Here is a 144,179-nt window from a genome sequence, read left to right on the forward strand (position 1 = left end):
AGGTTAGGAGAACAACTATCTGGCCTGAATACTTTGCTTTGGATATACCCATGAGACTAAGTTAATGACAATATCCTAATAAGAGAAAAGGGAAAGAATAATGGAAGTGAAAAACAAAAGAAAAAGAGTAAGCAATAAGGCTAGGCACCAATGGTTTGGACCTTGAAACAAGTGTCTATGGTGCTTCTGTGTGAGGGATCTACTTGGATGAATAAGCTCTTAGGGGTGCTTTATCACTTGATAACTTGGGTTAACTAACCCGGGATTATCAGCTGAAAATCCACTATCAAGAGTAACCCTCACTACAGAGCATTTAGTAACCCAAAGAGGTGCTGGACACCAAGGTCTCAAGATAAGAAAATAAACAAACTATATGCCTGTGATGTGTATGTATGGGGGAGAGACTTGAGGGAGTAAGTCCTTAGGGGTGCCTCAACACCTAGCACCTTGAACCAACTGGTTCGGGAGTGTTGGCTGAAAACTTATCTTAAAGAGTTGCCCCCTTACAGAGCACTTAGCCTAAATAACACAAATAACCCTTGAAATAACAATAAAAGGATCAATGAATAAAGGTCTCATGGGATATAAACAAAGTAAGTGTTTAGGGACATGATAAAGGTCTGAAAGCCAGTAATGGAATGAACCTAAGTTGCTGTGCATGAAACCACCATAAAATCAGTAACATGACTTCCACAAGAATGACTCATTCCTCTGGATATTCCATTCGTCATTCTCTTGTTCCAGTACTTGCTTAGGAACAAGCAAGCTTTAAGTTTGGTGTTGTGATGCCAGGGCATCTTGGCCAGTTTCACTGACCTTTTCTTTACTATTTTTAGGTTAGTTTCATGCATTTCCTTAGGAAATAAGCTAGTTTTAGGTAGATATTCACCTACACCTTGATTCAAGCATACATTGTGCATTTTACATTATTTCATGAGGATTTTGCATGAATTTAGTGACAAATTGTATTACCCATGACTTGGACTAGAACTTTGATGCACTCTGTTGCTTGATTTCAGGACCAAAGGAAGCAAGGAAAGGGAGGTAACTTGCAAGGATAATGAGAAAAGTGATTGCCAATGACACTCTCAAAGCCATCATTGCCCACGTTAAGAGTCACGTTAACTAAGTTAACGTGAACTCTAACGTGGAAAAGGGAAGTTGAGCCAACGTTAGTGACACTTAACATTGTCACTAACGTTGGCAAACACTTATGAGTGGCCACGTTAGAGCCCAAGTTAACCTAGTTAACGTGGCCTCTAACGTTAAAGGGGGAAGAGAAGCCAACGTTAGTGACATTCAACATTGTCACTAACGTTGGCCTAAGGATGCAACACACCACGTTAACTCCCACGTCAACTTGGTTAACGGGGGAGCTAACGTAAGAAGTGAGAGTTGTCGACAACGTTAGTGACACTCAACATTGTCACTAACGTTGGAAGCAACCACACAACCCCCCAAGGAGCCACGTTAACTTCCACGTTAACTTAGTTAACGTGGTAGCTAACGATGAGGAATGAATGATGAGCCAACGTTAGTGACACTCAACATTGTCACTAACGTTGGGATGGATAAGAATGGCCACGTTAGAAGCCACGTTAACCTAGTTAACGTGGACTCTAACGTGAGATCTAGGGGCACATTGAAACGTTAGTGACAATGTTGAGTGTCACTAACGTTCTCAAAGGTTGGCAAGGCCACGTTAGAAGCCACGTTAACCTAGTTAACGTGGGCTCTAACGTGAGGCAAAGGGGTACATTGGAACGTTAGTAAAAATGTTAAGTGTCACTAACGTTCCCGAACTTATACTTTCACTAAATGATTAACACCCCTTACGCCCTGAGCTAAAGTCTCTGCCCACTTAACACTTTCTCTCTGCAAGTAAAGCCAAGCCCAAATGAAGAAAAGAACTACTTCAAATTCAAGATCCAAAGGCCCAAGACTTGAAGAGCAAACTAGAAGCTGAGAAGAGTAGTATATATAGGAGTAGCTTTGAATTGTAAAAGGAGTTCTGAAGGCTGGGAAAAGGAGAACTACTTTCTGTATTTTACTTTCTCTGCATTTTCTAGTTTTATGATGTATTCTCCATCTTTGTTTTCATTTTCTAGAGCTATGAACAACTAAACCTCTTTCATTGGGTTAGGGAGCTCTGTTGTAATTTGATGGATCAATACTAATTTTCATTATTCTTCTTCTATCTTTTCTCTTGATTTTACTTGAAAGCTTTCGATCTTCATCCAATTGAGTAGTTATCTTGGAAGAGAAGCTATTCAAACTTGGATCTCTTTTGAACCTTGAAAGAGGAATGAAGAGATCAAGCTAGAAATGCTTTCTCATGCTGGACCAAATTGGGTTTGGATGGGTATGTGACTATGACCCTCTCAATACTTGATTTGGGAAATGCATGTGGTATAATCAGTGACCATACTTCATCTCTTCTCATGAGAAATTGACCAAGGAATTGGCTATTGATCAAGATTTGAGAGATTGAATTACAAGAAATTGTAATTCAATCACTTAAGATTGCCAAGGAGATCAATGAGTGCATTGATTGAGGAAGAGATGAAAATGAACTTGATCTGGAGAATTGCAACATCTCCTAAGCCCAATGAACTCCCCATCTCTGATCTTACCCATTCTCTTTAATTTCTGCCATTTACTTTTATGAGCAAATCCCCCATTCCCATTTACAATTCTGCAATTTATTTTCAGTCATTTACTTCCAGTCCTTTAATTCTAGCATTTATTTTTCTGTTATTTACATTCCCGCCATTTTATTTTCTGCAACTCTCAACCCAAATTCTGGATTCGCTCAACTAGAATATTCTTCTAATTAAAGTTGCTTGATCAATCAATCCCTGTGGGATTCAACCTCACTCTATTGTGAGTTTTTACTTGACGACAAATTCGGTACACTTGCCGAAGGGAGATTTGTTGAAAGACAAGTTTTCCACGCATCATGCCTTGCTTCCTTGCTTCCTCAAGGTGTGGAGTTCGAACCTTGGGGGAGGCATTTGGCCATTTTTTGCTTATTTTTCCTTGTGAGTAGCGCTCCCCCCATCCCCCTTTGGTCATGGTTTCAACTCTTGGAGAATGCACTTGCAACTCATTTTCTTTGAATTATTTCTTGTGGGCTCTCGATAAAGCTCACTTTGTGAGCTGAGCTTGGTCTTTTCTTTCCTTGTTTCTTGGTCTTGTGTTGTGCTCAGCTCACAAAGTGAGCAGAGCTTTGTCTTTTCTTTCCTTGTTTCTTGGTCTTGTGTTGTGCGCAGCTCACAAAGTGAGCAGAGCTTTGTGCCTTGGTCCCTTGAGAGAGAATGTAGCACTTCCTTGGTGAGCTTGGTGCTCTTGGAGAGAGCTTCATGGTTTGTTGCGCCACACTTCCTCCTTTCTTGGCCACACTTTTTCTTCCTTGGGCCACACTTCTTAGGCTACGCTTTCTTCTTTTCTTCTTTTCTTCACCTATAATTAATCAAAACAACCAATCAAAGTATCACCAAATTCACAAGGTTTATAAATCACTAAAAATCAATTAAATTTAGCCTAAACCTCATGATTTAGCATCAATTATATGGTGGTTGTTTGATTCAAAGAAATCATGCATTTTCATTCCAAATTACTTACTTAGAATGCAAGAAAGTACATAAAACCAAATAAAAATAAAGAAAAAGGCTAGTAAAACTAGGCTAAGATGACTTGTCATCACAATACCAAACTTAAAACTTGCTTGTCCCCAAGCAAGCATCAAACATAAGAGAAGATAGAATGAGATAGATAAGTATATATGTTCTTATTAAGCAGATAGTTAAATTTGGTCTATGGGGTTTTATGCAGATCTAAAGTAGCTCATTTATTACTTGCTGTCAAAACAAGCAATGTTTCTTTAAGGGTTCACCAAGGTTGCTGCTATAACTCCTCACTTTTTGCTCATTTCCCTTGTTAGCTTTTCTTCTTTCTTTTGCATTACAGAGCTTATTACTTATTAAAGTCTTAGTGACAAATATTGCAGTGACCTTTGGCTTATTTTCACTCAACATTTCTTCACCACAGACACATGGCTCACCTTTTTCTTCCTAGGATCATTGATGCCCAGCATCTCTTTGGATCACTAAATGTTTTGTAGCTAGGTTGCTCTTTATTGTGGACTTTCAGTTGGCAATCCCATATCAGTTGATCTAAGTTGCCAAGTTTTAAAATACTCCTTAGAACCTACTTGTCCAAGCATATCCTAGTACACAAACACCACAGGCATATGTCCTATGGTCCAAGCTATTGGTGTCTAGCCTTATTGTTTATTTCTAGGGTCCAAGCATATCCTAGTACACAAACACCACAGGCATATGTCCTAGGGTCCAAGCTATTGGTGTCTAGCCTTATTGTTTGTTTCTTTGCCAACTTTTGGCTTTTCTTCTTTCTTTTTCTTTTTGTTTTGGTTTATTTTCAAGGGGCTTTCATTAATTGAAGGATCATAGCAGCAAACTGGCTTAAGCTTCAAGTAACAAGTCATTATGCAGCAATTATTGTATGAGCTAACAATTGAATCAAACACACACCACCACTAACTTTCCTTCTAACTATTGCAACATTGAACAATTACTTTTCTAAATTAAAACATCTTTCTTTTATTCAAACAGCAAGGGGAGACAAAACAAAGTACTCAAGCTAATGAAGGATGACAATTATTATGCAGATAATCTTTCAAGCAAAAATTATGCAGATAGCTTTCTTCAGCATGTACTTCCACTTGCAACTAAATGATCATTCCAGCCAGACATAAAGGAATCTCTGAATTAAATCATTACATAACAACAAGGATCAAGTATAAATACAACCTGTTGGGTTGCAGCTTTTCATTCTTCCTTCTGTTTGCTCCTTCTGAGTCATAATGCAAGTGTTCTTTAATTTGTTGGCTATTTTCCTGCATAATCCTCAAAAGTGGCTTGCTTCTCAAGCCCTTAAGGTATCCGGTTAATATGCAAAGCTTATTTGTGGGCTTTTAAACTTACTTTGGTGTGTGAACACCAAACTTAGTTCCTTGCCAATGTCTCTCATGCAGCAAATTAATTATCTGTGAAATCCTTTTTCCATGCTAAAGGTAATAAAACTAAAAACTATGAAACAGTAAATAGTTAACTAGTTTATCTAAATGCTTGAAGCTAGCATTATGCAGGAAGTGAGAATGCATTTTATGATGAGACTTTGGTGGAACACCAAACTTAGAATTCTTCACTCTCCCTTAGATTGTTTTGGTGTGCAACACCAAACTTAGCTTCTTGCAATGTAGACAAAACTAATTGACCTTTCTATTGAAATAGCCATGAAAATAAAACTACCTCAGGTTGGGTTGCCTCCCAACAAGCGCTTCTTTATTGTCACTAGCTTGACATCTTATCCTTTGATCATGGGGGTTGAAAATCATAGTGCCTCAGCTTTTATCCTCTTACTGTGAACTTCCTTCCGGTCTCCTCTTTGATGATCTCTAGGTGTTCAAGTGAAAGGATCCGGTTCACAGTATAGTACTCAGATGATTGTGGAGACACCTTCATTGGTTGGGTGTTTAACATCACTTTATCCCCTGGTGAGAAGCCTTCAGTGGGGATTTTCTTATTTCTCCACCCTTTTGGCTTCTTCTTCTTTTCTTCTTTCTCAGGAGATAATTCATGCCTTGGTGGTTCTTTATCTGGAGTGTTGAGGTTCTCATATGGGGGTTTTGGATCTAGTTCCTCCTTGATTTCTTTGGTCTGTTGCACTATCTCTACTTCTTTGAAGCATGGATTTGGAAGTCTTGGAGTTAACTCATTGAATGCCTCTTTCAAGCTTTGATCCCTGGCTTTATCCTCCGTACAATCTTCTTCTTGAGTGGGCTCATGTAGGATTTTAAAAACATGGAATGCTAGGTGCTCATCATGCAATCTCAGTAACAATTCCCCTTTTTCAACATCTATCAATGCTCTGCCCGTAGCCAGGAAAGGCCTCCCCAGGATGATGGGAGTGTTAGGGTCCTCCTCCATATCCAGGATGACAAAATCAGTTGGGAGAAGGAATTTCCCCACTTTTACCAGCACATTCTCTACAACTCTGAGTGCTTGCTGAATGGACTTGTCAGCCATTTGAAGAGCTATTCGAGTGGGTTTCAGTTCAAAAATTTGAAGCTTCCTCATAAGAGATAGAGGCATCAAGTTTATGCTTGCACCAAGGTCACAAAATGATTTCTCAATAGTTATGTCTCCTATGGTACAAGGCATATAAAACCTTCTAGGATCATCATTCTTCTCTGGTAGACCTCTTTGGAGAATAGCACTACACTCCATTGTCATTTCAATAATTTGTCCTTCCTTCAAGGGTCTTTTCTTTGTTAGCACTTCTTTCATAAATTTGGCATATAATTGCATCTGTTCAAGTGCTTCTAAGAAAGGAATATTGATGCTCAGTGTCTTGAATATGTCCAGGAACTTTGAATATTGCTTATCCTCGTTTTCTTTTTTGAACCTCTGAGGGTATAGAAGTTTGGGGACATCTGGCTTCACCCCTTCCTTCTTCTCTTGTAGCTGTGTTTCAAGGATGTCCTCATCTTTCTTTGAGCTTTTTGCATTCTTGGTCTTTCTCTCCTCTTCACTTCTCTCTTCTGTCTCTTCTTGTGGAACTTTTCTGTTGTGGTCTTCCTGATTGATGGCTTCCTTCTCACTTCCCACCATGATTGCTTTGCACTCCTCTCACTTTGTAGCTTTTCCTTTGTCCCTTGGGTGGTCTTGAGTAGCAATAGGAGATGCATTTGATTGCTTCTCACCCATCTCTGCAATTTGTTTAGCCATTTGTTCCATATACCTCTCAAGATTTCTGATTGAAGCTTCTTGGTTTTTGATTGAAGCTTCTTGGTTTTTACTTGTTATGGCTTGATCCTTCTGTACTGCTTCCTGATCTTGTCTTTCCATCTCTTGATTTCTCATGAGTTTTTCCATCATTATCTCTTGGTGCTTCATCATCTTTTCCATTAATATCTCTAAGTTGGAGATCCTTTGAGTGTCTTGTGATGTTTGTGGCTGGTTGTGGGGTGTTGAAGGTTGATGGTAGGTGTTTTGGTTAGTGGTTTGGTTATTGGGTGGACAGTAGCTAGAATTTGGGTGGTTGTTTTGGGGTTTTCTATATGGATTGGGGTTAGTGTTTTACTGGTTGTGGTTTTGGTTGTTTCTTGAGTTATTTTGGTTTGAATTTTGTTGCCATGGTTGCTGGTTTTGAGTGTGGTTATCTCTCCATCTTATGTTTGGATGGTTCTTCCAGGATGGATTGTAGGTGTCACCATATACTTCATTTTGGCCGGAGCTTTGGTTGTGCACATATTGAGGTTGTTCCTGCTGCTGATCTTCTTGATTTTCTTCATTTTTCCCCCATTTGGTTGATGATTGGCTTGTGTTGACTGCTGCAACTTGGAGACTATCAATCCTCTTGGCCATTTGCTCAAATTGTTGTTGAATTTGCTGCTGTATCATTTTGTTTTGAGCCAGAATTGAGTCCACTCCTTCCAACTCCATCACTCCTTTCCTTTGTGATGGTTGGCGTTGCCTTTGGTGAGCAAAGAAATACTAGTTGTTGGCCACCATATCAATGAGATTTTGGGCTTCCTCTGCAGTTTTCATGAGTTGCAAAGAGCCTCCTGCTGAATAATCCAAAGCCTCTTGAGATTTCAATGTCAAGCCTTCATAGAAATTCTGCAATCTGTCCCACTCACTGAACATTCCAGGTGGGCACTTCCTGATTAGAGCTTTGTATCGTTCTCATGCCTCATACAAGGGTTCAACATCCATTTGTGTGAATGTTTGTACTTCAGTCTTCAATCTAATAACTCTTTGAGGTGGGTAAAACTTGGCAAGGAACTTAGTTACTAGATCATCCCAATTGTTGATGCTGTCTCTTGGGAAGGATTCCAACCATTGAGTGGCTTTGTCTCTGAGAGAAAATGGAAATAGAAGTAGCTTGTAACTGTCAGGGTGCACACCATTGGTTTTGATAGTGTCACAAATCCTCAAGAAAGTAGACAAGTGTTGATTTGGATCTTCAAGTGGTCCTCCTCCATAAGAACAGTTGTTCTGCACCAAGGTGATGAGTTGGGGCTTCAATTCAAAGTTATTTGCATCGACATTTGGGGTAAGGATGCTACTCCCACAGTGCCTTGGATTAGCAAATGTATATGAAGCCAATACTCTCCTTTAAGGCTGACCATTGTCGTTGGCCACTCCCACTTGTGGATTTGTTGGATTTTCCTCCATTTCTTGGTTCTCTTCTTAACCCCCAAAGTGTTTCAGGATCAAAAGGTGTGGATTCATCGCTTTTTCCTCCTGACATAAACACAAAACCAAGAACCAGAATTAAACACTCTATTGCTAGAGTGAAGTTAGTGTTAGCTTAAGCAAAAATTCAAACAGTTAGTATGCTTAGTAAAAAGAAAAAGAAAAAGTGCTTAATCTAGACCACCACCTTACTTAATCATTGTCAATCTAATCAATCCCCGGCAACGGCGCCAAAAACTTGATGTTGTGGAAAACGATCCAACACGAAACTCACCGGCAAGTGTACCGGGTCGCATCAAGTAATAATAACTCACATGAGTGAGGTCGATCCCACAGGGATTGAAGGATTGAGCAATTTTAGTTTAGTGGTTGATTTAGTCAAGCGAATCAAGTATTGGTTGAGTGATTTAGAATTTGCAGAAACTAAATTGCGTGAAATGTAAAGGGAGAGGGAAGATTTGCAGTAAATTAAAGAGCAGGAAAGTAAAAGTGCTGAATCTTAAAGAACAAGTAAGGTAAGATGCAGAAACTTAGATTGCAAGAAATGTAAATAACTGAAGCTTAAAGTGCAAGGAATGTAAATTGCTTGAATTGTAAAAGGGATTGGGAGTTGGGATTGCATAATTTAAACAAGAACAAGTAAATTGCATTAAACATAAAGGAGAAAATTTAATTGCAGTGAAGTAGATCTTAAACAGAAAAGTAAAATGCCTTGGAGAATTTAAAAACAGAAAAGCAATGCTTAATTTGCAGCAATTTAAAAGTGCTTCAAGATCTCAGGAGTGGAAGAGACTAGATAACAAGTCTAGATCTCAAATCCTTCCTTGATCCAACAAGAACAATTGCAAAAGAAATAAAGAAAAGTAAATTGCAGAAAGAGTAGAAGAAGAAGCAATGAACAGAAAATGAAATTCAATTATGCAGAAAATTAAAGAAGAGATCTCGAGGTGACATTGAAACAGAAGTTCTTCAATTCTTCACCCAAGATCCAAAGCAAGAAAATTAAAGAGTGCTCAAGCAGAAACAAGGAAGAAGAGAGATCAATTCTCCTTCCCAATTCTCTGAAATCTAAATTCAAAAACAAAGAAGCTCAAAATGAAAATGAGAGTTCAAAGAAAAATCAAAAGTAAAGTCTGAAAAAAAGAAGAGGGTAAAAGTCCTAATTACATCAAACTAACTCCTATTTATACACTTTCTATTCTTGGATATTGGAATTTGGATGGGCTTTTAATTTGGTGAAGATTTGAATTTAATTGGATTTTTGGTTGATTTTTCAGCCCATGAGTAATTTGCTTCCAGGGGGATGCTCAGCACACAAAGTGAGCTGAGCTTTGAGACTTAGTGTGGGGAGGCCTTGCGTAGCGTGCTGTTGCTTGGGGGAGGCATCAGGGGAAAGCTCAGCTCACAAAGTGAGCTGAGCATTGGTGCCTTGGTGCAAAAATTTGTTGCGCGCCTTGTGCTCCATGAACCGTGTCAAGTGTGCGCGTCCCACTCCCCCTGGCCGTGTCAAAGTTCTTGCGTGATGCCCATGGATAGCGCTTAGCTCTCCAAGTGAGCTGAGCCTTGGTGCTCACAAGGAGAGGTCCTTGGTTCGAGACTTGCTGAGTGCATGCGCTGCCCATTTCTTTAGTTTTCTTGTGGTGCCTTGCTTCCTTGCTTCCTCAAGGTGTGGAGTTCGAACCTTAGGGGATGCATTTGGCCATTTTTTTTGCTTATTTTTCCTTGTGAGTAGCACTCCCCCCATCCCCATTTGGTCATGGGTTCAACTCTTGGAGAATGCACTTGCAACTCATTTTCTTTGAATTATTTCTTGTGGGCTCTCGATAATGCTCACTTTGTGAGCTGAGCTTGGTCTTTCCTTTCCTTGTTTCTTGGTCTTGTGTTGTGCTCAGCTCACAAAGTGAGCAGAGCTTTGTCTTTCCTTTCCTTGTTTCTTGGTCTTGTGTTGTGCTCAGCTCACAAAGTGAGCAGAGCTTTGTGCCTTGGTCCCTTGAGAGAGAATGTAGAGCTCCCTTGGTGAACTTGGTGCTCTTGGAGAGAGCTTCATGGTTTGTTGCGTCACACTTCCTCCTTTCTTGGCCACACTTTTTCTTCCTTGGGCCACACTTCTTAGGCTACGCTTTCTTCTTTTCTTCTTTTCTTCACCTATAATTAATCAAAACAACCAATCAAAGTATCACCAAATTCACAAGGTTTATAAATCATTAAAAACCAATTAAATTTAGCCTAAACCTCATGATTTAGCATCAATTATATGGTGGTTGTTTGATTCAAAAAAATCATGCATTTCCATTCCAAATTACTTACTTAGAATGCAAGAAAGTACATAAAACCAAATAAAAATAAAGAAAAAGGCTAGTAAAACTAGGCTAAGATGACTTGTCATCACTCAACGTAGTCATTGGGCGATAGCTTGAGTGCGTATCTCTTGGGTCTCTGATCCACAGACCGAGTCCGTGAGATCAGAACCTTCGTGGTAGAGGCTAGAACCAATTGGCAGCATTCCTGGGATCCAGAAAGTCTAAACCTTATCTGTGGTATTCCGAGTAGGATCTGGGAAAGGATGACTGTGACAAGCTTCAAACTCACGAATGTTGGGCGCAGTGACAGTGTGCAAAAGGATAGAGAGATCCTATTCCGACGCTAGTGAGAACCGACAGATGATTAGCTGTGCGGTAGCTGTACTTGGCATTTGTCATCCGAGACGAGAAATCTGACAGTTGATTAGCCGTGCAGAAATCGTACCTGGTATTTTTCATCCGAGAGGATCATACAGCTTGCCATTGAAGGAAGCCATGCGTGTTTGGAGAAGAAGACAGTAGGAAAGCAGAGATTCAGATGATAGAGCATCTCTGGAACCTCAACCTGTTCCTCATTACTGAATCACAAGTACCATTTATTTTATGTTATTTACTTTTCATAAACAAAATTATTTTTATCATTAATCTCCTGACTAAGAATTACAAGATAACCATAGCTTGCTTCAAGCCGACAATCTTCGTGGGATCGACCCTTACTCACGTAAGGTATTACTTGGACAACCCAGTACACTTGCTAGTTAGTTGTGCGGAGTTGTGAAAAGTGTAATCACAATTTCATACACCACTGTCCAACACCAAACATAGAATTGGTATCTGGGGACTTAGTAAAGCTCTACACTGAGAGAAATGGTTGGAATACTAAGTGTTTCACAGTTATCTCTCTTTTCTCAGAGGGAGAGTTAAGGTGAGGCATCTTGAAGAAGATGTGCTTCTCCCCAAGTTGTAAGATCAGTTCTCCCTTTACTACATCAATGATAGCATTGCCAGTGGTTCGGAAAGGTCTTCCAAGGATAATGGATTCATCCTCATCCTCCTCAGTATCTAAGATTATAAAGTTTGCAGGGATGTAAAAGTCTTCAACCTTCACCAAGACATCCTCTACAAGGCAATGTGCTCTTTTAATTGACTTGTCTGCCATCTCTAGTGAGATATTTGTAGCTTGTACCTCAAAGATGCCCAACTTCTCCATCACAGAGAGTGGCATGAGGTTTATACTTGACCCTAGGTCACATAGAGCCGTCTCAAAGGTCATGGTGCCTGGTGCGTACGAAGCCCACACCTTTCGTACAGTAGTACCAGCAAGTGCACTGGGTAATCCAAGTAATACCTGAGCGAGTCCGGGTCGATCCCACGAGGATTATGGTTTGAAGCAAGTTATGGTTATCTTGCAGGTCTTAGTTAGGCAGATCAGAAATTTTTTATGTTTTCATTCATAAAGAGAAACTATTTATAAGAGGAATAAAGAAAAAGAGGTAGAAAATACTAATAGGAATAGGGTTAAGGATTGGAGTTGCGTTCTCTTTCTAAATTAACTCTGGTACTACTGTCTTCTCTGCTTGTGAATGATCTTCTTCTATGGCAGGCTGTATATGATCAATGCCATGGGCCATGGTCATCCAATCTAACGAAGGGTGAAGCGCATAGCAGTCCATTCTCTTGGAAATCCTACTCAAAACGCTACAGACAAGGTCGAATCTTCTGGATCAGAGGATGATGCTTCTTAGGATTCTAGCCTATACCACGGAGACCCTAATCTCTCCAGAAATCGGCTGAACTGGTGTCTCGAGAAGTCCTTAATGAGGTCGTGGATTAGCCGTCTGAGAGATGTATAAACATAGCTGTTGGTCGTGCTTTCCAGTCATGTATTCACACGAACACAAGTAGACGTGGGTGTTTGTCAGGCACGTTCGTCTTAATGTGATGAACAGAGCTAATTGGTTAGATCATCCTATTCACCACGATGAAGATTGAATTATACATCTTAGAGATAAATCAAACACAGATCGAAGAAGAAATAGTAATACTTTTATTAATTCATTAGACTCAGCAGGGCTCCTTCCTCAACCTAGGAGTTTTAGAAACTCATATTGAAGATAAAACAAAGTGTAAGATGCGTATGATGGTGAAAGGAATCAAAAATCTCTAAATTACATAAATAAAATCCCTTAAATACTAAACAAATGACTAGTAAGGGTAAAATAGTCTTTTTAGTGCTAAAATCCACTTCTGGGGCCCACTTCGTGAGTGTTTGGGCTGAGCTTTGATGAGATCCACGTGCTATGAGGTCTCTTGGGCATGGAACGTCACCTAGCAGATCCTCTTTGGGCGCTGGACGCCTGGAAGGGGGCAGGTAGCTGGCGTTGGAAGCCAGTTTTGGGCCTTCTAATCCGAAGCAAAGCATAAACTATTATATATTGCTGGAAAACTCTGGAAGTCATATTTCCATATTCATTGAGAGAGCTCCATTTGGATGTTTGCAGCTCTAGAAAAGCTCTTTCAAATGCAGGCAGGTCAGATCCGGACAACATCTGCAGTGCTTTCTCTGTCTCTGAATCAGACTTCTGCTCCAGCTCCTCAATTTAAGCTAGAAAATGCCTGAAACAAAAATACAAAAACTCATAGTATTATTCAAAAATGTAAATTTAACACTAAAACCTATAAAAACTTAAGAAAAACTAAACAAAAACTACTAAAAACTATATGAAAGTGATGCCAAAAAGCGTATAAAATATCCGGTCACCACAACATCAAACTTAAGCCGTTGCTTGTCCCCAAGCAACTAAAAACATAGTAGGATAAAAAGAAAATTAAGATACAATAAATTTCTAAGTTTCAAATGAAGCTTAGTTACAATCAAATGAGCGGAACTTAGTAGCTTTTGGCCTCTGAATAGTTTTGACATCTCACTACCCATTGAAACTCAGAGATGTTGGCATCCTTAGGAACTTAGAATCTAGATGATATTATTAACTCTCTTAGTTAAGCTTATTTTGATTCTTGAACACAGCTTTCAGAGTCTTGGCCGTGACCCTAAGCACCTTGTTCCAGTATTACTACCGGATACAATAATGCCACAGACACTTTAACTGGGTGAACCTTATTAGATTGCGACTCAGCTTTGCTGGAGTCCCCAGATAGAGGTATCCAGAGTTCTTAAGCACACGCTTTTTGCTTTGGACCACGACTTTAACCACTCAGTCTCAAGCTTTTCACTTGACACCTTCACGCCACAAGCACATGGTTAGGGACAGCTTGGTTTAGCTGCTTAGGCCAGGATTTTAATCCTTTGGGCCCTCTTATCCATTAATGCTCAAAGCCTTGGGCCCTTTTACCCTTGCCTTTTGGTTTAAAGAGTTATTGGCTTTTTCAATCTGCCCTTCTTTTCCTGCATTTTTGGCAGTAATGGATTTTTTTTTTTGCTTTTTATTTTTTTATTTTTGCCATTTTTTCTTTCTTTTTCGCATGTATAATAATTTTTTTCTTTTACAACATGCTTTTTCTTTTGCTTTTTGCTACTTTTTCTTGCTTCAAAAATCAATTTTCAGATTTTTCAGTTTATCAATAATATTTTTCCTTTTTTCTTATTCTTTCAAGAGCTAACATTCTGAAATTTTAACTTCGAACATGCACTGTTTATTTCATACATTCAGAAAACAAAAGCAAATGACGCCACGTCAACATAATTAAACTAATCTTATTTTAAACTTGAAATTCATGCATCTCTCAATTCTTTTCAATAATTTTTTTTATTTAAGCAAGGTGAGAGATATATAGAACATTTTACAACTTTAAGACATCAATGCAAATGATCATGCAACTAGAACTAGAGAACAGATAAATAAACAGACAGAAAATAGAAAAATAACAAGAAAGGGGTGTAAAGAGAACGAATCCACCTGAATGATAGTGGCTAGTGCTCCTCCTTGAGGATCCAATATAGTGCTTGATCTCTTCAATGTCACTCCTTTGTCTTTGTTGAGGCGGCTACACAGGCTCTTATGCATGCTTCCTAGTTTGCTCCATCCTCTTCTTCCATACTTAGGAGTGGTAGAAGTCAAAAAGCAAAGCCTTTGCAACACCAAACTTAAGAGTTTTGCTCATCCTCGAGCAAAGTAGAGTAGAAGAAGGTGGGGTAGGAGGAGCTTCTGTGGGACCTACAGGTCCTGAGAGGCTAGGAAATCCAATTTTCCTGCTTCTCTGCATTGGCGTTTGAACGCCCAGAGGCTGCTCCCTGGCTGGCGTTTAACACCAGCAATGCTACCTATGATGGGCGTTGAATGCCCAGAAGGGATACCCTGGTTGGCATTCAATTTCAACACTCCAATGTCCAAGACAATGAAGTTTGCAGGGATGTAGTGGATTTCAACTTTAACCAAGACATCCTCCACTAAGCCATATGGCTTCTTCATGGTCTTGTTTTCCATCTCTAAAGAGATGTTTGCAGATTTTACCTCATTGATGCCTAGTTTCTCCATTACAGAGAGTGCCATGAGGTTGATGCTTGATCCTAGGTCACAGAGAGCTTTTTCAAAGGTCATAGTGCCTATGATGCAAGGAATCAGAAAGCGTCTAGGATCTAGAAGCTTCTAAGGTAGCTCTTGATGAACCAAAGCATGGAGTTCTTTGGTAAGCAGTGGGGGTTCTTCCTCCAGAGGCTTTGTACCAAATAACTTGGTATTCAGCTTCATAAGAGCTCCTAGGTACTGAGCAACTTGCTCTTCCCAAGTGTCTTCATCCTCATCCGAGGATGAGTAGTTATCAGAACTCATGCACCGCAGAAGTAAATTCAAAGGAACCTCAATGGTTTTTATGGTTTCCTTTGGTTCTGAGCGAGAGGTTTCTTGAGTGGGGTTTAAGCACTCAAAGGGTGTGCTTTGACTGGCGTTCAACGCCAGCTCTGTTAGCTTAGTGGGCGTTGAACGCCTCTTGCTGTCTACCATGGCTAGCGTTAAACACCAGTCCCTCTAGCATTCTGGGCATTGAACACCCAGCACAGATGTCCTTGCTGGCATTCAACGCCATCTTCCCTTGGATTGTGGGCGTTGAACGCCCAGTGAAGGGTTCCTCACTGGCGTTCAATGCCAGGAAGCTTGGGTGTTTGGGCGCTGAACGCCTAGCCAGTGCTCCCTGGATGGCGTTCAACGCCAGCTCTGCTGCCAGGATGGGCATTGAACTCTCAGTGAGGGGTTCCTCACTGATGTTCAGCACCAGGCTTGCTGCCATTATGGGTGTTGAACGCCCAGTAAAGGCTTCTTCACTAGCGTTCCACCCCATTCTCCTCTGATTCACTCATGTCTTCCATGGTTATAGCCTTGCACTCTTCTCTAGGATTAACCTCAGTATTACTGGGAAGAGTTTTAGGAGGAATCTTAGGGATTCTCTTGCTCAGTTGACCAACTTGCACCTCCAAGTTTCTAATGGAGGACCTTATTTCATTAATGAAACTATGAGTGGTCTTAGAGAGGCTGGAAACCAGAGTAACTAAGTCAGAAAGGCTCTGCTTAAAGGCTTCCATATTTCCTTGAGAAGATGGGAATGGTGGTCTGTTATTGAACCTATTTTGGTTCCTACCACCTTGATTGTTGTTGAAACCTTGCTGAGGTTTCTGTTGATCCTTCCATGAGAGGTTAGGATGGTTCCTCCATGAAGGATTGTAGGTGTTTCCATAGGGTTCTCTAATGTAATTCACCTCCTCCATGGTAGGTTGATAATCTCTAAAATCACTTAACACACATATCAAGGCATCTAATGGTGATAAGAGAGGATTAATATTAGCAATATAAAGGCCAAAGAAGCATGTTTTCAATCAAAGCACATAATTAGGAAGGTAAATGTAAAACCATGCAAATAGTATGAATAAGTGGGTAAAGAGTTGATAAAAATCACTCAATTGAGCACAAGATAAACCATAAAATAGTGGTTTATCAGTTGATCAAGATCATAAGCTTCTTCTCCAGGAGAAGCTTCCTGATTACTGCAAGCTGCAGTTTGTATTCTAGTCAGATGCTGGGAGATCATATTGACTTGCTTAGTCAAGATCTTATTCTGAGCCAATATGGCATTCAGAGTTTCAACTTCATGAACTCCTTTCTTCTGAGGGATTCTATGGTTTACAGGATTTCTTTCAAAAGTATACATGAACTGGTTGTTAGCAACCATTTCAATGAGTTCTCTTGCTTCTGCAGGTATTTTCTTCAAGTGGAGTGATCCACCTGCAGAGCTATCCAATGAAATCTTGGACAATTCAGATAGACCATCATAGAACACGCCTATGATGGACCATTCTGAGAGCATGTCAGGAGGACATCTCCTGATCAGTTGCTTGTATCTTTCCCAAGCTTCATAGAGGGATTCACCTTCTCTTTCTTTGAAGGTTTAAACTTCCACTCTAATCTTGCTCATCCTTTGAGGAGGAAAGAACTTAGCCAGAAAAGCATTAACCTGCTTTTCCCAAGATTTAAGACTCTCTCTAGGTTGGGCATCCAACCATAGCTTAGCTCTGTCTCTTACAGCAAAGAGAAAGAGCATCAGCTTGTAGACTTCAAGATTAACTTCATTAGTCTTTTCAGTATCACAGATCTGTAAGAATTCAGCTAAGAACTGATGTGGATCTTCCAATGAAAGTCCATGAAACTTGCAGTTCTGCTGCAGAAGAGAGACTAACTGAGGCTTAAGCTCAAAATTATTAGCTCTAATGGCAGGTACAGAGATGTTTCTGCCATAAAAGTTAGAGGTAAGCATGGTGAAGTCACCAAGAACCTTTCTAGGCTCCTCTTGTGGTTCGGCCATATCCTCTATTTCTTGTTCAAAACTTTCTAATAGGTCTCTTCCGGAGTGTTGTGCTTTAGCTTGTTGTAAATGCGTCCTTAGAGTCTTCTCAGGTTCAGGATCAAGAGTCAAGAGGGGTTCTTTATCCCTGTTCCTGGTCATAAACAAGAAGAAAAGAAAAGAAAGAAAAAGAAGAAAACTTTCTATGCCAATAGGCAAAAAGCTCCTCCTTAAAGTCAGATGTGAAGAGAGAAGAAGAAGACAAAAAAGAAATAAAAGAAGTAAAAGAAGAATACTTTGAAAATAATGGATAGAAGTAAATATGAGATAGAAGATGAGAAGGAAGAATAGAGAGGGTGTAGAGTTCGAATGATAGAGATGTGAGAAGAAGAGCAGTATAAATAGAAAAAGTAAATAAAAGTTAAAATATTTTTGTTTTTATTTTATTTATTTATTATTTTCGAAAATAAGTTAATTAATTTAAAAGGATTTAAAATTTAAATATTAAATTTTCGAAAATAGAAGAGAGAGAAAATGAAGAAGTTTTTGAAAATTAAGAAGAGATGAGAGTTAGTTAGGTAGTTTTGAAAAAGAAGAGAGAGAAGAAGAGAGAGTGTTTTCGAAAATTAAGAAGAGATTGGTTAGTTAGGATGTTTTGAAATAAAAGAGAGAGAAGATAAGATATTAATTAAGAAAAAGATTTAAAATTAAAATAAGATAGAAGATAAGAAAAGATTTAAATTTAAAATAAGATAAGAAGCAAGATAAGAAAAGATTTTGGATTTGAAATTTGAAATTAGAAAAAGATAAGATATGAAATTAAAAAGATTTCAAATTGATTTTAAAAAGATAAGATTTTAAAATTTGAATTTGAAAAAGATATGACTTTGAAAATTGAAATTTGAATTTTTAATTTTGAAAAAGATAAGATTTTGAAAAGATAAGATTTTTAATTTTGAAAAGATTTGATTTTTGAAAACTTGACAACTAAGATATGATAAGATAAAAATTTAAAATTGAAATCTGAATTTTTAATTAAGATTTTCAAAAATTATGTTAAAATAAAAATAGAAAAGATATTTTTTATTTTTTTTTTGAATTTTATGATGAAAGAGAAAAACACACAAAAGACACAAAACTTAAAATTTTTAGATCTAGCACCCTTGATTTTCGAAAATTTGGAGGGAAACACAAAGGGACACCAAACTTAAAAATTTTAAGATCAAAACACAAAAAAAAAAACTCAAGAACACTTTAAAGACTCACAAGAACACAAAGAACAAAATTCAAAGACTCAAAGAATACAAGAACATAAAAAGAACACCAAACTTAAAATTTTTAGGAAACTTAAAAGAAATTTTCGAAAATTAAAAGAAAATAAACAAGAAGATACCAAACTTAAAGAATTGACACAAGAATTGAACAAAGAAACTATTTTTTTTTTTAATTTTGAAAGAAAGACTTAGAATTTTCGAAAATTTTTAACCAAGAACATAAACTCAAAGACTCAAATTAAAAACAAAGATCAAACAAAGAATATAGAAATATTTTTGAAAAATTTTTGTAATTTTCGAAAAAATAGAGAAGAAGAAAATAAAAATAAAAGACTCAAAGACTCAAATAAAGAGAAGACAAATATTTCTTGAAAAAGGTTTAGGAAAAAGTTTTAAAATTTTTGGAATTGACAAACAGAAAACAAGAACATTGCAAGACTCAATACTAAGAACAAAAGTTAAACAAAGAAAAGAAAAATATTTTTGAAAAAGATTTTTAATTTTTTTCGAAAAATTGAGAAGAAGAAAACAAAAATTAAAAGACCCAAACAAAATAAAATAAAATAAATTACCTGATTTAGGGAGTAAGACAATCCTTCAGTTTGTCCAAACTCAACAATCTCTGGCAACAGCGCTAAAAACTTGGTGCGTACGAACCCCACACCTTTCGTACAGCAGTACCAACAAGTGCACTGGGTCGTCCAAGTAATACCTGAGCGAGTCAGGGTCGATCCCACGAGGATTGTGGTTTGAAGCAAGCTATGGTTATCTTGCAGGTCTTAGTCAGACAGATCAGAAGGTTTTTATGTTTTCATTCATAAAGAGAAACTATTTATGAGAGGAATAAAGAAAAAGAGTTAGAAAATACTGATAGGAATAGGGTTAAGGATTGGAGTTGCATTGTCTTTCTGAATTAACTCTGGTACTACTGTCTTCTCTGCTTGTGAATGATCTTCTTCTACGGTAGGCTGTATGTGATCAACGCCATAGGCCGTGGTCATTGATCTCCTCTGCTACAGATTGAATGCCATTGGTCGTGGTCATCCAATCTGACGAAGGGTGAAGTGCATAGCAGTCCATTCTCTTGGAGATCCTACTCAAAATGCCACAGACAAGGTCGAATCTTCCGGATCAGAGGATGATGCTTCTTAGGATTCTAGCCTATACCACAGAGACCCTAATCTCCCTGGAAATTGGCTGAACTAGTGTCTCAAGAAGTCCCCAACGAATTCGTGGATTAGCCATCTGAGAGATGTATAAACATAGTTGTTGGCTCGTGCTTTGATGAGATATTTTGGAGGAAAAATAAATCTCTCCCAAAACACCCAAAACTATCCGGCAAGTGCACCGGGTCGCATCAAGTAATAAAAACTCACGGGAGTGAGGTCGATCCCACAGGGATTGAAGGATTGAGCAATTTTAGTTTAGTGGTTGATTTAGTCAAGCGAATCAAGTGTTGATTGGGTGATTTTGTGACTTGCAGAATTAAATTGCATTGAAGTAAAGAGAATAAGAAATAAATTGCTGAAACTTAAAGAACAAGAAATTAAATGGCAGAAACTTAAAGTGCAAGAAATGTAAATTGCGGAATCTTAAAGTGCAAGGAATGTAAATTGCTTGAAATGTAAAGGGGATTGGGATGTGGATTTGCAGAAATTAAACAAGGAAAAACTAAATTGCATCAAACAGAAGAGGAAAAGGGAATTGGGATTGAACCGGATGTGAAGCAGAAAGGTAAATGAACATAAGAAGCAGTAAACAGAGAATTGAAATGGAAAATTAAGATCTCAGGACCCAGAGACTAGAAAACCAAGTCTAGATCTCAATGCCTTCCTAGATCCAACAAGAACAATTGAAAGGGAATTGTAAATTGCAAAGAAAAGAGATGAAGAACAATGAACCGGAAATGAAATTCAATTAACAGTAAAGAAACAGAGAGATCCAAGATTGAGATTGAAACAGAATTTCTTCAATTCTCCAATCCAAGATCCAAGACAAATGTAAAATGAAATTGAAGGCAATAAAAACAAGAAATTAAAGTTCACTCAAGTTCAAAAGCTCTCCGAAAACTATTATGAAAATTCTAAAAAGAAAGCTCCCCGAATAACTTGAATTCTATCCTATTTATACACTTCCAAAAATGATCTTCAAGCCTTGAGTTGGGCCTTTGTTCTTGGTGGAATTGGGTTGAAAGAGGCCTTGGTTGATTGCTCTTGAAGTTTGAAGAAGAACCAAAGTGAATCAATTGAACCGGTTTTGAGGTTAGCCAAAGTTGGACCAAAAGTTTGAGCCAAAGTTAGGGGTCTAACTTTGGCTCCAACTTTTCATATCAGTTGGCACATTTTTCTGGTTTGGACGTTGGTGCCAACGTTAGGGGTCTAACTTTGACCCTAACGTTGGCCTTGCTTATATGCTAGTGGCGCCAACGTTAGCCTCCAAGTTAGGGGGCTAACGTTGGCGCAAACGTTGGCCCTTCTCCCTTTGTAATTCATGTGCCAACGTTAGCCTCCAAGTTAGGGGGCTAACGTTGGCGCAAACGTTGGTGCCCAGGGGAGATCTTCTCAAGTTCCAACGTTAGCCTCCAAGTTAGGGGGCTAACGTTGGGGCTAACTTTTGCTCCTCTTCCTTGAATATACATGTGCCAACGTTAGCCCCCAAGTTAGGGGTCTAACGTTGGCGCAAACGTTGGTGCCCAGGGAAGAAGTTTCTCTTGCCAACGTTAGCCTCCAAGTTAGGGGGCTAACGTTGGCTCAAACGTGGGGAGCCCAGGGAGTAATCTTCATGCCTAACGTTAGCCTCCAAGTTAGGGGTCTAACTTTGAGGCTAACTTTAGGTCCAACTTTTTGCTTCATGGTTCAATTTCACTTATTCCATTGTTCTCTCTTCACTCCTAGCCATTCCTTCTTGCTTCAACCTTTTTCCAAGCTTTCTTCACCTATCATTAATCAACCAAACTCATCAAAGCTATGCTCAAAATCATGAGATATTCATTCTTTCATAATATGCAACAAATATAGCATAAAACCTCATGAAATGGCATGAATTCATATATGGTTGGTTCAATCAAGCGAAACATGAAAATCTACTCAATTAGCTTGCTTGTAGCTCAAGAAAGTGCATAATTCTAATGAAAACAAAAGAAAAAGACTAGCTAAAATAGGCTAAGATGACTTGTCATCACAACACCAAACTTAAAGCTTGCTTGTCCCCAAGCAAGAAATGAATTATGCTCAGAGATTCTTTCAATTAAGATGGATTGAGGAACAATTGTAAAGTGCAGTGAGTGAAGTGATCAAGTATTAGTGGGGTGAACTCTAAATCATGTGCTTCATGCAAGGGCTTCAGTGCTCACTAGTCCTTACATATTGGGAGTCGTAGGTCTTAGGATTTTCATCCAAATGGTACCATGGAGATCTCTTTATATGTAATCACCTTGAAGCAGCTTATAGTTTCTGTGCTTTGGCCTCGACTCTAAGTATCATGTCTCAAGGCGGCTCTTTAGATAAGCTTTCAATCAATACTCCTAAACCAGTTGGTTTTAAGGTATTAGGTGTTGAAGCACCCTTGAGGATTTACTTGCTCAAGCCTCTTTCCTTGACACACTTCAACCACAAGCATTTTACTAGGCTAACAACTCTTTGAGTCATTGTTTCTTCTTTCTTTTCTGCCTAGTAATTGATGCTCAGAGCCTTGGACCATGTTCTTTTTGTTTTTGTATTTTCTTTTCTTTCTTTTGTTTTGTTTGCTGCTTCTTGGATCAATAGATTTTTGAGAATCTCCACAATACTTCTTTGAACTTCATGTCCCGCCTATGAGCTCCCATGCAAGTTTTCACAAGCATGCAACCTCAATACATTATCACACAACCAGAACCACCACTTCTCTTAATCTTTTGCTTGCCTCAAAATTGTTTAATTCCTCAATCCTTCTTTTCAAAGAACTTTCATGTGATGCATTCTTGAAAATTGAGTGCAAACAAGTTTTGAAGATAAGAATGTTGTGAATGATCAAGCATCTTGCTTATTGAGTCATAAAGAAAGACTTATGCTATGCAGGCAGGGGTATATAAAACTATCCTATGCAGACAGGCAGGGCAATTAAGGATACAATCCAACTTTCAATTACAGCAATATTTGATGCAAAACAATGACTTAACAATACAACCTGTTGAAGTTTACTTGCTTTCCTTCTTCTCATCATCATCATTGCTGGCCTTTAGGTTTATCTTTTGTTTCTTTGGTTGATGATGCTTAAGCCTTCCAACAGCTTGTATGGACCTCTGCAATGATATTGAAAGTTGCTTGTTCCCCAAGCACTTGCAAAAGGGTTAGCTTGCATGATTTATTTGTGGGCCTTTGTACTTACTTTGGTGTGGGAACACCAAACTTAGTACCTTGCCAATGCATTAGATTAACCATGTGTAATAACTCTTTTTCTTTTCTTCTTCTTTTATCAAAAGCAATAAAAATGAAACTAGGAAACAGCAGAATAGTTAACTAGTTTATCCAACATGCTTGAAGCCAGCATTATGCAGAAGGTGAAAGTGTGTTTTATGATGAGATTTTGGTGGAACACCCAACTTAGAATCCTTCATTCTCCCTTAGATTGTTTTGGTGTGCAACACCAAACTTAGCTTCTTGCATTATAGATAAAACTAATTAACCGTTTTATTAAAATTGCTATGAAAAGAAAACTACCTCAGGTTGGGTTGCCTCCCAACAAGCGCTCTTTTATTGTCACTAGCTTGACATCTTTCATCCTGTGATCATGGAAGTTGAGGTTTCTGTTGCCTTTGGTTTCCTCCTCTCACCGTAGGCTTCTCCTTGTTTTCCATAACTGCTTTCCCTTTCAACTCAGCAGCTTTTTCATTGTTCTTCGAGTCATCTTCAGTGGCTCTTAGGGATATATTTCCCTCTCTCTCACCCAGTTTAGCAGGGTTTTGAACCATTTGTTCCATGTACCCTTCAATTCTTTTGAGATATGCCTCTTGGTTTTTCCTTATGTCCTCCTGCTCTATTAATGTCATTTCTTGAATTTTCATAAACCTTTCCATCATCGTTTCTAGAACATAGAGTTTTTGGAAGTTTAGGATTGGTTGTGACTGTGTTAATTGTGGTGATTGATGTAAGTCATTTTGGGCAGGTGGTGGGGTAGGATAGGGTTGGAGGTGTGTATATTGGGGTGGTGTGTAGTGATTTTTGTTGGTATGGTGCTGTTTTTGCAGGTTTGGGAAGTTGGGGTTATTATAGTTGAGGTCCCTTTGTTCCTGATGCTGAAATTCCCTCATTCTTAAATAAGAATGTGGTTTCCATGGTGGAAATTGTGCATTCAATGTGGCAGAATGTAGAGAATCAATTTGTCTAGCTATTGATTCCAATTGCTGTTGAGTTTGCTGGTGTAGCTGCTTGTTTTGATTCATGATTGCTCTCACCCCTTCAAGATTCATTACTTCCTTTTCTGAAATTGCATTATGTGGCATCTCAAATGAGTGTTGGTTATTGGCTCTTTTGTCACTGAACTCTGCAGCTCCTTGGGTGGTTGTTGTTGCCTTGAGTAGGCCATCTGAGAAGTAATCTACTGCTTTTCTTGTTTCGGAGGTTAATCCTTCATAGAACGCTCGAAAATCCACCTTGTCATTTGCTTTCTTGTATCTCTCCCATGCCTTGAACAGTGGTTCTTCCTTTCTTTGTATGAATGGATGTACTCCTTCTTTCATCTTGATGTGTTGTTGGGGTGAGGAGAATTTGGCTAGAAACTTGGCAACCAATTCATCCCAACTAGTTATACTTCCTTGGGGAAAGGTTTCAAGCCATTGTGCAGCTTCATCCTTCAGTGAGAAGGGAAATAACAAGAGCTTAATGGTATCATGGTCTACACCATTGATATTGACAGCCCCACAAGTTTTCAGAAAAATGGACAGGTGCTGTTTAGAGTCTTCCAAGGGATTTCCACCATAGGAACAATTTTTCTCTATTAGTGTAATGAGCTGTGGATTCATGTTGTGATGTTCTTCTTTCTCAGAAACTTCTTCTCCCCTGTGACATATAAATCAATCAATAGAAAACATAGTGATTCTCTTGAAAATTGGATGTAGCCGGTTGAGACAAAACTTCAAACAGTTAGTGGGTTAGTCAAAATTAAAGAAAAATAAAGAAAAAGTGCTTGATCTAGATTACCACCTCACTTAATCATTGTCAATCTAATCAATCCCCGGCAACGGCGCCAAAAACTTGATGAGATATTTTGGAGGAAAAATAAATCTCTCCCAAAACACCCAAAACTAACCGGCAAGTGCACCGGGTCGCATCAAGTAATAAAAACTCACGGGAGTGAGGTCGATCCCACAGGGATTGAAGGATTGAGCAATTTTAGTTTAGTGGTTGATTTAGTCAAGCGAATCAAGTGTTGATTGGGTGATTTTGTGACTTGCAGAATTAAATTGCATTGAAGTAAAGAGAATAAGAAATAAATTGCTGAAACTTAAAGAACAAGAAATTAAATGGCAGAAACTTAAAGTGCAAGAAATATAAATTGCGGAATCTTAAAGTGCAAGGAATGTAAATTGCTTGAAATGTAAAGGGGATTGGGATGTGGATTTGCAGAAATTAAACAAGGAAAAACTAAATTGCATCAAACAGAAGAGGAAAAGGGAATTGGGATTGAACCGGATGTGAAGCAGAAAGGTAAATGAACATAAGAAGCAGTAAACAGAGAATTGAAATGGAAAATTAAGATCTCAGGACCCAGAGACTAGAAAACCAAGTCTAGATCTCAATGCCTTCCTAGATCCAACAAGAACAATTGAAAGGGAATTGTAAATTGCAAAGAAAAGAGATGAAGAACAATGAACCGGAAATGAAATTCAATTAACAGTAAAGAAACAGAGAGATCCAAGATTGAGATTGAAACAGAATTTCTTCAATTCTCCAATCCAAGATCCAAGACAAATGTAAAATGAAATTGAAGGCAATAAAAACAAGAAATTAAAGTTCACTCAAGTTCAAAAGCTCTCCGAAAACTATTATGAAAATTCTAAAAAGAAAGCTCCCCGAATAACTTGAATTCTATCCTATTTATACACTTCCAAAAATGATCTTCAAGCCTTGAGTTGGGCCTTTGTTCTTGGTGGAATTGGGTTGAAAGAGGCCTTGGTTGATTGCTCTTGAAGTTTGAAGAAGAACCAAAGTGAATCAATTGAACCGGTTTTGAGGTTAGCCAAAGTTGGACCAAAAGTTTGAGCCAAAGTTAGGGGTCTAACTTTGGCTCCAACTTTTCATATCAGTTGGCACATTTTTCTGGTTTGGACGTTGGTGCCAACGTTAGGGGTCTAACTTTGACCCTAACGTTGGCCTTGCTTATATGCTAGTGGCGCCAACGTTAGCCTCCAAGTTAGGGGGCTAACGTTGGCGCAAACGTTGGCCCTTCTCCCTTTGTAATTCATGTGCCAACGTTAGCCTCCAAGTTAGGGGGCTAACGTTGGCGCAAACGTTGGTGCCCAGGGGAGATCTTCTCAAGTTCCAACGTTAGCCTCCAAGTTAGGGGGCTAACGTTGGGGCTAACTTTTGCTCCTCTTCCTTGAATATACATGTGCCAACGTTAGCCCCCAAGTTAGGGGTCTAACGTTGGCGCAAACGTTGGTGCCCAGGGAAGAAGTTTCTCTTGCCAACGTTAGCCTCCAAGTTAGGGGGCTAACGTTGGCTCAAACGTGGGGAGCCCAGGGAGTAATCTTCATGCCTAACGTTAGCCTCCAAGTTAGGGGTCTAACTTTGAGGCTAACTTTAGGTCCAACTTTTTGCTTCATGGTTCAATTTTACTTATTCCATTGTTCTCTCTTCACTCCTAGCCATTCCTTCTTGCTTCAACCTTTTTCCAAGCTTTCTTCACCTATCATTAATCAACCAAACTCATCAAAGCTATGCTCAAAATCATGAGATATTCATTCTTTCATAATATGCAACAAATATAGCATAAAACCTCATGAAATGGCATGAATTCATATATGGTTGGTTCAATCAAGCGAAACATGAAAATCTACTCAATTAGCTTGCTTGTAGCTCAAGAAAGTACATAATTCTAATGAAAACAAAAGAAAAAGACTAGCTAAAATAGGCTAAGATGACTTGTCATCATGCTTTCCAGTCACGTATTCACACGAACCCAAGTAGACACGGGTGTTTGCCAGCGATGTTTATCTTAATGTGATTAACAGAGTTAATTGGTTTGATCATCCTATTCATCACGATAAATATCGGATTATACATCTTAGAGATAAATCAAACACGGATCGAAGAAGAAACAGTAATACGTTTATTGATTAATAGGACTCAACAGGGTTCCTCCCCTCAACCTAGGAGGTTTAAAAACTCATACTGATGGTAAAACAAAGTGTAAAATGTGTATGATGGTGAAAGGAATTGAAAATCTCTGAATTACAAAAATAAAATCCCTTAAATACTAAACAAATGACTAGTAAGGGTAAAATAGTCTTTTTAGTGCTAAAATCCACTTCTGAGGCCCACTTGGTGAGTGTTTGGGCTGAGCTTTGATGAGATCCACGTGCTATGAGGTCTCTTGGGTGTGGAACGCTAGCTAGGGGGTCCTCTTTGGGCGTTTTTACATTGGTCTTTGCTCTTTGGGCGCTGGACGCCTGGAAGGGGGCAGATAGCTGGCGTTGGAGCCAGTTTTGGGCCTTCTAATCCGAAGTAAAGTATAAACTATTATATATTCCTGGAAAGATCTAGAAGTCAGCTTTCCATAGCCGTTGAGATCGCTCTATTTGGACTTCTGTAACTCTAGAAAAGCTCTTTCGAATGTAGGCAGGTCAGATCCGGACAGCATCTGCGGTGCTTTCTCTGTCTCTGAATTAGACTTCTGCTCCAGCTTCTCAATTTTAGCCAGAAAATACCTGAAATTGTACAAAACACAAAAACTCATAGTAGAATCCAAAAATGTGAATTTAACACTAAAACCTGTAAAAACTTAATAAAAACTAAACAAAAACTACTAAAAACTATATGAAAGTGATGCCAAAAAGTGTATAAAATATCCGCTCATTAGTGCCTATAGTGCAAGGAATTAGGAAGCGTTCGGGATCCGAAAGCTTTTTAGTTAGCTTCTGCTGAACCAAAGCATTGAGTTCTTTGGTAAGCACTGGAGGTTCCTCCTCCAATGTCTTTACTCCAAATAACTTAGCGTTTAGCTTCATGAGAGCTCCTAGGTACCAAGCAACTTGCTCTTCCCTAGTTTCCTCATCCTCATCAGAGGATGAGTATTTATCAGAACTCATGAATTGCAAGAGTGCTTGCAAGGGGATCCTTACGGTCTCTACATGAGCCTTGGCTTCCTTTAATTCTTGGATAGAGACTTCCTCAGTGGGTGTTGAACGCTCAGTAGGAACACCCTTACTGGCGTTCAACTCCATCTCTGGTGGCTTTTTGGGCATTGAACGCTCAGTAGGGACATCTTCACTGGCGTTCAACGCCAGCCTCACTGCCAATTTGGACGTTGAACGCCCAATAAGGTTCTCCTTACTGGCGTTCAACGCCAGCTCTTGTGCCAGTTTGGGCATTAAACGCCCAGTAAAGTACTCCTTAACGCCATTAAAGGTGTAGCATTGGGCGTTAAACGCCCAGTAAGGGCTTCCTTACTGGCGTTCAACACCAATGATGGCATATCATTGGGCGTTGAAGACCCATTAGGGATCACATTATTAGCGTTTAACGCCAAATTACTCCCTTCAGATTCGGCCTCAGTTTTAGTAGTGATGGCCTTGCACTCTTCTCTTGGGTTTACTTCAGTGTTACTAGAAAGAGTGTTAGGAGGAATCTCAAGGATTCTCTTATTCAATGGACCAACTTGTACCTCCAAAGTTCTAATAGAGGACCTTTTTCCAGTTAAAAACTATGAGTGGTCTTATAGAGGTTGGAGACTATAGTGACTAAGTCAGAAAGGCTCTACCAAGAAGTCTCCATATGTTCCTAAGAAGACGGGAATGGTGGCCTGTTGTTGAACCTATTCTGGGTTCTTCCACCTTGATTATTATTGAAGCCTTGCTGAGGCTTCTGTTGATCCTTCCATGAAAGGTTTGGATAATTCCTCCATGAGGGGTTGTAGGTGTTTCCATTGGGTTTCCCTATGTTGTTCACCTCCTCCATCATGGATTGTTCAGGATCATAAGCTTCTCCTTTAGAGGAAGCTTTTTGAGTGCTGCCAGTTGTAGCTTGCATTCCAGTCAAATGCTGAGAGATCATATTGACCTGTTGGGTCAAGATCTTGTTCTGAGACAATATGGCATTCAGAGTGTCTACTTCAAGAACTCCTTTCTTCTAAGGTGCCCCATTATTTACAGGGTTTCTCTCAGAAGTGTACATGAATTGGTTGTTTGCAACCATCTCAATGAGTTATCTTGCTTCTACAAGCATTTTCTTCAAGTGGAGTGATCCACCTGCAGAGCTGTCCAATGATATTTTGGACATCTCAGAGAGACCATCATAGAATATGCCTAAGATAGACTATTCTGAGAGCATGTCAGAAGGACATCTCCTGATCAGTTGCTTGTATCTTTCCCAAGCTTCATAGAGGGATTCACTTTTTTTTTGTTTGAAGGTAAGAACTTCTAGTCTGATTTTGCTCATCTTCTGAGGTGAAAAGAACTTGGCCAAGAAGGCATTGACCAATTTTTCCCAAGAGTCTAGGCTTTCCTTAGGTTGTGCGTCCAACCATATCCTAGCTCTGTCTCTGACCGCAAAGGGAAAGAGCATAAGTCTGTAGACCTCAGGATCCACTCCATTGGTCTTAACAGTGTCACAGATTTGCAAGAATTCATATAGAAACTGATGTGGATCTTCCAGTAGAAGTCCATGGAACTTGCAATTCTATTGCATTAGAGAGACTAATTGAGGCTTAAGCTCAAGTTGTTTGCTCTAATGGCAGGTATAGAGATACTTCTTCCATAGAAATAAGAAGTTGGTATGGTGTAGTCACCAAGAACCTTTCTTGCATCAACTCCATTATTAGGCTCGGCTGCCATGCTTTTAGCTTCTTGTTCAAAAATCTTTGTAAGATTTCCTTCGAAGTGTTGTGCATTAGCTTGTTGTAACCGCTTCTTTATGGTCTTCTTAGATTCAGGATCAAGATTAAAGAGAGGTTCTTTTATGGTCCTTTTATTTATTAATTAAATTCAAAAATTAAAGCTAATTAACTGAAAATATTTGAAAATTAAATAATGAACTTCGAAAAAAAAGAGAGAGAAATAGAGAAGATATTTTTGAAAATTAGAAGAGAGAAGAATAAGTTAGGAAGTTTTGAAAAACAAGAAAGAGAAAACAAGTAACTAATTAAGAAATATTTGAAAACAAGATAAGATAGAAGATTAGAAAAGATTTTAATTTAAAATTTAAAATTTGAAAAGATAAGATAGAGGTTGAAAAGATTTGAAAAAGATTTAATTTTAAAATTTTCTAATTAGGAAAGATAAGATAAGAATTTGAAAAGATTTGAAAAAGATTTAAAAGAGAGATAAGATTTGAAATTTGATTTTTGAAAAAGATTTGTTTTTGAAATTTTAAATTTTAAATTTTAAATTTTAAATTTTAAATTTTAAATTTTGAAATTGAATTTTCAAATTTGAATTTGAAATAAGATAAGATTTTTGAATTTTAAAGAAAGATAAAAAGATAAGATAGTAATTTGAAAAAGTATGATTTTTGAAAAGATTTGAAATCAAGATAAGGTAAGTTAGTAATTTTGAAATTAAAATTTGAAATCTTTTTGATATTTTCAAAAATTAAGATAAAAATGATAGAAAAAATATTTTTTTGATTTTTTTTAAATTAATGAAGAAAGAGAAAAACAACTAAATGATACCAAACTTAAAATTTTTAGATCTAAAGACACTAAGTTTCGAAAATTTGAAAGAAAAACACCCAAAGACACCAAACTTAAAAATTTTAAAGATCAAAACAAGAAGAAAAATAAGAACAATTAAAGACTAAGAACACCAATAACAAACTCAAAAAATTCAAAGCAATTAAAGAACACACAATAGATACCAAACTTAAGATTTGACACTAGACTCAAACAAAAGACACTATTTTTCAAAATTTTTTGAAAAAAAGACACAAGAAAGTTTGAACTCTAACAAGAACAAGAACAAAAGACTCAAACAAAAGATAAAGATTAATAAAGAAAAGAAAATATTTTTGAAAAATTTTTTTATTTTTTTAATTTTTTCGAAAAAGAAGAAAATAAAAGACTCAAATAAAATTAAAAACAATACCTAATCTAAGCAACAAAATGATCCATTAGTCTGTTCAAACTCGAACAATCCCCGGCAACGGCGCCAAAAACTTGGTGCACGGATTCCCAAACTCCGTACAATTGAACCAGCAAGTGCACTGGGTCGTCCAAGTAATACCTGCGGTGTGTCAGGGTCGATCCCACGAGGATTGTCGGCTTGGATCAAACAGTGGTTATCTTGTAAATCTTAGTTAGGCGTATAGAAAAATTGTGTAGTTGGTTAAACGCATAAAAGTAAAATAAAGATAACGTTACTTAGTAATTGTGAATTCAATGATAAAAATATGGTTAAGACTTCATAGATGCTTTGTTCTTCTGGATCAATCCTTTCTTACTGTCTACTCCAACTGTGAATGATTTCTTCTATAGCAGGCTGTATATGATCAACGCCGGTTTGAGCAGCCGCCAATCTTTTTCTAGGCTAAACACCAGGTTTAGTGCGCATCCAGTTTGAATGACGGTGAAGCTCCTGCAGTTAATCCCCTTGGTGATCCTACACAAAATGCCACAAACAAGGTCGAATCTTCCGGATCAGAGAATATTGTGCCTTGATTCTAGCCTTTACCACAAAGACTCTAATCTCCCCATAGCTCGGCTGAACTGATATCTCGAGAAGTCCCTAATGAAGTCGTGGATTAGCCGTCTAAGAGACGTATCCTCAAGCTAGTGGTTCACTGATATCCGATGAAAGACACTCGCTAAACCCATATAGAATAGAGATAACTTTTGACAGTTCAACTCATTCATAAGGTTGAAGAACGAAGATACATCTTAGGAGAGAATCAAACATGAATTGAAATAGAATAGTAATGCTTTAATTAATCCGTAAAACTTAGCAAAGATCCTAACCTTAACCTAGGAGGTTTACTGGCTCATACTATACGTAATGGTGTTTGAAAATATGATATACTGGAGAGTGATCCTAAAACATGGTGGATCTTCTCCTATATATACTAATCTAATAACTAAGGATTACAGAAATATGATAGGCTTAGGCTTGTAGTGCAAAAATCCACTTCTGGGGCCTACTTGGTGAGTGTTTGGGCTAAGCGTGAGTGTTTTCCACGTGTTAGTGTGGATCTTGGGCGTTGAACGCCTACTTGGAACACCTTTTTGGGTGTTGGACGCCAGCTGCTCCCTTTTGGGCGTCCAACGCCAGGAATGGGGTAGGTCGCTGGCGTTGAATGCCAGTTTTGGGCCTTCATCTCCAAAGACAGGTATGGACTATTATATATTGCTGGAAAGCCCTAGATGTTATATTTTTATAGCTGTTGAGAACGCTCCATTTGGATATCTGTAACTCCTGAAATGCTTGCTTGAATGCACGGAGGTCAAATCTTGACAGCATCTGCTACGCTTTCCTTGCCTCTAAATCAGACTTTGTCAAAACTCTCAGATTTCAGCCAAAACACACCTGAAATCACTATAAAATACAACAACTCATAGTAGAATCTAAAAATATGAATTTTACAGCAAAATTTATGAAAACATAATAAAACTTAAACAAAACATGCTAAAAACTATATGAAAATGATGTCAAAAAGTATATAAAATATCCTCTCATCAACTTTCCAACTCACTTTTCACTGATTTGAAACCTTTTGACAGGTATAAGAAGTGGGCGTTGATGCTTTATGGCTTCTTCTTCTCTTGCCAATATATCTTGTAAAAGAAATAGTATTGCAAAAGAACCAGAAGAAATCGCAGCTGCTGCACAATCTTATTTTGAAGAATTATTTGCTACAAGTAATCCTAGAGATCCAATGGAGGAAATTAAAGGAATCTCAATCAAAGTGACCGAAGATACAAACCGGGCCTTGATGCGACCGGTGACTGAAAAGGAAATTAAATTCGCTGTCTTCTCTATCAACTCGTACTTAGCACCGGAAGATGATAAATTTACTACTAAATTTTTTCAATTCTTTTGGGAGACAATCAAAAGAGATGTTATCAGTGCAATTAAAAGCTTCTTTGCTGGAGGTAAAATCCTTAAAGCCTTTAACCATAGACATATTTGCTTGATTCCGAAAGTTAAAAATGCATGTTCGATGAAACAAGTTAGGTTGATAAGTTTGAGTAGTGTGGTTTACAAAATTATTTCTAAGGTCTTGGTTCATAGATTATAAGGAGTGATGAATAAAGTAATTATTGACGCTCAAAGTGTAACACCCTACCATACCGAGTCTTATGCTTAAGTCATAATCCAGAGATGGCAAGGTATTACGACCTCTAGAATAAAAATTTAGTACATATAGTAGTGTGAATAAGAATTATAACTAGGAGCCTTTGTAGAAAAAGGGGTAAACAAAAAAAAAACGTAACTCGAACGCGCAACACTCCGATCGATAACGTAACGAGCAAAGGATAAGCTAACACAAGATCATATATATAAAGAGTGTCAAAAACGGGAATATCAAGACTCAAAATCCGGCTGCGAAGATAACCGGTCCGAGCATAGCAATATATACATATAATAAAATAAGAAAAACCCCAAGGAAAACCCAAAGGGACACAAATACAGAAACCTATTCTCCAAAACCTCCTATAAGAGGAGTCATCACAGTTTATATTATTTAATGGAGATAAAGGTATCTAAACAAGATATATAGCCCAAACCAGAGTCCCGAGAACAAGGGATCTTCGCTAATCCAGAAGTCTCCAGCATGCCTCAACGAGAAGCCTCGCGTTCTGCATCTGAAAACCACAAAATCCGCATGGGTGAGAACCAGAGGTCCCCAGCATGGTAACAACTTCCACATATATAATACATAACAATAGAGGAAAGCCGAAGGCAATCCTAGAACTTCCTCCAGATAATATCAAAGCTTATAAACAAGCTAAACCGTAAGTGGCAACTGACTAAAGATTCTTCAGTCTAACTAATACTTCCCTTTCCAATTCCTTCAGACCTCCCAACCACCAGCAGGAGTATAACGCAGCAAACACAGTTATATCAGACAAGAGATATACAAATAGGAACAGATAAGGCAATTAGACAGATAGCAAATAATATGCAGTCAAATAGGTAATCTCAAACAATTCACATAGTATGCATATGATGAATGCCTATCCCTAGTGCCTGATGATATCATCTGTCAGTTACAGAGCCAACCCGACAAGTCCTGGTAGCTAACCATTGGACTGTCCCTCTGTCGCGCATCCCCAACTCGAGTTATACTCGTCATAAACTTGATCATAATCATGATCCACATCCATCACCCTCACTGGTGAATATTTACGGGGGCGAGCTCATCCGGGACTTTCACAGTGCCCGGCCACACTTACGACATAGGGTCAACAGAGCTTCGAGTCTCAACCTGGAGCACGTGGTGGCTAGCCACTACTTTCTCCCAGGGAAACCCTCATCTCCGATAGTGGAAGTGCAAACATTCACAATTCATTCAACAGCATATATGCATTTATACTTAGCCATAATCATTGCTCCGCCGTAACACAGCAATAATCCAGCCATTCGGCTCGCGGTTAAATCCATAACCAGCCAATTCATTAACAATCACGGCCTTTTGGCCCATGGCATAACCAGCACTTCCACCGCCATCCTCCGCATCTCACACAATCATCTTTGATCCTCATTGATCTTTCATTTTCCCTTGCTTCACTCGTAAGTTACCACATTCACTAGCCCCTTATCTCATAGCTAGGCATATCATAATGATTTGAGACATAAGTGGTGAGATCGGAGGCTTAGAAGTATGAAATTTGGCTTTTAAAACTCAAAAATCAACTTTGGGATGAAAACAAGGCCACGCGTACGCGCACTCCACGCGCCCGCGTGGATGGCCTTAAAACTCATTGAAGCGCAAGCGTCACACGCGCGAACGCGCGGATTGAAAATTTGCCAAACAACGCGCACGCGTCAGCCACGCATACGCGTGGATGCTCTTGCGCCCCAGGCACAAAACTGGCACAACTCTGACACAACTCTCTGGAAAATGGCTGGGCATTTGGTGCAGCGCATCGACGCGCTCGCGCACACCACGCGCACGCGTGGATGGTATTTTCTCGAAGAACGACGCGTACGCGCCAAGTGCGCCTACGCGCGGGGGTTCATTCTGCTAAAAATTTTCTAAGTTAAAAGCTGCAGAATTCACAGATTCAACCCCAATCTTCCGACGGATATAACTTTCTCATTTTAAATCGTTTTTCACCCGTTCTTCGAACGGCATGGACATCCTGGATCCAATTTCATTTCTAAATAGATTTGGCACAAATCAGAGATCTGTAGTCCAAGTTATGTCCCGTCAAAGTATGCCCAAAAACCATGTTTTCAGACAAAACCATAAAGTGCCATTTTCAAAACAAGCCACTTTCAACTCTTTTCAAAATCAATCAAAACATGCCAATTCCATCCCTTTTCTTTGAAATCAATCAAAATGTACCAAAATCAACATCAAGCCATCCTCAACTCACACATTGACATTTTATCAAAATTCCCAAAATCACATCCAACCATTTTAACACTTCTCAATCCAATGGCTAAAGGACAAACACAATATCATGTCATACATCCTTCCTCATCCCAATTTCCAATAATACCATTTCCAATCAACCATCATTATACATGATCAACATCATACTCACCATCAACATGGTACCACCCATCAATTCAACCTCAATCATCCATCAAGCATATATCACAACATGCATTTCTCATATATCACACAATCAAGGCATCAATATTCATAATCACATATATGAACACATCATATATCTCAACCATTCAACAACACCAACAATTCAATGCCTATCTTAGGGCCTCTAGCCTAAGTATTTCCTACCACATTACATATTAGATACGGGAAACCGAAACCATACCTTAGCCGATTACCCAAGCTCAACCGGAGCACTTCCAAATCACTTTTTCTCAAGCTCTCAAGGTCTCAACACCTCCAAGAATAGATTTTATCACACAAAACCCTCTTCCAAGCTTTTCAAAATCACCAATCAAGCTCCAATATTCACATATACACAACCTAAGCCACAATCATCATACCCATACACAACATCTCAATACCCAAACATCATAGAACAACAATTTACACTAGGGTTGGGAATCTTACCACACCCAAGGTCCAAGGAGACAAGATTAACCTTCTCCTTCAAGAGAGTTGGGTCCTATAACATCAAAGAGCCCAAAATCTCAACATTTTTGCTCATGAAACTCGAAATCAAAGCTGGAAATTCGAAGAGCAAAACGTGGCTTACCTTAAGATTGATTGTATGGGTTTTGTAGAGCTCTTCGTAGTGAACGCGTGGCCACAAACGGTGCGGCAATCGGAGCTCTAGATCAAAAGTTATGGTGGTTTGAAGATCAACCAAGGGAGAGAACTTGAGAGAGTGTTCTTCCCTCCATGGCCTCCATTTCAGCATGTTTAGTGTGTTGTGAGGAGAGAGAGTGCTGAAAACTAGGATTTTGGTTTAGTTTAGTTGGGCCAAAGGCCCACTTTGGGTCCGGTTGGCCCGATTTGGCTCGTTCGGTCCAATCTTGGTCCGTTTTCTATAAAATTGGTACCGAAATTCTCGTCTCAATCTCCTCTATCATATTAAGCCATAAAAATAACACTTTTGGCTTTCTAGAATAAATTCTCAGTTATGGGTTAATTAGTCGTTAATTAACCGGATCTTACACAAAGTGCCTTTATTTGTGGGAGGTTGATTAGTGATAACATTCTCATTGCACATAATTCATGTATTTTCTGAAAAATAATAAGACGCATGGTGAGTGTGACATAGCCTTTAAATTAGACATGAGTAAGGCGTATGATAGAGTGAAGTAGAGTTATGAGTAGGATATCATGAAGAAAATGGGTTTTTGTGATAAGTGATTGGATTGGATAAAGGAATGTGTGATGACAATCTCTTAATTTGTTATTGTGGATGGACAAACTTATGATTTTTTTTAAACTATGTCAAGGATTGCAGCAAAGTGATCTTCTATCTCTCTATCTTTTTGTATTTTGTACAAAAGGTTTATCTCATCTAGTCCACAAAGGAGAACAGAGATCTGAAATTTTGAGATTGAGGCTTAATCATAGATGCCCTAAAACTAGCCACTTATTTTTCGCAAATAATTTTATCCTATTCGGCTGCGCTTCAAAAGAAGAATGCTAGAACCTTATCAGAATTCTGCGAATCTATGAAAAAGTTAATGGTCAAGTAGTTAATGTAGATAAGTTGTTTGTTTTCTTCAATAGAAACACACCAACATCTCAGAGAGATCATTTAGCTAATATTCTACAGGTGCAGCACATTGGAAACCAAGACAAATATCTTGATTTACCGACAGTGATTCAAAGGTCTAAGAAAGCAACATTTAATTTTTTCAACGACAAAATTTTGCAGAAGTTCAACATTGAAAAAGAGGTCTCCTATTCTCTAGTAAAAGAGAAGTCTTAATCATGGCAATAGTAATTGCAGTTTTAATTTACACTCTTAGTTGTTTTAAACTACCTAATCATTAATTGAATATATACAAAAAGTTATGATGCCATTTTGGTAGGGGCAAAAAGGGTTAGAAAAGAAAATACAGTGGGTGCAATAAATGAGCTATCACGTGCAGGCCAAGAGAGCAAGGGAACCGAACTTTAAAAATATGAGCGCATTCAACTTTGCTATGTTAGCTAAACAAGGTTGGAGACTGCTAACCAGACCTCATTCCTTGTTGTACCGTGTCTATAGAAGCAAATATTTCAAGTTCTTGAATTATCTCAAAGCAGAAGTAGGCACTAACCTTTCTTGGAGGTGGAGAAGTGTCTTAGAAGGTCTTGAAAAGTGCATCATTTGAAAGATTAGAAGAGGAATTTCAATACGAGTAAAAAAAGACTCATGGATTCTAAGCATTAACTCTATTGCGATGTCACAAATACAGAATCAGGCAATCATTTCAAAAAACTGTCTCAAAACTAATACTACCAACTAAGCAATGGAATCAAGTATTAATGATTTCAGACATATTCAATCAGAAGATAGCAACAACAATACTATTCAAGGTGAAGGTGAGGTTACCTGGTCGAGAGAAAAAAGTGGAGTATAAATAGTGGCTTCGGGTTATGACATTGGGTTTCATTTCTTCCACCCACCTCCAGAATTTTTACCGGATTGCTGCAAGAAAAAAGAGATTTATTCAGGACTTTTGAAGATTAAATATCAATCGAAAATTAAAAATTTTATATGGAAGATGCTGCATAATGGCCTCCCTGTGATGCAACGGCTAAAATCTCAGTTGTTGATGGTGAATGCCATGGACCTTAACTGTGAAGCAACTGAGGAGACTATACTATTTTTCACTGTCTCTACTACTGTCCAAATTCAAGAGAAGCTTGGAGAATAACAAATCTTCAATGTTTGCTCACGATGACCAAACCATGGAAATGGTGGTTGTGGATATAAGAAGAGCTTAGGAGTGACGGGGATGCAAAAAAGAAGATGTCGTAGGCACTGTGTCGCACCTAGCACTTATGGAAGGAAGGCAAGGAACAAAGTTATTTTTGAAGACTCAAGAAAAGTCCTATCAGTGGTTGTTGAAGCAACCCTCAAAGAAGCCCAAGTGAAAAGAGAATTTAATTTCACCTTCCTTTCTTAGAATTCTTGTCTTTTTGCTATTGGTTGTTTCAAGATTTTATTTTGGGAGATTTCCAATTTATCTTTGTTGCTAAAAGTCTTGTAAAGACACTTTATTTTATTTTATTAGAAATAAAATCTACCTTGTGAATATATATATATATATACACTAAATTCTACCGTTTATGTATATTTTTTAATATAAAAGATGAATAAAACTAAATTATAATTTTACACTTTTAAAGAACAAGCATCAATTCTCTATGTATGGAAATTTTAATTTTATTTTTTATAATTATATATATATTAATTTAATTATTATGTGATTCACTAATAATCCAATGATCCATCAATACTCTAATAAGATCAATTATTGATTTAGTTCTAATAACTATGTTATAAACATGAATTAGATCCAAAACTAATATTAAACTAAAGGTAATATATAACTCATTTATAATAGAATTGACCTAGTAATACATAATATTTGATATGTCTAAAACGAGCACAACAATTATATGTTTATTGGATGCGCCATATTTATATAGATCATTAGATTTGATTAGATAAAAATCAAAGGCTAATATGAAAGAAGAGCATTGATGGACTCTAATAAATACAGAATATCCTAGTATATAAATAAATGCTTTAAATGACAATACTTTAATACACAATACTTTAAATAGTAACAGAATCTTTTATTCTTAAATAATTAAATATAAAACATATAAATACAAAAATATGAGTATTCTTTATTCAATAAGAGTAATTATTATGCAAGAAATTTTTATAATATTAAAAAATTATATTAAAATAAAATTTTAAACTGTAACATAAAAATATAAAATAATTAAAATTTTATTTTATATTACTTGACAAATAATTAGATTATTATATTTAAAATTTATTAACTAACTAATTTTATTAAAGATATTATTATATAATATAATTTTTCATCATAATATTTCAAAAATATAATTTATTTAAAATATTATATATAATACATGAAAATATTAACTTTTTATTTTTTCAATTTTTTTTTAAAATATAATTCTAAAAACATGCCTATCATATTACATATTTACTTATATTAATAAGACCTAAACTAATCAAACTTACATAATTAAAAATATAAAACATATAATACAAAAAAATAAAAGTATTTTGAAAATATTATGACATTTGTATACTAACTTTTCATATTATATATATATATGGTAAAATTCTACTTTATTCTTTATATTTTAACATGTAAATTATCCTGTATGAGATGTCACCTTTTATTTGATTGTTATGTTAACTATGATTAAGCTATTTTGTAATTAAAAAATTATTTAAAAGAATAAACGTATAATTTGATAAAATACTAAAAATTGAATCTTTGCTCTCTGCAACCTCGTTGTTTCTCTCTCTGATTGTTCTTCTGTGTTGATTTCAATTTGTAGTGAATCTGCGATTAGTTGAAGAGAGTGTATTTGATCGTGCTGCTACTTTGTAGTTGTCTTTTGCTCTTTGTTCACATAATTTTGTGTCACATATAAATTCTTGATTATCAAGATGCATTAATCTATGATTTAGGGTTGTGATAATTATTGCATATATTAAAGTAATGCTTGAATTAGATATACATTTGATCCATCCGTCTATTAGAATTTAAATTGGATTATATCAATCAGATCAAAGCCATTCTTTGAAATGGCTAGGATCATTGGATCGTAGACAAGATCCGTTGCATTAGATATTCAAAAGATACTTGTATCTTTACTCTCCGTCCTGCTTCGAGTTACAGTGTGCCTTCAACACGCTTTGAGTGATGAAAGAACAGTGGAAAAGAGGAAATATACTTCAGTCAACAGAGAAGGTGTTTTTCAATAGAAGGATGGAACGAATTTAAGTAATAATGATTTGGTAAAAGAATATAAATTTACTTTTTAATATTTAAAAAAATTATATAATTATCCATCTTAAAAAAATATTTAATTATAAAATGGTCCTACTTTAGTTAAGATGTTAACTCTTATTGAGTTAAATTAACTCAAATTAAAATTAAACATTTAATTAAAATGTGTCACGTCATAGAGGCTAATTTACATATTGTTTTAGAGGGGGTTGGGTAGAATTCACCATATATATAAATTTGGTCGAGTTAGAGAATAAAAAATTCAACTAAAACAATAAAAAATACTTCGAAATAATAAAAATAAAAATGATCTTATTATAAATATATAATTTTAAATATTATATATATGAAATTTTAAATGTTAATTTTAATAAATAAAAAATATTTATTTTTTATATTTATATATTTTATATTTTTAATTATGTAAGTTTGATTAGTTTAGGTCTTACTAATATAAGTAAATATATAATGTGATATGGATGTATTTAGAATTATATTATTTTTATTCCGTTTTTCTAAAAAAAATTGGAAAACATAAAAAAGGTTAATATTTTCATGTATTATATATAATATTTTAAATAAATTATATTTTCGAAATATTTTTATAAAAAATTATTTTATATAATAATATCTTTCAATAAATTAGTTAATTAATAAATTTTGAATATAATAATCTAATTATTTGTCAAGTAATATAAAATAAAATTTTAATTATTTTATATTTTTATGTTACAGTTTAAAATTTTATTTTAATATGATTTTTTAATATCATAAAAATTTCTTACATAATAATTAATCTTATTGAATAAAGAATATTCATATTTTTTTATTTATATATTTTATATTTAATTATTTAAGAATAAAAGATTCTGTTACTATTTAAAGTATTGTGTATTAAAATATTGTCACTTAAAACATTTATTTATATACTAGGATATTCTGTATTTATTAGAGTCCATCAATACTCTTCTTTCATATTAGCCTTTGATTTTCATCTAATCAAATCTAATAGTCTATATAAATGTGGCACATCCAATAAACACATAATTATTATGCTCGTTTTAGACATACCACATAACATTAATTGATTAAATCAATATTGCTATAAACTTTTAATTTTTCAACATTAAGTCATCAAGTTTTAAGTAATAGAAAAAAATAAACAAAAATTATTTACGCCCCAAGTCCATCCCTATACATTAACATTATTTAGCGTTACATATATCCATCAGGATTTGAATACTACTTATCGCCATGGTAAGTACAATACTCTTTAATATCTTACATTCAATTTTTGGCTGAAATTATTATCACTAACATTCGTTTAAATAAGCGTCAATAGTTTAAATTTCACTTTGAATATGCAGTAACATATTGAAAATAATAATGTCTAAATTATTGTTTTAAATATATCTATGCAAGAAAAAAAAACACATTGCCAGAGAACACAAAAATTTGTAAACTTATAAAATCAACAAAATCTTAAGGTATATCAAATTAGTCAATAATGTAAAATGAATATTAAAATATAAAATATACATTAAAAATAAATAAAACTATATATATAGATGAATTTTATCTAATTCCTTTTTAAATAATATGTAAATTATTCTTTATGGATGTGGTACATTTTAATTGAATGTTTATTTTTAATTTGAGTTAACTTAACCTAATAAGAGTTAACATCTTAACTAAAATAGGATCATTTTGTAATTAAATAATTTTTTAAAATGGGGATGTGACTCTGACTCGACAGAATTGAATTCCGCAGCATTGTTTGCAAGATATTCTCATTATCCATTCCCTTAATAAACGACCTTGCAAAAGAGACACTTACATGCCTCAACGCCATGCTACCTTCTTCTTTGAAAAGAGACATGGACAGCATCCCTCTACTTTAGAGCATCTTGAATAAGGACATCTCGCTCCAATTCTTGCACCAGCATTACGCCGACGTAGTGTAGGGAATGGCGAAAATGGTCTAGAAAACTAATGAATTTATCGTTTAGAGTTAAGATGGAGAATTTTAATTCCAAAATTGAACTAACTAACATACCTGTGGAAAGCAATGGTTTTAACCTTTTGGGCTTCTTTTTGGGTGGAGGATTGGAGGTGAGCGATGACGAATAAAGAATGGAGAAGAAGCGATAGCCATTGGAAAGAGTTAGGGTACATTTTCTAGTAGATTGATTTGAAAAAAATTAGAATTTAATTTTTCATATTTTATCAAATTATACATTCATCCCTTTTAAATAATTTTTTAATTACAAAATGACCTAACTATAATTAAAATAGTATTCAATCATAAATTAACACATCACAAAAATAATTTACATATTATTTTAAAAAAAAATATGATAAAATTTACTATATATATTTATATAAAAATATATAATGAGTGATTTTTGTGCACAATTAAATAATATTTTTGTTTCATCAAATAAGAGCGTTACTATTCGAACTAGAATTTTGAAATTTTAGTTAACAGTTTAATTTGTATATGTATAAAAGAGTTTAAATAATAATTTAATTATGTATTATCACATTAATTTAAAAAATTAATTTTTAAATTTAATAAATCGTATAAAATTTTTTATATTCCTAATACATTGAAATTAAACTAAAAAAAATTCAAAGATAATATTCAAGCCAATATAAAATATTAAAATAAAATATGATAGTAGGGCAAAACTCAGCACTGATGTGAAGGACACAATCACACAACTAAGAAGGGACGAGCAGTGTTCAGTGTTTTTGTGGGTGTATGAGAGAGGAAGTGACACTGTTTAGTGTATAATTAATGAGGCAGTAAAGAATTCTATAGTGCACAAGCCTAACGGCTTTATTTCTTTTATTTTATTGAATCCAAATTACAGACATGGTATGCAACAAAGCACAAGGCTTAGCGTATCACTAACACAGAGTTACATAAACTTTAAATCTCAAAATAAAGCATGCATAATCGATGATGATAGATATATAATCTACCTTATTCAATGCTAAATGAAACCGAAAACAACTGAATTTCAAACTAAATGAAGTAACGGTTGAAGACGCGATCAAGGAGTAATAAACTCGTCGGTCGCAGCACGCGGTTTGATGGCTGATAGGGGTATTTATATTGGTCCTTTACCATTTTCAAATGGAAGATCATCATCATCAACAAAATGCATCCCATGGCAACATTTGTAGGACAGAGAAGTGATCTCCATCATCCGGCCGCATGTCAGATCAGGGCAGTTAAAGGGGATCAGCACACGAGAGTGGATATTATCCAGCTGGAACTTCATACAATGGCGTTTCTCGGGCTTGTGGAGTTCGACATAGTATTTGTAGATGGCAGAGTAAAAGCCTAACACCGAAATATTGGGTCGCCACTCTTTGAAGCCTTGGAGTACATTCAACATCACTTCATTGTACCCAAATAAGAATACGTTCTTGCCTTTGCTCACGATCGCCCATCCCGCCTCAGTTTTCATGGCGAGAAGCATTTGAATTTGCTTGAGGGTGGTCGTTTCAACATTTTGAATGTTGCTTAGGAGTGAGTGGGTGATGCTTAACCAAAATTTGGTCTGATTTGTTTCATTCGTTGCAAGGTTGAAGTGTTCAATGTCTGTTTCTGTTCCTTCTAGGTCCTTTTTCATACGTTCAAGAAGGCCATGAAACTTTTCAGTCCATCCTCTTGTTCCTCCATAGACAAAGACGTATTTCTCTTCGCTCTGATTCATGTGAATATAAACAGTAGTATTATCATTATTATTAGATGACTTGAACATATGTATTTGTAGTGTTCTCATGAGTCAATGACGCAAATAATAGTAGCAAGGATTGAAAAGTAATAGTTCTTACCATGACGCACGTTTTGATAAGAGGATAAATATTATATGCTGCGGGCCAAAACCAATTCCAGTTTTGGGAAACCGTTGTGAGGGTAGCAGGATCGAATGGGAAGGCTTCCATGCCCCACAGAATGATTGGGTGCAGTGCATTTTCGTTTAGAAGCTTTCCACCAGCATCAGCCACCACCACAATAGGTTTACCTTGGTAGTTCCATATTTCTTGCAATGGTTTGTAACCTTTTATGAGTGAGAAACACTCCACCACATACCATGATGGCATCACAGACTTCAAATACTCAAACTTTTTCTTGATTTCATAGGTCCAATGTTCCACAACAGGCACCCACACAATCTTATTACCCTCTTTCTTGTATTTGTCATTGTTGGTGATTGATTCGTGAATCAATTTTAGAGACTTTATTATCTCAAGGTCAATGTTGTCAACACCAGAAATGAACAAAAACAAGTTCTTTGTTGTTATTAGTTCATCCAGAGTAAGCTGCCCATTGACAAACCGAATTGTAAATATGTTAGAGAAAAAAATTAATAAATTTGAGGATCTATAACTTCCTCCTCTCCAAAAAAAAGGAGGATATGGTATATATTTATGCTTAGTGAAAACACCACTTTCAATTTGATACACACACACATGGCATGTCATGATCTTGAAATTTTAAGTATTACTTTCGCACTAATTACCAGTTCTTTAGTAGCATTGTTGGCAATAATCTTATCAGGTTGATCAACGTTTTTGGAATAGATTAGAGCTTTCAAAAGTGGCCAAATTCCCGAAGGAATTCGGAAGGCATCAAAACGCCAACTTAAATCTTGCCATGCCTCTGCAATATAGAAAGATAAAACTGAGTTAGTAACTATATATCCCAAGAACCTAATAAAGAACTAGTACGTAGAAGTTAAAGCTATAGAAGCAACATTTATGCATATAGTATATATGTATGTAGATAACCTATTTCGCTCTTGATTTGGTTCAAATAAGCATTTAATTGGGTGAGAACGATATTGAGTCTCGCAATAACGTTATTCTTGATGTCCAATTCCCTGAATCAACCAACATACATATGAAAGTATAAGTAAGTAGGGTTAGAAAAAGAGGTTTAATTTTAATTTAATTAATATAAAAAATTATAATAATGAGAGAGCATATCATTCAGACATACGACCTTTGATTAGCACACGCAAAAAGGGAGAAAACAGCCCAATAAGTATACACATCACGAGGAGCTTTGACGAGAGTCGGAACGTCACTTGGGGCATATGATTTATAGTGCTTCTCCAATGTGATGATCCCCTTAATGAGTTCCAATGTAATTTTAACCAAATTGCTTGTAAGATTTGAATCCGACTCAGCGGGCTTGTTCTCTTCTGCATGCCTGAACACATGCAGCTCAAGCGCATTCCCCTTCCTTGTCGCCTGCTTCTTCAGCGTCAGGTGCCGTGTCTCTCCATAGTCCAAAGCAAAAGCGGAGAGTGCTATCACTGCTTTTGCATCCCATGTGTAACTTTTCAGCTTCTGAAGAACTCCCACCACTGACTTGTGTGCATTTGATATGGTAAACGAGTGGCATGTCATCTGTAATAATTATTATCATCATCATCAACCATCTTAACTGTGTTAGAATTTTGATAATGAGCTATGTTATGGCACCTAATCCCGCCAAATTAAGTAAATAAATAAGTAGTGAGTTGACCTGGCAAGCAATCTCTTTGAGAAGGGTATAAGTTGGATTGAGAGCAGATTCAGGAACCTTGTCTTCCACAAGATTGACGGACACTTGCTGCAATATGCATAAATAAACAATATAAATATATAGTCATTCGTTACCATGTTATATATATAGTTAGTTATGAGGACCTTGAGGCCAAGATAGTCATCGAAGTTGGTTGAGCTGCTATTAACAATGTCATACACAAGATCGAAAAGAGAATCAACATCTTGTCTGATGGCTTGAGCGTCATGGATGCTGATGATGTTGAGAGAGATGAGCTCATCAGGCACCTTGAATGGGTTCATCAGCGGTGAAACAGGATTGGTGAATGTAGTACCAGGAAGTAGAACTCCTGGCATTATTGGACGACCATAAATGGCAGGGACGAGTGGAATTGCAGGACGGGGAGTGTAAGTGGATTGCAGTGGAACTCCCGGCTTTGACTCTCCTGCAACTATTGGAGGAGGAGGGGTGTAAGTGGCTTCTAATGGAACTCCTGGTTTCGACATTATCACAAAACCCAAAAGTGAACAAGTATTAATTAGGACTTTGCGGCTAGTTTTGGTCTGCCTCTGTTAGCTTCCTACCTTATCCCTATTTATAAGCCTCTAAGGGTCAATTATTGTTTCATTTACACTCTTCTTTTCCTTTAATTTGTAGGGTCTTGAAATAATTAATGACAAGTGTCAACTGTGTTCACACTCGCATCCCCTATTAAAAAACCTAGCATTAATTGATAACTCTTAACTAATTGATAGGCACAACCTGGGGCAGGCAGGCTAGGAATTCTTTTTGCTCAATTATGTTCATATCAAAATGATATTTGAAAATTGTTGGATGATTTATTAAATTTAACTAAATTATTATTTAATAATTTTTATTTATTAATTTTAAATGGAAATAACTTGATGTGAGTTTTTTATGAGATTTACTGTATATACAAGTTTTTCTGGCATACAAATTATATAAGTTAATTCTAACCAAATAAAACTCATTTTCATAACGCGCGCGTGAAATCACAACGTTCTTTCTTCAACGTTTGTATCCCGCGTTTCTCATTTTTTTTCTCTTTTTTCTCTTTTTTTTTGCGTTCTTTTTTTTCGTGTTCCTTCTTCTTCTTTGGGTATTTCATCCTCTTCGTCATTTTTTTTATTGCTTCACTTTTTTTCTCCTCCTCTTTTTATTGATTTTGCAATACTATATATACTTTTTAGAACGTAAAACAAGAAGAAAAAGATAAATAAGAAGCAACAGAAGATGAGGAGGAAGAAGAGGAACGATTTTAAATTATGCAGAACTTATCAGTACACGTACACCGAAAATTCTTAAACAATACACTTAAATATCTTCGTGTTATACCCAAATTTGCTGCAAATACAGAAAAATATTTTCTCTAATGCTGCTTTTTTTTTTTCTTCTTTTTTCCTTATTTCTTTCTTTCTTTTAGTTGAATGAATGTGAGTTCATTCTCTTCCAAGTAATTTTATAGCATTATGTGTTTTTTCTTCTTCTTTGTTTAATTTTTTATTTTTATTCTTGTTAAGAGAGTAAAACAAGAAGAAATTTGAGAAGGTAAGACAAAAAGAAAAAGATGAATAAGAAAAAAAGAAGAAGAAGAAGAAGTAGCAGAAGATGAGAAGAAGGAAGAGGAAGAGTTTTGAATTAAGTAGAACTTATCAGTACACATACACCGAAAATTTTTAAATAATACACTTAAATATCTTCGTGTTATATTCAAATTTGCTGCAAATACAAAAAAATATTTCTTCTAATACTACATTTTTTTCTTCTTCTTTTTTTTCTCTTATTTCTTTCTTTCTTTTAGTTGAATAAATGTAAGTTCATCATCTTCCAAGTAATTTTACAGCATTATGTATTTTTTCTTCTTCTTTGTTTGATTTTTTTATTTTTTACTCTTGTTAAGAGAGTAAAACAAGAAGAAATTTAAGTAGGTAAAACAAAAAAAAAGATGAATAAGAAAAAAAGAAGATGGTGATGATGATAAAAAAAAAGAAGAAGAAGCAACAAAAGATGAGGAGAAGGGAGATGAAGAGTTTTGAATTATGCAGAACTTATCAGTATACATACACCAAAAATTCTTAAACAATACACTTAAATATCTTCGTGTTACACCAAAATTTGCTGCAAATACGGAAAAATGTTTCCTCTAATGCTATATTTTTTTTTCTTCTTTCTTTTTTCTTTATTTTTCTTTCTTCTAGTTGAATGAATGTAAGTTCATCCTCTTCCAAGTAATTTTGTAGCATTATGAGTTTTTTCTTTTTTTTTTTGTTTAATTTTTTTCATTTTTATTCTTGTTAAGAGAGTAAAACAAGAAAAAACTTGAGAAAGTAAAATAAAAAGGAAAAGATGAATAAGAAAAAAAAGAAGATGATGATGATGATGATGAAAAATAAGAAGAAGAAGTAGCAAAAGATGAGAATCAGAGAGAGAAAAAATTTTGAATTATGCAGAACATATCAATACACATACACTGAAAATTCTTAAACAATACACTTAAATATTTTTGTATTACCCCCAAATTTGCTGCGAATACAGAAAAATATTTTCTTTAATGCAGAACTCTTTACATTACATTCAATTCAAACCATCAACGATGAACAATAATTTTTACAAATAAAAACAACATTATTCATCTACAGAATCATAAACTACTAACGAAAATATTAACTAGAATCGAATCACAAATTCTATGGCAAACATTTTGGATCGGGTATCATCATCAATATGGCAAAATTTCTAGGATAACGATAACAATAATGACAATAATGATAACGACGATACGTATAAGAAGAAGACGACGATGCTATAACAATGATGATCATGATGTTGAAGATGATAGAGGAGAAGGAGGAAAAGGAAGGAGAAAAAAGTCAAACAAGAAAAAAAGGAGGAGGAGATGGTGGTGTTGGTGACGACGAAAATAAAAGAAAAAAATAACGAAAAAGAAAGAGAAGAAGAAGTTGTGTCAGGAGGACGAGGAGGAGGAGGACTGGTGAACGTAAATAACTTGTATGGACTTGTATGTATAAATGACTTGTATGTGAAGAATAATTCATTTTTTATATTTATAAACTCGCTTAAGTTCTTACTTTTATATGACTTAGTTTTTTTTGGGTTCTTAGATGATTTTTTTGAATTTTTGTTTTTATTTTATTTTTTTAATTTGATGATTCATGTAATTATTTCATTTTTTTTAAGTGTTTTTCTTAGGAGTCACAAACTTGATGAGAATTGACTTGTTTCTAATTGATGAATATGAGTTTACATATTGAAATAAGCCAAAAAAAAAAAAAAGAATAATAATTGTCATAATATAAGTTAAAGTATAATTTGAAAATATCTGTTTATATAATCTTATGAATTTCGTTCTTTATGACTAGTTAAATTTAAATTGACGTTAAGTTATTAAGCTGATTAATCTAGTTAGTAGTGCCGTTGCATTAGAGTCAGCAAGCTCCAACTATGTTAAGAGCAATTCTATAATTACATTATATTATAAAAAGTAGGAATTGAATGAACAGTTATAATATAGCTTAAGATATTATGTGATGTTAAATTAAATACTACTAACACTTACTATTGATCCATTGTTTATTTTTCTTATTATTTTTTATCTTTGATATTTCATTACTTTTCAATTAATCATCTTATTGAGTACTTTAAACAGTGATAAACTCAATTAAACTAGTATTTTTGAATTAATTCTCAAGAAATGACAACTCTTTTATTCATTTTGTTATTGCTTGGGGTTTGGTACACTTGACAGAGTTAAATTGCATAAATTTAATATCAAATTTAAGGATTGTGATGATTTTTTTCCGATCGTTCTTAAATGTTTTACCTTCAAAATGAATGAAATAAAAATTATATAAGCTCTAATACAAGACTTACAAACAAGAGACTACAATAAATAATGTCCATTTTTTCCTATATAATTTTACTAATTTTTTAATTAGATATTAATCGTTAAAGTATAAAATTATGTTTTACTACTAAATAAAATTAATTTTAATCAAGTCCTTACTAGTAATTATCTTTAAAAGAAAAGCGTAAGAATCCTAGAATTTTAACTTCTAAAATATTTCTGAATTTATCTTACATTGAATACAAAAGTGAATATTTTAATAATATTTCATATTTTTAAACAATAAAATTAACAAGAACCGAATTAAACCAATAAATAACTAATAACAAGTGTAATTACCCGTGCCATGCACGTGATAAAATTAAAATTATAATTTTAAATTATTTTTTTAAAATTAATTTGAATTATAATAATTTGGTTAATAAAAAGTAATATGTTATGTATTGTTTGATTTTTTTTTAATCTAGTGTTAATTGGATTAACTCTAAAATAGTTATTAATCGGTTTTAATAATCTACTTTCTTCAATAAATAAGACATATATACTGAATGTGATCATAAATAATATAGTAATAGTCAAATTCACCAACAAATATATTAGCTATTATCACACTATAAAACAAATTAATATAAAGGCTATTAGCACTTATAAATCTATAAAATTGCAGTGTCTTTGATTCGTGCAAGGGTTTACTTATCAAATAAACTTAAAATATGAACAAAAATATTTATAAAATGGCCCTAGCATCACTTAAAAAATCATGGAAAATAATCAACTTACTTTATCATCCATGAGAATCATTTCTATGTAAGTCGTCGTGTTCTTGTCAAATTTGGATGAGACTTTCCATAACCTTATAATTCTTACCTTTATTTTTCAAACTTTTTCATTACATAATCTATCATAGATAATACTGTTGATAGAATCGTAGTTAGTAACCCTTAGGTATGAAAAATAATAAATAGAAGAAGATATATGTCTGAGATACGAATTTTCTAGATGATAAATAATTGTAATAATTCACTATTAATCCTTATATATATATATATATATATATATATATATATATATACACACTTATTATACATGGTAATAATTAGCAAAGATTTTCAATGAAAATACTTGCTACAATTATGTGAAATTTATGCCATTATATTTTATTAACCTTTATGATTAATTCAATAGAGATACTTACTCAATATATATATTATCGACGTTAATTATATGCCAATATTTTTAGTGAAGAGCTAAAAGAGGAGATATATAAATATATATAATATTATTGTTATATAGAAAGCATACATAAATTGCTATATTTTTTTTATTATATTATACAACTTAAAATTATAGTATCATGTTATTATTAATTCTAGATACTTGTTATGATTATTTCAAATTTAATTATGACTCTAAATAAATGAAATAGATAACATTCAATATTATTTTGTTCTTTTTTACATTCAATATTTATTGTAAATATAAAAAGTAAAATAATTAATGAAAAAAATATGAATAGAAAATAAAACATATTAATTAAAATTTAATTTGCTATGTAATTAATCTTGTGTCCATACGATATAACTTTACGAAAATATTATGAATCACAACCTCAATAAAAAATACTATATATAGCCTTTAATAGTACAAAAATAATTATAAGAATTAATTATTGATATTGATATTAATCACAATTGATTATTGATACCCTATTTTTTTAAAATATATTTTACCTTTTAAAAATAATGCATGTACCGTGTAGACCTTTTATTATTATTATTATTATTATTATTATTATTATTATTATTATTATTATTATTATTATTATTATTATTATTATTATTATTATTAAATTAAATGGGTCACGATTAATGTTTGCATTAACTATCTCCTAATAAAATTATTGTACTTGAATGAGAATTAGAACTATATTAATTGATGTAATTAAAATGATTAAAAATATCGATGATTGATAAGTAATTTAATAACGCATTAAATATTGATTTAATATAATTATAATAAAGATATTTTCTTAAATTAATATAATCATGCATTATTCATGAGCTAATTGTAATATAATAATTAGAATAAATTTATTTGAGAGAAAAAAGAGTTCATGTGTAATTTCTAAAAATTATACTAATTTTTTTATTTAACAATCATGCAATAATTTTTTATCTTTTATATCCATATATATTCCCTAATTCCGGCTCTATTGTTTTTTTTCTAATAGTCATGTTTTAATTTTTTGTTTTTCTTTTTTCACGTATCTTTCTTTTTTTAAATAGTGATGTTTTAATATTTTTTTAAATACATTTTTCTTAATAGTTACATTACTAATCTAAAATATAAAATGAAAAAAAAAGGTGATACATATATTCAAGAAAGAAAATAAACTTAAAAATTAGAAAAAAATTATATTAAAAAATATAAAAATAATATATTCAAAAAGAATAGTCGTAATATATAAATTGAGTCAACAATTTAAATTTATCTAAAACTAATTTAATCAAATACCAATATTAGAAACAAATTACTTAAATAATATTTAATCTATTTTACTCCTTAGATACGTATAGATTAGAGTCATTCCCATAATGACAACCAACTGAAACAACATCGTAAGTTCGAACATTTAGAATTCGTGCAAATTCAGACCATTCCCTTGTTCTTTGGAAACCTTATGTATCCCTGATAGAGTTGAATCGCAATTCCTTTTATGGAAAAAGAGTTACGGATGTGGCTTTGATGTGTTGAAGATTAAAATTCGGAAGTCACTATTTATATCTGAGTGTGACACCCATTAAACCCAAAAGTATATAAAGCAGTATCTCTAGTTTTATTCTCATTTAGTTCTAAATCAAAAGTAATAATGACTTATTTAATTAAGCATTTATGATAATAAATGAGATGACCATTATATAAGTCATTTAATGTAAAATAGCTTAATTTGTGATTATAATTAATATATGTATTGCGCATAAATAGATTAGGAAATAATAATTTCGTAAAAAAATAATCATTCAATTTGAATTACAATTGATTGATTGATAGAAATTATAATAAATTGTATGATATTTAAATAATTAACCAAATCAATTAGTTGATATAATTAATTTGTTATAATACATTGAATTTAATGAGTTAAAAGAAATAAATCGAAAACACCATCAGAAATATGTGATGACAGTTTTATCATAAGTGCAGAAATTTGATTTTTATATAATAAAATAGATATTTACAAATTATTATATTAAACACAGACTAAAAAAAAATACACTAAACAAAATAAAAGTATCAATGGTAAAATATAACCCAAAAATCACTTAAATTAAAAAAGAACCTATGATGAATTATAATAAATCTATATATGAGAAGTAAAAGTAAAATAAATAATTAAAAATAAAATAAAAATAGCAATTAAAAAAAGTAAAAGAATATAGAAAAGATAATGTGTGGAGTAGATAAAAAATATATTGCAATAGAAGATTAATATAATTAATTAATACAAAGGATGAAAGAGAAAAATCAAAATACAATCTTATTAAAAAAATTTAAAAAAATATTTTAAAGAAGAACCTATTAATAAACTTTTATAAAAATATTACAAAAAAATTAAATTATCTTTAAATAAAATAATAATATCCTTAAGAATTATTGATCAAAATAAATAAAAAAAATTAATATAAAATAAAATTATAGAAAAATATTAGCAAAATTAAGATTAAAAAAACAAAAATAAAAAATTATAAATATTTTACCTGAAATACAGAACAGAGAGGGAGAAAAGGAATACATAAAATAATAAGATAATAAATTGAATTAATTGAGTTCATTTATTTCATTGTTTTATATATTATTTTTTAAATAATTTAATATTTATCTCGATCAAATTAAATAATAAATTAGTTATAATTAATTTGGTTTAATGAATAAAAAAATTAAAATAATTTAATATTTACTCTAATTAAATTAAATATTTGAAGTTATGATTAATGTAATTTAATGAATCAAATAAAATATTAAATGATGAAATATTTATCCTAATCAAATCAAATTACATAATTGATTAGTTATAATTAATACAATTGAATGAATCAAATACATTAAATTGAAAAATAATTTAGTTAATTTGTATCTTAAGGACACATTTTAAAAATATTTATTTTTCAACAATTTTTATAAAATATTTTTTATAATATTTTTAACCTATGGTCTGAAGACACAATTATAATAACTCATTAAAAAGTACTTAATTAGTTAATACAAATAATTAGTGTAATTGATTTAGTTCAATAAATTAAAAGAAATAAATGTGAAAGGAAGAGATAAAGAGAAAGTGAAATTATAAAAACGTGTAGCCATTAAAAAGCAATAAAAGGTCCCTTTTAGTTTTTTATTTATTAATTATTAATTTATTATAATTAATTTCAACATTTATTATACGTTATTAATCTTACAAATTAATACAATCAATTAATTGATATCAATTATAGATAATTAATTTTAATTGATATAACTCATTTCGCTATACTTTTTAAATAAATAATTAAAAATACACCTCTCAATTTTTTGTTAAAGTAGAATAAAATAAATTACATAAATTGAGTAGATATAAATCTGAAAGTTATAAAATTTTATTAACAACTCAAATAAATTAATACCATAAAACTAGATGTCTATTTTAAAAATAATTACTGACCTTTTATACTTTTAATTATTAATAATTTAAATAAAGTAATACCCTATAACTTATTTTGTTATCTATTTTAAGCAATTACTAACATTCTATTTTTATAATTATTTGCTTGTCTTATTTATCATTTATGCTTTCAATCAATTATATTAATAAAAAAATAAACTAAATTAACTCCAATTATACTTGGACTATTCAACAATTCAACATATAATCTTTTTAATTTGGGATTAACTACTAATGATAGAAAATAAAAAATTTAGAGCAATTCAATATTATGAACATTAATTATTATTGTGAAATAACCTAAAATCATAATGCAATTTATTTTTAAAGAAATAATCAAGTATTATTGTTAATTATGAAATAACCTAAAATCATAATATGTTTTATTTTTAAAGAAACAATCATCCATTAATATCTATAAATAGAAACTATCGTTAAAATGTTTTGATTAAAAATATGAGGGGTTAATTACTATTCAATATTAATAATATATCGATTATATCAAAAATTAAAAATATAATTTTTTGCATTTACACCATTAGAAAAATTACCATCATGAGTAAAATTTTGTCAAGAAAAAAATAAAATTGCATACATAGTGAATTTAAAAAGGTTTAATTACTCTGTTGGTCCCTATAGTTTCGCGAAATTTTCAATTAGGTCCCTATACTTTTTTTTTCCTTTTAATTGGGTCCCTATACATTATTTTGTTTTCAATTTAGTCCCTCTTAACGTTAAACGTTAAAAAAATGTTAGTAAATTGTGAAATTACTTGTATACCCTTAAGGACTAAATTGAAAAGAAAAAATATATAAGGACCTAATTGAAAATCCGGTAAAACTATAAATATTCTATGAAAGATATTTCTATAATCCTTATTCATTGATTCTACAACATGAAAGATATTCCTATAATTTTTTTTATTTTGTCACTATCATTCTTTTGCTTATTTATATATAAATTGTATCAAAAATATCTTTTTTTATTTTTAAAATACCTTATCTTAACAACATAAAAAAAAGAATGGATAAAATAAAATATAAATAATAATAATAAATATATATAAAATTTAGTTTCATCCTTTAATTATTCATTATGATAATGTAATATTACATTTGGCTCAATATAAAAGAAATGGAATGTAGCTCCAAGGCCATCTCTAGCCAAGTATGGTATAGGCTTGACAATTATATGATCTAGCTCTGATATCAACATATTTTTTAGTACTAGAACATGAAAATTCAACCGAGTCTAGCATATAATAAAAGCCTTAGTTCAAACAAAATTCATATTTAGATATTATTCGACCAGTTAGCAGCACTTCCAACCCTTGACATGCCAGTTGATTCCTTCTTAGCCTCATCCACTTTGAAAGTTGCACCACACACCTGACCAGAACTGTCAACTCTTGGGATAGACTTCAGATCATTAAGTGGATGCTCAAAATTGCTCAAACCTCCGGATGTTGTAAAGAAGAATCCTAAACAAGCAGCAATACAAGTTATTTTTTGCCGCATGATGTATAATTTGGAATAATAAGAGAACCTTGAAATGGAAAAGATATTGCAAAGTAAACCATAAAAAATAAAGGTGGGTGAGGAAAAAGAAAATATCTATGTACCTACATTTTCCATTCCTGGGTTACCAACTCTTAATTCCTTTCTTCCCCGAGTAAGGATATTGATATAGCATTCTAGAATTCCTAAACATCCTTCTAAATGCTAAATGAAATAAGAAGTATATAATTTCAATGTTCTGAAAACTTTAAAATCCAATAGGTTCTTCTATCATTTAGTTAAGATGCTTAAAAGGAACCATTAGGAGTGATGACAAGCCATCTTAGCCTAGTTTCACTAGCCTTTTTCTTTGTTTTCATTAGGTTTTATGCACTTTCTTGCATTCTAAGTAAGTAATCTGGAATGGAAATACATGACTTCTTTGAATCAAACAACCACCATATAATTGATGCTAAATCATGAGGTTTAGGCTAAATTTAATTGATTTTTAATGATTTATAAACCTTGTGAATTTAGTGATACTTTGATTAGTTGTTTTGATTAATTATAGGTGAAGAAAAGAAGAAAAGAAGAAAGCGTAGCCTAAAAAGTGTGGCCAAGAAAGGAGGAAGTGTGGCGCAACAAACCATGAAGCTCTCTCCAAGAACACCAAGCTCACCAAGGGAGCGCTACATTCTCTCTCAAGGGACCAAGGCACAAAGCTCTGCTCACTTTGTGAGCTGAGCACAACACAAGACCAAGAAACAAGGAAAGGAAAGACCAAGATCAGCTCACAAAGTGAGCATTATCGAGAGCCCACAAGAAATAATTCAAAGAAAATAAGTTGCAAGTGCATTCTCCAGGGTTTGAACTCATGACCAAAGGGGATGGGGGAGCGCTACTCACAAGGAAAAATAAGCCAAAAATGGCCAAATGCATCCCCAAGGTTCGAACTCCACACCTTGAGGAAGCAAGGAAGCAAGGCACCACAAGGCAACCAAAGAAATGGGCAGCGCATGCTTCCCTCAAGGTTCGAACCAAGGACCTTCCCTTGGATACTCCAAGGCTCAGCTCACTTGGAGAGCTGAGCGCTACCCATGGGCATCACACTAGCGCATCTTGACACGGCCAGGGGGAGTAGAGTGCGCAACAAATGTGACACGGTCCAGGAGCACACAACGCGCAACAATTTTTGTGCACCAAAGCACCAATGCTCAGCTCACTTTGTGAGCTGAGCTTTCCCCTGATGCCTCCCCCAAGCAACAGCACGCTATGCAAGGCCTCCCCACACTAAGTCTCAAAGCTCAGCTCACTTTGTGAGCTGAGCATCCCCCTGGAAGCAAATTTCTTCATGGGCTGAAAAATCAACCAAAAATCCAATTAAATTCAAATCTTCACAAAATGAAAAGCCCATCCAAATTCCAATATCCAAGAATAGAAAGTGTATAAATAGGAGTTAGTTTGATGTAATGAGGACTTTTACCCTCTTCTTTTTTTTAGACTTTACTTTTGATTTTTCTTTGAACTCTCATTTTCATTTTGAGCTTTTTGTTTTTGAATTTAGATTCCAGAGAATTGGGAAGGAGAATTGATCTCTCTTCTTCCTTGTTCTTGCTTGAGCACTCTTTAATTTTCTTGCTTTGGATCTTGGGTGAAGAATTGAAGAACTTCTGTTTCAATCTCACCTTGAGATCTCTTCTTTAATTTTCTGCATAATTGAATTTCATTTTCTGTTCATTGCTTCTTCTTCTACTCTTTCTGCAATTTACTTTTCTTTATTTCTTTTGCAATTGTTCTTGTTGGATCAAGGAAGGATTTGAGATCTAGACTTGTTATCTAGTCTCTTCCACTCCTGAGATCTTGAACCTCTTTTAATTTGCTGCAAATTAAGCATTGCTCACTTTCTGTTTTTAAATTCTCAAAGCATTTTTACTTTTTTGTTGAGATCCAGTTTAATTCAATTAATCCTCTACTCTTCTGTTTATTGTAATTTACCTTTGCTTGTTTAAATTCTGCAAATCCCAATTCCCAATCCCTTTTATGATTCAAGCAATTTACATTTCTTGCACTTTAAGCTTCAGTTATTTACATTTCTTGCAATCTAAGTTTCTGCAATTTAAATTACTTGTACTTTAAGATTCAGCACTCCTACTTTCTCTGTTCTTTAATTTACTGCAATTCTCCCCTCTCCCTTTACATTTCATGCAATTTAGCTTCTGTTAATCACAACCACTCAACCAATACTTGATTCGCTTGACTAAATCAACCACTAAACTAAAATTGCTCAATCCTTCAATCCCTGTGGGATCTGTAAGGCCCACATCGGTTGGAGAGGGGAACGAAGCATGCCTTATAAGGGTGTGGATACCTCTCCCTAGCATGACGCGTTTTGACGAGTGAGTGTGGGGGGCTTCGGCTAGCATCCCTATCGTCAAAAGCAAAACCGTGAGGCCTTGTGTGCCAAAGCGGATAATATCGTGCTAGCGGGTGGTCTGGGCTGTTACAGATGGTATCAGAGCCAGAACCCGGATCGATGTGCCAGCGAGGGCGCTGGACTCCCTTAGGGGGGTGGATTGTAAGGCCCACATCGGTTGGAGAGGGGAACGAAGCATGCCTTATAAGGGTGTGGATACCTCTCCCTAGCATGACGCGTTTTGACGAGTGAGTGTGGGGGGCTTCGGCTAGCATCCCTATCGTCAAAAGTAAAACCGTGAGGCCTTGTGTGCCAAAGCGGACAATATCGTGCTAGCAGGTGGTCTGGGCTGTTACAGGATCGACCTCACTCATGTGAGTTATTATTACTTGATGCGACCCGGTACACTTGCCGGTGAGTTTTGTGTTGGATCGTTTTCCACACCATCAAGTTTTTGGCGCCGTTGCCGGGGATTGATTAGATTGACAATGATTAAGTGAAGTGGAGATCTAGATCTAGCATTTTTATTTTCTGTTTCTTTAATTTTTGACTAACACATTAACTGTTTGAATTTTTGCTTAAGCCAACTAACATTTCACTTCTAGCACTAGATTGAAGTGTCACTGGTTCTGTGTGTTTCTTATGCTTTGGTTGTATGTCAGGTACAAGGAGAGTCATACCCATATTTTGTGAACAAGACGAAAGAACCCTCAGAAGATTAAGAAGAGCTGAAAGAGGGAAAAACATTGTTGGAGAAGAGGAGTCAGAAGAAGAATTCCAAGATATGGAGGAACACTTAACAAATCCACCAAATCAACTCGAAGGAGCAGCCAATAACAACAATAATCCACCACAGAGAAGAGTTTTGGCTTCCTACACATGTGCAGATCCTAGACATTGTGGGAGTAGCATTCTTACCCCAAATGTTAATGCAAATAACTTTGAACTAATGCCACAACTCATCACCTTGGTTCAAAATAATTGTTCTTATGGAGGAGGACCACTTGAAGACCCTAACCAACACTTGTCCACCTTCTTGAGGATTTGTGACACTGTCAAAACCAATGGTGTGCACCCTGACAGTTACAAGCTACTGCTATTTCCATTTTCTCTCAGAGACAAAGCCACTAAATGGTTGGAATCCTTCCCAAGAGACAGCATCAACAATTGGGATGATCTAGTAACCAAGTTCCTTGCCAAGTTTTACCCACCTCAAAGAGTTATTAGATTGAAGACTGAAGTACAAACATTCACACAAATGGATGCTGAACCCTTGTATGAGGTATGGGAACGATACAAAGCTCTAATCAGGAAGTGTCCACCGGGAATGTTCAGTAAGTGGGACAGATTGCATAATTTCTATGAAGGCTTGACACTGAAATCTCAAGAGGCTTTAGATTATTCAGCAGGAGGCTCTTTACAACTAATGAAAACGGCAGAGGAAGCCCAAAATCTCATTGATATGGTGGCCAACAACCAATATTTCTTTGCTCACCAAAGGCAACGCCAACCATCACAAAGGAAGGGAGTGATGGAGTTGGAAGGAGTGGACTCAATCCTAGCTCAAAACAAAATGATACAGCAGCAAATTCAACAACAATTTGAGCAAATGGCCAAGAGGATTGATAGCATCCAAGTTGCAGCAGTCAACACAAGCCAACCATCATCCACATGGGGGCAAAATGAAGAAACTCAAGAGGAGCAACAGCAAGAACAAGTCCAGTACATGCACAACCAAAATTCTGGGCCAAATGAAGTCTATGGTGATACTTACATCCCTTCATGAAAGAACCATCCCAACCTCAGATGGGGAGACAACCACAATCAAACTCAACAGCCATGGCAGAGAAACTCAAACCAAAACAATTGGAAAAACACGAACCAAAACAACCAACAGAATAATAGCCCAGCCACATACAGAAAACCACAAAACACCTACCCCAATTCTAACCATCATCCATCCAATAACCAAGCCTCAAATCAAAACACTTACCCTCAACCCTCAACACCCCATAATCAACCAATCTCACAAGACTCTAAGAGGATTAACAACTTGGAACTCTTAATGGAAAAGATGATGAAGCACCAAGAGATGACATTAAGGAACCAGGAAGCCTCCATGAAAAATATGGAAAGGCAAATTGGACAACTCTCCAAGCAAATTACCATTGAAAGGCCATCAAGCTCACTACCAAGTGACACCATCCCTAATCCAAAAAAGGAGTGCAAGGCAATACAACTAAGGAGTGGCAAGATCCTGATGAGAAATGAAGAAGCAACCAAGAAGCCAAAGGAAAGTGACAAGAAACAAGCTGAAGAAGAGAAAGCCAATGATGAGGATGTAACAGCAAGCAAGCAAACTCAGAATCAAGCTCAAGAAAAAAAAGATCAGCCACAAAAATAAAAAAAAGGGATGGAAGCAATTGAAGAGCCAACCAAGGAACAAAGGCAGGGAATGAACTTCACACCACCCTTGCCATATCCTCAAAGGTTCAACAAGGAGACTAAGGACCAACATTTTCCAAAATTTCTTGAAATCTTCAAGAAGTTAGAGATAAATATTCCCTTAGCTGAGGCAATGGAGCAAATGCCCCTGTATGCAAAGTTCCTAAAAGAACTCATCAACAAGAAGAGGAGTTGGAAAGAGAAGAAAACTATACTTCTCACTAAAAAATGTAGTGCTGTGATTCAAGGAGTTATCCCACCAAAGCTCAAAGATCCAGGGAGCTTTGTAGTTTCATGCACCATAGGCAAAATGACCCTAGACAAAGCTCTCTGTAACCTTGGTGCTAGCATCAATCTGATGCCGTTATCAATGATGAAAAAGCTTGCCATAGAGGAACTCAAACCTACCAGGATGTCTTTGGTGATGGCTGACAGATCAATCAAGACACCCAATGGCATTGTGGAAAATCTGTTAGTAAAGGTTGGGGAGTTTATCTTCCCAGCAGACTTCGTAATTCTGGATATAGAGGAAGAAGGAAACAACTCAATCATCTTGGGAAGGCCATTTCTAGCCACAGCCAGAGCCATTATTGATGTAGAGAAGGGAGAGATGATTTTTAGAGTACATAATGAACGAATGGTCATCAATGTCTTCAAATCAATGCAACACCCTCATGAACAAGAAAATTACATGAAGGTGGATATGATAGAAAGTCTGGTGGAGGAAATGTTAGAAACCACTTGTCATGAGCAACAGGAAGAAGAAGTGGTAGAAATCTCTAGTGAAGACAAGGAGAAAGAGAAGTCAAAACAGGAATTGAAACCTCTTCCTCCTCACCTCAAATATGTGTTCCTGGGAGAAGAAGAGACCCTACCAGTGATCATTAACTCCTCCTTGAATATGGAAGAAGAAACAAAGCTGATTGAAGTGTTGAAAGCTCATAAAGCAGCCTTGGGTTGGACAATTGATGATATCAAAGGTATTAGCCCAGCCATTTGTATGCATAAAATTCTGCTGGAAGAAGAATCAAAGCCTGTGGTTCAACCCCAAAGAAGGCTCAACCCAGCCATGAAGGAGGTAGTTCAAAAAGAAGTCATGAAGTTGTGGAATGCTGGAATAATTTTTTCAATCTCTGACAGCTCATGGGTGAGCCCGGTTCAAGTTGTACCAAAAAAGGGAGGAATGACGGTCATCACCAATGAGAAGAATGAGTTGATCCCTACTAGGACAGTGACTGGGTGGAGGATGTGCATAGACTATAGAAGATTGAATGATGCCACAAGGAAAGACCATTTCCCTCTCCCATTCATTGATCAGATGCTGGAAAGATTAGCCGGCCATGCCTATTATTGTTTCTTAGATGGGTATTCTGGTTACAATCAAATCGTGGTGGACCCTAAAGATCAAGAGAAAACTGCCTTCACATGTCCATTTGGAGTTTTTGCATACAGGAGGATGCCCTTCGGGCTGTGCAATGCCCCAGCCACATTTCAGAGGTGTATGCTTTCCATTTTCTCGGATATGGTTGAAAAATTTTTAGAAGTCTTCATGGATGATTTTTCTGTCTTTGGAAATTCATTCAATACTTGTCTGCATCATTTAACTCTTGTTTTGAAAAGATGCCAAGAAACTAACTTAGTCTTGAACTGGGAAAAATGCCATTTTATGGTTTTTGAAGGGATAGTTCTTGGGCATAAAGTGTCATGCAAGGGTATAGAAGTTGATAAAGCTAAAATAGAAATTATTGAGAAACTTCCTATACCCGTTAATGTGAAAGCAATAAGGAGTTTTCTTGGGCATGCTGGTTTCTACAGAAGGTTCATCAAAGATTTTTCAAAAATAGCAAAGCCATTGAGCAATTTGCTAGTAATTGACAACCCTTTCATCTTTGATGACAACTGTAAGCATGCCTTTGAAACCTTAAAAAGAAAACTCATCACAGCACCAATCATTACACCCCCTGATTGGAACTTACCTTTTGAACTTATGTGTGATGCAAGTGACCTTGCTATTGGTGCTGTGCTGGGACAAAAGAAAGACAAGTTGCACCATGTCATATATTATGCCAGCAAAGTGTTAAATGAAATACAGAAAAATTATACAACCACTGAGAAAGAACTTTTGGCGATTGTTTATGCATTTGATAAGTTTAGACAATACTTGATTGGCTCCAAAGTTATAGTGTACACTGACCATGCTGCTCTCAAGTATTTAATGTCTAAACAGGATTCAAATCCAAGGCTTATTAGGTGGGTGCTGCTACTCCAAGAATTTGATATTGAAGTAAGAGATAGGAAGGGAAGTGAAAATCAAGTGGCGGATCATTTATCAAGAGTACCACAAGAAGCATGTCAAGATAGACCACAACAAGTAAATGAGAACTTCCCTGATGAGCACCTGTTCCAAGTTCAACAAACACCCTGGTTTGCTGACATAGCAAATTACAAAGTGGGAAGGAAGATACCTCAAGAATGTTTTAAGCAACAAGTGAAGAAGCTGCTCAATGAAGCAAGGAAGTTCTTGTGGGATGAACCCTTTTTATTCAAGAGGTGCTCTGATGGAATGATTAGGAGGTGTGTCCATGAAAATGAAATGAGGGACATATTGTGGCATTGTCATGGTTCAGCATACGGTGGACACTTTGGACCAGAGAGAACAGCTGCAAAGGTATTATAAAGCGGTTTCTATTGGCCAACTATCTTCAAGGATGCCAGAGAGTTTGTTCACCAATGCAATGAATGCCAAAGAACTGGAGGATTGACAAAAAGGAATGAGATGCCTCAGAATTTCATCTTGGAAGTTGAGCTATTTGACCTATGGGGCATTGATTTCATGGGACCTTTTCTCCCTTCTTATTCCTTCAGATACATCTTGGTAGCAGTAGAGTATGTCTCAAAATGGGTGGAAGCCATAGCCACAACCACTTGTGATGCACAAATTGTCCTTCAATTCCTTAAGAAGCATATCTTCACTAGATATGGAGTGCCCAAGGGTCTTGTCAGTGATGGTGGTGGTCACTTCTGCAACAAACAAATGGAGAAACTCCTCCACAAATATGGAGTAATCCATAAAGTAGCCACACTATACCATCCTCAGACTAATGGCCAGGCTGAATTAGCAAACAAAGAGTTGAAGAGAATTTTAGAAAAAACAGTGGGAAGCACAAGGAAAGATTGGGCCAGGAAGTTAGAAGATGCACTCTGGGCATACATGACAGCTTTCAAAACTCCCATTGGAAAGTCCCCATTTCAGCTATTATATGGAAAATCTTGTCACCTCCCTGTGGAGCTTGAACATAAAGCTTTTTGGGCCACTAAACTCCTCAACCTTGATTCTCAAGCAGCAGGAGAAAAGAGGCTGCTACAACTAAATGAGTTGGATGAGTTTAGACTAGAAGCTTATGAGAATGCTAAGATATACAAGGAGAGAGCTAAGAGGTGGCATGACAAGAAGATCTCAAAGAAAGAGTTCAAGCTAGGACAGCAAGTGCTCCTGTATAACTCAAGGCTCAAGATCTTCCCTGGCAAGCTCAAGTCCAAATGGACAGGTCCGTATCTAGTAACAAAAGTTTTTCCTTATGGAAGTCTTGAGTTGCTAGATGAAGCTACACAGAGCCACTTCACAGCAAATGGGCATAGAGCAAAGCCTTATTTAGGAGGACAATGGGACAAGGAAAAGAAAGTTCAGTATCTAAACTGAACAAACACAGAGGATGTCAAGCTAGTGACAATAAAAGAGCGCTTGTTGGGAGGTAACCCAACCTGAGGTAGTTTTCTTTTCATAGTTATTTCAATAAAAAGGTTAATTAGCCTTATCTATATTGCAAAAAGCTAAGTTTGGTGTTGCACACCAAAACAATATAAGGGAGAATGAAGGATTCTAAGTTTGGTGTTCCACCAAAGTCTCATCATAAAACATATTCTCACCTCCTGCATAATGCTAGCTTTGAGCATTTAGATAAACTAATTAACTATTTTGCTGTTTCCAAGTCATTAGTTTATTTCTTTTGAAAAAGAAAAAGAGTTCACATATAATTTGTTGCATGAGAAATATTGGCAAGGAACTAAATTTGGTGTTCACACACCAAAGTAAGTTCGAGAACCCACACATAAGCTTTGCAGATTTACCAATACCTAAAAGGGTTGAACAACAAGCAACATTTGAGGAGCAGACAGAAAAATAGCCAACAAATTAAAAGAACACCTGAATTACAACTCAAAAGGAGCAAATAGAAGGAAGAATGGAAAACTGCAACTCAACAGGTTGTATCTATTCTTGATCCTTGTTGTTATGTAATGATTTAATTCAGAGAGTCCTTTATGTCTGGCTGGAATGATTATTTAGTTGCAAGTGGAAGTGCATGTTGAAGAAAGCTATCTGCATAATTTTTGCTTGAAAGTTATCTGCATAATAATTGTCATCATTCATCAGCTTGAATACTTTGTTTTGTTTTCCCTTGCTGTCTAAATAAAAGAAAGATGTTTAATTTAGAAAAGTAATTGTTCAATGTTGCAAAAGTTAGGATGGAAGTTAGTGGTGGTGTGTGTTTGATTCAATTGTTAGCTCATACAATAATTGCTGCATAATGACTTGTTACTTGAAGCTTAAGCCAGTTTGATGCTGTGATCCTTCAATTAATGAAAGCCCCTTGAAAATAAACCAAAACAAAAAGAAAAAGAAAGAAGAAAAGCCAAAAGTTGGCAAAGAAACAAATAATAAGGCTAGACACCAATAGCTTGGACCCTAGGACACATGCCTGTGGTGTTTGTGTACTAGGATATGCTTGGACAAGTAGGTTCTAAGGAGTATTTTAAAACTTGGCAACTTAGATCAACTGATTTGGGATTGCCAACTGAAAGTCCACAATAAAGAGCAACCTAGCTACAAAACATTTAGTGATCCAAAGAGATGCTGGGCATCAATGATCCTAGAAAGAAAAAGGTGAGCCATGTGTCTGTGGTGAAGAAATGTTGAGTGAAAATAAGCCAAAGGCCACTGCAACATTTGCCACCAAGCCTTTAATAAGTAATAAGCTCTTAATGCAAAAGAAAGAAGAAAAGCTAACAAGGGAAATGAGCAAAAAGTGAGGAGTTATAGCAGCAACCTTGGTGAACCCTTAAAGAAACATTGTTTGTTTTGACAGCAAATAATAAATGAGCTACTTTAGATCTGCATAAAACCCCATAGACCAAATTCAACTATCTGCTTAATAAGAACATATATACTTATCTATTTCATTCCATCTTCTCTTATGTTTGATCCTTGCTTGGGGACAAGCAAGTTTTAAGTTTGGTGTTGTGATGACAAGCCATCTTAGCCTAGTTTCACTAGCCTTTTTCTTTGTTTTCATTAGGTTTTATGCACTTTCTTGCATTCTAAGTAAGTAATCTGGAATGGAAATACATGACTTCTTTAAATCAAACAACCACCATATAATTGATGCTAAATCATGAGGTTTAGGCTAAATTTAATTGATTTTTAATGATTTATAAACTTTGTGAATTTGGTGATACTTTGATTGGTTGTTTTGATTAATTATAGGTGAAGAAAAGAAGAATAGAAGAAAGTGTAGCCTAAAAAGTGTGGCCAAGAAAGGAGGAAGTGTGGCGCAACAAACCATGAAGCTCTCTCCAAGAACACCAAGCTCACCAAGGGAGTGCTACATTCTCTCTTAAGGGACCAAGGCACAAAGCTCTGCTCACTTTGTGAGCTGAGCACAACACAAGACCAAGAAACAAGGAAAGGAAAGACCAAGCTCAGCTCACAAAGTGAGCATTATCGAGAGCCCACAAGAAATAATTCAAAGAAAATAAGTTGCAAGTGCATTCTCCAGGGTTTGAACCCATGACTAAAGGGGATGGGGGGAGCGCTACTCACAAGGAAAAATAAGCCAAAAATGGCCAAATGCATCCCCCAAGGTTCGAACTCCATACCTTGAGGAAGCAAGGAAGCAAGGCACCACAAGGCAACCAAAGAAATGGGTAGCGCATGCTTCCCTCAAGGTTCGAACCAAGGACCTTCCCTTGGATACCCCAAGGCTCAGCTCACTTGGAGAGCTGAGCGCTACCCATGGGCATCACACTAGCGCATCTTGACACGGCCAGGGGGAGTGGAGTGCGCAACAAATGTGACACGGTCCAGGAGCACACAGCGCGCAACAATTTTTGTGCACCAAGGCACCAATGGTCAGCTCACTTTGTGAGCTGAGCTTTCCCCTGATGCCTCCCCCAAGCAACAGCATGCTACGCAAGGCCTCCCCACACTAAGTCTCAAAGCTCAGCTCACTTTGTGAGCTGAGCATCCCCCTGGAAGCAAATTTCTTCATGGGCTGAAAAATCAACCAAAAATCCAATTAAATTCAAATCTTCACGAAATTAAAAGCCCATCCAAATTCCAATATCCAAGAATAGAAAGTGTATAAATAGGAGTTAGTTTGATGTAATGAGGACTTTTACCCTCTTCTTTTTTTTAGACTTTACTTTTGATTTTTCTTTGAACTCTCATTTTCATTTTGAGCTTTTTGTTTTTGAATTTAGATTCCAGAGAATTGGGAAGGAGAATTGATCTCTCTTCTTCCTTGTTCTTGCTTGAGCACTCTTTAATTTTCTTGCTTTGGATCTTGGGTGAAGAATTGAAGAACTTCTGTTTCAATCTCACCTTGAGATCTCTTCTTTAATTTTCTGCATAATTGAATTTCATTTTCTGTTCATTGCTTCTTCTTCTACTCTTTCTGCAATTTACTTTTCTTTATTTCTTTTGCAATTGTTCTTGTTAGATCAAGGAAGGATTTGAGATCTAGACTTGTTATCTAGTCTCTTCCACTCCTGAGATCTTGAACCTCTTTTAATTTGCTGCAAATTAAGCATTGCTCACTTTCTGTTTTTAAATTCTCAAAGCATTTTTACTTTTCTGTTGAGATCTAGTTTAATTCAATTAATCCTCTACTCTTCTATTTATTGCAATTTACCTTTGCTTGTTTATATTCTGCAAATCCCAATTCCCAATCCCTTTTATGATTCAAGCAATTTACATTTCTTGCACTTTAAGCTTCAGTTATTTACATTTCTTACAATCTAAGTTTCTGCAATTTAAATTACTTGCACTTTAAGATTCATCACTCCTACTTTCTCTGTTCTTTAATTTACTGCAATTCTCTCCTCTCCCTTTACATTTCATGCAATTTAGCTTCTGTTAATCACAACCACTCAACCAATACTTGATTCGCTTGACTAAATCAACCACTAAACTAAAATTGCTCAATTCTTCAATCCCTGTGGGATCGACCTCACTCATGTGAGTTATTATTACTTGATGCGACCCGGTACACTTGCCGGTGAGTTTTGTGTTGGATCGTTTTCCACACCATCAAGGAGGATAAATAATTTTTCTTCTTCCCCTTAATTCACTTTTCACGAGCATATCTTTAAAATGTGAATTCTCACAGAAAGTACTCAGCACAGCAGGCACAAAATAGTCACCAATTTTTCACATAAAATTGTTTTAATATTACCTTTAAAAAATGGTGCAGAAGATGTCCCACAGCTCTTAGTTACAACCTCTTTCTCATCTGCAAGAACAAGATTTCCATCAGTATTAACTCCCCAAAAGAAGGAAACACACCCATCAGCATCCTGAGAAAGAGCAGGAAGATGCATTGTACCCCAGGGTATAGTCATATAGAAGCAAATTACCGGCAAATAAATATGAGAGCAAAATAAATAGACCAAGGATTACTCACTGCAGCAATAAACGCGGTTTTAGAACCACTGTCAAACGGAATAAACGAAAATTTGCCATGAAAATCTCTCACGACCTGAGCAGCAGGATAGGAACCACGATCTCTGAGAGTCCTGTATGCCTCTATGACAATGATCAATTAAACTCATAATCAATTCAACTCTCTCAAAGGCATTTAATCAAACACCTTATCTCCAATCTCACCTCTTTCCTTATTTCTAAGATAATCAATTAATTACAGATAAAAATTACAGAGTCCTAATAAAGCAGCATCATCCCAGCAACAACAAACAACAAACAACAATCAACAATCAACAATAAACAAAATTCATCATCAGCAAAAAATTAATTTATATGTCAATTCACTAATTAACAAAATTTCTGTACATAAATATTCATATTGTAAAGCCTAAATTAGTATATCAAAATAATTCAGAAATCAATTCAAAAATTAGGAACTCAACCAATGCCATATTTTTTGAAAATTAAAATTAGCATGAACATGTTACATCAAGTTTTAAAAGCTGGAAAAAAAATTAAATGTTATATGTTACCTATTTTGTGACAGATCGAGTACAGAGAGATCGAGGAGAGCGCGGGGACGAGAGGCCAGACGGGAGGTCAGGCGCGGTAAGGCTCGGTGCGGTGCGGTGCAGTGACGTCAGGCGAGGCAAAGCACCGGGAGGGACGGCGACGGCTTAGATGGGAAAATAGCGCAGAAGACCTCCGAACAGAATAACGTAGAACAAACCAACGTAGAGAGAAGGAGGCGACGGACGGCCGACCACCAAGCATCCGCTGCAGACGACGCCACAGATGGATGAAGATGATGGACCGACGCAGGAGATGATAGTGAATGCGATCTCAACAGAGCAACTGAGGGCTAGCTAGGTTTTTTATTCTAAGTGTGGGAGGGTTATTTTGGTATTTCAGAAAATAAGTGGGAAAGAGAATTAGAGATTTAGGAAAAAGTTAGAGAATCTTTAATTTAGGAATGGAATATTCCGTTAAATTTAACTGTTTGGTCACGGTAGGGACTTAATTGAAAAAAAAAATAGTGCAGGGACCCAATTAAAAAGAAAAAAAGTATAGGGACTTAATTGAAAATTTCGCAAAACTATAGGGATCAACAGAGTAATTAAACCATTTAAAAAATAAATATCGTTAAGTAATTATGCTTTTTTTTAATAAATAGTAAAAAATTAAATATCATAAACTATATTCTTTCAAAAGTAATCCTTTTAAGTTGTTATATTTGGCATGGTTTATTTGTATATAATTTAAATTGATATTATTTTTAATTATAATAATCATTTATCCTTAATAATTATTTTTAGAATTTAATAATTTATTATGCTTTACAATAATTATCTATAAAAAAACATATATATCCTAAAAAAATTATTAAATAAATTTATTCTTTTTACCCTATTTTCACATTAAAAAATTTTTTATTCTGTCTTTTTTAATTGTTATTATGTTATTAGAATTGTTAAATAATATTAAAAAAATTCTTTAAAAATAGAAATAACGATGACACCTTGAATAATTAATTCAATAGAATTAAATTTAAACAAATAAGATGATTCAATCAATTATATAAATAATAGCATATTTATAAATATTAATAATAAAATAGTCTCACTAATGTAAATGATCAATACAATAATTATATGAAAAAATAACTAATTACATAATTGCATAATTTTTAAGATCCTATATAGTTGAATCTAATGGATAAATAAAAAAATATCTAGATGATAATATCCTAATATTTTAGCATATTATAAATCATATTATAAAATTATATATAATATTATAATTTTAAGTCAACTCCTTAAACACATTATAACATAAACCATCTAAAAAGATACACCAAATTAACAAATATCACATGGATCGTAACATACACTCTAAATTGTCATGATATTTCAAATAAAAAGAGTATCAATACAGAGAAATCAATGAATATAACTAAAATAAAGAGCAACAAAGAGACAAAAAAAAAATAACAAAGAGAATCAATAAAAGCATTAACATATAAACCACATACACGAACAATATATATTAGTTGTGAATCACAAAAAAAGGACTATATATATAAATCACATACACAAACAATGTATATATTAATTGTGAATCAAAAAAAGAAAAGACAATATATATATAGTAATCTATTTACAAAACAAAATTATAGTAAGATTATTTAAAAACAACGTAAAGATGACACATCTTTTTTGTTAATTAGAAGCTAAAAGAAACAAAAGTATGTGACTAATAATAAGCAATTAAAATAAACAAAAATTTAAAAAAAATAAAAAAATGAAATGTATAAATAAAGATAAAAAATAAAATTAAATAAATTATAAAAATTGTACCTTAAACACGAGAGAGAGAAATAGAGGAAGAGAGGGAGGGAGGGAGGGAGGGAGAGAGAGAGAAGAGAGCAAATGAGTAAAAAAATATTTGATCTTGTATAAATAGATAGTATTGAAAAAAAATAAACTAATTAAATTAATTCATATATTTCGTTATCATATTTATTATTTATTAAATAATTTGATATTTATTCCAATCAAATCAAATAATTAACATAATTAACCAAATTATTTAATTGATATAATTAATTATAATTAATCAATTCATATAAATTATAATAAATGGTAAGATTTGAATTTCTAATCAAATTAATTAATTGATATACTTAATTAATTATAATTGATTTGCTTTAACGAATTAAATAAAATAAATAAGGAAACACCTCAAGAGTATGCCACATCAGTCCCATCATTAAGTGCAAAAATTCGATTTTTATATAATAGAATAGAATAAATAGAATAGATAGATAATAAAGATATGTTCTTAAATTAGTATAATTATGTATTATTCATTAAATATTAATTGTAATATTGTAATATAATTATATTAAAGATATTTTTCTAAAATAAATTTATTTAAAAAAATATAAATTAGTTATTAATAACCGGTGCCATTATCATATAATTAAAATGATTAAAAATATTTTCGATTAATAATTGATAAGTAGTTTATTAATGCATTAAATATTGATTTTATATAACTATAATAAAGATATTTTCCTAAATTAGTATAATTATGCATTATTATTACTTAAATGTTAATTATAGTATAATTATAATAAAGATATTTTTATAAAATAAACTTAGAAGAGAAAATAATGCATTTATTTTGGCGGAAAAATGGATTCATGAGAAATCGACACTTCACTTTTATTAGTTAGAAAAAACCCAATTTTAGTATATTATAAGTAGATCTTTGTTTCCAAAGCGCAATATGTGCTTTTATACATATAATAAACATTAGGGTTAAGGATTTCTGTGAACTGTGTTAATGAATATATGATTCTAGTAACAACGTGTGTGTGTATATATATATAATTTATTTGACTTGAAATTAAGTCGTTGCATTGTATTATATTTGTTCTAATTGTGTATGCAGAAAAATTAAAGAATATAAAAGTAGCTGATGGCGTGTCTAATGGCGACAGTAGTGGATCTGATCACAAATTCTTTTGGCTTATATATTTTGCATGCATTCAACCTTTTCTTTTTCTTACTCAACTAGCTTGGAAAAAGCATTTCATAATCATATTATTATTTGCTTAATTGCTAGTTGATGCTGCAGAACAAAAAGAGAACCATGATCCGATACATTTAACCTTTTCATTATCATTATTTGCGGTTTGAAGTTACTTATTATTGCTTGCATTCTGGACATATTGTGACGCAATATATTGACATCACCCATCGCACGACTTTCCCTCCTTAAAATCTTTTAGCTTTGCCTCTTCCTGCTTATAGCCTGTTGTAAGATCATAATATATTTTTGTTATATAAGATCTTAATACTTTAAATAGTAAAAAGTATAAGTTTATATTTATCGAGCTAAATAAAAAAATGGTACTATGTGGACAAGGTTTATTTTTATGTCAAATTTCCACTAAGTCTCAAATCTAAAAACGTATTATGTGTCCCTTTTATATTAATAAAAAATTAATTCGTTGCGAATTTAAACTCTATTTAAAAGTTTGTCGATGGCTAATAAATAGCTACATACAAAAAAGTAATATTCAATCTACCAATATTTATTTAAAAGTACTAATAAATTAACCATTAAACTAAACCAACTTAATTTTTCCATCAACATATTGATAAGGTATACTTGCTCTTCTTTCAATCTCAGATTTAATTTTTGGGTTGTGATTTTCGTTCAATAAGTTCTTTTTAATTTTTTTACTCAAACCTGAATTTATTATTTAAAATTAATTATTAATTATATATATTAGATTAGTTAAACGAGCCTCTCTGTTCCTCCATCCTTTCTCCACCGCCTTATGTATGTTTATCTTCCAATTCAGCTATGTATTCTTTAAAAGGAGGCCTGCTACACATACAAGCATTTTTGGCTTACAAGCTATACAAGTTGGCCCAAATCCAAGAAAAAAACACGCACACCACTCTTTTAAATTGAGCGTCCAACGCACGCACCTTACAACACGTTCATTATGTCGCACTCTTCCTCTTCTTCTTCAATCAAAATGCAAACCGTCAAGATTCAAGTGACATTCGAAACAAACTACGATTCTGCGAAGAGTAGAAGAAATCAAGAAGAAAAGATACAAATCTCCATAAAAAATCACCAAAAAAAACGAAAAAATATTATTCAAGGTACTGTTTTACTGTTCTTCTAGGTTTTTTTTCTAGATTGTCTTTGTCATGTGCCTCATCCTTAACCAGCAAAATATTAAAAGATTTCAAGAAGAAATATACTGTCTCCCCTCTGATATTTGGTATATTTCTTAAATCCTTTGGGTGTATTTCTGTAATCCTTTGGGTGTATTTCTGTAATCGTTTGGTTTATTTCTATAACCGTTTGGGTGTATTTCTGTAATCCTTTGGGTGTATTTCTATAATCCTTTGGGTGTATTTCTGTAATCGTTTGGGTGTATTTCTTAAGTTCCATTATCTTCAAAACAATTTCAAAGCTTGATTTCATAAACCATAAAAATCGAAAAAAAACAGAAAGAGATCGAAGGCAAAGAGAGAACGCACGAAGGAGATCGAACAAATTTGGCAAGAAACTCGAAAAAGAAAACGAAATCTTTTGAAAAATGAAAGTTATATATTCACGCGTTAATTGATTTGGATTGATTTAAAAGTCTGTTAGAGAGGTCCGTAACATAAGCAGCGCGTTTATGGGTTTCGTTCCCTTCAAACTTGTAAAGCTTGTAAGCGCAAAACACTTGTATGTAGAGATTAATCCCTTTAGAAGTGGTCTTTTATTTAATCTTTTATTGTAATAATTTAAAAAAAATAAAAAATCTAAATAGATTTATTAGTATTTTTTTTGAAATTAAATACACATCTAAAATAAAAACTAAATAAAACTAAAATTTAAAATTTAAAATTTTTATTTCAGTTTTAACTTTTTTAATTACTAACATATTACAATTTAAATACACATCCAAAAATTAAAATAATTTTAGAATTGAAACGTTAATATTTAAATAAATAATGAAAAAACCAACTAATAATACAAAAATAAGAAATATTAAATGCATTTTTATCGAATAAGATATAAAAAATTAATTTTTTTAACGTTTAGATTTAAATTTTAAATTTATGATTTTGGATGTGTTTCAAAAATATTTTATATATAACTTAATAATTTTAGATGTGTTATAATTAAAAAAAATAATTTTTATGAACATACATTTTAATAATTTTAAAAACCTTAATATTTAAATAAGTAATGAAAAAATTCAACTAATAATAAAAATAAAAAAAATAGATGCATTTTTATTGAATAGAATATAAAAAAATAATTTTATTTTTAATGTTTAAATTTAAATTTTAGATTTATGATTTTAGATGTGTTTTAAAAATATTTTGTATATAATTTAATAATTTTAGATGTGTTTATTTGAAAAAAAAAACAATTTTTATGAATATACTATCCACATTTTCTTACTTAAACCTTCGATTTTTTATGTATTTTTACTCAAATAAATTAAAGTATGAATTACTTTAATTATAATAACTCTATTATTAAAATTAAATAGGATCAATCTAGTTTCAATTAAATAAATATATTATTATGTTTATTTTAAACATAATTAAAGATGATTTTTATATTCTTTAACATACAAGGATAAAAAAATATTAAGTATAAAATAGTAAGTTTACCTATGGAGGAGTAATACCTTGAATTGAATCCTTTCTCTTGTATGACTGGTGCACGGAATTGTGATCACACTTTTCACAACTCCGATACAACTAACCAGCAAGTGCATTGGGTCGTCTAAGTAATAATATCTTACGCGAGTAAGGGTCGATCCCACGAAGATTGTCGGCTTGAAGCAAGCTATGGTTATCCTGTAAATCTTAGTCAAGCGGATTCAAATGGTTATGAGGTTTTGATAATTAAAAAATAAATAAAATATAAAATAAAATAAGATACTTATGTAATTCATGGGGTGGAATTTCAGACAAGTGTTCGGAGATGCTTTGTTGCTTCTGACTCTCTGCTTTCCTGCTATCTTCTTCTCCAAACACACATGGCTTCCTTCCATGACAAGCTGTATGTTGGTGGATCACCGTTGTCAATGGCTACCATCCGTCCTCTCAGTGAAAATGGTCCAGGTATGGTTTCTGTACGGCTAATCAACTGTCGGATCTCTCGTCTCGGATGAAAAATACCAGGCACAGCTACCGCACGGCTAATCATCTGTCAGTTCTCACTTGTGTCGGAATAGGATCTCTCTATCCTTTTGCACACTGTCACTGCATCCAACATTCGTGAGTTTGAAGCTCGTCACAGTCATCCCGTCCTAGATCCTACTCGGAATACCACAGACAAGGTTTAGACTTTTCGGATCTCAGGAATGCTGCCAATTGGTTCTAGCCTCTACCACAAAGGTTCTAATCTCACGGATTCAAATGCTCTGTTGTCAGGAAAGGCAAGTCAAATCCGTGGATCAGAGACCCAAGAGACTATACTCCGGCTGTCATCCAATAACTACGTTGAACATCATGTAGACTGCTTATGGTTGTCAGGCACGCGGATATTGGCTAAGCGAGTAACAAAGATAGTGGGTGATTATTACGGGTCACCCCTTCATTCTGACTTAACTGAATTAAGTACGAGAGTATATCTTGGAGAAGAAGTAAGCGTGAATTTAAAGAGAAACAATAGTACTTGCATTAATTCATGAAGAACAGCAGAGCTCCGCACCTTAATCTATGAGGTGTAGAAACTCCACCGTTGGAAAATACATAAGAGAAAATAGCCTAGGCATGGCTGTGAGGCCAGCCTCCAAATGTGAAAAATGGCATAATATATGAATACAATAGTAAAAAGTGCTATTTATACTAAACTAGTTCCTAAGGATTACAGAAAATAAGTAACTAAGTGCAGATGGTGCAGAAATCTACTTCCGGGGCCCACTTGGTGTGTGTTTGGGCTGAGCATTGAGCTTTACACGTGCATAGGCCTTTTCTTGAGTTAAACGCCAACTTGGATGCCAGTTTGAGTGTTTAACTCCAATTCTGGTGCTAGTTCCGGCGTTTTACGCCAGAAAAGGGTCTCTGGCTGGCGTTGAACACTAGTTTGGACCATCAAATCTCGGGCAAAATATAAACTATTATATATATTGCTGGAAAGCCCAAGATGTTAGCTTTCCAGCCCAATTAGAATGCGCTAATTGGATTTCTGTAGCTCCAGAAAAATGCGTTTGAGTGTAGGGAGGTCAGAATCCAATAGCATCTGCAGTCCTTTCTCAGCCTCTGAATAAGATTTTTGCTCAGGTCCCTCGATTTCAGCCAGAAAATACCTAAAATTACAGAAAAACACACAAACTCATAGTAAAATCCAGAAATGTGATTTTTTCATAAAAACTAATAAAAATATAATAAAAAGTAACTAAAACATACTAAAAACTACCTAAAAACAATGCCAAAAAGTGTATAAATTAGCCGCTCATCAATGACACAGAAAGAGAGAAAAGAAACTTATAGAAAAAGGAATATACAAAAAATAGAGAGAAGAAACAAATCGTTAGTAGGGAGAGAAGAAACGTACGAGAAAGAGAAAAAATGATAAAGCAAGTTACTGTTTTATGATGTAAATAAGAAGTTATAGAAATTTTAGTATTTAAAATTTAAATTAATCTTAATTGTTAGAAATAAGAGACTAAATTGGAGGAAGGATTTGTGTCTTATTGGGTGTATTCAAATTGTCTCGAATGATACAATATAAAAGGGTATTTATAGGTACTAAGAGAATCGTAATAATAAAGACGTAATCCCCTATAATAAATATTCAGATATAATAAATAATACTAATTGATCCTAGCTAATTGATCCTAATTATATTCTAACCTCCCCCTTAAACTCAAGTGACAACATGAGTTTGAAACTTATTTAAAACAACAAAATAAAGAGAGAAAAAAGCTGCATAAACTGATAAAACGGGTGCAGACGGAACTGTCGGAAGGAAGTGCAGATGGAACTGCCACTTGTCTGATGGAAGCGCAGATGGAACTGCCGCTAGTCTGAAAGAAGCTCAGACGGAACTGCCGCTTGTCTGAAGGAAGCGTAGACAGAACTGCCGCTTGTCTGAAGGAAGCACAGACGGAACTGCCGCTATATGAAGGAAGTGCAGACGGAACTGCCGGAAAGAAGCGCAGATGGAACTGCCACAAGGAAACATAGATGAAACGCAGACGGAACTGCCACGAAAAAATGCAGACGAAACTGCCATGAGAGAACACAAATCGAACTGCCACGAGAGATCGCAGATGGAACTGCCACGAGAGAACGTAGACGAAACTGCCACGAGAGAACGTAGACGGAACTGCCGAAAGAGAGCAAAAACTATATAATTTCTTCATGAGAATAGGGAAGCAGCGAATGACAATGGTGTTTAATCATTCAACTCAAAATAGGCTAGTCGGTGAGATGAAAAAGCATCAAAGGAGTGACAAAAGGGAAAGAAAAATGGCATAGAAAAAAATACAAAAACTACGGTAATTTCACCGCAAGGAAAACAACCTATCCTCTTCAAGGAGGATACCATGGCTCTGATACCATGTTAGAAATAAGAGACTAAACTAGAGGAAGGATTTGTGTCTTATTGAGTGTATTCAAGTTGTCTCGAATGATACAATATAAAAGGGCATTTTTAGGTACTAAGAGAATCGTAATAATAAAGATGTAATCTCCTATAATAAATATTCAGATATACTAAATAATACTAATTAATCCTAATTGATCCTAATTATATTCTAACATTAATTATTAATGTATTTATTTACAAAATAAAAATACATTTTAATTAAAATTTAATTAAATAATATTAATTAAATTAAAAAATTGATTAAAGGCTAAAAATTAAAGACAATTAATATTTCTGTCTATCTTCTTCTTCTCTTTCAAATAACGGATTTTTCAACAAATAAGAATCCTAGATATTTCTTTGTTGTTTTGTAGTAATTTTGTGTTATTTCTCTATACAATTATATTAGGCATATAACAAAAAGTACCAAGTAATGTAGAATATATTTAAAATATAAAATACATATTAAAAATAAATTAAACTACATATATTTATAAATAAATATATAATACTAATTTTTAGTATTTACATAGCATTTATATTCTCTATATGATTTAATTTGCAAACAAGTGTTGGTTATTTCTATTTGTTAAAAATTTATGTGTTATTTTGTTTATCTTTTATGTTTTATTTTGCACTATTTTTCGTGTTATGTGTTAGGAATGAATATATTCCAAATCAGTAAAATCACTCAACTAATTGTATTCATTTTGTCAAAACAACACAAATTCTACGAAAATGTCATAAAAATGTCCACTAAAAAAAACAAAAAGATTCTAAAAAAATATTAGTCGTTTTTTACATAATAGCGTTATTCCACAAATTCAATTCTCATTCTATAAAAATTTTCCAAAAAGAAAATCCTTATTTTTCTAGCCGAAAAAGGTAAAGAAATTTCATCCAATTTATTAGTTCGTTTTCGAATACACTACGAAAAAATCACCTATTCATCTACATTTTTAATGAAAAAAAATAATGTCTTAGGCAAAGACTACGCTTTTTTAGTTTTAGAAATGCTTTGGTGAGGAATACCTATTCGACCGTTGTCTATTGTCAAAGGCTATGCTTTTCTATATCAAAAACTATGCTTTTGGCGTTGAGAATAGAGTGCACTTTTCAAGTGATACGCTTGAAGACCAAAAGCTACGCTTTTCATCATTTATGCTTACCAGAGTAGACTGCAATTATCTTTGCTACTACATCACCTTTAAAATATAGCCACATTGTATACTTATAACTATTCTATATAAACTTAGCCTTATGTCCCTCAGTATTTTTTTTTTAATTTTCTTTTACTAAACTAACATTTAAGTAACACTTAAAGGTGTGCTCAAACAAAATATAAAAAAGGTGTGTTCAAATAAAAATATATTAATAATTAACCAAAAGTATTACAATTGTCATATTTTAGATACAATAATCACACTAAAATAAATATTTTCATATAAAGTATATGAGATTTCTGAGAGATTCCCCCCAGATGATAAATCCAGCGACAAACTCTTGACTTCATCAGGTGCATGTTTCCTTGGCGATATTCAAATAACTTAATAATTATCAGTAACTCATGCCATTAGCCTATATCAATATTTGCACAAAACATAAGATGAATCTATCATACATTTTAGCTGTAGCTTTTCCATTCTCTTCGTTGGAACATGCAATTGCTGTTGCTAGAGACATATAGTTTCGTAAAGTGAATATTAGATGTTGATTGGAGGTTATATTATGACGCTCTTGTTTCAAGGAATACTTAAAAACGGCAAACAATTATACCATGCAGGTTCGTTCCTTAGGCATACACTTATTGATTAATTGAATAATGTATATGTTAAGTTCATATACAAAAACCAAATTTATTGGAATAATATTTGTTATGTTAACATTCAAATGTGTAGGAACTTCATAAATGGGGATCAATATATGAAAAGAGGTTTAGGTATACCTTTGAGACATGTGCATCTAGAAAGAGCTCTGAAGAAATACTTGCTGAATTTTGAAGGTAAAAGAATAGATTCCTAATACAGAAATTTATTGTAAATAAATAGTGTATTTTACAGAAAAATACCATAAACTAACTATATATGCTATTATGTAGAGGCGCTTCAGAAACCACCATGTTGTTGAGTTGGATATTGCATCACAGGAGGAAATGAAGTATATAAAATTGCACATTACAAATTTTCTTTCTAAGAGATATGCCCAAAGTACTAATAAGGGAGATGGTAACTGTTGTTTATTTTTGTTTTGTTCTAAAAGTTTCTAATGATATTAACATAGCATGTTTTTACTAAATTAATATCTGACGAATTAGGAGTTCATAGTTTCTTTTGAATGACCTTCTTGTTGTATGATGTTCATATTTGCAGTGTTATCTGAATATTCCAGGCGAAGTAGTTAATGACAATCTAGATGGGATAGAGACTGATTTAGAAGAAAATTTAGATGAAATTTCCTCTATTTGAATTGACATCTCCATGTAGTCTGATCTCAAAAAGATCTCGAAAGAAGACAAAGAAACTTTGGATAACCAGCAAATACAAGGTCATGTACATGTTGCAAATAGGGGCTTCGATTTGAACAAAAAGCCATAGTTTGGAGATGAAATATCAGATCCTATAACACGTGAAAGTTATACATTTTTGACAGAGTATTTTTACCTAGGTCAATACGATGTTGAAGAGAAATTTTGACCTTCTATTTTAAAACGTAGGTCGTTTCTCCTTAGTTTAATGGTTTTGGTTGCAGTATTACATATGTGACTACTTTTTGAATTTCAAAATTCATGTTGAATAAGAAATATTTTTGAAGAAGCCTTAGTTTAATTTATACTCGATTAAAGCTAGCATTAACTGATACATTTCTAACATATCTCTTTTACATTTATGCTTGAATGCAAAATTATAAGATCTTATAGTAAATGAGAAAATCTAATTTGTAAATTTGTTCACATGAGTAAAAAATATCCTATTTTAAAGTGATTCATATTTTGTACACAAAACAAATCCAAAAATTGGTGTTACAGTTTAGGTAACAGTGACTCAAACATATTGCTCAAAATTAACTAATTAGACTATATCAAAAATTAAAATACGGGCAAACTCAATTTATTTACCAATAAAAAATTTCTATATTTGCGAAAGAGAACATTTTTTGGTAACAACACTGATGAAACTAGTGAGAACTAAAGTAATTTATATTCTGTTGGTTTTAAAAACGAGACTACATTCAAATATGAGAGTGAGAAACTAAGCAAATTTGGTGGTGGTTGGAATAAAATCGCCGCTAAAAGTAAATATTGGTTCAGTAATTATGTCCTGCAATTTTGTTACATTTAGCAGCGGTTGACCCTAACCGCCGCTAAATATGAAACGGATAGCAACTCCAACGACTAACCGCTGCATTAATTGCCGCTAGTCTTCATCCAGCGGAGGATTTCTACATCCGACACAAAACTGCCGCCGCTATTTGCCGAAATTGTTGCAGTGCAAGTTTAGCCAAAACCTCACCTACATACACACTATTAATAAATAAAACCAACCAAAAACAAGAAAAAAGAATGAGGCAATTATAAAATGGTACCTTAAACCACTGCACGATACATATATCAATTTAAAAGCAAAAGTGAACTAAATCATACCAAGTTATTTACATTTATTTTGTTTTCACTTATAAATGCAAATTCCGAGAGTATTTGAATTCCATTGTCAAATAAACTACAAGTTTTATATATAGTTATGAAGTCTAATTATCACTTATAGGAGATCTTTGGTTTTTACACATAAGCAGATTTAAGTTTACTCATAATCTAATACTATGAAGCAGTCAATCGTATATAAAAATTCTTGAGAGACGGAAAATGAGAGTCACTACAAAAAATATCAAAATAGCGACCAAAAAAACTTGTTGCTAATAGCACTGATTTAGCGGCCGATATAGAATTTCTACGACCAAAAAAGTATTGGTCGCTAAATCGGTCGCTAAATTATATTCAGCGACCGCTTTTAGCGATCAACAAAATCATACAACCGAAATAAAGATGGTCACTAAAATCGGTCATTATTTTTTCATTTAGTGACTGAATAAGCAACCAAAATAGAAAGTAATGTCTTTGGGACTGTTGGACACAAAATCAGTCGCTATTTTTTATTTTAGCGACCTATTTTGCAACTGATAGTGAAATAGGGTGAACAACTGTTTGGTCCCTAATTCATTCACTAAATTACTGGTCGCTAAATCGGTTGCTAATTGTTAAGTTAGAAATTGATCAGTTTTATACAATTAGAGTATAAATGGTCGCTAAAATTAGTCGCAATTTTTTAATTTAGCGACCGAATTAACAGCCAAAACAAAGAAAGGAATGTCCTTGGGACTCTTGATCACAAAATCGGTCGCTATTTTTCAATTTAGTGACCGATTTTGCAACCGATCGATCGGTAAATAGAATGAAACATGGTTGGTCGCTAATTCGGTCGCTAAAATCGCAGTCACTAAATCGGTTGCTAATTTTTGAGTTAGCAACCGATTTTATAAACTAATCAGCCACAAAAGCAGTCGCAAATTAAAAAAAAAGATATCTGAATTGCTCTCACTAACCCTAACTCACCCGCACCATTCTCATCTTCTCCAATCAGATACCATTGTAATCTCCGAGTGCCAATGTCGTCTTCTGCGTCTTGCCGCCGTCTCTGAGGTCTTGATGCATGAGAATCCTTTCTTTATTTTTTTATTATTTCAGATATGAATTTATTGAGTTTTATTGAGATTTAAGTGTTTAAAGCCTGTTTGGATGCTACTTTGAGTCGCTCTAGTGGTTTAATTATTTCAGGTGAAGTTTGGTTTGATTTGGCAAAGTTCGTGTGCAAGAAAAGAGAAGAATTTTGAATTTGTTGATCTGGCGCTAAACGTTGCATCTGGCGTTTAGCACCCAAGCATCTCGTAAAATGTGTAACCATTCTATGAAGGCGGCGCTAAACGCCGAACCTGGCTTCGGCATTTAGTGCCAGGAGACCAGAAACTTAACAATTTGATTCTGTTCGATCGGCGCTAAACACGGACCTGAGCGTTTAGCGCCAGGTGCTTTGTGACTCACTACCTCGTGGTGCGCTAAACGCCGAGTCTAACGGTTAGCGCCAGGAAGACAGAAACGATTTGGAAGCTTAATGCCTCGAGGGGCATTAAACGCTGATTTGGGTTATTTTTATTATATTTTGGCGCCAATAAGCGCGAATCCACTTTTATGAAGAGGCTTCATTGGTTAGATTTGGGTTATTTTTATTATATTTTATTTTATTTTGGTTATTTTTATTCCCAAACATAATCTTTTGGGCTTTAGTAATTATTATTTTATTTTATTTTCAAATCAAATTAGGTTAGATATAAAAGGGAAAAGATTCAACTCTTCGGGCTCTTCTTCTCTTCTTTTTCCTCATTCTAGCTTTTACATACTTTGGAAACCCTAGCTTTTCTCTGAGTCATGAGTAACCAAACCTCCTTGCTAAGGTTAGAAGCTCTGTTTATTCTTTGGATTAATACTATTGTCATTATTTTAATTAATGTATTGATTTAAATTCAAGGATTACTCTCGTTCTTCATCTTTTGAATTTGAGTGTATTGGAAAATAACTCTTGTTCTACATGAATTCTTGTTGATTCTATATTAAGTGACCAAACAATTGATGGTTGATTAGGTTAGAGGAGACTAAATCACTAAGGAATTAAGGTTTAGTCAATTACAGTTTGCCATGAATTAAATCTTGCATATTAAAGTAGTTGGCAAGAAATATAAATCCATAAAAATAGATATCTCTGAAACCTTAACTATTCTCTCACATATTCTTCACAACCCATTAATTACTTGACTTCTAAATCTCTGATTTACTATTTAATGCACTTTGAACTTCAAAACATCATTTTCTGCTTGTCTGACTAAGTGATTCTTTCGATTGTTGTTGCTTGGTCCATCAATCCTCGTGGGATCGATCCTCACTCACCTGAGGTATTACTTAGTACGACCCGGTGCACTTGCCGATTAGTTTGTGGTTTGAAATACCGCATCAGGTCCCCTTAGTGTCATCTTTGGTCTCAATGCCATCTCCTGAGGTCTCGTCACCGTCTTCTTGTGTAGTCTTGGTGTCGTCGCCTTAATTGTTGAGATCTCAGCGCCATCTTTGTCGTCTTCAAGCAAGTAACCTCCTAATCACCGATTCCGATCCATTCTGTAAGGTTTGGTTTTTTCCCCTCTAGTTAGGGTTTTTAGCGATCTGTTTTGTTGAAATTATCAGCAAAAAGAAAGTGATCCCAGAGGTGCAATTTGAATTGAATCTGGACGAGTATCCGGAGATCTAGGAACAGATTCGGAGTAGGGGCTGGGAAGTTCTGGCCAACCCTATAACTGAGGTTGGAGCTCTGATGGTCAAAGAGTTCTATGCAAATTTATGGGTGACTTACAAGAACATCAAGGATGTGAATCCTGAGTTCAAGACGTGGTGCACTATGGTCCGAGGGAAAATCGTACAGTTTGGTCCAGAGAGAGTGAGGGAGATGCTTCAGCTGCCACCATCCGGAGATAACCCTCACTCTCACAGTAAGAGGGTCAACACTGATCAGATACTGGACCAGGTCCTCACTGATATATGACTCCTCGGAGCACAGTAGAGGAGGGATGCTAAGGGTCAGCCATACCAGTTGGGAATGCATGCTTTGAAGCTAGTTGCTTGGGGGTAGTTGGAGTTCATTCCGTGTTCTATATTCCCTATGAGTAATCGGTCCGAGGTCACTGTTGACCGAGCTATGATGATTCACTACATCATGCTCGGCAATGAGGTGGAAGTGCATCGGTTGATACCTCAGGAGATATACAGCATAGCGGCGAAGGCCTCCACCTCTGCTAGATTAGCCTTCCCTCATCTCATCTTCCGCTTGTGCGAGGCTGCTCGCGTCTGTATTGATAAAGACACTCTCATTCCCGTTGACAGACCGATTACTAGGAAGGTCATAGAGTATGCTAGGGAGCTTGGACAAGCATCACCTCAGGAGCTAGTTCCCCCTCCTCAGCTGGAGCAGCCCGAGATACCTCAGGGGTCTTATCTCCCCCCTCGTGACTATTGGGATCAGTTGGCAGCATCTATTGGGAAGTTGGCATCTTCTATTGTCCAGCTGAGGATAGAGCATAAGGACCACTCATTCCTCCTCCATCAGCTAGTAGAGGAGCAGCAAAGACAGAGGCGCAACTTGAATGAGCTGAAGCGCCAGAGGGAATTCCCGGGAGGGAGCAACAGCCACCATGACTGAGGTGGTTGAGTTTCATTATCTGCCCTTCTATTTTATTTTCTGTTTTTTAGTATTTTATTTTGTTTTCTATTTAAAGCTTTTACATGATCATTAGTGGTATTTTATTGCTTTCTAGTTTAGTTATTTATTTTGATGCTTTATTTTTAGTTTGAAAAATGTCTCATGTATTACCCACTGAGCTTGAAAAAAAATCAAAAGAAAAAGAAAAGAAGTAATAAAATGCACGAGACTTAAGTTATATATTATGAGTTATCCTGATAACTTTGACGTTCTGAATGTATGAACTCAACAGTGCATATTTGATCTTAAAGTTAAGAATATTAATTCCAGAGGTACAGGAACTTAGAGAAGTATTATGGATTCTCTAAAGTAAGTGAGAAATTGGTCCTTGAAGCAAAACAAACAGCCAAAAGAAAAATAAAAAGCAAGGTCCAAGGCATTGAGCATCAATGGTTAGGAAGGTCAAACATGATTAAAAGTCCAAAGAGTTGTTTTCCTAACCATATGCTTGTGGTGTGAATGTGTCAAGTAACCCTTGAGGCTCTAAGCAGAGCACTAAGAGTTGAAACCAAGTGCAAATACAGAGTATGCCAAAGGCTATAAGCACCATTGACTGGGAGAAAGTAAAAGAAAAAAAAGTTAAACTTTAAAAGAGCTCCCCAGTCAAGTGCTTGTGGTGTTTTTGTGTCGAGCTAAGCTTGAGACAAAATATTTAGAGTCACGTCTAGGCTCAAGGTACAAAGCACCAAAGAGAAGATAAGAAAAAAGTTGTGTTCAAGGATTAATCAGAGCTTCGAGAGAAAGGGAGTCCATAATATCATCCGAGTTCTAGTTCCGAAAGATGTCAATATTTCTAAGCTTCAAAGGATAGTGAGACGCCAAACCTATTCAGAATTAGAGTACTATAAACCCCACTCAGTGATTAGAAAAGAGCTTAAATGAACACTCAAGTCTGAAGCATTTTTCTCTTATCAGTCCTTGACGTTAGGATTTTTGCCAGTAAAGAAGTTCATAAAAACAGTCGCGTTGTAGATATAGTCTCTAAACCGACAGAAATCCCTTCGTACAAACATTTTGGTTGTCACAAGTAACAAACCCCTTTTAAAATTGATAACCGAGTATTTAAACCTCGGGTCGTCTTCTTAAGGAATTGCAGGGAAGTATGTTCTTATTATTGGTTATGGAGATTGTAAATTAGGGTTTTGAGAAAGAGGAATAATTATGACAAATAATTTAAATAGCAATTAAAATAAATAAATAACTGTAAAGCAAACTTTTGGCAAGGTAAGAGAAATTGGAAGTCCAACTTAGTTATCCCTCTCAACAATAATGAAAGTTGAATCTAAATTCCACTTAGTTAACCTTTACTAAAGCAAAGGAAAGTCAAGGGACTAATTAGTTTGACCTTCGAATCCTATTTATTTCCTGAGAAAAAGTTGGGATTATTGAAGTTCAGTTAAATTAGCAAGATAGCAATTATCAGTTATGTTGAGTTTGATAATGTTGAGTTACTGATTTCTTAACCAAGACCAAAAGGGGAAAAAGTAAAATTGCTGGAATAAAAATGTCCTTAGATGGAAGCCAATGAATTAAAGAGAGCAATTATAAACCGGAATACCTCAAATATCATTGATTCAAATAACAATCTGTAACATGGAATAATTCATAAATTAAATTATAAAAGTAAATAATCAACTCAAGTGCTGGAATAAATAAATAAAAGTGAAAAGGGAAGCTTAAAACAAAGAAACATAAAACCTGGATCGAGAGTCACTCTTACAAACTAAGAGAAGTCCTAAATCCTAAGAGAGAGAGGAGAGAACCTCTCTCAAGACTAAATCTAAATCATGGGAAGTAACAAAAATGTGAGCTCTCTCTGAATGGATGCATTCCTCCATTTTATAACCTCTAATCCATGCTTTCTGTACTTAGATCTGGGCCAAAAAGGGCTTCAGAAATCGCTGGGGGCGTATTCTGTAAATTCTGATACGTGGCCTCTGTCACGCGTCCGCGTGGGTCACGCGGTCGCGTCATCTGGAACTTTTCCTTTCCACGCGGTCGCATCAGTCACGCGTCCGTGTCGTGGGTGTTCTACTCAAGGTGCGCGGTCGCGTCAGTCATGCGGCCGCGTCGCTGCTTCTTTGCTTCTGGCACGCGATTGCGTCGTCCATGCGATCGCGTGGATACCAGTTTCCTTAAAGCTCCGTTTTGCCTTCTCCTTCCATTTTTGTATGTTTCCTTTTTCATCCTTTAAGTCATTCAGCCTTTAGGAAACCTGAAGCTACTCAACACACTAATCACGGCATCGAATGGAAATAAAGGTAATTAAAATAATTAATTTTTTAAAGCTTAGGAAACATGTTTTTCACAATATGACATAATAAGGAAGGGAAAGTAAAACCATGAAATTAATGTGAATAAGTAGGTGAAGAGTTGAATAAATCACTCTAATTAAGCACAAAAGAACTCATGAAATATGGGTTTATCAACCTCCCCACACTTAAATACTAGCATGTCCTCATGCTAAATCCAAGGTAAATAATTAAGGTTAAAGTGATGGAATGTTATGAAATGCAACCTATGCTAAATGCATCTACCTAATGAGTCATGCAATTCTAATTCATCCACTCACATATAAAGCCTACATGTAGTCAAATTATTTCACATTCTCAAGGAGATATATATACATATATAGCTAACCCTCAAATAATAAAGCACTTTTTTGCAAATGAGATAAGAGAAAAAAAAACTTGCAAGACAATCAGAGATAAATGTTAATGAGCTTTTGAACCCTCACTGGATTTTGTGTTTTCTCTCTAATCACTCAGTGTTTATTGGGTTAATCACTCTATTCTTCTTTTTATTCTTCCTTTCTATAACCTTGTTTTTCGTCTAACCAATCAACAATTATAGAACATAGTCATACCAAAACTCATGAGGTCTTTAATTAAGGTTGTAATGGGGTCAAGGCAAAGGGTAAGGATATATGTATAAGGCTAAGTGAGCTAATAAGTGAATCCTTAATTAGATTAAGATCTCACTTAACATACATACTTAGTAAAACAATGCTTCTTTACCTATTCTCCTTATTTTCTCGCTTTTGATGTCACATGCTCATGTTTCAATTCTTGTTTTCATCCCATGTGCATTGCTTTTTATTTTGCATTGGGGAGTTCTTTTTGTATCCCCTTATTTACATGCTTGAAAACTAAATTTTTTTTTGAATACACATGGTGATTTTAATTAATTTGAATTTTCATGAGCCTGCTTCCCAAAATTTTGAGTTGCTTTATTCTTTTTAATTTTTCTACCTTTTGTCTTTATCAACTATGTTCCCAATAAGTTTTCCACATTTTACTCTATTTATAATTTTCTATCTTAAGCTAACCAAGGATTCACTTGGGATTTTCTTTTGTTTTTCTGCTTAAGGCTAGTAATTTGGCTAAAATAGAATAAGAGGGTTTTTAAAAAGCTCAAAGGGGGCTAACAAAGGCGATGTAAAAGGTAGGCTAATTTGGGGTAAGTGAGCTAAAATCAAATGATGGCCTCAATCATTATTTTGAGATGTACCTATATTCTATAATCGGACATATAGACTAAAACAAAGTAAAGAACACCAGAATAAGAAAGAAGGTTGGAACACACAGGAATAAAAATTATGGTTTGAATGTAACCATACAGTTAAGCTCAAAACTCACAGGCTATGTGTTCTCTAGCTGAAAAATCATTTATCACTTATGTATGTCATGCAGGTTTAGTTAAAAATTCTCATTATTCTCTTAAAAAGTAATTTAGGGTAGCCTTTGAAGTTTTAATGTTTCTCCTTGATGAAATGTTGTCAGTTTAACTACATCATGTAATGCTATATATACAAGGTTTTATGGATCTAAATCTATTATGTTCAAGTTCCTAGCTTACTCTTTTTTTATATTTGTCAATTTAAACTAAGCTATAACTAAGCTATCTTATGTAAAAAGGGTAAACTATACTAATTGATCCACTAATAAGTTAGAATTGCAAACTAAACTAAATAACTAAAATGAACTAAATAACTAAAATATGAACAAAAAATGCAAAATGCAGAAAATAGAGTAAAATACACAAGTAGCAATGTATAAGTACTCAGAAAATAACAATAAAAGAAAAAGAGAAAAATACAGAAAAATATCCAAAATAAAAGAAAAAGTATGTAGTAGTTCACCAAAATAAACGCCAGAGATGGCGACCTCCCCACACTTAAAATGAAGCATCGTCCCCGATGCTCAATCAAGCCGGGTGTGAAGGAGTGTCATCACTGGTAGGGATGGTAGCTGGGGTCTCTGTGGCGGTGGTGGGCTGAGAGTCTGGCTGCTGTAGAGGGGGGACTGACTGGAGCGGGATCTCCGGATCTGCAGCCTCAAGCTGATGTGGGGCCTCCTACTGTGGTGTAGCGTGTTCTGTACCTGCCTGCTGATGAGTCTCCGCCTGGGAATGAGGCTCCTCCTCGTGCTCATCCTCCTCCTTCTCTGATGGCTCTGATGGTGTGTCGGGCTCGGAGGGGATATCGGCGCCCTGTCAGATCATCAGCTTCAGATGGGAATAGCATCACCTGCTACGGCGCTCCAATCTCTCATACTGGCGCCTGTTATGGCGCTCCATCTGATCAAGCTGGCGGAATAGACGGTGCACGAGGTGATAAACCGGCTCAGAGGCGGGTGGAGGTGCAGTGGTGGCAGCAGGGGCAGTTGGGGCAGCTGTGGATGAAGAGGGTCCAGCAGACGGAGGGGCTGTCTCATCATTAGCAGTGACAGGTGGTGGTCTGTAGCCCAAAGCAAGGAAGTTCTTGCTGTGAGGGATGATCTTCCTGCAGTTCGCTGCTGGTGGTCGCTCATCGGCATCCTCCCAAGGGACATCAGCCTGACGGCCTAGCCGTGTAACTAGATAAGGAAAGGGGAGGGTGCCTCGGACGTGGACCCTGGCCATATAATGCCGGATAAAATGAGGCAAGTACAGGTCCTTACCCTCCAGTACACACCAGAGGAGGGTGATCATGGCAGCCGGGATCTCAGTCTCATGAGTACTCGGCATCACATAGTTGCTCAAGATCTGATGCCATAGCCGATCCTCATCATTCAAGTACACTCTCTTGATCCCTCTAGGCATAGTGGTGTCCTGACCCATCTCCCAAGGAACAGCAGGGTCGAGAGCTATCCGTGCCTTCACAGCATCCCAATCAAACCGCATCTAGCCCATGTCCTCCTCAGCCTGTGCATAACCATCTGGCTGATCGGACTTGGCTGGGAGCTGGAGAATGGTCTCTATGGCCTCCTCAGTGACCAGAATTTGCTTTCCCCTCAGGTTCACTGCATCTAGGGTAGTAAGGTAGTAGTTGCAATAGAATTCCCGGACCCAAGATGCATTAACCTCTGTCAGTGGTCTCTCCAGAAAGAACCAGCCCATTTGCTTGATTTGCTCACTGGTGTATTGCTGGAGGGCTTCTGGAATCTTTAAGGTACATTCCAGGTATAGATTTCTGGAGTTTGCAAAAGTCAGGTACTTCAGCTCACAGTACCGGTTTGCAAATTTTATAGGATCAGTCGAAGGGAGCAGCTGGTCAGCTTTTTCCTGCTGTGTGAAGTTCTTCTCCCGCCATGAGGAATCGTGCATTAGAGCAATGATGGACTGGAAGGAATCTCCTCTCTTGCGCTTGCCAGTAGCCTTGCCTTTGCCTTTTCTTTGTGAGGCAGACATCCTGAAAAACAGAAAACCAGGAAATGGATAAAATAGGAAAGCAAATAGGCAATTTAAACAAAGGAAACTCAAAGCGGTAAGGGAGAAATAGAATAAGGAAAATGAGTAATTGAAATGTGATTGAATTAATGTTAAATGGAAAGAAAAAAATTCAATATGCCATAGTGAGAAAGTTAGAGGAAGTGAAAGTGATCAGAAAAGAAATCAAGAGGGTTAGTATGGTAAAAAGAAATTAGTAAATTAAAATTAGTGAGTTAGGAAAGTAAGTGGCATAGAAAAAATTCCATATAACAAGGATTCACAGGTAAGAATAGAAGTACTCATAATCGAATAAAGAAAATAGGGTGATGCTGATTCAAATAGAAATAAAGAAATCAGAAATTGGAATCAGTGAATCACAAATGCAGGTTATGAACCAGGAAATCAAAGAGGATAAGAAAGTGGCCCTAGCATTCATGAAATGGTTTGGGGGAAGCAGAGTAAAACAGAGTTGCCAAACCAAAACAAGAATGAAAACAATTTTCAAAAAAATTTGGGCAGCATTCCGGCTAAAATTAGATTGTCCCGGAAAATAAACAGCAATCATATCAGTTCATATGAATTAAAAAAATCAAGCTGCATGTACATAGATATAAAATAAACATAAAAACTCAATGTAAACAGCAGCAACATACAAGAAAGCAGCATATGAATCATGATTATAGCAGCAACAGATTTGCACATAGGATAAAACAGAAGTAAGAACAGTGCAAGTAAACAGACCTAGATCCACTAACCACAGCCTAAGCTACCTAACAACCTAAAAATCCACTACAACATGCAAGTTTAGCTATCCTAATCATGAACATAAACGGAATAAAAAATACAGAAAAGTGACGAACGGATAAAAAGGGTTGCGTGTTGCGAAACCTGGTAAGCGGAAGGGGTGGAACAGGGAAGAAGGTGGCTGCGGCGGCGTCCGGCGCGGTGGTGGTGCACGGCGTCGCGGTGGCGGCTGAGGGGGGCACGGCTGGATGGCCGGCGGTGGCTGGGCGGTGCTCGCGGAGGTGGCTGTGGTGGAGAGGGGAGGAGAGAAGGGTGACGCGATCGCGTGGGTCGCGCGATCGCGTCGCTGGAATTCGTGCTAAACGCACGACTCCAGCGCCGTTTCAGCGCAACTCTCTATCTCCTTTTGGGGTGATATGCAATCCATGCGACGCGATCGCATGGGGCATGTGATCGCGTGGGCCAATTTGTGCGAAACGCACAAGAGCCGCACGATTCCAGCCCAACTTTCTGTTCGTTGGATCCTTACGCCGATATATATATCACGCGGCCGCGTGGGTCACGCGGTCGCATGGGTGGTGTTTTTCGCGATATGACGCGATCGCATGGGGCATGCGGTCGCGTCGTGCAACCCTTTTTTTTTTTAAACTGAAAAATGCAGGATGCAGTGATTAACATGAATGCTATGCATGATTGCAGGTTAATGTTAAAATAAAAAAAGGGTAAATTGAAAACAATAAACAAGAAATAGATTGAGAAAGAAGCGACCATACCATGGTGGGTTGTCTCCCACCTAGTACTTTTAGTTAAAGTCCTTAAGTTGGACATTGGGAGAGTATCCTGTTATGGTGGCTTATGTTTAAATTCGTCCAAAAATTTCCACCAGTGCTTGGAATGCCAATAGCCTCCGGGGTCCCAAACTAGGCATGTAAAGCTTCTGAGCAGCTTCAAACAGATATTCAGCCTCCCGGGATGACGAATGTCAGAATATAATCCATGATCCCAAGCTGTGTTTTTAGATCCGCCTCCGTTTTGATTTGTAAGTTTCCATTCGGGCGGGTTAAAAAGTAGAATCTCACCGTGGTGACCAAACATTCTCCGTGATCCATGCAATTGAGCATGATACCAATCCGTGTACTTCGAGGTGAAGCGTGGAACCTTATTGAACCTGGTGCACCAGTTCTGAGTACGAGCCAATTCCCTCTTACTCTTAAAGCCGCAGAGAGCTCTAAGTTGGCCATCTGTTTCAAGCAAACCATATTCAAGTGAATAAGTAAAATTATAAGTTAAGGATTGTACCCACTTAAAGCTTGTATTAGGTGGTAATGGCCTTGGGATAGGTGTTTTTGGTGGTTCTGCAAGTTCCGTTTCCTTGTGCTCTTCTGTGAATTCTTCCACTTCCTTGCAAAGATCTTCAATTGTATCTGTATCCTGGTCAAAGTCTTCTATGTCTTCCTCATCACTCGAGTCATAGATTGGAGGTTGAGAGAAATCTACCTCCGCATCATCTTCATATTCACTTGGGGAAAATTCTTCGATCTCAGAGAATTCACTTGCGGACGCAAGTTCATCACTAGGAGAACTAGACTTGTGACTATCATCATCAAGGAAATTTGCTTCTTGGATTATTCCGTCTGATTCTTCGTAAATGACTTGCCTTGGAGATTGTACGGTATCCTCCTTAGCATCAACTGTAGCATCTTGGACGGAGTTTTCCTCAATTCTGGATTCCCAAGGAAGTTCAGCATCTCCTAGATCTTCAACCAACTCTTCTTCTTGAACAATGACAACTTCTTCCACTTGTTCTATTACGAATTCATTCTCTGTCTTGTCCACTGGAGTCTCTAGTATTTCTTTCATGCTACGCTCTTCATCGGGCTGTCCACATGGAGCTGTGGTTGATCCTTGTATATTTGAGCGCCTAGTGGCCCATTGAATTAGTGCTTGCTCCAGTTGTTGAATGGTTGTTTGAAATTTAATTACTGTTTCTCTTAGGTGATCCTCTACTTTGCGGTTTGCCGGACTTGGACATGATACAAAGGAAAGTGGTGATGATTGGGAACGATTGGATTGGTATTGGGGTAAGGAAGGATCATATGATGGCGAATGGTGAAGAGAAGCTTGTGAGTGTGGTGGTTCGAGGTTATGTTGAAAGGATGGTTCATATGCACGGGGTGGGGTTTGTTGGTAGTTACAAGGTTGTCCACCATTTCTTTCAGCTGGGTATGTACGGTAGAATGGTCTTTGTCCAGGATATCTCGGAGGGTGTTGCTGCCAAAAGGGTTGATTAGATCCTCTTGGTTCCATCCATCCTTGATTGGCCTGACCTTGATGCACATTCCTGCTGTAACTTCTATTTCCTTTAACAATATTAGAACCAAACTCAAAGCGAGAGGGGTGAGAGTTCATAGTAGCAAATAAAGATAAAAAGGAAAAACAAAAATAAATAAACAAGCAAAAGAAAAATATTTACAATAACCAATAATAAGGCACACGTTAGCAGTTCTCCGGCAACGGCGCCATTTTGACGTTAGGATTTTTGCCAGTAAAGAAGTTCATAAAAAGAGTCGCGTTGTAGATATAGTCTCTAAACCGACAGAAATCCCTTCGTACAAAGGTTTTGGTTGTCACAAGTAACAAACCCCTTTTAAAATTGATAACCGAGTATTTAAACCTCGGGTCGTCTTCTCAAGGAATTGCAGGGAAGTATGTTCTTATTATTGGTTATGGAGATTGTAAATTAGGGTTTTGAGAAAGAGGAATAATTATGACAAATAATTTAAATAGCAATTAAAATAAATAAATAACTGTAAAGCAAACTTTTAGCAAGGTAAGAGAACTTGGAAGTCCAACTTAGTTATCCCTCTCAACAATAATGAAAGTTGAATCTAAATTCCACTTAGTTAACCTTTACTAAAGCAAAGGAAAGTCAAGGGACTAATTAGTTTGACCTTCGAATCCTATTTATTTCCTGAGAAAAAGTTGGGATTATTGAAGTTCAGTTCAATTAGCAAGATAGCGATTATCAGTTATGTTGAGTTTGATAATGTTGAGTTTGATAATGTTGAGTTACTGATTTCTTAACCAAGACCAAAAGGGGAAAAAGTAAAATTGCTGGAATAAAAATGTCCTTAGATGGAAGCCAATGAATTAAAGAGAGCAATCATAAACTGGAATACCTCAAATATCATTGATTCAAATAACAATCTGTAACATTGAATAATTCATAAATTAAATTATAAAAGTAAATAATCAACTCAAGTGCTAGAATAAATAAATAAAAGTGAAAAGGGAAGCTTAAAACAAAGAAACATAAAACCTAGATCGAGAGTCACTCTTACAAACTAAGAGAAGTCCTAAATCCTAAGAGAGAGAGGAGAGAACCTCTCTCAAGACTAAATCTAAATCATGGGAAGTAACAAAAATGCGAGCTCTCTCTGAATGGATGCATTCCTCCACTTTATAACCTCTAATCTATGCTTTCTGTACTTGGATCTGGGCCAAAAAGGGCTTCAGAAATCGCTGGGGGCGTATTCTGTAAATTCTGATACGTGGCCTCTGTCACGCGTCTGCGTGGGTCACGCGGTCGCGTCATCTGGAACTTTTCCTTTCCACGTGGTCGCGTCAGTCACGCGTCCGCGTCGTGGGTGTTCTACTCAAGGCGCGCGGTCGTGTCAGTCATGCGGCCGCGTCGCTGCTTCTTTGCTTCTGGCACGCGATCGCGTCGTCCATGCGATCGCGTGGATACCAGTTTCCTTAAAGCTCCGTTTTGCCTTCTCCTTCCATTTTTGTATGTTTCCTTTTTCATCCTTTAAGTCATTCAGCCTTTAGGAAACCTGAAGCTACTCAACACACTAATCACGGCATCGAATGGAAATAAAGGTAATTAAAATAATTAATTTTTTAAAGCTTAGGAAACATGTTTTTCACAATATGACATAATAAGGAAGGGAAAGTAAAACCATGCAATTAATGTGAATAAGTAGGTGAAGAGTTGAATAAATCACTCTAATTAAGCACAAAAGAACTCATGAAATAATGTTAGTTGGGGTTTATCAGTCCTATATTGATTTTAGTTGCTTGTCAAGTTTGGGTTTGTGATGCGTGAGCATCTTATCCCTATTTTCTACTTATTTTAAGCTAGAATTCAATGAGTTTAATTATATTTTAGTGTTAAAATCTTCCTTGGATGCTACTTTGAGTTGTTATTCTGTTTTAATTATTTCAGGTGAAATTTGGATCAATTTGGCACAGTTTTGTGCAAGAAAAGAGAAGTTTTGAAGCTGCCCATCAGGGCGTTAAACGCCAAGCTGGCATTTAGCGCCAGCAACTCAGCAAAATCAGAAGTGTTTATGCCCTTAAGGGGGCTAAACGCCAAAGCTGGCATTTAGCGCCAGGCAATCCGGACCTTACCCCACTCTTGGAGCATCTTTAGTTGGATTTAGCTTTTATTTAGTGTTTTATCTTTTATTTTAGTTATTTTTATTTACAAACAAAATCTTTTAGGTTTAGAATTTATTATTTTATTTTAATTTCAAATCAAATTAGGTTAGATATAAAAGTGAAAAGATTCACCCTTTAGGGAAGCTTCTCACTTCTACAGTTTGACACTTTTCGGAACCCTAGTTTTCTCTCTGAAGCATGAGCCACTAAACCTTCTCGGTTAAGGTTAGGAGCTCTGTTTATTTATTTTAATTAATGTATTGATTCAGTTTCAAGGATTACTTCCGTACTTCATTTTATGAATCTGGGTGGAACAGAAGAATGACTCTTATTCTATTTGCATTCTTCTGATTCTTGGAAGAGATATCTCACCTGAACAACAGCTTGAAAGTAAATTCTTCCTAAATTGCTAATTACTTGAACTAAGCAGGACATATAATCCTCTTAGCTTTGGGTAATTAGGATTTTTATGGCCATAAGCTAGAATTGAACTTAACCCTCTAATTGAAATTAAGTGACCAAGACATTGGCGGTTAAATAAGTTAGAGGAGACTAAATCGCTAAGACATTAGGGTTTAGTCACTGATAGTTTGCCATGAAATGAATCTTACATGATTAAAATAGTTGGTAAGAAAACTTAATACGGAAAGGTAAACATCTTTGAAACCTTAACTGTCTTCTCTCACAGATTTCACACCAATTCACACTGTTTGCTTTCTTACTCTTTGAATTACTGTTTAATGCTTTTGAATCCTAAAACATCACTTTCTGCGTACCTGACTAAGGAATCATTCGACCATAGTTGCTCAGTCCATCAATCCTCGTGGGATCGATCCTCACTCATCTGAGGTATTACTTGGTACGACCCAGTGCACTTGTCGATTAGTTTGTGGATATAGAAATTCCGCACCAATTTTGTTCTTGTTATGACAGGGAACAAGGCTGTTGTTAGGTGGATTCACAAAGCTGTGTGAGGGCCTTGGAGTGGTTCTTGTTGCCGCTCACATTCTCGTTTACCTTTTTCCTTCTTCTCTTACCTACTTCGCTCTCGTTCCTACCAGGTTCCCTCCATTTTTCTCTTTAATAACGCTCCTCCAATTCATCATATTATTTTAGGGAATAGTTGGTTAATTTAAGACATGATTATCAAGGTAATCAAACTCACGAGCTTAGGTAAAGTTCAAGTGTAATCCTATACTTGATTTAGGGACTTTAAGTTGTAAACCTCGTTTGATCATGATGATGACCATGACGATGCGGGTGACTTGAGCTCCCTTCGTTTCAGATTGAAAGAAAACCTAATCTTAGATTAGTAAGGTTTCACAGCTTAAGCATTTTTGAGTCTTGTGCTTGTGCTTGTTCTGGCTCAAGTTTGAAGCCATTGCTTTGCAGTATTCAGTAAATTTTTTTCATAACTGAGCTTGCTTCTAGTTTTCATACAAGGGCTATACATAGCCTGTATCCAGTTTATTTATTTTAAATTTTTTAACTTTGGGAAGTTATTTGCTATTGCATTCATTTTGTAGGACGATTCCGTTCGCTTGGAATCTCATTACAACTGGTTATGTCGAGCAATCTGGGTATGGTCATACTGTTTTTCAGGCTTAAGTTTGTGTGGTATAAAACATTGTGATTCTAGAGTTGCATATGTTGTTTTGAAGAAAACTCAGCAATTGACATTGGTTGCACAATTTTATGAGTCTTCTATAAGTTTCTTTTCTAGATAGGCAGACATTTTTCTCGTATTTACTTATTAAATATATATCAATGTATATAGTATTCTCGTTATCTAAAGAAAACTAAGTATATGTCTTTGTTACTACTAATTAATTAGTTTCTTATTACAATGTGGTATGTGAAGACAAGTATATGTCTTTGGAAAACTAATTTATTGTAATAATTTGTTACTATAAAATTATAAGTATAGAACCAATGTTTGCTTGGCATCTTCTCTTTAGATATTTTGTCAGATATTTTAAGTATTTTTTATCAAACTAATATTAAGTTAATTTAAATATTTTTAATTCCTAAAGTTAGTAAATTTAGGGAGATTAAAGTTTATACATAGAGTGATGGTTGTATTTGATGTGATGATATATGAATATGATATAGTGAGTGATTACATGATTTATTTGGAGCTTAAGGTTAGTAAATTAAGGTTCGCGAAATAAAAAATTGCTGCATTTCTTTGGAGCTTATTTTGGATTACATGATTTATGTGCCATTTCATATTTTTTTAAAAAACGTTTATCCTGTTGTACTGTTGTATATTTGGATCCTCTAAAGGAAAGAGATTTAAAAAGTGAGAAAGTGAAAGAGATTTAGATCCAAAACACAAAGGAAGTAATCTAAGGGTGACTAATTCTTCACTTTCTCACCTTACAAATCTCATCACTTTAAAGGAGCCAAATTTATAGATATGAGATCAGTTTGCCATTCTTACATAATAGTAAGTGCGAATCTTGTGGTGTGTTACTATGTTATGTTTATACGGCTATGTGCTTGGGGTTATTGGAACTCTACATTTTTGGCTTGGTGATTAGTTTATTATCATGCCTATGGAGTAACATGTGAATTTGATTGAAGAATATTGCATTAGGTATAGGAGGATTCTTCATATCAATAAACATCGCACTAGTGACCTTAACCTAAGGAATAAGGTTTTAAAAATAAATAAACAATGCTGACATGCCATTTCATTCTGTGTATATTTGTTATACTTAAATTATTGCTTTTACAGAACATACACCATTAGTAAGTTGAAGCTTGAGCCATTTGCCTATCATACATATCGTTTTATTTAATTAAAATGAGTGAAGTTTTTGATTTACTTCTGTTTTTGTTACTTAACATGCTTTATTTTTAGTTCTCAAAGAAGCACCTAACATAACTTTAATTTTCTGTATGTATGGTTTCACTAGCTAGTACCATTGTTATTGAAAAAAAAGAATAAAACTATGCTTATATATCATATTATGTGATGTATAAGGTGCGTAGTTTTTGTTTGCATAATGGTGATTCTTATTCTTTTTATTGTCTCATGTAATAATTGATCTGATTTTGATATTGGCAGGATGAATTTAAGAATCCTATAAAACAGGTTATGCAAAAAGCGTCTGAAGAAGGAAGTAATGCACCAAATGAGATGGATGTTTAGTGTGAAATAGTCGGAGTTAAAAAAGGAAGAATTTATAGACTTGGAATTGAATCCACTGCAATTGACAAAAGTCCTAGTTATCGTGGCTCCAATTCTCAGTCATCTGATTGGTTGCGAAGGTCAGAATATGAAGAAATAATGAAGAAAATGCAAAAAGAGAAGGATGACTTGAAAACTATGTTGGAAAAGACAGAAAAAGGACTTGAACTCAATAACTGTTTTCTTCAACAAATGATGAAAAAGCTTAATTTTAAAATTCTGATTCCTCAATTAGAAGGTGGAGAAACAAATATACGAGAGGATGAAGATGATGAACGTACGCCTGAAGAGTGATTATTTCATTGTAGTTGTGATGCTAGTTAGTTAATAGACTTTAAATGATGTAATTAGTAATTTAAGAGTGTTTTTTACTTATTATTGTTGTTGTTTACGATATTGAATTGATGAGTTATTTTGGTTATTGTTTAAGTGTGTTATGATGTTATTTTTGTTATTGTTTAAGTGTTGTTTACTTTATGTGTTAAGGGTGTAGGTTTTGTGTTGATGGTTTTTCAATATTTGATGGCCTAGATGTAAAAATTGAGTAAAAAATTGATAATTAAAAAATTAGGACCAGCCATGGAAATTTGGTCACTAAAATGCTTGGTTGCTAATTAGCGACCAATTTAGAGACTGAAATGTTAGTTGCTAAAATTCAGGTCCACACATAGCGAGCGAATTAGAGACTGAAACATTGGTCGTAAATTAGCGACTGATTTAGTGATTGAAATATCGGTCGTGAATTAGAGACCGGAATACTGGTCGTAAATTAGCGACCGATTTAGCGACTTAGAAGTTGGTCACCATTTAGCGATCGATTTACTCAGAGTCCGATTTAGCGATAGAAAATTCGGTCACCATTTAGCCACCGATTTCGTTGGCGACCGATTTAGCAACTAATACTCTTTGGTGAGGGTTGGTGGCCTTGTTAACAAATCGGTCGCTAGAATCGGTCGCTAACGTTTAGCGACCGAAGTTGGTCGCTATTTTCTGATTAACGAACATGGTTTTAGCGACCACCCAAATTGGTCGCTAAATCAGTCGCTATTCTGGTAATTTCTTGTAGTGAGTGTGGGAATAGAGATCTCTTCACATAAGCCTAGATAACATTTGACGTACATAGGATACATTTGCTTCATCAACCAAGTAGAAAAGGCACTTGTTAGTTATTACTTCTAATTCGAACATGAACATTACATATTGATGACAAAAACTGCAAATGAATCCAATGCCTATGGACATCTCAGATTAATGCAAAAGAAGTTGACAAAACACCATGCAACAAAAGAGAACATAATACCAGAAAATAATGAATTGAAATAAAAATAAAAAAGAGTGTCATACTCATACATACCCATTAGACCAATACTTCCACCTTCATAAATGATATTACTGTTCCTTAAAACCTTCACAGACATTTAACTCAAATAATAAGCAAATAATAAATGTGGTCACGATAATATATATAATGTCAACTAAAACCAAAAAAGAAAGAACTACTAACATTGATGGAAGCATTTTGTTTATTACGTTGAGGTGACCCCTTTCATGGAAACATTTTGCTAAGTTCAGTCACGAATTGCTCATTACCTGACTTGTCATATCTGTTATTAAAAAAGATATTAAACATAAACACCAACTTTATTTATAGCATGCTTGGCTGAAGATAGTATTGACTAAAAAAAGGGACTGGGATGGGGGACATACAACCACCGTAAGTTGAAAAGTGAAAAACATCACAGAAACTCGCTTTTACAATACAAAATGATTACAGCAAACAATAAAAAACCCTTGTATATATGCAACAACATAGGGGAAAAATGAGGAAGAAGTGTTGGATACATGTACAACCGAAACTAATGACATTGAAGTTTCAATAAGCGATGGAAGACTAGTTAACTTTGAATTTGGGTTGGCAGAATAAGCTGAGGGAGACATCGAGAGAACTTTCAACACCTGAAATTAAAGACATATTTAACAAGAAACAAAAAGAGAAATAGACATATTTGCATGAAGGAACCAACTTCATATTATACCTGGTTCAAGACTAATGATGACAATCACACTACAAGATTATAAGGGGGAAAGAAAAGAAAATACTAGGCTATTAGAAGGTTTTAATGAATGGCCAATCTCTTGGAAATGTACTGGAGCCTATTGCATGGAACATAAAGATCAGAAATTAATAACATACAACAATATGTTAAATTGTTAATGCCTTGAACACTGTTTGCATAATGCAGCTAACATTTCAGTTTAAAATTTACTTGCCTTGATTTCCTTGCTTCCCAAAATCACCTTAAACTTTATACAATCGTCGCTAGCAATAAGGCAGATAAAAATGCAGCATGTAACAATAAATTTCATTTTTATATAGACAAATATTTCATATCTAACTATATAGCTAAAATATTAGGCAAACTAAACATGCCAGTGGTTGCATGTATATCATTTGAGTATATATATATATACATCTGCACCTCAACCCAAGGCTGCATTTGGAAACAATGAGCTTTGAAGATAGAGCTTTGAAAGACTTGATTTCTTTTCTCCCCTCATTGTTTAAATTCTTGAATTTAAATGCTTGAACAACAAGCTCATCAATGTAACACCTTAATTACCCTAAGCCTTACCTCGCGTCGTAAAGCAAAGGTAAATGAAAGGCTACGATAAATCTAAAGCTTATACATATGATATATAGAAGAAATAATATATTCTAGAAGCTCGATGAAGGATATAGCTCAAAAACAGGATTTGAGAAGCGCAAACCAAACACATGAAGCTACAAACTTAACGCACAAGAAATAGGAATAATATAGCAAAATATCAGAGTATAATAGTATGAAGATCTAGCCACGGCTTGCTGAGTTTAAGCCGGCTAGCTATATACAGACAATACAGAATCCTGACAGTTAAAACAGCTTATACAAGTTTTTCTCTCAAAGTAAGCCTCTAAGCAAAAGTAAATACAAAAGTGAGAGATTAAGCAAAATAATCAAAAGAAGACTCCAAAACATATCCAGGATCCTCCGCTCTGTCACCATCAAAGCAACACATCGAGGTGGGTTGTGACCTGCATCTGAAAAACAACAACATAATATGGTATGAGAACCGGAGGTTCTCAGTATGGTAACCGTGCCCAGTGATGTAAGATATAAGACCCCGGGATGCCAGAGGCAATCCTAGAACTTCATATCCATCACAAAATTCATCATAAAGCATAACTAAAACATTAAAGCATAACTTAAAAACCATAACATAAAAAAAGGTAATCTAACTTAGGGGATTTTCTAGTCTAACAGTTCTCCGTTGTCCCACAGCCTTCACCAACCTATCCTCCATGCGATCCCATTGCCACCGCCTTCTGAACCTCCTCAATCCCAGTAGAATACACAATTAATATCAATGCAAGTAAAACACAAGTATAGGCATATATGTCAAGTAATTCAAATAGGCAATTAGGCATGCTATACAATTAGGCAAGCAATTATAAGTTGGCAAAGCAAACAAATAGATAGAAGATGCACATGATGAATGCCTATCCTATTGGCTGTGATATCACATTGTCGGTTCAACAGCCAACCTGACATATCTCCATGGAGATGTCGCCATTCAGAATCATAATGGGAACCCCCGAGATATGGTGCTCGGAACACCGTCCAGGATTTTGTGCCTGCACACTCTAGTGATCCGAAGGGATGCGAGCGGGATACTATTGCCAAGGACCTCACATCTCAACGTAAGCGGGACGAACCACCGCCCTGACACCGCCGCCGCTACCTCGACAGGCGGGATCCAACCACCGTCCCTGCCAGGTGCATAGCGTCTCATCAATCTCAAAAAAGAATGTTACATCAGTGGTTTTTTAAAAAATTCATTATTTTAGTATATTAATGATTCATCATTGCAACTCCGAGTCCTTGACTCATCTCAACCACTGTCAATTCATAATTTCCATTCTGAACTCATTAGTTCAACAGTTTCTCAATTCATATACTATTCTTCCTTCTCACTCCACCAAACCCATCCTCAGTATGCCAGAAACCTAAGCCTCCGTTCTCTAACTTTTCAAGGTAATACCAAATTAAATCTCTTAAGAGCTTTTCTATGTTTTGATACCCGAAAATAAGCCAAGGAGTCATAAATAGGTGTCACAGAAGTTTATAAGCTTGTTGGGAAGGTGAAACAGTTAAAAATAAGATTTTAGTTGAAAAACAGGGCATGTGCGTACGCACAGGGATTTGCGTGCGCATGCCTAGTAAGGTTTTCAAAACGTGTGCCTATGCATAGAGGTTTGCTTATGCACAGGTGTAAAATTTTCCAATTCTGTTTACTTGCACAAAGCGTGCAAATGCCCTCAACAGAATGGACCTTCCAACATGTGCGTGCACACAACTTGCCAAACTTCATTGGTTGTGTGTGCGCACAGAGTGCGCTAGCGCTCCCATCAGTAGCCATGTCCCCGTGTGTGCATGCGCATAAGGCTGTGCGTGTGCACAAGTTCAAAATTCCACGGGGTGTGCGTGCACACAAGGCTGTGTCTGCGCACACAAACCAGAAATCACAAATTCTGCAGCATGCACAGAATTCAGATTTTGACACCAAATTTTAAATGATCATAACTTTCTCTACAAAATCCATTTCTTACAAACTTTATATCCACTTAAAGATTTTTCAATGAACTTTAATTTAAAGCAAATTTCAACAAATTTTGAAAACTGAGGCTCAAGTTATGATCCGTCAAAGTTCACTAAAAATCCATTTTTACCAAAATTTTACAAAGTTCTCAATTTTCCATTTTCTCTACCAAAACCAAACCAAAACCACATTAACTCCATCCCACATAAGATTTTACCATTAATGCCATAATCCAATACTCATATCATCAAATTCTCAAACCCAATTATCCATGACTTCATACTAAAACACCTTCTCATCCAACAAACTTAACAATAATCATTTTACCACTTTCAATTGATCAACATCAAACCTCATTCATTCTCAATATCAATAATCAACATTGTTTAACAACATCAATAATATTTCTCATCCAAATTCATCACACATCATACATCAACAACATTATTCAACAACATCAATGATGAGCGGATAATTTATATGCTTTTTGACATTGTTTTTACATAATTTTTAATATGTTTTAGTTAATTTTTTTATATTTTTATTAGTTTTTATGAAAAAATCACATTTTTGGATTTTACTATGAGTTTGTGTGTTTTTCTATAATTTCAGGTATTTTTTGGCTGAAATTGAGGGATCTGAGCAAAAGTCTGATTCAGAGGCTGAGAAAGGATTGCAGATGCTGTTGGATTCTGACTCTCCTGCACTCGAAGTGGATTTTTTGGAGCTACAGAAGCCCAATTGGCACGTTCTCAATTGCGTTGGAAAGTAGACATCTTGGGCTTTTTTCAATATATAATAGTTCATACTTTTCCTGAGATTTGATGGCCCAAACGAGCATTAAACACCAGCTAGAGACCCTTTTCTGGCGTAAAACGCCAGAACTGGCACCAGAACTGGAGTTAAACGCCCAAACTGGCAGCCAAGCTGGCGTTTAACTCCAAGAATAGCCTATGCACATGAAAGCTTCAATGCTCAGTCCAAGCACACACCAAGTGGGCCCCGGAAGTGGATTTCTACACTTTCTGCACTTAGTTACTCATTTTCTGTAAACCTAAGTTACTAGTTAGTATAAAAACTACTTTTAGAGATTCATTTTGTAACACATGACATTTTTACATTCCATATTGTATCTTCTACGGAATGAGTCTCTAAACCCCATAGGTGGGGGTTAGAAACTCTGCTGTGTCTCAATGGATTAATGCAATTACTACTGTTTTCTTTTCAATCACGCTTGATTCTGTTCTAAGATATTCACTCGTACTTTAATATGAAAAATATGATGATCCGTGACACTCATCATCATTCTCACTTTATGAACGCGTGCCTGACAACCACTCTCGTTCTATCTAAGCTCAACGTAGTCATTGGGCGACAGCTTGAGTGCGTATCTCTTGGATCTCTGATCCACGGACCGAGTCCGTGAGATTAGAACCTTCGTGGTAGAGGCTAGAGCCAATTGGCAGCATTCCTGAGATTCGGAAAGTCTAAACCTTGTCTGTGGTATTCCGAGTAGGATCTGGAAAGGGATGACTGTGACGAGCTTCAAACTCACGAATATTGGGCACAGTGATAGTGTGCAAAAGGATAGAGAGATCCTATTCCGACACAAGTGAGAACCGACAGATGATTAGCCGTGCGGTAGATGTACCTGGTATTTTTCATCCGAGACGAGAAATACGACAGTTGATTAGCCGTGCAGGAACCGTACCTGGTATTTTTCACCCGAGAAGACGGATGGTAGCCATTGACAACGGTGATCCACCAACATACAGTCTGCCATAGAAGGAAGCCATGCGTGTTCGGAGAAGAAAACAGTAGGAAAGTAGAGATTCAGATGACAGAGCATCTCCGGAACCTCAACTTGTTCCTCATTACTAAATCACAAGTATCATTTATTTCATGTTATTTATTCTTCATAAACGAAATCATTTTGATCACTAATCTCCTGACTAAGATTTACAAGATAACCATAGCTTTCTTCAAGCCGACAATCTCCGTGGGATCGACCCTTACTCACGTAAGGTATTACTTGGACGACCCAGTGCACTTGCTGGTTAGTTGTGCGGATTTGCAAAGGTGTGATTGCAATTCCGTGCACCAATCAACAACATCAATTCCTCATACATCATCAACCCACGAAATTCACAAACCACATTGATGAGTATTTTGGTGAAAAATAAATTTCTTCCAAAACAGACAAATCTAACCGGCAAGTGTACCGGGTCGTATCAAGTAATAAAAACTCACGGGAGTGAGTTCGATCCCACAGGGATTGAAGGATTGAGCAATTTTAGCTTAGTGGTTAATTTAGTCAAGCGAATCAAGATTTGGTTGAGTGTTTTGTGATTTGCAGAAATTAAATTGCATGGAATTAAAGAGAACAGGGAATTAAAGTGCTGAATCTTAAAGAACAAGAAATTAAATGGCAGAAACTTAGAATGCAAGAAATGTAAATTGCGGAATCTTAAAGTACAAGAAATGTAAACGGCTGGAATTGTAAAGGGAATTGGGGATTGGATTTGCAGAAATTAAACAAAGGAAAGTAACTTACATCAAACAAAAGAGTAAAAGAAGGTTTGGGTTGAATCGGATCTTGAAGCAGTAAAGTAAATGAACATTAAAAGCAAGAAACAAAATGTAAATTAGGAATTCAGATCTCAGGGCCTAGAGACTAGAAAACCAAGTCTAGATCTCAATGCCTTCCTAGATCCAACAAGAACAATTGCAAGGGAATTGTAAATTGCAAGAAAAGTAGATGAAGAGCAATTAACAGAAATTAAAGTCACTCAATCAGTAGATAAAACAGAGAGATCCAAGGATGAGATTGAAACAGAATTTCTTCAATTCTTCAACCCAAGATCCAAGACAATTGTAATAGAAATTGAAAGCAATAAAACTAAGAGGAAGAGAAGTGAATTCTCCTTCCCCAAGACTAAGAAATTAAAGATCACTCAATATCCAAAGCTCTCCGAAAACTATTATGAAAATTCCAAAGGAAAGCTCCCGAAGAACTTGAATTCTATCCTATTTATACACTTTCTTCAAATGATCTTCAAGCCTTGAGTTGGGCCTTTGCTCTTGGTGGAATTGGGTTGAAAGAGGCCTTGGTTGATTGCTCTTGAAGTTTGGAGAAGAACCAAAGTGAACCAAATGAACCGGGTTGGAGTTTTGCAAAAGTTGGACCAAAAGTTGGAGCAAAAGTTAGGGTCTAACTTTTGGTCCAACTTTTCATATCAGCTAACTTAATTTGCTGATACTCACGTTGGTGCAAAAGTTAGGGGTCTCTTTTGCACCAACGTTAGCCTTCCTTGGTGTACTTGTGGCGCCAACGTTAGCCTCAAAGTTAGGGGCTAACGTTGGTGCAAACTTTTGCTCCTCCCCTTGTAGTTTTCATGTGCCAACATTAGCTTCCAAGTTAGGGGCTAACGTTGGCGCAAACTTTTGGTGCCCAGGGGTGATTCTCATCACGCCAACGTTAGCCTCAAAGTTAGGGGCTAACGTTGGCGCAAACTTTTGGTGCCCAGGGGTGATTCTCATCATGCCAACGTTAGCCTCAAAGTTAGGGGCTAACGTTGGCGCAAACTTTTGGTGCCCAGGGGTGATTCTCATCATGCCAACGTTAGCCTCAAAGTTAGGGGCTAACGTTGGCGCAAACTTTTGGTGCCCAGGGGTGATTTTCATGTGCCAACGTTAGCCTCAAAGTTAGGGGCTAACGTTGGGGCTAACTTTTCACCCAAAAGTTTGTGCAAAAGTTTGAGGCTAACTTTAGGTCCAACTTTTTGCTTCCTGGTTCAATTTCACTTATTCCATTGTCTTCTCTTTACTCCTAGCTATTCCTTCTTGCTTCAACCTTTCTCCAAGCTTTCTTCACCTATCATTAATCAACTAAACACATCAAAGCTATGCTTAAAATCATGAGATATTCATTCTTTCATAATATGTGACAATTATAGTATAAAACCTCATGAAATAGCATGAATTCATACATGGTTGATTAAATCAAAGGAAACATGAAAATCTACCTAATTGGCTTGCTTGTAGCTCAAGAAAGTGCATAATTCTAATGAAAACAAAAGAAAAAGACTATTTAAAATAGGCTAAGATGACTTGTCATCACAACACCAAACTTAAAGCTTGCTTGTCCCCAAGCAAGAAAAGATTTATTGAGAAGAAAGAATGAAATGGAAGAGGATGTTCATGCTAGCAGAGTATTATTGAAAGTTCATGGGATTTTGTGTGGATAAGTAAATATTCACTTCTTATTGACTCCTAGGCCTAGAAAGTCTCCTTCAAGCTTCAAGTAACATACTGCTATGACCTCTCATTATTCCTTTATCCTTGGCTATTACTTTGTTTATAAGCTTTATTTGAGTGTCATGTGTAGCAAGTTCATTTCCTTTTTTTTTTTTTTTTATACTTGACACATTATTCACCATAAACACTTGGCTCACATTCCTTCTTAAAACATTGATGCCCAGCACCTCTTTGGGTTACTAAATGCCTTGTAGTTAGGTTGCTCTTGATAGTGGACTTTCAGCTGATGATCCCGGATTAGTTAACCCAAGTCACCGAGTGTTGATGCACTCCTAAGAGCTTACTAATCCAAGCAGATCCTAGTACAAAGACACCACAGGCATATATTTTAAAGTTCAAGCTATTGGTGTCCAGCTTTGTTTCTTTTTGTTTCCTTTTGTTCTGCCACTTTTTGGCTATCTCTTTTCTTTCTTTCTTTTTGTTTTTTTTCTTTCTAACCAAGGAATTTTTTTTATTTAATTGAGATTCATAGACAGTAGGCCACTCTTTACTTAGAATGAGATATCCTAGCTCTTTATTCACTAAAAGTGAGCTATTATACAACCACACACATACCACCACTTACTTTTATTCTACTTCTATCTAACAGAGATCATCTTGCTTCTCATTCAAACTTTTCTTTTATTGAACTTAAAGATGCAGGGGACAACACATGCTTCTTGTAAAGTGAAAGTAAACACACAAGCACACACATAAACTAGCCTACTTATTTTAAAAGAAACAAACATAATGCAAAGACTTTTAATTAAAAAGAACTACTTAAAGATGCAAAGACAACTTAGAACAGATAGAATGCATGCTTTTTTTTTTCTTTGTAGTGATGAACAAGGAGCAAGTCCACCTTTCATTTGTCATGCTTTTTCTTTCTCCTTTCATACACTTGGCTGCTAGTGTTCCCACCATCCGTGTTTGGTGCCTGTTGACCTCGCCAAAAGCCAGCCTTATTCATAGCCTCCTCCACTCTATCTTCAAGTCTCATAGCATTGCTTACCTCTACCTTACTTCTCTTTTTGAAGAATTCATCAAAAGTTGGGAAAGCCGGATCCATGTTGTGCAAATGTTCTCCAATATAGTTCAGTTTGATTTGGCTATTGATGTTGTAATCGGCTTGTACTTCATACCTTGCATCTTGGAGTGTTGTGAACTCTTTGAGAGCCCTCAAATTTTCAGCTTGCATTTGTTCCAACTTTCCAAAAGATTCATGAGATTGAAAAGCATGTTCTTCTTGCATCACAAGAAATCTTGACTCGAATTCACTTTGTTTGTTCATTATTCTTAGCTCCCTTTCTTCTTGTGCTTGTTGGTTTTTCATGTACAGAGAATGGTATTCCTCTTGCCTTTCTTGAATTCTCGTGTACTGTTGTGACAATCTTCCTATTGCTTCTTGCATTTGAGTCATATCCATATTGCCATGTGGGAAAAAGTGTGGCTGTTCCTCCTCCTCTTGTGGCTCTTCTTCTATGTGTGGCTCATCTTCTTCCATTGGTTCTTCTCTTTCCCTTCTTCCATGTGGTCTTCGGCCTTGATGTGCTTCAAGGGGCATCATCATTCGTTCAATGGTTATGGGCATGCCTTGGCTTAACCACATTGGATTCTCCTCTTCCATTGGAACTTTAGCCTTTGCACACAACCTCCAAATGGTACTTGGATAGTACAACCAAGATCCGGCCGAATTCTTCTCAGCCAGCTTTTGAATGTCTTTTGCAAGGATTTCATGAACTCTTATCTCTCCTCCCACAATGATGCAATGCAGCATCACGGCTCTCTCCCTGTTAACTTCTGAGGTGTTCACTGTGCCCAGAATTGATCTTTTCATCAACTCATACCATCCTTTTGCTTCCGGGGTGAGGTTACATCTCTTCAGGTACTTATATCTGTTCTTGTCATCTCCTTCCCACTCTGAGTTCTCCATACAAATGTCTCTCGCAATCTCATCATAATCCTGATCCTCATTCAATCTTTGTTGGTATCCCGGTTCACTAAAGCGGACTGACTTTATTTTCAAGACTTTCTTGATTGCATCCGGGCTAAAGTCTACTTCCACCCCCCGCACATAGCTCTTGTACGTTGGGGGCTCACGCATGTCAAGCCTTGGGATATTTGCATAGAACTCTCTTATGATATTGGCATTGATTCGGGTGGCTGGTGATGCAAGTTCCTCCCACCTCCTCTTCCGAATTTTGTCCTTCATTTCTTGACATCCATCATCCGGCAACAAGAGTGGAATTTCAGGATAGATTCTTTTCTCGTTCATCCATTGAATTTGCATTTGATGAAACCAAGACTTGAATCTCCGTTGGTCATATTCATGTGTGTCTTCCTCCACCATGGGATCTTTCCCTTTTCTTCGTTTGGTTCTTGAGGAGGAGGCCATGATCACTTGGTTGGTTGAGTCTTGTGAGGTTAGAAGGAGTGTGAAGAATGTTGGAGAGTTTAATGTGTGTTTGGAGCAAAAAGAAATTGAGACCGAACTTGCTATGACAAGAAATGATGAAGAGAAGTTTAAATGGTTGGAGTTTAAAGTAAGAGAAATGTTGCACAGAGCTTGTTATGTTGAGGAGTGATGAAGGGAGTGAAGTTTCCAAGGTTGGAGTGATTCGGTCATGTGCATGGCTTGAAGGTGGTATGCTTTTAAATGAGCAATGAAGGGCTGGGATGCAATTAGACTTATGGAGATCAAAGGTATGCATGTGAGGATGAATGAAGACAAAGTTTGCTCCTTCCCTTGCTTTTGCCGTGATCATTCTCAAGGAGTGGCAGATTTCTTTTTCGAGGCATGTGATGGGATTTTGTCCTCATGCTATGCTTTCCTTTGTCTTGTCTTTTTCTTTGAAGATTCTTTGACCTCCTAGTCACCACAACAAGACAACATACATTAGTTTTATCCAACCGTAGTAAGAGTGTTCTTTTTAATACTATGTGAACCATCAATTCTTATATCATTTGAACCGTGACACTCTCCTTGGAGGACACCAAACTTAATGTTTGGTCATATATAAAGAAAATGAGTATCTTCCTCCAATTAGTGAGATTCAAATGTTAAATGTTCATAAGAATTGTTTTCATCATACTTTCTTTTTCTCCCTTTTTTTTTCATGAAGGATCAATTGTATCCCTAAATCGGTGCATCAAAGTTTGATGAACACCAAACTTATTTCTTGTCAAAGGGTACATCACGATTAATGCCTTCATTACCGGAAAAGAATTTTTCCATTTATAAGATTTTGGAAAACAACAATTGTATGATTATTGATGCATGAGTTTCTACTTTTCATGAAGCTATGTGGACACCAAACTTAGTGTTTGGCCATATGCTTTGTCAAGATACTCCAAACATGCAAAATGGAATTATTTGTAACATTGGTTTAGTGTGCTTGAAGGCACACCAAACTTAGCATATGTTTCAAAATAGTGCATGCAGCCAATGAACATGTTCATGAAAAGAGAAAAGAATTCATGCTCAATTGATCATGACTTATTGAATTTAAAATGACATGAATCTTAAAGCATGGGTTGCCTCCTATGGAGCGCTCTTTTATTGTCATTAGCTTGACATTGAGGCTTTCTTTTATGGTGGTTGGTGCTTGTAGGGCCTCAATTTGTCTCCTCTGACCGTGATCCTCTTCTTTGTTCTCTGGTGTTCAATTTCAGCATGCTCTAATGAGAGTATGTTGCTGACAGTGTAGTAGTCCTCGGTTTGTTGATTTGCCCCCAGCTGTTGATATATCAGTTGCACTTTGTCACCTTTGGAAAGCCCCTCTGTTGGAATCTTTCTATTCTTCCAACCCCTTTTTGCTTTGTTTCTGCGTTTCATCTTTCCTTTTGTTGATCTTTCTTTTCTGGCCGTAGGCTTTCCTTGGGGATCTCTCTTTTCAGTGGCTAATACTCTAATATCCTCTTGGGTTTCTTCATCAGTCTGCACAATCCTTAGCATTGGGATGTTGCTGTGACCTTCCTGGTCATTTTTCATATAGTCTTTCTTCTCCTTGCTAAATTGTGCCTCTGGTAATACTTTCAGAGTGACACTCTGGTCATGCATCCTGAGAGTTAATTTCCCTTCCTCTACGTCTATGATAGCTCTAGCAGTGGCCAAGAATGGCCTTCCCAGTATAACAGAGTCACCATCATCATCGTTTGATTCTAGAACCACAAAATCAGCAGGGTATATAAAACTGTCCACCTTGACCAAAAGATTTTCAATTACACCCCTGGGGTGTACCATTGACTTATCTACCAGCTCCAGAGACATTTGTACTGGTTTGACCTCCTCTATATGCAGCTTTTTCACCAAGGAGGATGGTATTAAGTTAATACTTGCTCTGAGATCGCACATTGCTTTAGTGATGGTCAATTCCCCAATGGTGCAAGGCAACAGGAAGCTCCCTGGGTCCTCAAGCTTGGGAGGAAGCTTTTTTTGAATCAAGGCCCTGCATTCCTCAGTAATCATTATGGTTTCTTTCTCATCCCAGCTTCTTTTCTTGTTGACAAGCTCCTTCAAGAATTTGGCATACAGAGGCATTTGCTCAAGTGCTTCAGCCAAGGGAATATTGATTTCCAGCTTCTTAAAAATCTCAAGGAATTTGTGAAAATGCTGGTCTTTAACCTCTTTGTTGAACCTCTGGGGATATGGCAGTGGAGGTGTGATGCTCTTTCCTATTTGCTGCTGTCCCTGAGCCACTTTCTTTGAGCTTTGTATCTGGTTGTCCTTCTCTTTAAGTTTCTCAGTGCTTTTGTTTGGCATCACAACTTGCTCCTTAGCTTCATCGTCCTTTGCTTGCTTCTCATCCTCTGTTGGTTCTTTGATATTCTCTGCTTGTTTCTTTGTAGTGTCATTGTTGCTTATCAATGTTCTCCCACTCCTTAATTGTATTGCCTTGCATTCCTCCTTGGGATTTGGGATTGTGTCACTGGGCAGTGAGTTTGAAGGTCTCTCAACAGATACTTGCTTGGAGAGTTGCCCAATTTGCCTCTCTAGGCTCTTTAATGATGCTTCATGGTTTTTGTTTGTTATTTCCTGGTGTTTCATCATTTTTTCTATCAAGGTTTCTAAATTGGTGAGTCTTTGAGGTTCAGGTGGTGCTTGTGGTGGGTTGTGAGATGTGGGAGGTGGATGATAAGCATTTTGGTTGGTGGGTTGGTTATTGGATTGGTACTGGTTGAGATTAGGGTAGTTGTTTTGAGGTTTTCTGTATGTGTTTTGGTTAGTCTGCTGATGGTTGTAGTTTTGGTTGTTTCTTGGGTTGTTTTGATTTGACTTCCTCTGCCATGGGTGTTGGTTTTGGTTGTGAGTGTCTCCCCATCTGAGGTTGGGGTGATTTTTCCATGAGGGGTTGTAGGTATCACCATAGAATTCATTTGGATTTGAATGCATGTACTGGACTTGTTCCTGCTGTTGCTCCTCTTGGATTTCTTCATTTTGCCCCCATGTGGCTGATGGTTGGCTGGTGTTAACTGCTGCAACTTGGAGGCTATCAATCCTCTTGGTCATTTGCTCAAATTGTTGTTGAATTTGCTGCTGCATTAATTTGTTTTGAGCCAGGATTGAATCCACTCCTTCTAGTTCCATTACTCCTCTCCTTTGTGATGGTTGGCGGCCTCTTTGATGAGCAAAGAAATATTGGTTGTTGGCCACCATATCAATGAGTTCTTGAGCCTCTTCTGCAGTTTTCATGAGTTGCAAGGAACCTCCAGCTGAATGATCCAAAGCTTCCCGGGATTTCAGTGTTAAGCCTTCATAGAAGTTCTGCAGCTTCTCCCACTCATTAAACATGGCAGGGGGACATTTCCTGATTAGAGCCTTGTACCTCTCCCATGCCTCATAGATGGGTTCAGCCTCCATTTGTGTAAATGTTTGTACCTCAGCCTTTAACCTTATAATCCTCTGAGGTGGGTAAAACTTGGCAAGAAACTTGGTTACCAAATCATCCCAGTTGTTGATGCTGTCCCTTGGAAAAGATTCCAACCATTGAGTGGCCTTGTCCCTGAGAGAAAATGGGAATAGCATCAATTTGTAACTGTCAGGAGGCACTCCATTAGTTTTGACAGTGTTGCATATCCTCAAGAAAGTGGACAAATGTTGGTGTGGGTCTTCAAGTGGTCCTCCACCAAAAGAGCAATTGTTCTGAACCAAAGTGATGAGTTGTGGCTTGAGTTCAAAATTATTTGCATTGACATTTGGAGCCAAGATGCTGCTTCCACAATGTCTAGGATTTGCAAAGGTATAGGAAGCCAAAACTCTCCTCTGGGGTGGGTTGTCATTGTTGTTGTCTGTTCCACCTGGTGGATTGGTTGAATGTTCCTCCATCTCTTGGAATTCTTCGTCTGATTCCTCTTCTCCAACAATGTTTTTCCCTCTTTCAGCTCTTCTTAACCTCCTGAGAGTTCTTTTGTCTTGTTCATGAAAATTGGGTATGGTTCTTCTTGTACCTGACATACAAGCAGAGCATGAGAAATGCACAAGACCAGTGACACTTCAATCTACTGCTAGATTGAAGTGTTAGTTAGTTTAAGCAAAAAATCAAACAGTTAGTGGGTTAATCAAAATTAAAGAAAAAGTGCTTGATCTAGATTACCACCTCACTTAATCATTGTCAATCTAATCAATCCCCGGCAACGGCGCCAAAAACTTGATGAGTATTTTGGTGAAAAATAAATTTCTCCCAAAACACACAAATCTAACCGGCAAGTGTACCGGGTCGTATCAAGTAATAAAAACTCACGGGAGTGAGGTCGATCCCACAGGGATTGAAGGATTGAGCAATTTTAGCTTAGTGGTTAATTTAGTCAAGCGAATCAAGATTTGGTTGAGTGTTTTGTGATTTGCAGAAATTAAATTGCATGGAATTAAAGAGAACAGGGAATTAAAGTGCTGAATCTTAAAGAACAAGAAATTAAATGGCAGAAACTTAGAATGCAAGAAATGTAAATTGCGGAATCTTAAAGTGCAAGAAATGTAAACGGCTGGAATTGTAAAGGGAATTGGGGATTGGGTTTGCAGAAATTAAACAAAGGAAAGTAACTTGCATCAAATAAAAGAGTAAAAGAAGGTTTGGGTTGAATCGGATCTTGAAGCAGTAAAGTAAATGAACATTAAAAGCAAGAAACAAAATGTAAATTAGGAATTCAGATCTCAGGGCCCAGAGACTAGAAAACCAAGTCTAGATCTCAATGCCTTCCTAGATCCAACAAGAACAATTGCAAGGTAATTGTAAATTGCAAGAAAAGTAGATGAAGAGCAATTAACAGAAATTAAAGTCACTCAATCAGTAGATAAAACAGAGAGATCCAAGGATGAGATTGAAACAGAATTTCTTCAATTCTTCAACCCAAGATCCAAGACAATTGTAATAGAAATTGAAAGCAATAAAACTAAGAGGAAGAGAAGTGAATTCTCCTTCCCCAAGACTAAGAAATTAAAGATCACTCAATATCCAAAGCTCTCCGAAAACTATTATGAAAATTCCAAAGGAAAGCTCCCGAAGAACTTGAATTCTATCCTATTTATACACTTTCTTCAAATGATCTTCAAGCCTTGAGTTGGGCCTTTGCTCTTGGTGGAATTGGGTTGAAAGAGGCCTTGGTTGATTGCTCTTAAAGTTTGGAGAAGAACCAAAGTGAACCAAATGAACCGGGTTGGAGTTTTGCAAAAGTTGGACCAAAAGTTGGAGCAAAAGTTAGGGTCTAACTTTTGGTCCAACTTTTCATATCAGCTAACTTAATTTGCTGATACTCACGTTGGTGCAAAAGTTAGGGGTCTAACTTTTGCACCAACGTTAGCCTTCCTTGGTGTACTTGTGGCGCCAACGTTAGCCTCAAAGTTAGGGGCTAATGTTGGCGCAAACTTTTGCTCCTCCCCTTGTAGTTTTCATGTGCCAACGTTAGCCTCCAAGTTAGGGGCTAACGTTGGCGCAAACTTTTGGTGCCCAGGGGTAATTCTCATCACGCCAACGTTAGCCTCAAAGTTAGGGGCTAACGTTGGCGCAAACTTTTGGTGCCCAGGGGTGATTCTCATCATGCCAACGTTAGCCTCAAAGTTAGGGGCTAACGTTGGCGCAAACTTTTGGTGCCCAGGGGTGATTCTCATCATGCCAACGTTAGCCTCAAAGTTAGGGGCTAACGTTGGCGCAAACTTTTGGTGCCCAGGGGTGATTTTCATGTGCCAACGTTAGCCTCAAAGTTAGGGGCTAACGTTGGGGCTAACTTTTCACCCAAAAGTTTGTGCAAAAGTTTGAGGCTAACTTTAGGTCCAACTTTTTGCTTCCTGGTTCAATTTCACTTATTCCATTGTCTTCTCTTTACTCCTAGCTATTCCTTCTTGCTTCAACCTTTCTCCAAGCTTTCTTCACCTATCATTAATCAACCAAACACATCATAGCTATGCTTAAAATCATGAGATATTCATTCTTTCATAATATGTGACAATTATAGTATAAAACCTCATGAAATAGCATGAATTCATACATGGTTGATTAAATCAAAGGAAACATGAAAATCTACCTAATTGGCTTGCTTGTAGCTCAAGAAAGTGCATAATTCTAATGAAAACAAAAGAAAAAGACTAGTTAAAATAGGCTAAGATGACTTGTCATCACACATCAATCCAAACCTATCCTATGGGTCACTAGCCTAAGTGTCCAAAAATATTATATATTACATAGAGAAAACCGAAACCATACCTTGGCCGATTCTCAATATGTACCAAAACTTAATTTGAGTACAAATCAAGCTTCCAACCACTACCAAGCCACCAATTCAACTCCATGCTCCAAGTAAAAGCCAATAATCACAACTTCAAGCTATATATACACATAATTCATAACCAATCAACCTAGGGTTCAACTTAATCACAATTTCACAAGGGTTCAAGACACTCTTACCTTATCCAATATTTTTGGAAGCAAAGCCCAATAGTAATCAATTGCTAGAGTGTATCTAAACACCCAAGATTACAAAATTTCACTCAATACAAAACCCTAAAAATTCAAAATTTTGAATAGAAAATCTGAGAAGGATTTCATGATTTTCTTACCAGTTCTTTTGGTGGGTTTTGTAGAGCTCTCTATGGTGATCTCGTGGTCGCAAACAGTGTGGCGATCGGAGCTTCGTAGCTCAAGTTATAAGTTTGGGAAGATGATGATGAATAGTGACAATGGAAACCCTCTTCTCTCTTCTCTTCTCAGCTGTGTGGTGTTGTGTTTATGGCTGATGGGTTCATTAATTGGGTTATATATGTTGGGCTTGGGCCCAACTTGGGCTCGGTCCCATCTGCTAGCATTTTTAGCCCGTTTGATCCTACTTTGGGCCAAATCTTTAAAATTAACGTCCAGTTTTCGACTTTAATTATTTTTCTAAGGTTTTTCACTGTTTTTAATTATTCTCGCACAGTATCAGACAGATTTAAACTGGTTCGACCAATTCGACTGCTGGTTCATGATTTTACTCGTCCTTGGTGTTGACTCTGACCCGCATTCGGGTTCTTCCCACGAGTGCAATCTCTCAGAATGTGACTAGGCAAACAGTTGAAGCAACCACCAATACCAATCTTGCAAGAGTCATATGGATGAAAACATCCACAACGATCACAAGTTAAATTCGGAGAAACCTTACTCTGATTCTCTCTCCCTTTGCCATGCTAGTACTAATCATAAGTATTCTTTCTGAAGCCTCATTGACCTTGAGGTGCATGTCCTCCTTTCTTGAAATTTTGACCCTTCAGCTGAAACTACTTGCCACGTCCCCGACTAGTGTTTCCTCCATGAGTGTCCCTTGACGAGGCTACTGTCTTTGCATATTCCTCAACAACTCTCACCTTGTTCACCAGATAAGAGAAAATCCGAATCTCCAAAAGAGCCACAGCAGTCATGATGTTATCCTTCAAGCCCCTTTGATACTTGATACACTTCCAGCTTTCATAGGTCTCTAGGGCACCCTGACACACCTTAGAGAACCTACAGAGCTCCTCAAATCGGCCAGTATAGTCCACCACAAACAAAGAACCTTGCTTCAGCTGCATAAGTTCCATCTCATTTGCTTCCCTTGCAGACTCAGGAAAGTACTTCTTATAAAAAGTCATCTGGAATACATCCCAAGGGATATCGGCATTCTGAAGCTGTAGCAAGCGGCGTTCTCCTTGCCACCAATGCTGAGCCTCTCCCAAAAGCTGATACATAGAAAACTCTACATACTAGTTGTTCGGAACATACTGTGCTTATAGCGCATGCTCCATGGCCTAGAACCAATTATCCACTTCCGTAGGATTGGTTGAACCTCTGAAACTTGGCGGATGAACCTTGAGAAAAGTAGCCAAGGTCATCGGAGCACCTCCCATGTTATCACCATTTCCTTTCGCATTATCATTCCCATCTCCATTTCCATTTCCATTTCCAGCCGATTGACCTAATCTCTGCACAGCTTGCAGAGTCACAGCAGCATTCGCCTCCATAGTATTAGCGAGGTTAGCCATTGCCGCCATGAATTCGGCATGGTTATCGGCCGGTTGCACATTTTTGCTCTCTCCTCGTGAACGTGTACGTCCTCGTCCGTGAGTGGCCATTAGGGTTCCTATCTACACCAAAATATCGATATCAAGGTGATCAGTCTCAATATCAATAGTCTAGTACTTCAATTATCCCAAAAAGGCACTCACAAACAAGCATGCTATGCAATATCAATGAGATAAGCTAATAGCATCAAAGAAAAAGACACAGAGTATGCATTGAAGCAACAATCGGTCCATTCCTCAGGCTCACAAGGGTGAACCGCTCTGATACCACTAAATGTAACACCCTAATTACCCTAAGCCTTACCTCGTGTCGTAAAGCAAGGGTTAATCAAAGCTTACGACAAGTCTAAAGCTTATACATATGATATATAGAAGAAATAATATATTCTAGAAGTCCGATGAAGGATACAGCTCAAAAACAGGATTTAAAAAGTGCAAACCGTACACACGAAGCTACAAACTTAACGCACAAGAAATAGGAATAATATAGCAAAATATAAGAGTATAATAGGATGAAGATCTAGCCACGGCTTGCGGAGTTTAAGCCGGCTAGCTATATACAGACAATACAGAATCCTGACAGTTAAAACAGCTTATACAAGTTTTTCTCTCAAAGTAAGCCTCTAAGCAAAAGTAAATACAAAAGTGACAGATTAAGCAATATAATCAAAAGAAGACTCCAAAACATATCCAGGATCCTCCGCTCTGTCACCATCAAAGCAACTCACTGAGGTGGGTTGCGACCTGTATCTGAAAAATAACAACAGAATATGGTATGAGAACCGGAGGTTCTTAGTATGGTAACAGTGCCCAGTGATGTAAGATATAAGACCCCGGGATGCCAGAGGCAATCCTAGAACTTCATATCCATCACAAAATTAATCTTAAAGCATAACTAAAAACATTAAATCATAACTTAAAAACCATAACATAAAAAGAGGTAATCTAACTTAGGGGATTTTCTAGTCTAACAGTTCTCCGTTGTCCTACAGCCTTCACCAACCTATCCTTCATGCGATCCCATTGCCACCACCTTCCAAACCTCCTCAATCCCAGTAGAATACACAATTAATATCAATGCAAGTAAAACACAAGTATAAGCATATATGTCAAGTAATTCAAATAGGCAATTAGGCATGCTATACAATTAGGCAAGCAATTACAAGTCGGCAAAGCAAACAAACAGATAGAAGATGCACATGATGAATGCCTGTCCTAATGGCTGTGATATCACATTGTCGGTTGAACTGCCAACCCGACACATCTCCATGGAGATGTTGCCCTTCGGAATCATAATGGAAACCCCCGATATATGGTGCTCGGAACACCGTCCAGGATTTTGTGCATGCACACTGTAGTGATCCGAAGGGATGCGAGCGGGATTCTATTCCCACGGACCTCACATCTCAATGTAAGCGGAACGAACCACCGCCCTTACGCCACCGCCGCTACGTCGACAGGCGGGATCCAAACACCCTCCCTGCCAGGCGCATAACGTCTCATCAATCTCAAAAAAAAATGTTACATCAGTGGTTTTTCCAAAAATTCATTATTTCAGTATATCAACGATTCATCGTTGCAACTCTGAGTCCTCGACTCATCTCAACCACTGTCAATTCATAATTTCGATTCCGAACTCATTAGTTCATCAGTTTCTCAATTCATATACTATTCTCCCCTCTCACTCTACCAAACCCATCCTCAGTACGCCAGAAACCTAAGCCTCCGTTCTCTAACTTTTCAAGGTAATACCAAATTAAATCTCCTAAGACCTTTTATATGTTTTGATACCCGAAAATAAGCCAAAGAGTCTTAAATAGGTGTCACAGAAGTTTACAAGCTTGTTGGGAAGGTGAAACAGTTAAAAACAAGATTTTAGTTGAAAAACAGGGCATGTGCGTACACACAAGGGTGTGCGTGCGCACGCCTAGGAAAGTTTTCAAAACGTGTGCGTACGCATAGGTGTAAAATTTTTCAATTTTGTTCGCTCGCACAAGGCGTGCGAATGCCCTCAATAGAATGCACCTTCCAACGTGTGCGTGCGCACAGCTTGCCAAACTTCGTTGGTTGTGTGTGCGCACAGAGCGTGCTAGCGCTCCCATCAGTAGCCATGTCCCTCTGTGTGTGTGTGCACACAAGGCTGTGCATGCGCACAGGTTCAAAAATCCATGGGGTGTGCGTGCGCACAAGGCTGTGCGTGCGCACACAAACCAGAAATCCCAAATTCTGCAGCATGCACAGAATTCAGATTTTGACACCAAACTTTGAATGATCATAACTTCCTTTATAAAAATACATTTCTTACAAACTTTATATCAACTTAAAGATTTTTCAATGAATTTTAATTTAAATTAAATTTCAACAGATTTTGAAAACTGAGGCTCAGGTCATGATCCGTCAAAGTTTACCAAAAATCTGTTTTTACCAAAATTTCACAAAGTTCTCAATTTTCCATTTTCACTACCAAAACCACATTAACTCCATCCCACATCAGATTTTACCATTTATGCAATAATCCACTACTCATATCATCAAATTCTCAAACCCAATTATCCATGATGTCACACTAAAACCCCTTCTCATCTGACAAACTTAACAATAATCATTTTACCACTTTTAGTTCATCAACATCAACCTCATTCATTCTCAATATCAATAATAAAAAATGTTTAACAACATTAACAATATTCTCATCCAAATTCATCACACACCATATATCAACAACATTATTCAACAACATCAACAACATCAATTCCTCATACATCATCAACCAACCAAATTCACAAACCATATCAATCCAAACCTATCCTATGGGTCACAAGCCTAAGTGTCTAGAAATATTATATATTACATAGAGAAAACCAAAATCATACCTTGACCGATTCTCAATATGTACCAAAACTCAATTTGAGTGCAAATCAAGCTTCCAACCACAACCAAGCCACCAATTCAACTCCAAGCTCCAAGTAAAAGCCAATAATCACAACTTCAAGTTATATATAAACATAATTCATAACCAATCAACCTAAGGTTCAACTTAATCACAATTTCACAAGGGTTCAAGACACTCTTACCTTACCTAACAGTTTTGGAAGCAAATCCCAATAGTAATCAATTGCTAGAGTGCACCTAAACACCCAATATCACAAAATTTCACTCAATACAAAACCCTAAAAATTCGAAATTTTGAATAGAAAATTTGAGAGGGATTTCGTGATTTTCTTACCAGTTCCTTGGATGGGTTTTGTAGAGCTCTCCACGATGATCGCGTGGTTACAAACGGTGCAGCGATCGGAGCTCCGTAGCTCAAGTTATGAGCTTGGGAAGATGATGATGAATAGTGACAATGGAAACCCTCTTCTCTCTTCTCTTCTAAGCTGTGTGGTGTTGTGTTTATGGCTGATGAGTTCATTAATTGGGTTATATATATTGGGCTTGGGCCTAACTTGGGACCGGTCTAACCCATTAGCATTTTTAGCCCGTTTGGCCCAACTTTGGGCTAAACCTTTAAAATTAACGCCTGATTTTTTACTTTAATTATTTTTCTAAGGTTTTCCATTGTTTTTAATTATTCTCGCACAGTACCGGATAGATTTAAACCGGTTTAACCGTCGTTTCGCGATTTTACTCGATTTTTCACAAAAAATACATTTTCTAACTCAGAAAAATCTACTGAGTCCAAAAATCATATTTAAATCCTCCAATTCTCATTCTAAATTTTTGGATCCTATTTTGGGCAATGTTAATTATTTAATTAGACGGTTAATTAGTCTCAGTTCTTACAATCAACATGCCAAAGGAAAATATAGGGAAAAAGTTAAGTCTAGGTTACATGTCAGAATGTCCAGGAAAAAAGCAACAAATGTAGGAATTCATCTGCTGGATAAAATGTTGTGAATTATGTAACAATTAAAATTTATTCACAAACAAAAAGGCTGACTGGATACAGAAGAATGCACTAATGACTTGAAGCACATGACTTCTACAAAAATTTAGGTCTCAACTAACATTTTCAAGTTGAGATATCTATAATAGTGGCTAATGAGTAAAAAGAGAGTAAAAAGCTACAATGCAATATTTACTAAGGCCACCCCACAGGGAGGAGATTAGGAATAAAGGTCGAAATTGATCACAAGCTAACCTGTCTAATGGCATCATTAAGACCAAGATAGAAGCCTCCACAGATAACAATTGCAACCTTTACTTCTTTTGGTTTATAATATATCTTTTCCTGCGGCCCAGCTCGATGAAACCTTAAATGAGTTCAATATCTCACAGCATATATGCTAATCTTATAAATCAAGATGAATTACAACAAGACTTAAAAAGATATTGGAACCAAAAAGTAGATGTAAGCAACTATTTGGTAAAAGAAATTTATCCAAATCTAGTGAAAGCAACACAAAGCCCTAATCATGATGAATAAAAATAGTAAAAGAAAGGCAGTATTTATTTTAAGTATGAATATAGAGTGTAAAAAGCCAATTACTCTTTTTTTTTGAATTAACAGACCAAAATCAGATATTTATTCCATAGTGGTAGCATGATTGCTTTTTTACCAAAATATTAATTCAAATGAAAACTTATACTGACAAAGAACAATGAAGAACATAATACCTTCTTTTTACTTTTGGTCTGAGCTGGTTGATTGGTTTTAACAATTTCTTCTAAAATTTTGAAACATTACAAACTTAACTATAATCGTATCAACACATAATGAACAATAACATCTTGAGAGTTATAAAACAATGAAGAAGTTTACCAGTGTGATTGACGAACGGATTTCTCGCGTGGTCTAGAATTCACAAATAAGTTCTCGTTGAATGTATAGCTTCTAGACCGACAAGGAATCCTTTCATACAAAAGTTTAGTTGTCACAAGTAACAAACCGCTAATAAAATTGATAACCGAAGTATTTAAACCTCGGGTCGTCTCTCAAGGAATTGCAGAGAAGTGTGCTTATAATTGGTTATGAAAAAGTGTGTTTTAGGGTTTTGGATAGGAAACAAGAAAAGTAAATGGCAGTGAAATAAACTAACAACTAATAAAGGCTTTTGGCAAGGTATGAGAACTGGAAATCCTATCCTAGTTATCCTTATCAATTGTGATGAGAATTGTTTATCGCTCCCACTTAGTTAACCCTCTAATTATGAAGGGAAGTCAAGTGGACGAATCAATTTGATTCTTCAGGTCCTAGTCAACTCCTAAGGAAAGACTAGCTTTAGTGGAATCTAAATCAATAAGCAACTTTCAATTATCAATCAACAAAGTAGTTTGATAACTCAAGTGTCACCAATTACTCAACCAAGGCCAAAAGGAGAAAAATCTAACTTAAAACCTTCCCAAGCATCTTATCAAACACTTGGAAGGCACAACGCAAAAGCATAGAAAAGCAATAAGAGATGATAAAATTCAAACAACCAATTAAGAGCATCAATAACATAAATTGAATAAAGCAATCATAAATATGAAATACCTCAAATTGCATTAAATAGAAAATCAAATATAACATGAGAGTTCATAAACTAAATTGGATAAATAAATAAATCACCAAGAGAGGATAAACTAAAAATGCTAGAATAAATAAGAGTAGAAGAAACTAAATTGAAGTAGAGTAGAAATCTGAAATTGAAAATAGCTAAACCTAAGAATCCTAAAACCTAGAGAGAGGAGAGAGCCTCTCTCTCTAGGAAACTACATCTAAAACCTAAAATTATGAATAATGAGAAGTGTCTGAATCTCTAATGATTCCCCCACTCTGCAGGTTCTATTATGTGTTTTCGGGCTTGGAACTGGGCCAAAATGGAGCCCAGAAATCGCCCCCAACGCTTTCTGCAATTTCTGCACGTGGCGCATGTCAGGCGTACGCGTAGGTCAAGCGTACGCGTCAGGTACACGCACGCATCACTGTGCAAATCTCCAAATCACGCGCACGCATCAGGTACGTGCACGCGTCGCTCTTCGCTGGTTATCTCCTTTAATTCTTGTGCTCCTTCCATTTGTGCAAGCTTCCTCTCCATCCTCTAAGTCATTCATGCCCTATATAGCCTGAAAACACTTAACGCACGGATTACAGCATCGAATGGTATAAAGGGGGGGTTAAAAATACACAATTTAAAGGCTTAGAAAGCAAGTTTTCAATCATAGAACAAAATTGGGAAGGAATTGTAAAATCATGCAAATTGTATGAATAAGTGTGAGAATAGTGGATAAAATCCACTCAATTAAGCACAAGATGTACCACGAAATAGTGGTGCATCAAATCTTCCCACACTTAAACATTAGCATGTCCTCATGCTAAGCTCAAGAGAGCCAAAAGAGTGAAGGCAGAGTGGTGGAACTTATGCAATGCAACCTATTTAGATGTGAGCCACCTACATGCATCATGCCATTCTATTTACTATCTATCTATATATGTATAAGCATACATGTGGTCAAATTGAGTCAAATTTTCAAGAAATCATATATGCACAATCAAGGGCTAATTTAATCATATCAAAATGCATTCACAATTGAGTTGAGTTAATCAAAAGAGTTCACAAACTTGCAAGACAAGCAATGATCAAGTATGGACATATGGGAATAAGCAATTGAACCCTCACTGGATTTGTATGTGCACTCTAATCACTCAGTGTTTAGGGTTAATCACTCTACTCTTCTCTAGTCATGCTTTCTAAAACTTTGTTCTTCATCTAACCAATCAACAAGTATTTAGTATACCAATGCAAACATCATGAGGTCTTTTCAGGGTTGTAATGGGGCTAAAGTAGGGGTGAGGATATATGTATGGCCAAGTGAGCTATAATATGAATATTTGACTAACCTAAGCTCATTACCTAATACACACACACACACTCTATATAACTCTAAAATCATGCCTAGCTACCCAAAATCTCACTTCTGTGTATTTTCCATACTCCTGTATCAAATTTTCTTTAATTTTACCGCACATGCATTGATCTTAAACTTAACATCGGGATAATTTCGTCCCCTTATTTATTTATTTATTTATTTATTATTATTATTATTATTATTATTATGAAAGTAAACATAACATATCAATACATATGGTTTTTCTGATCTCACATGAGTGTGCACCCAAATTTTCAATATTTAAATAAGGTGGAAACATAACACATTCCCTATTAACCCAGGTTCCCACAGTTTCCCACACTTAATTGATACACAATCTCTATCTTAAGCTAACCAAAAATTCATTGGGGTAATTAATTGTTTTTCTGCTTAAAGCTAGTGATGTGGTAAAATACAGAACAAATGGGGATTAAAAGGCTCAAAGTGGCAAGCAAAGGTAATTGAAATGGTGGGCTATTTGGGATAAGTGAGCTGATAAAAATTAATGGCCTCAATCATATGTAAGCATGGATATACTAAATAATGCACATATAGAATGGAACAAAGTAAATCTTGCAATCATAGAGAAGAAACACACAAGAATAAAGATCATGATTAAATAGTGTAATCATGCAATTAAGCTCAAAAACTCACGGGTTGTGTGTTCTTAGCTCAAAACCATATTCCACCTAAATATACATGTCATACAAGTTACCAAAAAGGTTTTAACTCAAATCAATGTGAATCATAAATGCCTTTCCTAAAAATAAACACATTCCTTTAAAATTTTATCAATTGACCAACGTTTATTATATATATACTAAATGAAATGTTGTATTATGAAAACTAAAGGTTTTTAGTTTACTCCCTATTTTCAATCAAATCAATTTCTCATATCCTAAAAGGGTAAACTAAGCTCAATAATCCACATTTTTCTACATCACAACTAATAGACTAAAAATGCAATTCAAGCTAAATATCTAAGATATATTCAAGCCCAAAGTGCAGAATGCAACCCAGTAAAAATAACCAAGAGTACAATAAACTAGAAATGTGCAAGTACTAAAAGAAAATAAAGCAAAATAAGATGAAAGGTCTGAAAATGGTTCACCAAAATAGAATCCGCTAGAGATGGCAACCTCCCCATACTTATATCACAGCATCGTCCTCGATGCTATAGTCAAGCCGGGTGTAAAGGATCATCGCCTCCTGAAGAGTGTGCTGCTGGCTCTGTGGGCTCTGGCTGTGTAGGGGCCTGAGGCTCTGCAGTCTGCTCAGGCTGAGGCTCCTCGTGCTGTGCCTGCTGATGGTCCTCTACCTGTGCATCCTCCTCCTGCTCATCCTCCTCCTTCTCAGAGTGCTCCAATGGTGTGTCAGACTTAGAGGGGATGTCAGTATGTCCCGACCTCATCATCAACTTCAGATGCTCATAGCGTCGCTTATTGCGACGCTCAGACCGCTCATAACGCTGCTGGTTGCGGCGCTCTATCTGATCCAGGCGCTCAAAGAGGCGATGCACGAGATTGTAGATTGGTTGGGAAGCGGATGATGGTGCTGCGAAAACAGGTGGTGCTGTAGGGGCTGAAGGTGCTGCGGAGGACGTGGCCGCGTCAGTAGAGGCAGTAAGAGAAGGTGGTCTATAGCCTAGAGGTCCGAACCGCTTGCCGTGTGGAATAATCTTTTTGCAGTCGGCAACTCATCCTTAAGCTCCCAAGGCACCTCAGCTCGGTGAGCCAGCTGGGTAATCAGATAAGGAAATGGTAGGGTGCCTCGAACATAAACTCTAGCCATGTATTTCCTGATGAATCGTGGAAGGTATAGTTCCTTGCCTTCCATAACGCACCAAATGAGGATGATCATAGTAGCCGGCACCTCTGACTCGTGAGTGCTAGGCATAATATAGTTACTCAGTATTTGCTACCACAACCTAGCCTCATCATTTAGATAAATAATATTGATACCCTTGGGATTTAACTGCGACTTTCCTATAGCCCATGGAACATCAGGATCAATGGCGATGGTGCGTCTAGCAGCATCCCAGTCAAAACTCATGAATCTAATCGACTCCTTAGCCTTCTGATAACCATCTGCATTGTCTGGTTTAGGCTGGAAATGGAGGATATCCTCTATGGCCTCCTCTGTGACCAAGATTTGCTTGCCCCGAAGCTGCACAGCGTCAATCAGAAATTACAATCCAAGAGTTTATACAGTAAAATCTATAATGCCTGTCTGTTAAGAAATAACAATTAACATGCTAGGAAAGGGATTAAAAGAGTTAGTTTGAGAAAGGATGAAAACGAAAAAGAAAAGTGGAGAAAGTCAATTTAGTTAGAAGTTAGAGAAGTAGGTTAGAATTAGTGGCATGGTAATGTAATTCCTAATTAAAAGAAATTTAAAAGGTGCAAGAACAAGCAAGCTCACATTCAAGCATAGAATGCAGGTTATTGATGATAAATCATGTAGTGAAGAAAATGCAAGAAAGGAATAAAATCATCAACAATGCAAATCAAATGAGAAGGGAACCAAAAGGAATGGGAATGCTAGCCCATCATCCCATGAATTTGCTTGGTTGAAACCAAATAGTGCACAATTCAAAAGTACCAAGGCCAATTCATGAATGGAAGTTGAGTAAAACAGTTTTCAGAAAAATTGGGCAGCATTCCAGCAGTAATATAAACGTTCCCAGAGTAAATAAACAGCAGCAGATTAACAAGTCAAGTCAAGCTGGTATGAAGTTCAATATTTGGTAATTAGCATGAAGAACAAGGCAATTCATATGGTTCAGGCATTATAAAGGAAAACAGAGCAGTTGGCTAGTCCCAAATTCAGTTAACCAATTTGGACTTCCCATGAATTCATTAACCATTAAAAATACCAAAACCATATGTAAATTCATAAGAATCTAGCAATTGATCCAATAAAGCAGCAATAAGCAATGATTCAATAATCAATTCAGCACAAGCAGCATGCTTTCTTTGAGCAATGAACAAATTAATGGGTGAACCACGGCACTAATATAGCAAAAATTGGTCAACAAGGTTCTAATTGACTCAGAATTTTATCAATTAGTTCTTTGATTCTAGCAATGACGAATGCACATGAGAGGGAACCAAAAGAAAGACGGAGATGCTGATATAGTGAATTGTGAATTGAACTGGCCAAAATAAAATGTACCAAGGCAAAAAATAGTACCAAATTCAATTCACAAGTTGCGGCTAAATAGCCCAGCATAAAAAATTGTTTTGAAAATTTTGGCAGCATCCCGGCCGTAATTTGGGTGTTCCCGAGTTAAGACAAGCAGCAAAAAGTTCAGTTCATATGGAGTCAAAGCAGTGCAAAAAAGAGTAGCAATAAGTATGTCACATGAACTCAGAGCGACAAATTCAATCTACAGTAACAAATTCAATTCATGTGAAATGACGTCATTAAGCAAAGCAGCATCAAACAGTAGTGAAACAGCATACTAGCAACATCAACAGCAAAGCAATTTTAAAATCAAATAATTCAAACAGCAAGAACAAAGCATTTATTAGACCTAAATCTACTAACCACATCCTAGCTACCTAACCACCTAAAATCCACTAAGAACATGCATCTCTAACTATTCTAATGCTAATAGAATTCAAATCAAACGAACTAACTTGAATGACAAAAGAATGAAATTGAAATGCAGGGGTGGAAACAGGGGAACCTGAGGCAAATAGAAACAGAACTGGAAGAGAGAGGAGAAGGAAAGTGCCGCCCAGGGGCGGTGGCGGCACAGCGGCACGGTGGCTGTCCGCGGTGGCGCTTGGGTTCGACAGAGAGGAGAAGAAGAGAGGAAGGAGAAGAAGAAGAAGGAAGGGGTGGTCGGCGGCAGTTCTGGTTTGCCGGAAAAGGGCGGTGATAGGGCGTTGATGGTGGTGGTGATGGAGGTGTCAATGGAGGGGAGAGGGAAGAGACGTTGGAGGGAAAAGAAGAAGATTGGGTGACGCGAGGGGGTAGGGTTCTCGCGTCAGGGATTAATGAAATCAAATCCACGCGTACGCGTGGATCACGCGTGAGCGTGGATGAGGCAAAAATGCATCGACGCGTACGCGTCATAGACGCGAACGCGTGAAAAGGGATAAATGAAAATGACGTGTATGCGTGAAGCATGCGTACCCGTTGGCTGAAATTGTGCTAAACACACAGTTCCAGCATCGTTTTTGTGCAACTCTCTGTTTGAATTGAAGGGGGCTAGATTTTACATGCGACGCGTGCGCGTCGCGCACGCCCACGCGTGGTGTGCTAGAAATGAAATTGATGCGTACGCGTCAGGGACGCGTACGCGTGGCTCGAATTGTGATTCTAGCACACCAGCCGTACGATTCCATCGCAACCTTCTGTTCGTTGGATGGGTGAAGCAAATTGATAGCGACGCCCACGCATGGCCTAGACGCACGCGTGGGTGGCTCCCCCCCTTTTTTTTATTATGCAGAATGCAAAATGCAGATGCTGATGCAGACATTATGACTGGATACTAATAAAAATAGAATAAAATAAAATTAAGGATAAAAATGAAAGATCATACCATGGTGGGTTGTCTCCCACCTAGCACTTTTAGTTAAAGTCCTTAAGTTGGACATGTGGTGAGCTCCTTGTCAGGGCGGCTTATGCTTGAACTCATCCTGAAACTTCCACCGATGCTTGGACTTCCAATAAGCTCTAACATCTCCAAGTGAGTTCACCAAGCCTTGATGAAGTTCTTCACAAGCTTTGAGCTCCCAAATTTTATCCTCTTGTATGTCGGGGTCCCAAATCCTGTTTCTACACCCGTCTTTAAGTTGATCATCATGATTCCATCCGGGTGGTTTAGCCTTGGAATTCTCATTTAAGCACCCAAACATCCTCCTAGACCCAATCAATCGAGAATTACACCAACCCTTACAATTAGGCCTTGAGCTTCCGACCCTAACGAACCTAGGATTGTGTTGCCAACCGTTAACCATCTCTCTTTTACTCTTGAAGACACAAAGAGCTCTAAGTTGCCCATCGGTCTCAAGCAAACCATATTCAAGTGGGAAGGCAAAGGTTGAAGATAAGAACCTTACCCACTTGAATGTTGTATTGGATGGTAATGACCTCTGGAAAGGTGTTTCTAATGATCATGCAACCTCCGCTCCCTGGTGCTCCTCTTGGAATTCTTCTACCTCCTTGTAAGCCTTTTCAGCTTCAGCCGTACCTTGATCAAACTCTTCGAATTCTTCCCCATCACTTAGGTCATAAGTTGGAGGTTAAGAGAAGTCCACGTCTACATCAAATTCAAATTCACTTGGGGAAGGTTCTTCAAGCTCAAAGGGTTCAATTGCGGATGCAAAGTCATAACAAGGGGGGCCTAATTCATGATCATCATCGCCAAGGAAATTTGTCGCTTGATCTATTCCATCCAATTCTTCACAAGGGATATGTCTTGGAGGTTGTGCACCATTGGAGCACGAAATCGTGATCATCAATGGCGCCAACAACTTGATATGCACAATTGTAATCTCAACTCTTTTTCACAATTCTGCACAACTAACTAGCAAGTGTACTGGGTCGTCCAAGTAATAAACCTTACATGAGTAAGGGTCGATCCCACGGAGATTGTCGGCTTGAAGCAAGCTATGGTCATCTTGTAAATCTCAGTCAGGCAGATTCAAATGGTTATGGAGGATTGATAATTAAAAGATGAATAAAAGATAAAATAAGATAGAGGTACTTATGTAATTCATTGGTGAGAATTTCAGATAAGCGTATGAAAATGCTTTGCTCCTCCTGAACTTCTGCTTTCCTATTGTCTTCATCCAATCATTCATACTCCTTTCCATGGCAAGCTGTATGTTAGGTTTCACCGTTGTCAATGGCTACCTACCGTCCTCTCAGTGAAAATGGTTCAAATACGCTGTCACCGCACGGCTAATCATCTGTCGGTTCTCGATCATGTTGGAATAGGATCCATTGATCCTTTTGCGTCTGTCACTATGCCCAACACTCGCGAGTTTGAAGCTCGTCACAGCCATCCCTTCCCAGATCCTACTCGGAATACCACAGACAAGGTTTAGACTTTCTGGATCTCAGGAATGGCCGCCAATAATTCTAGCCTATACCACGAAGGTTTTAATTTGAGATTAGAAACCCAAGAGATATACATTCAAGCTTGTTGCATGTAGAACGGAAGTGGTTGTCAGGCACGCGTTCATAGGTGAGAATGGTGATGAGTGTCACATAATCATCACATTCATCATGTTCTTGAGTGCGAATGAATGTCTTAGAATAAGAATAAGCTTGAATTGAATAGAAAAACAATAGTACTTTGCATTAATTCATGAAGAACAGCAAAGTTCCACACCTTAACGTATGGTGTGTAGAAACTCCACCATTGAAATTACAAAAGTGATAACGGTGTTCATTGGCTTCGGCCCCAGAGGGGGAACCAGAATGACCAAGACGAAAATACAATAGCAAAAGGTCCTATTTATGGAGAACTAGTAACCTAGGGTTTACAGAAATGAGTAAATGATATAGAAATTCACTTCCGGGCCCACTTGGTGTGTGCTTGGGCTGAGCATTGAAGCTTTCACATGTAGAGACTTTTCTTCGAGTTAAACGCCAGCTTTGGTGCCAGTTTGGGCGTTTAACTCCAGCTTTTATGCCAGTTCTGGCGTTTTGACGCCAGAATTTTTATGCTGACATGGAACGCCGGTTTGGGCCATCAAATCTCAAGCAAAGTATGGACTCTTATAAATTTCTGGAAAGCCCAGGATGTCTACTTTCCAACGCAATTGAGAGCGCACCAATTGGGCTTCTGTAGCTCCAGAAAATTCACTTCGAGTGAAGGGAGGTCAGAATCCAACAGCATCTACAGTCCTTTTTCAGCCTCTGAGTCAGATTTTTGCTCAGGTCCCTCAATTTCAGCCAGAAAATACCTGAAATTATAGAAAAATACACAAACTCATAGTAAAGTCTAGAAATGTGATTTGTATTTAAAAACTAATAAAAGTATAATAAAAATTAACTAAAACATACTAAAAACTACCTAAAAATAGTGCCAAAAAGCGTATAAATTATCCGCTCATCAACCATCCTCCTCGACATCAATTTCAAGCTGATTGGAGGAATACTCTATAACTCTAAATTCCCATGGAGGTTCAGCATCACCTAGATCTTCAACCACTTTTTCGTCTTCTCTAGGGGGCATAGCTTCTTCCAATTGTTCCAACATAAATTCATTCTCATCACTATCTACTGGGGTTTCTAGTGTCTTCTTCAGGCCATGTTTTTCATTAGATTCTCCACATGAGGGCATGGAGGCTCCTTGAGTGTCCAGACATCAGGAATCTAATCGAATTACTGTTCGCTCCAGCTGATGAATGGTTGCATGAAGTTGGTTTAGCCGCTTAGGCCAGGATTTTATTCCTTTAGGCCCTCCTATCCACTAATGCTCAAAGCATTGGATTCTTTTTATTTTTACCCTTGCCTTTTGGTTTAAGGACTATTAGCTTTTTCTGCTTGCTTTTTCTCTTTTTTTTTTCTGCAAGCTTTTTATTCACTGCTTTTTCTTGCTTCAAGAATCATTTTTTATGATTTTTCAGATTATCAATAACATTTCTCCTTTTTCATCATTCTTTCAAGAGCCAACAATTTTAGCATTCATAAACAACAAATTCAAAAATATGCACTGTTCAAGCATTCATTTAGAAAATAAAGAGTATTGCCACCACATCAAAATAATTAATCTGTTTTAAAATTCGAAATTCATGTACTTCTTTTTCTTTTTTTTTTCAATTAAAATATTTTTTTATTTAAGAAAGGTGATGGATTCATAGGACATTTCATAGCTTAAAGGTATAGACACTAAGACACTAATGATCATGTAGTAAAGAAACAAACATAAATAAAACATAAAGCATAATTTTCGAAAAACAGAAAAACAAGAACAAGGAAATTAAAGAACGGGTCCACCTTAGTGATGATGGCTTGTTCTTCCTCTTGCAGATCTTATGGAGTGCTTGAGCTCCTCAATGTCTCTTCCTTGCCTTTGTTGCTCCTCCCTCATGACTCTTTGGTCTTCTCTAATTTCATGGAGGATGATGGAATGCTATTGGTGCTCCACCCTTAATTGTCCCATATTGGAACTTAATTCTCCTAGGGAGGTGTTGATTTGCTCCCAATAATTTTGTGGAGGAAAGTGCATCCCTTGAGGCATCTCAGGGATTTCATGATGAGGAATTTTCTCATGCTCTTGTTGAGGTCCATGAGTGGGCTCTCTTGTTTGTTCCATCCTTTTCTTAGTGATGGGCTTGTCCTCACCAATGAGGGTGTCTTCCTCTATGTTAATTCCAGCTGAATTGTAGAGGTGACAAATGAGATGAGGGAAGGCTAACCTTGCCAAAGTAGAGGACTTGTCCGCCACCTTGTAGAGTTCTAGGGATATAACCTCATGAACTTCTACTTCCTATCCAATCATGATGCTATGGATCATGATAGCCCGGTCTATAGTAACTTCAGACCGGTTGCTAGTAGGAATGATTGAGCGTTGGATGAACTCCAACCATCCCCTAGCCACGGGCTTGAGGTCATGCCTTCTTAGTTGAACCGGCTTCCCTCTTGAATCTCTCTTCCATTGAGCGCCCTCTTCACAAATGTCTATGAGGACTTGGTCCAACCTTTGATCAAAGTTGACCCTTCTAGTGTAGGGGCGTGCATCTCCTTGCATCATGGGCAAGTTGAATGCCAACCTTACATTTTTCGGACTAAAATCTAAGCATTTCCCCCGGACCATTGTAAGATAATTCTTTGGGTCCGGGTTCACACTTTGATCATGGTTCTTGGTGATCCATGCATTGGCATAAAACTTTTGAACCATTAAGATTCCGACTTGTTGAATGGGGTTGGTGAGAACTTCCCAACCTCTTCTTCGAATCTCATGTCAGATCTCCGTATATTCACCCTTTTTGAGTTTGAAAGGGACCTCGGGGATCACCTTCTTCTTGGCCAAAACTTCATAGAAGTGGTCTTGATGGACCTTTGAGATGAATCTCTCCATCTCCCATGACTCGAAGGTGGAAGCTTTTGCCTTCCCTTTCCTCTTTCTTGAGGTTTCTCCGGCCTTTGGTGCCATTAATGGTTATGGAAAACAAAAAGCTTTAGCTTTTACCACACCAAACTTAGAAGGTTTGCTCGTCCTCGAGCAAAAGAAGAAAGAAAAGAGTAGAAGAAGAAAATGGAGGAGATGGAGGGGGTTTTGGTTCGGCCAAAGGGGAGAAGTAGAGTGTATGATGTGTGAAGATGAATAAGTGAAGATGGGTTTATATAGGAGTGGAGAGAAGGGTAGGGTTCGGCCATGTATGGGTGGGTTTGGGAGGGAAAGTGGTTTGAATTTGAATGGTGAGGTAGGTGGGGATCTATGGTGGATGGATGTGGATTGGTGAAGAGATTATGGAGAAGAGGGTAGAATTTGATAGGTGAGGGTTTTTTTTTTTTTGGGAAGAGGTATTGAGGTGATTGGTGAAGGGTATTTGGTGAAGGGTGTTATGGGAAGGTGTGAAGAAGAGAGAGAGAGAGATGAGGTAGGTGGGGATCCTGTGGGGTCCACAGATCTTGAGGTGTCAAGGATTTCTCATCTCTGCACCATGTTGGGGTGTAAACGCTCCCTTGATTGCCAATCCTGGCGTTAAATGCCAGGTTGCTGCCCATTTCTGGCGTTTAACGCCAGTTTTCTCCCCTTTCTGGCATTTAAACGCCAGCTTTTCTCCCTTTTCTAGCGTTAAACGCCAGCTCTGTACCCCTTTCTGGCGTTAAATGCCAGTCTGGTGCCCATTTCTGGCGTTAAATGCCCAGAATGGTGCCAGACTGGGCATTTAATGCCCATTCTGCTACCCTTACTGGCATTTGAACGCCAGTAAGCTTCTCCTACAAGGTGTGCTATTTTTAATACTGTTTTTCATTCTGTTTTTGCTTTTTCAGATGTTTTTGTGACTCCACATGATCATCAACCTAGAGAAAACATAAAATAACAATAGAAAATAAATAGATATAACTAAATACAATTGGGTTGCCTCCCAACAAGTGCTTCTTTAATGTCAATAGCTTGACAGTGGGCTCTCATGGAGCCTCACAGATAATCAGAGCATGATGATGGCCTCCTAACACCAAACTTAGAGTTTGAATGTGGGGGCTCTATTTGACTCTGCATTGAGAGAAGCTTGTCATGCTTCCTCTCCATGGTTACAGAGGGAGATCCTTGAGCTTTAAACACAAGGGAGTCCTCATTCATGTGAAGGACCAATTCTCCTCTATCAACATCAATCACAGCTTTTCCTGTGGCTAAGAAGGGTCTGCCAAGGATGATGGATTCATCCATACACTTCCCAGTGTCTAGGATTATGAAATCAGCAGGGATGTAGTGGCCTTCAACCTTTACCAAGACATCCTTTACAAGTCCATAAGTCTGTTTCCTTGAATTGTCTGCCATCCTAGTGAGATTCTTGTAGCTTGTACCTCAAGGATCCCTAGCTTCTCCATTACAGAGAGAGGCATGAGGTTTATATTTGACCCCAGGTTACACAGAGCCTTCTCAAAGGTCATGGTGCCTATGGTACAAGGTATTGAGAACTTTCCAGGATCCTGTCTCTTCTGAGGTAATCACTGCCTAGTCAAGTCATCTAGTTCTTTGGTGAGCAAGGGGGTTCATCCCCCAAGTCTCATTACCAAATAACTTGGCATTTAGCTTCATGATTGCTCCAAGGTACTTAGCAACTTGCTCTTCAGTAACATCTTCATCCTCTTCAGAGGAAGAATACTCATCAGAGCTCATGAATGGCAGAAGTAAATTCAATGGAATCTCTATGGTCTCAGTGTGAGCCTCAGATTCCCATGGTTCCTCATTAGGGAACTCCTCGGAGGCCAGTGGACGTCCATTGAGGTCTTCCTCAGTGGAAATCACTACCTTTCCCTCCTTTATGCATTCGGCCATGTGGGACGTGTTTATGGCCTTGCACTCTCTCTTTGGGTTCTCTTCTGTATTGCTTGGAAGAGTACTAGGAGGGAGTTCAGTAATTTTCTTACTCAGCTGACCCACTTGTACCTCCAAATTTCTAATGGAGGACCTTGCTTCAATCATGAAATTGAGTGTGGTCTTGGATAGATCAGAGACTACAGTTGCTAAGTCAGAGTGGCTCTGCTTAGAATTCTCTGTCTGTTGCTGAGAAGATGATGGAAAAGGCTTGCTATTGCTAAACCTATTTCTTCCACCATTGTTGTTGTTGAAGCCTTGTTGAGGCCTCTTTTGGTCCTTCCATGAGAGATTTAGATGATTTCTCCATGAAGGATTATAGGTGCTTCCATAGGGTTCTGCAATGTAATTCACCTCTTCCATTGCTGGGTTCTCAGGATCATAAGCTTCTCCTTCAGATGAAGCTTCTTTGGTACTGCCTGTTGCTGCTTGCATTCCAGACAGACTCTGAGAAATCATATTGACTTGCTGAGTCAATATTTTGTTCTGAGCCAGTATGGCATTCAGAATATCAATCTCAAAAACTCCTTTCTTTTGATTTGTCCCATTATTCACAGGATTCCTTTCAGAAGTGTACATGAATTGGTTATTTGCAACCATCTCAATGAGTTCCTGAGCTTCTGCAGGCGTCTTCTTCAGATGAAAAGATCCTCCAGCAGAGCTGTCCAATGACATCTTGGATAGTTCAGACAGACCATCATAGAAGATACCTATGATGTTCCATTCTGAAAGGATGTCAGAAGGACACCTTCTGATCAATTGCTTGTATCTTTCCCAAGCTTCATAGAGGGATTCACCTTCCTTCTGTCTGAAGGTCTGGACTTCCACTCTAAGCTTACTCAATTTTTGAGGTGGAAAGAACTTGGCCAGAAAAGCACTGACCAGTTTTTCCCAAGAGTTCAGGCTTTCCTTAGGTTGTGAATCCAACCATGTCCTAGCTCTGTCTCTTATAGCAAAAGGGAAGAGCATAAGTCTGTAGACCTCAGAGCCAACCCCATTGGTCTTGACAGTGTCACATATTTGCAAGAATTCAGCTAAGAACTAATGAGGATCTTCTAATGGAAGTCCATGAAACTTGTAATTCTATTGCATTAGAGAAACTAATTGAGGCTTCAGCTCAAAGTTGTTTGCTCCAATGGCAGGGATAGAGATGCTTCTCCCATAGAAGTCAGGAGTAGGTGCAGTAAAGTCACCAAGTACCTTCCTTGCATTGTTGGCATTGTTGTTATTTTCGGCTGCCATGGCTTCTTCTTATTTGAAAATTTCTGTTAGGTCCTCTCCAGAGAGTTGTGCTTTAGCTTCTCTTAGCTTTCTCTTCAAGGTCCTTTCAGGTTCAGGATCAGCTTCAACAAGAATGCCTTTGTCCTTGCTACTGCTCATATGAAAGGGAGAAGAAGAAAGTATGGAGTCCTCTATGTCACAGTATAGAAATTCCTTGAGGTGTTAGAGGAAAAGAAGATTTGATTTTGAAAAGATATGATTGAAAAGATATGATCTGAAAAAGATTTGATTTTGAAAAATTATGAAAATTTGAAAAAGATTTGAATTGAAAACAAAATCTTCCCTCTTGTGCCATCCTGGCGTTAAACGCCCAGAATGGTATCCATTCTGGCGTTTAACACCCAAAATACTACCCTTTTGGGCGTTCAACGCCCAGCCAGGTACCCTGGCTGGCGTTTAAACGCCAGTTTTCCTTCCTCACTGGGCGTTTTGAATGCCCAGCTTTTTCTGTGTAATTCCTCTGCTGCATGTTCTGAATCTTCAATTCTTTGTATTATTGACTTGAAAAGACATAATTTTGAAAATTTTTTGGATTTTTCAAAAATTATTGGGAAAAGAAAATAAAGATTTCAAAATTCTTAATAAGAATTCCAGGAATCATGCAATGTTAGTCTAAAGCTTCAGTCTAAAAAGATTAGACAAGGCTAGCCAAGCTTCAGCAGGACATTACATACAGCAGCCAAATTGATGAGAATCAATCAGCTTTTATGATGATAAAAATATCATCTGAAGCTCTAGAATTAATTCTTAAAAATTCTGAAGAATAAAAATAAAATAAAGTTACCTAATCTAAGCAACAAAATAAACCGTCAGATGTCCAAACTCGAACAATCCCCGGCAACGGCGCCAAAAACTTGGTGCACGAAATTGTGATCATCAATGGCACCAACAACTTGGTACGCACAATTGTAATCTCAACTCTTTTTCACAATTTTGCACAACTAACCAGCAAGTGTACTGGGTCGTCCAAGTAATAAACCTTACGTGAGTAAGGGTCGATCCCACGGAGATTGTCGGCTTGAAGCAAGCTATGGTCATCTTGTAAATCTCAGTCAGGCGGATTCAAATGGTTATGGAGGATTGATAATTAAAAGATGAATAAAAGATAAAATAAGATAGAGGTACTTATGTAAATCATTGGTGAGAATTTCAGATAAGCGTATGAAAATGCTTTGCTCCTCCTGAACTTTTGCTTTCCTATTGTCTTCATCCAATCATTCATACTCCTTTTCATGGCAAGCTGTATGTTGGGTTTCACCATTGTCAATGGCTACCTCCCGTCCTTTCAGTGAAAATGGTCCAAATGCGCTGTCACCGCACAGCTAATCATCTGTCGGTTCTCGATCATGTTGGAATAGGATCCATTGATCCTTTTGCGTCTGTCACTACGCCCAACACTCACGAGTTTGAAGCTCATCACAGCCATCCCTTCCCAGATCCTACTCGAAATACCACAGACAAGGTTTAGACTTTCCGGATCTCAGGAATGGCCGCCAATAATTCTACCCTATACCACGAAGGTTTTAATTTGAGATTAGAAACCCAAGAGATATACATTCAAGCTTGTTGCATGTAGAACGGAAGTGGTTGTCAGGCACGCGTTCATAGGTGAGAATGGTGATGAGTGTCACATAATCATCACATTCATCATGTTCTTGAGTGCGAATGAATATCTTAGAATAAGAATAAGCTTGAATTGAATAGAAAAACAATAGTACTTTGCATTAATTCATGAAGAACAGCAAAGTTCCACACCTTAACGTATGGTGTGTAGAAACTCCACCATTGAAATTACAAAAGTGATAACGGTGTTCATTGGCTTCGGCCCCAGAGGGGGAACCAGAATGACCAAGGCGAAAATACAATAGCAAAAGGTCCTATTTATGGAGAACTAGTAACCTAGGGTTTACAGAAATGAGTAAATGATATAGAAATCCACTTCCGGGCCCACTTGGTGTGTGCTTGGGCTGAGCATTGAAGCTTTCACATGTAGAGACTTTTCTTCGAGTTAAACGCCAGCTTTGGTGCCAGTTTGGGCGTTTAACTCCAGCTTTTATGCCAGTTCTGGCGTTTTGACGCCAGAATTTTTATGCTGACATGGAACGCCGGTTTGGGCCATCAAATCTCAGGCAAAGTATGGACTCTTATAAATTTCTGGAAAGCCCAGGATGTCTACTTTTCAACGCAATTGAGAGCGCACCAATTGGGCTTCTGTAGCTCCAGAAAATTCACTTCGAGTGCAGGGAGGTCAGAATCCAACAACATCTACAGTCCTTTTTCAGCCTATAATAAGATTTTTGCTCAGGTCCCTCAATTTCAGCCAGAAAATACCTGAAATTACATAAAAACACACAAACTCATAGTAAATTCTAGAAATATGATTTTTATTTAAAAACTAATAAAAATATAATAAAAATTAACTAAAACATACTAAAAACTACCTAAAAATAGTGCTAAAAAGCGTATAAATTATCCGCTCATCAACCATCCTCCTCGAAATCAATTTCAAGCTGATTGGAGGAATACTCTATAACTCTAAATTCCCATGGAGGTTCAGCATCACCTAGATCTTCAACCACTTCTTCGTCTTCTCTGGGGGGCATAGCTTCTTCTAATTATTCCAACATAAATTCATGCTCATCACTATCCACTGGGGTTTCTAGTGTCTCCTTCAGGCCACGTTTTTCGTTAGATTCTCCACATGAGGGCATGGAGGCTCCTTGAGTGTCCAGACATCGGGAATCTAATCGAATTACTGTTCGCTCCAGCTAATGAATGGTTGCATGAAGTCGGTCCACTGTTTTTTGAGATGATCCCTTGACTCTTGTCCCTCTTGGATAACATAATTAGGATCATATGGCTCTTGGATTGATGGGTATGGACAAGGTGTATATGGAAGTGGTGGTTTTTGTGGGTAATTGGGTTGGAATTGGGGTGGCTCCCTATATGGTTCATAAGGTGGTTGGTATGGTGGATATGGGTTGGGATCATATGAGAGTGTTTGGTGGTAAGGGGCTTGTGAGTATGGTGGTTCAAAGCTATGTTGAGGAGGGGGTTCATAGGCATATGGTGGTGCTTGTTGGTAACTGCAAGGGGGTCTACCATATCTGTTGTCTTGGTACGCACCCTGGAATGGCTCTTAACCATAGTAATTTGGTGGAGGTTGGTTGTCACGAAGAGGTCCACCACAACTATTGTCTTGGTATGCATCATAGAATGGTTGTTAGTCATAGTGCATTGGAGGGGTTTGTTGCCAAGAGGGTTGATCAAATCCTTGTGGCTCCTCACATCGTTAACTGTCCCAACCTTGATGCATGTTCGCATTATAGCTTCCATTCCCTACAACATAATTTGAACTAAACTCGTAGCCAAAGGGGTGAGAGTTCATAGTAGATAATAAAAACAAAAATTAATAAAAATAAGCAAATAAGTCCTAAAACTAACAAAAACTAACAAGCAAGCAAAAAGAAAATATTTACAATAACCAATAATAAGGCACACGTTTGCAACTCCCCGGCAACGGCATCATTTTGACGAACAGATTCCTCGCGTGGTATAGAATTCACAAATAAGTTCTCATTGAAAGTATAGCTTCTAGACCGACAAGGAATCCTTTCATACAAAAGTTTGGTTGTCACAAGTAACAAACCCCTAATAAAATTGATAACCGAAGTATTTAAACCTCGGGTCGTCTCTCAAGGAATTGCAGGGAAGTCTGCTTATAATTGGTTATGGAAAAGTGTGTTTTGGGGTTTTGGATAGGAAATAAGAAAAGTAAATGGCAGTGAAATAAACTAACAACTAATAAAGGCTATTGGCAAGGTATGAGAACTGAAAATCCTATCCTAGTTATCCTTAGCAATTGTGATGAGAATTGTTTATCGCTCCCACTTAGTTAACTCTCTAATTATGAAGGAAAGTCAAGTGGACGAATCAATTTAATTCCTTAGGTCCTAGTCAACTCCTAAAGAAAGACTAGCTTTAGTGGAATCCAAATCAATCAGTAACTTTCAATTATCAATCAACAAAGGAGCTTGATAACTTAAGTGTCACCAATTACTCAACCAAGGCCAAAAGGAGAAAAATCTAACTTAAAACCCTCCCAAGCATCTTATCAAATACTTGGAAGGCACAATGCAAAAGCATAGAAAAGCAATAAGAGATGATAAAATTCAAACAACCAATTGAGAGCATCAATAATATAAATTGAAGAAAGCAATCATAAATATGAAATACCTCAAATTGCATTAAATAGAAAATAAAATCTAACATGAGAGTTCATAAACTAAAGTGGATAAATAAATAAATCACCAAGAGAGGATAAACTAAAAATGCTAGAATAAATAAGAGTAGAAGAGAAACTAAATTGAAGTAGAGTAGAAATCTAAAATTGAAAATAGCTAAACCTAAGAATCCTAAAACCTAGAGAGAGGAGAGAGCCTCTCTCTCTAGAAAACTACATCTAAAACCTAAAATTATGAATAATGAGAAGTGTCTAAATCTCTGATGATTCCCCCACTCTGTAGCTTATATTCTGTGTTTTCGGGCTTGGAACTGGGCTAAAATAGAGCCCAAAAATCGCCCCCAGTGCTTTCTGTAATTTTTGCACGTGGCGCATGTCACGTGTACGCGTAGGTCACGCATACGCGTCGATGGTCTTCTTTGCGTGTCACGCGTACACGTCAGGTACGCGCATGCGTCGCTGTGCAAATCTCCAAATCACGCGCACGCATCTCTCCTCGCTGGTTATCTCCTTTAATTATTGTGCTCCTTCTATTTGTACAAGCTTCCTCTCCATCCTCTAAGCCATTCCTGCCCTATATAGCCTGAAAACACTTAACGCACGGATCACGGCATCGAATGGTATAAAGGGGGTTAAAAATACACAATTTAAAGGCTTAGGAAGCAAGTTTTCAATCATAGAACAAAATTGGGAAGGAATTGTAAAATCATGCAAATTGTATGAATAAGTGTGAGAATAGTGGATAAAATCCACTCAATTAAGCACAAGATGTACCACGAAATAGTGGTGCATCAGTGATGTTGAATAGAACTGGAGGGAAAATTACCGGAAGCATAATTATACCCAGAACATGCTCCTCCGTTTACAGCAACTTGACTTCGAAAATGAGCAGCAGTTACTCCATTTACAGCAACACTGGTGCAACAACAAATGCATTTTCACAAACACATAGAGAGCAACAACAAAATTGTGAAGTAGTATTCCAATTTCCAAATCCCTAGAATTCAGATTCAACAATTAAAAAAAATATACATACAATAAAATCCACCACCATAAAATTCTAATTTCACTATGAAACCCTAAGATACATCAAAATTGACATTGAAAGAACACGGTCAAAGGAAGCTCACCTAAGACTGACGATGAAAGAAGCTGACCAACTGAACTAACGGCCGAAACAAGAGGACAAAGACCACCATCACTCGAGGGACCAGATGCTGGTTTCGTCTTCTTTTGCCGCCGGCGAAGTGAGGGTAGGAAAGGCGGCGACTGAGTGCGAGATGGTGACGTCATAGACCAGAACGACTAGCTTGAGTCTGAGACAGTGAGTGCAAGACCGAGAGAGAAGTGAGAGACTAGAGATAAGAGGTGAGAGCGACGAGGCGAGGTGAGAGAGTGACGAGAGAGAACAGAGAGGAGAGACGGGGGGTTCATTAGATTAGGGATTGGGGGATATGACGCTGTTTCAGTTTTTCTGTTTTTTTTTTTAAATAAATATGAGGTTTTATAAACAAAACAATATAGGTTATAAGAAACACTTTTGAAGTGCACCCAAAATATAATAAATTGGTTACTCTTCAAAAGTACTCTCTTTGGTGAGAAAGTGTACTCATAGATATTAAGATAAGGCTACGCTTTATATGTGATCTTTATAATATCCAAGGAGACACTTTTCAAGTGATGCCACAATTGTGTTTTCTATTCTCCTATAAAAATGTAACACGGAGAAAAGTGTAGCCTATTCTAAGCTTTTCAAATGTAGCTTAAAAAATGTGGCTAAATGAGTGATTTTCTTGTAGTGTCTATATTACACTGCTCTTTATATAATTGTAAACAATTAGCAACAAATGTTTTTATGAACAGAAATATACTAGTCCACGAACTTAGGCCCTCTATCAATTAGTTCTTCCTTTGTCTCTCTAGCATTAGCCTTCCACCAAATATACTCATTGTTATCTATCTAAAAACAAAATAAAAGGACACTTAGCATAAAGAAATGTGTCATTTTGCACCAAAACACAAGGGTTCTTAAATCAAAGTCATGAATTCTAGGTACTTGGCAATGTAAAATCAATTGCAGGA

The 144,179-nt window shown here is 36.3% G+C and overlaps 2 protein-coding genes, 1 long non-coding RNA gene and 2 other non-coding genes across 5 annotated transcripts; 2 read left to right on the top strand and 3 right to left on the bottom strand.

Moving 5' to 3' along the window:
• Positions 1-29,167: 29,167 nt before the first annotated feature.
• On the top strand, positions 29,168-29,276 carry LOC148546143 (small nucleolar RNA R71). Its single transcript, XR_015900925.1, has one exon. It is a non-coding gene; the product is annotated as a small nucleolar RNA R71 (small nucleolar RNA).
• Positions 29,277-33,330: 4,054 nt separating this feature from the next.
• LOC148546144 (uncharacterized) lies at positions 33,331-38,486 on the bottom strand. Its single transcript, XR_015899973.1, has 2 exons — positions 37,972-38,486; positions 33,331-33,639 (listed from the first exon to the last, which is right to left on the bottom strand). It is a non-coding gene; the product is annotated as an uncharacterized LOC148546144 (long non-coding RNA).
• Positions 38,487-43,317: 4,831 nt separating this feature from the next.
• Positions 43,318-46,546, bottom strand: LOC107615792 (protein SIEVE ELEMENT OCCLUSION B). The gene is made up of 7 exons (XM_016317823.3): positions 46,139-46,546; positions 45,975-46,061; positions 45,447-45,856; positions 45,233-45,324; positions 44,965-45,104; positions 44,276-44,764; positions 43,318-44,145 (listed from the first exon to the last, which is right to left on the bottom strand). The coding sequence occupies exons 1-7, from the start codon at positions 46,499-46,501 to the stop codon at positions 43,543-43,545; spliced, it is 2,184 nt and encodes a 727-aa protein (XP_016173309.2). The 5' UTR covers positions 46,502-46,546; the 3' UTR covers positions 43,318-43,542.
• Positions 46,547-55,872: 9,326 nt separating this feature from the next.
• LOC107615793 (uncharacterized) lies at positions 55,873-68,808 on the bottom strand (the record flags this gene model as incomplete). Its single annotated transcript, XM_021111964.2, has 3 exons — positions 55,873-56,060; positions 68,446-68,566; positions 68,674-68,808. Coding segments are annotated over 3 exons (444 nt in total), but the record flags the coding sequence as incomplete, so codon positions are not given.
• A 68,495-nt stretch (positions 68,809-137,303) lies between these two features.
• On the top strand, positions 137,304-137,410 carry LOC148546145 (small nucleolar RNA R71). The gene has a single exon (XR_015901540.1). It is a non-coding gene; the product is annotated as a small nucleolar RNA R71 (small nucleolar RNA).
• The last annotated feature ends 6,769 nt before the right edge of the window (positions 137,411-144,179 follow it).

The sequence above is a fragment of the Arachis ipaensis genome, chromosome B9 (assembly GCF_059453495.1).
Source record: "Arachis ipaensis isolate K30076 ecotype BB chromosome B9, ASM5945349v1, whole genome shotgun sequence".
Classification (NCBI taxonomy): domain Eukaryota; kingdom Viridiplantae; phylum Streptophyta; class Magnoliopsida; order Fabales; family Fabaceae; genus Arachis; species Arachis ipaensis.

Coding starts and splice junctions, on each gene's coding strand:
- LOC107615792 (XM_016317823.3), bottom strand. CDS start 46,501: ATGTCGAAACCAGGAGTTCCATTAGAAGCCACTTACACCCCTCCTCCT. Junction 46,062..46,138: donor ATGACTATCTTGGCCTCAAG/GTCCTCATAACT, acceptor TGCATATTGCAG/CAAGTGTCCGTCAATCTTGT. Junction 45,105..45,232: donor CCAAATCAAGAGCGAAATAG/GTTATCTACATA, acceptor TCTATATTGCAG/AGGCATGGCAAGATTTAAGT.